This window comes from Bidens hawaiensis, unplaced genomic scaffold (assembly GCF_021521415.1).
Source record: "Bidens hawaiensis isolate Kalapana, Puna unplaced genomic scaffold, B.hawaiensis_p1.1 tig00012999_1, whole genome shotgun sequence".
Lineage (NCBI taxonomy): Eukaryota > Viridiplantae > Streptophyta > Magnoliopsida > Asterales > Asteraceae > Bidens > Bidens hawaiensis.
Window position 1 is genome coordinate 209,851 of NW_027492089.1, and position 144,179 is coordinate 354,029.

The 144,179-nt window shown below is 37.1% G+C and overlaps 6 protein-coding genes, 2 non-coding genes and 3 pseudogenes across 11 annotated transcripts; 3 read left to right on the forward strand and 8 right to left on the reverse strand.

Annotated features, from left to right (window-relative positions):
* The first annotated feature begins 299 nt into the window (after nucleotides 1–299).
* On the forward strand, nucleotides 300–3,575 carry LOC143542886 (putative protein S-acyltransferase 14). Its single transcript, XM_077035358.1, has 7 exons — nucleotides 300–524; nucleotides 1,623–1,845; nucleotides 1,955–2,046; nucleotides 2,152–2,275; nucleotides 2,370–2,455; nucleotides 2,656–2,721; nucleotides 3,122–3,575. The coding sequence occupies exons 1-7, from the start codon at nucleotides 315–317 to the stop codon at nucleotides 3,245–3,247; spliced, it is 927 nt and encodes a 308-aa protein (XP_076891473.1). The 5' UTR covers nucleotides 300–314; the 3' UTR covers nucleotides 3,248–3,575.
* A 1,821-nt stretch (nucleotides 3,576–5,396) lies between these two features.
* LOC143542864 (uncharacterized) lies at nucleotides 5,397–8,276 on the forward strand. 2 transcript variants are annotated; one of them, XM_077035339.1, is made up of 7 exons: nucleotides 5,397–5,462; nucleotides 6,373–6,643; nucleotides 6,727–6,884; nucleotides 6,956–7,036; nucleotides 7,278–7,353; nucleotides 7,617–7,709; nucleotides 7,834–8,276. In XM_077035339.1, exons 2-7 carry the CDS (start codon nucleotides 6,391–6,393, stop codon nucleotides 7,953–7,955), a joined length of 783 nt encoding a protein of 260 aa, XP_076891454.1. In that variant the 5' UTR covers nucleotides 5,397–5,462; nucleotides 6,373–6,390; the 3' UTR covers nucleotides 7,956–8,276. The 2 variants fall into 2 exon arrangements, with proteins under 2 accessions (XP_076891454.1, XP_076891453.1); XM_077035338.1 differs by having other exon boundaries at nucleotides 6,373–6,648; nucleotides 6,729–6,884; nucleotides 7,834–8,274.
* A 14,803-nt stretch (nucleotides 8,277–23,079) lies between these two features.
* LOC143542851 (DNA repair protein RAD51 homolog 3-like) lies at nucleotides 23,080–27,081 on the reverse strand (annotated as a pseudogene). The gene is made up of 7 exons (XR_013136968.1): nucleotides 26,875–27,081; nucleotides 24,701–24,875; nucleotides 24,586–24,619; nucleotides 24,441–24,511; nucleotides 23,934–24,376; nucleotides 23,780–23,846; nucleotides 23,080–23,430 (listed from the first exon to the last, which is right to left on the reverse strand). The product of XR_013136968.1 is annotated as a DNA repair protein RAD51 homolog 3-like (transcript).
* Nucleotides 27,082–27,735: 654 nt separating this feature from the next.
* LOC143542865 (uncharacterized protein ycf20-like) lies at nucleotides 27,736–29,899 on the forward strand. Its single transcript, XM_077035341.1, has 3 exons — nucleotides 27,736–27,803; nucleotides 28,782–28,983; nucleotides 29,061–29,899. The coding sequence occupies exons 2-3, from the start codon at nucleotides 28,790–28,792 to the stop codon at nucleotides 29,461–29,463; spliced, it is 597 nt and encodes a 198-aa protein (XP_076891456.1). The 5' UTR covers nucleotides 27,736–27,803; nucleotides 28,782–28,789; the 3' UTR covers nucleotides 29,464–29,899.
* A 751-nt stretch (nucleotides 29,900–30,650) lies between these two features.
* Nucleotides 30,651–30,731, reverse strand: LOC143542915 (U6 spliceosomal RNA; annotated as a pseudogene).
* A 2,162-nt stretch (nucleotides 30,732–32,893) lies between these two features.
* Nucleotides 32,894–32,996, reverse strand: LOC143542909 (U6 spliceosomal RNA). Its single transcript, XR_013136974.1, has one exon. It is a non-coding gene; the product is annotated as a U6 spliceosomal RNA (small nuclear RNA).
* A 677-nt stretch (nucleotides 32,997–33,673) lies between these two features.
* Nucleotides 33,674–33,745, reverse strand: TRNAW-CCA (transfer RNA tryptophan (anticodon CCA)). Its single transcript has one exon. It is a non-coding gene; the product is annotated as a tRNA-Trp (tRNA).
* Nucleotides 33,746–34,504: 759 nt separating this feature from the next.
* On the reverse strand, nucleotides 34,505–43,790 carry LOC143542889 (putative N-acetyl-gamma-glutamyl-phosphate reductase, chloroplastic). The gene is made up of 13 exons (XM_077035361.1): nucleotides 43,700–43,790; nucleotides 39,169–39,234; nucleotides 38,569–38,691; nucleotides 38,379–38,485; nucleotides 36,091–36,178; nucleotides 35,966–36,016; nucleotides 35,694–35,885; nucleotides 35,547–35,607; nucleotides 35,382–35,465; nucleotides 35,158–35,237; nucleotides 34,983–35,072; nucleotides 34,784–34,912; nucleotides 34,505–34,690 (listed from the first exon to the last, which is right to left on the reverse strand). The coding sequence occupies exons 2-13, from the start codon at nucleotides 39,229–39,231 to the stop codon at nucleotides 34,583–34,585; spliced, it is 1,176 nt and encodes a 391-aa protein (XP_076891476.1). The 5' UTR covers nucleotides 39,232–39,234; nucleotides 43,700–43,790; the 3' UTR covers nucleotides 34,505–34,582.
* Nucleotides 43,791–45,120: 1,330 nt separating this feature from the next.
* LOC143542887 (pre-rRNA-processing protein ESF2-like) lies at nucleotides 45,121–48,050 on the reverse strand (annotated as a pseudogene). Its single transcript, XR_013136972.1, has 8 exons — nucleotides 48,007–48,050; nucleotides 46,412–46,666; nucleotides 46,203–46,266; nucleotides 46,043–46,110; nucleotides 45,870–45,959; nucleotides 45,637–45,767; nucleotides 45,395–45,544; nucleotides 45,121–45,296 (listed from the first exon to the last, which is right to left on the reverse strand). The product of XR_013136972.1 is annotated as a pre-rRNA-processing protein ESF2-like (transcript).
* Nucleotides 48,051–52,357: 4,307 nt separating this feature from the next.
* Nucleotides 52,358–57,827, reverse strand: LOC143542888 (putative N-acetyl-gamma-glutamyl-phosphate reductase, chloroplastic). The gene is made up of 4 exons (XM_077035360.1): nucleotides 57,784–57,827; nucleotides 53,216–53,281; nucleotides 52,616–52,738; nucleotides 52,358–52,532 (listed from the first exon to the last, which is right to left on the reverse strand). Exons 2-4 carry the CDS (start codon nucleotides 53,276–53,278, stop codon nucleotides 52,395–52,397), a joined length of 324 nt encoding a protein of 107 aa, XP_076891475.1. The 5' UTR covers nucleotides 53,279–53,281; nucleotides 57,784–57,827; the 3' UTR covers nucleotides 52,358–52,394.
* A 1,381-nt stretch (nucleotides 57,828–59,208) lies between these two features.
* Nucleotides 59,209–62,118, reverse strand: LOC143542866 (pre-rRNA-processing protein ESF2-like). Its single transcript, XM_077035342.1, has 8 exons — nucleotides 62,094–62,118; nucleotides 60,501–60,753; nucleotides 60,292–60,355; nucleotides 60,131–60,198; nucleotides 59,958–60,047; nucleotides 59,725–59,855; nucleotides 59,483–59,632; nucleotides 59,209–59,384 (listed from the first exon to the last, which is right to left on the reverse strand). The coding sequence occupies exons 2-8, from the start codon at nucleotides 60,742–60,744 to the stop codon at nucleotides 59,367–59,369; spliced, it is 765 nt and encodes a 254-aa protein (XP_076891457.1). The 5' UTR covers nucleotides 60,745–60,753; nucleotides 62,094–62,118; the 3' UTR covers nucleotides 59,209–59,366.
* Nucleotides 62,119–144,179: the final 82,061 nt, after the last annotated feature.

Below are 144,179 nucleotides of genomic sequence, written 5' to 3' on the forward strand. Positions count from 1 at the left end.
TCGCTTGTAACCCACTCTAAGAAATCGTTTTGTTAATAATAATAATAAACATAATAAACCCACAAGTTCATTTACATAATTTATGCTGAGTCATCCCTTTATCCCAAAACAAAAATAAAACCCCCAGTCTTCTCTCTCACCATCACCATGTATCCACCACCATTTCTTCCCTAAACCCTTAAAATCACCACAAGATTCACCAAAACTCAAAACCCACAAACAAAAACCAATCTTTATCAAAACCCTTCAAGGGTTTCTTGATTCATTCTCTAATTTCAAGATTTGGGCATTCTTTTTCACTGATTTATTTGAAGATGTATAGATCTGGAGCTGTGATGGCATGGAATGTGTTCAAATTCTGTACGGCTTTAAGAGGCTTAGGCTCCATCATGATCTTGTTGGTTCTTGGTGTTGTTGGTGTCACTTATTATGCTGTTGTGTTGTGTAATTATGGACCTGCTTTGGCTGCTGGTGGGCTTGATTCACTCATAGCACTTTTGGTTTTGGTTATATTTCATACCCTGGTAATAAAAATTTAATCCTTTTAAGTTTATGTTTAGCAAATTATTGTAATTTATAAGTGTTTATTTGGAATTTTAGCTGCAAAATAATGATTTTTATGAAAATTTAGCTGTTTGTTAATTCTTGAATATTGTTTTAATGGGATTTGTATTGGATCTTTGGTAATTTATGGAAAATTTGATTTGCTTGTAGTAAATTACAAATTCAATCTTTCCAAGTTCATCTTTATTATAGCAAGTTTTTGTAATTTATAAGTGTTTATTTGGTATTTTAGCTGCACTTGATATGGATTTTATTAATACATAGCTGATTGTTAATTCTTAATAATATTGTTTCTATGGGATTTGTATTAGATCTTTGGTAATTTATGGAAAGTTTGATTTGCTTGTAGTAAATCTTTGAGTTGATTTTCTTGTAATATTGAGCCTTTCAAAAAAAAAAAAAAAAAAAAGCTTAAATACTCTTTTAATGAGATGAGCTTAAAATAGGGGGGGGGGGGGGAATGAAATTATTATCATTTTTCAAGGTGTTCTGTTTGTGTTCTAGCTCTTAATATTGCAAATTAATGTAATTTATAAGAGTAAATAGAGGAATTTTAGCTGCACATGTCATATTTATATGAAAATTTAGCTGCTTGTTAATTTTTGTTATTTTGAATATTATTTAATGTAGTAGATCTTTGTTAATTTAAGGAAAGTTTGATATTTGATCTGCTAGTAGTGAATCTTTGTCTGTTTTAGCTAAATCTTTTGAGTCAAACAAGTTAAATACACTAATAATGATTATAAGTTCAAAACTTCAAAATTGGAAAGAATGAAATTATCATCATGAATTCCAAGATAAGATTAACTAGTTATCAAAATCTGATCTTTTTGACCATTGGTAGTTAAAAAATAACTGTAATTAGTTTAAAAGCACATCCAAATACCTTCTTATTTGGTACTTTGTTATAAAATGTTTAGTCTTTCATGTCTATTCTTTTTATCCATGTCAATTTCCATTTATTTGTTATGCAACAAGTAGTTACATATTCTTAACAATACTCAATATTTATTATTATTATTATTATTATTAAGTAACATTAATTTATGCTGATCCAGTTGGCGATGCTATTATGGAGTTATTTTTCTGTTGTCTTTACGGACCCGGGTGGTGTACCACCTAACTATAGGTCTCTAGTGGATCAAGAAAGAGGCGAAATTGATCCATTGGAAGCGTCTGAATTCGGGCAATTGACTACACCTGATCCATCCAATTCAAGAATCCGTTATTGTCGCAAGTGTAACCAGTTAAAACCGCCTCGGTGCCACCATTGTTCTGTTTGTGAGTTCAATCTCTTACGTTATCTATAACCTTCGTGTGTATATCATTCTACGTTTTGAATATTATAAAGAAATAAAGATTATATATATGTTTTGTTGCATGTTTATAGGTGGAAGGTGTGTACTGAAAATGGATCATCATTGTGTGTGGGTTGTTAATTGTGTCGGGGCACTAAACTACAAGTACTTCCTTCTCTTCTTGGTATGTTTAATAATTCTATCATTAATCATCCTTTTGGTAAAATGTCGTAAATACCCTTTTGTCATATTGACACTATGTCGAATCTTCTTTGTGATATTTTTGTAGTTCTACACGTTTCTCGAGACAACGGTTGTGACTTTAGCCTTGTTACCACATTTCATAGCGTTCTTTAGTGATGGAGAGATTCCGGGGTCACCTAGCACTCTAGCAACCACTTTTCTCGCTTTTGGTAAAATATCCGATGAACCAAGTTTACGTTTTTTTAACCTTTTCATTTTTGATATCTTTTATTCTGTTATGTAACTGTTTGTTCTTTTTTGCAGTCTTGAATTTGGCTTTTGCTTTAAGCGTTTTCGGTTTTCTGATTATGCACATATCATTGGTGTCTGCTAATACCACAACAATCGAGGTATTGTTTTATTGTTTATATTTGAAATATTTGACATTGAACAATTTACATGGTCAAGTGTTACATTTGTTTTTGGATGGCAAAAAGGTTTTTCTAAATATGAGACGCAAACAATCGTTTTACAAAATGTAACCAAAAGTTATGTTCTTTACATTCTTATTTTAATACATATAATTACATTCGGTTGTATATATGATCAGGCATACGAGAAGAAAACCACACCAAAATGGCGTTATGATCTTGGTCGCAAGAGAAACTTTGAACAGGTGCCATCTCGTTATCTTGAATTATATAGTGTTTGACCATTGAACCACTTTACCCGTTACTTTGACTTTACCTGGTCAAGTCAAACATTACTTTCGAATTATATAACCTAGACTTGTGGACAATACTATTAATCTATTATGTTGTAACATCATTATCTTTCGTCAACCTTTTCGTTTCAAATTTTTTCTTTTGACTATTTTAGAAATGGTCCGAATAAAGGTTCAGCGTTTGACTAAGCAAGGTTAAATAGTAATACTGTACTAACAAAACTATAGTAAATGTCTAAATCACACCTCCTAAACCTTTTAGTTTAATGACTAGGTAAATAATTTAATTTTAACTTGAAAACATGGTTTTTTATATTATTTACTTTAGCTACGAATCTCATGAAAATTTCAGGTATTTGGGACAGTACAAAAGTATTGGTTTATTCCAGCTTATAGTGACGAAGATTTGCGAAGAATGCCCGCCCTTCAAGGCCTCGAGTATCCATCAAAACCGGATTTGGACGCCCAAGAATTCTAAAACTTTCCTCAAAATAAACTTTTCTTCATTTATAGCATCAACCCCCCCCCCCCCCCCAAAAAAAAAAAAAAACGTCAACCACCAACACACGTGATGCACTGAATGGATTGCCCTGATTTCAGTTATAGGTGTTTTTTTTACTTTTGTAAAAGTAGTTGTTCAGCTGTAAGCCGGGAAAAGTTGAAAGAACGGAATGTTTAAATGTATACAGTTTTTCGGTCAGGATTGATGAAGTTAGTGTGAGCTGTGTATAGGGTTGTTGCCACGAATGTACATTAGTAACGGTTTGAAGAACCGCCCTCACGTAATGAACTTTCGACTTTGTGTCTGGTTTTGCTTGTGATTGTGGTTTATTTATTTATGCTAATGGTTTTGCTTTATGTGAAGTTATATGTGTTTGGAACTTGGAAGTTATGTTATGCTTACAAGGAGATTAAATGATTGGAAATGATGTCTTTTGGTTTGCATATTTGTCTTTTGGTTTGCATATTTGGACAAAAAAGAATTTAAGTATCATTTTATTAAAATTTTGATATATTGTGTTATTACATGAATAGAGGTGCACAAACCGTTTAAAACTCAAAACCGGGTTGGGTTGAAACCGGTTCGGTTTGGTCAACAAAAGTCAAAACCTGTTTAAGATTAGTTTCGGTTCGGGCTAGAACAAGTTTCTTGACCAGGTTATGATCGGTTTCGGTTCGGGTTTTGACCAGTTTTTGCCCGGTTTCGGTTCGGTTAACCAGTTTTGGTGGAGAAAATTACAAACTGATTCCAAACAAGTTTTCACATAATCGGTTTCAAACCGGTTCGGTTGATCGGTTTGGAGCCGGTTTTGATGGAGAAAATTACAATTTGGTTTCAAACCTACGGTTTCAATCGGTTCCAAACCAGTTTTCACATAATCGGTTTCTAACCGGTTCGGTTTCGGTTCGATTTTCGAGTTGGTTCAGTTAACTTGTTTATTTTCCCACCTCTAAACATGAATATTGCTTTCATGTTTTGTTTAGCTTTTTATAGAAGTGTATAGTATTTCTGTTATTAAATTATACATATATGGATTTTGTGATTTAATAATTAAGTGTGGTAGTAGGTGGCCATATCTTTGCTATAAATAGAAAGTCATATTAAGCAAATATTTTAGTGCAAGCTAGAAGGTTTTCTTTATAAGTTTAAAACAAGGTACAATCAATGTTATATGTGACGCAACTATAGATTGTGTGTGTTTCATGTTACATCTAGAGTTTAAAAACACCCAAACCCGAAGAATTTCAACATTCATTGAAACATGAATAAATTCGAGTTTACGCAGTTATATGGGGGGGGGGATATGTTTTGGATGTGTATTTAATGGATTAGAAGCTTTCTGATTAATAGGAGTCGATTATATAATGTTTTTAACTAGTTGTTATTCGGTTGCGCGTTGCAAAAGACAGTTAAGAAACATTATGTAGGGCAAAAGGATTATTGAACGCAAGTTACCGTATTAAAACTTTAGGGATTGTTTGTGTAAGTTAATGGAACATGAGGGTTATTGGGTTACCATATTAACATCTTGTGGGGTTAATAATGTAACTTGAGGTTGATTATATAAATTAATGAAACTTAAGGTTGATTGTGTAACTTAATAAAACTCGAACGTTAACATATGAAAAAGGTGGTGGTGATTCACCTCCGCCGACCACCGATTTCGATATAGGATATACAATTAGTAGTTAGTGTGTTTTAGTAAGTCGTGAGAATTGTATCTCTGTGTAAAGTTATTATCTTAGTCTAATATCCTACTACTAATATTTTTGTTTTTCTCTTAAAAATTTAAATATGTAGCAAGATATCATAAAAGTAAAAAAGAAAAAAAATGGTGATGAAAGAGAAAAGTAAATTATATGGAACATCTACTACTCTACTGGTTATCATTTGACTTCATTTAACGTACGATGTACTTATTTAAACTTAACAAAAATGATTTAGTTTGCAAAACTTATAAAGTTGAGGGTGCTTGTATTAATTACAAGAAAATAAAGGCGGTTGCATATAAATAAAAAACACAACTCATGACTCATGAGAAGTTGAGAACAATCTAGGACCAAAGCTACACGACAAAATGACTTCCAACCTATAAAACATATTTAAACACTTTCTGTTTTGATCATTGATTTTCCTAGTAATCTATATTCCATTGCTTCAGATCTTTCTCGTAACATAACTCTATTCACAGGTACACAATTTATGTTTCTCACATGTTTTTTTTTCTGTTTAAATGCAACAATTTATAGTAATCATTTCAATTATAAAAAAAAATCTCAATACATTTGTGATTTGTGCTATTTTTTTTGTTAGTATTTATGTATAGTTTTAGTTTTAAATCATGGTTTTTAATTTGTTGTAGTATTCATGTAGATCAGTTTGAGCTTGGCTCGTATTGAGTTTTACTTTTCTAAAACTTGAGCTCAGCTCATGCTCATGGTTCTTTTTTTCAAACTCGGCCTTGGCTCGTTTATTATTATTATTATTATTATTATTAATTAGTTTATATACGTTTTTTGTATTGAACTTTTGAGAAAAAGTTAAACGCGCCTAAGCTCGGCCGTGCAGCGTGAAATAATACATGAAAGTTCAAAAGAGGTAAAAAATTAAAAGAAAAAACACGAGGTTCGGTTTGATAATTAAAACGAGCTTTATTTGAGGACCGGGCTCGGTTCGAGCTTTTCATCAATCCGGGCTCGAGTAGTTCACTAGCAGTTCAGCTCATTTGCACCCTTATACCTGGCCATATCACATTCAAAGTTAATGTTTAGGGTTTTGATTGATCTTTTAGTCCGAAAGGAGAACTTGAACGTGATTCACCCCGATACCTTTTAGGATCGGGTCTCAAACACACACACAAACAAACGGCAGGAAAATAAGTAGACGAGGATTTACGTGGTTTGGTTTAAGCTGACCTACTCAGGCTGCAATCAGGATATATTATTATTGCTCTCTGCTCTCTGAAACTTAGATGAAAATAAATTATTAACAGGCCATAATAAAGAGATATAGAGCCGGTCCAAAACCTTCGTGTCTTCCATCTTCGTTAACTCAATAAAACATGTCTTAAAGTAACTGAATTAGGAATCTTGAATCTGTAGGATCTGTTGTAAAGGAATATGCAGCGGGACCGACAAAACCGAAGCATATTTTCTAGCATCTTTGGAGGAAGGGATCCATTCGATGACCCGTTTTTCACTCGACCGTTTGGGAGTATGTTCAACACACATGGTTCTTTTGATGAAACACAACATTCAAACACAAGTAGTCCCAAGGGGCTGCTTATTGAAGAGTTAGATTCCGATGACGAAAGAGAATATAAAAACGGTGATTCTGGTAAAGATCCCCTTATTCAACATCCTGATGATGAAGGTACCGTAAACGCGTACAACTTTAAGTTGTGTTTTGTCATTTGTTGCATATAATTACATATAATGATTATGGTTATTTGGTAGAGGAAGTGAAGGAGGATGTGAAGTTTAATGTGAATCATAACCGGATTGCAAGGACCGAGCCTCGGAAACAGAGTGTTAGCTTTAAGAAAGTTACGTATGGTGGTATAAATGGGACGTACTATACTGCGACTACAACAAGGAAGTCGGGTAGCGATGGAGTAAGTAATCTTCATGTAGAAAAATTGGTATAAATCCCTTGATAATAATATATATTATTATTGGCAATCAGGTGGTGATCGAAGACAGTAAAGAAGCAGATAAAACAACAGGTCAAGCAACGCATAGAGTTTCTAAAGGAATACATGAAAAGGTGCATTTTTCTTATTTGGTTTATTATAAAATATAAAATTTTGAATCGGTTAAATGAGTACCTAATTTCACTAATATGGAGTTTCAAAATGATTTGATACGTATATGAGGCGCATAACATTAATGTTTGCATCTTGTTGCATTATTATGTTGTTTAACATTTAAACTATTGGAGAATTTACAGTTTTGTTGACTTTTATTTAATAATGTAGAAACTTAATCTAGCTACTCGATTTCCTTAGGGTCATTCGGTCATGAGGAAACTTGGCACGGACGGGAAAGTGGACACTATGCAGACCCTACACAACCTCAATGAAGGTTATTCTCAAGGCACATTTATTCTTGTTTATTGGAGATGGCATATTCAAATTCTTTTACTTATTAATGAGTATTTTATCTCAAACGGGTCAAAGTTTATATCTTTATGCATACAGACCTCCTAAATGTTTTATTCAAATTCAGATTATCATTGAATTGATATCGTTGTGAAATCATAATTAATGCATACAACTTGTTTTGCCACCTCTATTGTTAACTTATATTAGTTGTGACGCTGAATCTATGTGATGGTGATTCCTTAGATGAGTTGGCTGGTTTTGAACAAGAGTGGAAAGGTCATGCCGACACGCACATTCCAGGATGGAACGAAGAATTCAACTTGTTTGAGAGGGCAGGTAAGCGATGATTAATCTTTCCATTGGTTACATATTACTAAAACGAATCCAAAAGGTCAAAAACCAAGAGCTGAGTTCAGTTAACAAGTGGTTCATTTTATTATTAACTGTTTTACATGATCAGGTAGCTCGCGACCATTTAGCTTGGCACTCAAGGGTAACGAAAATGCAAACAATGGCAATGGAGCAAGGGGCAGTGGTTTGGGTGGACGGCCTAAAAAGGTGGTTACAATCAACATAGATTAAGATTGAGTCCATGAAAAGCGGATGTTGTATATTATTTGAACATTCATCAGAACTACACGCTGTGGGTCGACCTGTAAGATAAGATATGTTAATTAAAATAAAAAAGAGCTTAGATATATTCTATCTAGATAGATTTTTCCTATAAATAGTCTGTATTGAAACTTTAATCAGCAACGCATAATGTAAACTTTTTATTTAGTTTACATGGTACCTTGTATCCATTTTTTGTTTTCTCGGGTGCAAGTACTGTTAAGAATACATATTATTTGTTTTTAATTAATGCAGCAGTTTCAGCCCGTTAATAATGACCAAATAACACGAAACCGTAGATCAAAATCCATACCTGAGGACTTTAAAACAGAGTAAAGCTAAAGATAATCCTGCTGCTGCTGATTTCGACCACCCGGCCATATGTTTTGATGTATGTCACTCTAGTTTTGACTTTTCTGGTCAAAATCCAAACAGTGTGACTTTTGAGCTCATAAACGAATCGGATCGTTGGTGCGTATCCACATTAGGGCAGTCATCAAACTTTACAGATGTCTAAATAGTTGGATTAACATATGAAGGTTTGCAGGGACAAATTTGACCTCAAAAGTCAAACGGGCTAGAATTAGGCTCTAAAGCCCATACAAAAGCTATATACTTTGACTTTTGAAGTCAAACTCCGTATAAGCCATTGATGCTTTCTAATTTTCTTGAATGGGGTAGTCATCCAGTTTTTCTCTGATGTTTATAGAACTAGACTAATCTATGAAGGTTTGCATGGGATGCTTTGACCTCAAAAGTCAAACGGGCTATAGTTATGCTTTAGAGCCCATAAAAAAGCTGCACGTTTTGACTTTTGAAGTCAAACACGACATAAGCCATTCATGTTTTCTTGGCTTTCATAGTCATCAAGTTTTTCTGGATGTTTAAAGGAACTGAAATGCACGGTTTGATCTTAAGTAAAATTCTTAGAAAAACAAAATAGTTTGACTATTAGGTCAAACACAAAATATAAGCATTTCTATATTAGACATAAGTAAATTTTTTAACACGTTGATCGAAGTTAGATCAAAATTTCCTCATCTATTCAGATAACTATACTAGCATTCAATCAATCATCATCGCATCGTCACCACCCATATCCATCGAAGGCTTGTCACCATCCATCCAGGGTACAACAATCGCTTCAAAGAGATCCGCGGTTACCCAAGTGTATCAACTCCTACCCCACTCAATCCCATAGGAGTTTTTAATCTCTATGTTGTAATCCATAATCTTGGGTTTATAATCCCGTAACCAACACTGAATGTCGAGGTAGTGCGGATGCAGTGCCAAACTCTGTCTCTGTGTGGATGTCTTTAAGGTTGTTGAAGGCACCCCACCGATACGGGTTCTCCATAGCCGTGTTCATGTCTACTTAAAGAACCCATTCGGTTGCAAAGTGCCAGAATCGGATAACGACGTCCTCCTGAATCGAAATTCTGTCTTAAGGTACAGATGATATTGCAAGTTCCGGTAACGTAGGTTAAATCCGCAACATCATATCTTTTATCACTTTTATATTCAAAATTCCGTGCCACCTCATAAATGGGTAGGATAGGATCAAGTTCTTCAAGCCCTCCTCCAATTCCTTTTGTAACAACATTCTTTACTTGGGGATAACTGATGCCATCTTCAGTCATTGTAGATAATATTGCGCTTGGGGATAACTGTAAAGTTTTGTTATTGCCTAATTTCATGCGATGTAGTATCGTCAACATGTGTGTGGCGCTTGCTGCCATACATGAATTTAGACTTTGTTTCCACACGTCGGGGTAATAGTGGCGAATAGAACATTGGAATCCCTTTTCGTGTGGACGTGGTGGCCTGCAAAGAAAGGGAATCAAGATATTAGCACACGCAAATAAATATATAATCAGATCATCATTGAGTTGATTTCGTTGTGAAATCATAATTAATGCATACAACTTGTTTTGCCACCTCTGTTGTTAACTTATGTTAGTTGTGACGCTGAATCGAAGTGATGGTGATTCCTAGATGAGTTGGCTGGTTTTGAACAAGAGTGGAAAGGCCATGCCGACACGCAGAAGAATTCAACTTGTTTGAGAGGGCCGGTGAGCACTGGTTAATCTATCCATTGGTTTTATGCTACTAAAACGAATCCAAAAAGTCGAAAACCAAGAGCTGAGTTCAGAACAAGTGGCTCATTATGAGAAATCTGGTTGTTGATGTTCAATTTTAGTGGCTCTTCTACTAAAACGCAGAAGATTGTATTGTTGATGTTCAATTGACTGTATCGGGGTGTAAATGTGAAAATTGGTTGAGATTATTGATACTACAGTAAACTAGGTTGAGTCTAGTTTCTAAAGAATATAAATTTGCAATTTTTGGACGTGTAAAAGTTAACCTTTATGATTTTACAAAAACGTTGTGCAAAGCTGAGTTGTTAGACCTGCTGTTAGGTTGTTTTGTAAATGTTATATCTCATGAAATACGAGACCAATTGGGTTGGTTCCACTTCTGGAAGTTGACTTATTGAGTTAGGAACCTAACCCAAGTGGTCTTGCATTTGTTGGATTTTTCATTTAACGGGAATTTCAAATAACATTCTGTTGCGCATGAATATGACTGTTATGAGCTTGCTGTAGTGTTTTGATCATTATGAGAAATCTATGTGGAATAAAAATAAAATAAAATATATTCTGGAAACCTAACACATGCATGCTTTAGTGATGATTTTTGGTAAATTAATTGAGATGCTATGATCGGTGGAATAGTACAATCTTTCAAGTAGAATTTCTGTCTCGGTGAAACTAGCTGTTGAATTTTGTGAAAATGCATGAAACATGATAATTGCTAGTTAATTGTTATGTTTTGACCAATTTGCCCCTGCGGGGAATACTTGCTAAATAGTTGTCGTGTTTTGACCAAATTGCCCTTGCGGGGAATAATTGCTAGTTAATTGTTATGTGTGACAAAATTGCCCTTACGGGGAGTAATTGCTAGTGATGTACATTATTAATACATGACACGTAAATAATTGCTCACACACGTATCGTATCACAAATGTACTCGTTATGTCACACACGATTCACAAACAAACACGAAACGTATCTTGTGATTAGGAATTATGTGCCGGGTTTAGAGACTCGATATTAGTTCCGATACTTAGAAAATCTCCTTGTTGTTTTAGAACGCTAGAGAGAGTTTTCTGTGACGCGCATCACTTGGTGATTTATTTTGGGAATTCTTCGCAAACAGTGAGTTTCACTTACCCCTTTAAACTGTTTTAAACGCTTTTCACTTGGGGGAGATAACATACTCCGATAAACGCATTTAAGATTTTGTTAGTAAATTATATATCACTTGTAAAGGCTAAGTGGCAAACGAAACATTTGAAGTCCTACACATCGAACCTGTTAATATTTGGAATAGCGAGTCACTGTTGAGTAGTACTACTGGGTTTGACAAACCCCACCCAACGCTAAACTCGACTGGAGGTCGAGCGGGTGTAATTTTGGCTAACACGTACCATGGTCTGGATGACCTGGTGACAAGGCACTTGATAAACAGTCAGCTTCGGTGTCGAACACTTAGTAATACCTGTTGTATAGGCTAGCTACCTATCGATATATAATTGATTTAACACTATCTGGTAACGCAAAACGCTGAACGCAAAACGCTGAACGCAAACGCTAAACGCTTTATTTTATTTAAACTTGTGAACTCACCAACCTTGTGTTGACACTTTTAGTATGTTATTCTCAGGTAGCCGAGGCGGGCGCGCGGTATAGGATCATGCATGGTTTTTGAACATTCTGATATGCAAACATGGTTTAACTATTATTACTTGGGTTTTTAAGTCATCCTGCGTGACGCAACTTTTGTCTTTTGGTTTTTACGCTTCCGCACTTAATTTCATTTAAACGTTTTTATTGTTTGATTATAACTGATGATTCCGATCCTGTTAGTTCACACCCTCTGACGGTAAAACTCCGTTAGTGGAATTTGAGGGTGTGACAGATTGGTATCAGAGCCATTGGTTATAGCGAACTAGAAATTGCATGCATACTAGACTATAACCGCGACGACCCATTAGTTATAATGATACGCACTGCATAGATTTTTGTAGTATTTGTTATCTTATCTCTTTACCCCTTTCACTCATACGCGCGCATACACGGCTTACCTGTAGGAATGTCGACGCCGCCATCATCATCATCATCATCATCATCCGATCTGATGACTCATGCTCACGCGAAAGAACCGCAGATACCTACCGCATCGCCACCCCGAGTAGTCCCGGAACTCGAAGCTCCCGCACCAAAGAGGTACCGCTTATTCGGAGGCATGTACGAAAACGAAGTTAGCTGGGATTAGTACCCTAATATGATCAGACGTATGATCTATCGTGAACAAGTTCCCCCATTACCACCCCCGAACCACCCTGCTTACCCCAACACCCTACCACCCATAACCGAACCTGTAGAGCGTGTGCTCGTAGCTGTTGTTTCTTGCTTAGAGCGTGATGTTGGTTACATGCGCTATACGAGAGCGAACGTTTCCGGACTGTTAAAAGACGGAACCGAGACTAAGGAGGAAATTGCCCGCATGACAGTAGCAATGAAGGAAATGCAAGAGGCTAGTGATCAACAGATGAAGATTATGAGAAAGATGCAAGCCGAGATGATAGACTTGCAAGAGCAACTCCAAGTAGCAAGGACCCGAATCGAGATAGCTTTAGAGCGCTGCGATGTCTTACAAATGCAAATTGCTCAGAACGCAGCCTAACCTGAAGCAGAGCCTAAGGCAGAGCCTGAAGAGGAACCCGAAGAAGATCCCGAAGAGGAGCCTGAGGAGGATCCCGAGGAAGATCCCGAGGAGGAACCTGAAGAAGAACCGGAGGAAGAACCGGCAGAGGAGGAGGCACACTCAGAGGTGTCCTCAGACGATGACATCTAAGGATGATAACACCTAGATGGAGGGGTTGTCTCCATCCAAACTATTATTTTTCTATGATTTTAAGGATTGGTTTTAAATACTTTGTAGCGAATACAATGGTTTTAATCATGAATTATTATTTGGATTAATATATGGTTGTGATGTGATGTTTGTTCCTTTTATTTCTTTCTTACCTATCTTTTATTACATGTATGGTGTGTTTCATATGAAAGAAAAATTCATGTTTAACATTTTATGCTGTGATTCTAGGAAATGGCAGGAAGAAACGCTGGACACGGACGTGGTAACATCAACCTGACTGCAGCAGAACTCCAAACTCTGCTGAATGACCACGCGGCGGCCACTCTAGCCGCACATGTACAGAACCAAGCTGGAGGTCCAATTGGAACGTGTGCCTTCAAGAATTACCTTGACTGCAAGCCCAGTACGTTTAAGGGCACCGAGGGAGCTATAGGCTTCCTGCGTTGGGCTGAGAAGGCCGAGTCGGCGTTTGAGATGTGCAATTGTCCCCCTGCCAGTAGGGTCAAATTTGCTGCTGGAACACTTGAAGATTCTGCCCTCACATGGTGGAATTCAAACGTGCAGATCCTTAGATTGGAACTGGCTAACGCGATGAACTGGGAGGAGTTCAAAAACATGATGCGAGAAGAGTACTGTCCTAGGGAGGAGATTGCAAAGTTGGAATCCGAGTTTTGGTCATTGAAGATGGTGGGTTCAGAAATCGAAGCCTACACTACCCGCTCTCACGAGTTAGCTGTGATGTGTCCACGGATGGTAGACCCGCCGAGTAAGAGGATTGAAATGTATATTGATGGGTTAGCACCGAAAATTCAGGGCATGGTGACGTCTTCCAGACCAGCCACGATTCAACAAGCGATTCGGTTAGCTCACAAACAAACGGATCAAGCAGTGACCCAAGGTGCGCTACCACCTAGGGGTTCAACCACTAAAGCCCGTGACAACCCGAGTGCTGACAACAACAGCAACAACCCGAGCAGCGAAAAGAGAAAGTTTGATAACACCAGATTCTCATCCTCGAACCCCCCACAGCAGCAACACTACAGAAAGCCCGAATTCACCCGGAGCTTCAACAATCAGGGTCACAATAACAATAACAACGGTAGCGGGCAGGGTTCGAGCGGCTATGCTGGGAAGTACCCGAAGTGCAACAGGTGTAACTATCATCATGCTGGCCCGTGTGACCGTGTCAAGTGTCTGAGATGCGGAAAGATGGGTCACCAGGCAAAGGAATGTAGAGGAGACCTTGCGGCAAAGGGTGCTCCTAAACCACCTATGACGACGAAGGGATGTTTCGAATGTGGGCAGGAAGGTCATTTCAGGAAGGATTGTCCCAGGCTGAAACAGAACGACAATAATGGAGGTAATGGAAGTGGCAGTGGTGGTGGAAATAATGGTAAAGGAAGAGCTTTTGTTATTGGGTCGGGTCAAGCCCGCAATGATCCGTACGTGGTGACTGGTAAGTTCCCTGTGAACGATTGTTTTGCTTCTGTATTGTTTGACACTGGAGCTGATAGGAGTTTTGTGTCGGAAGCCTTTAGTCAACTCTTAGACCTAACTCCAACCCCGTTAGATGCTAAGTTTCCTGTTGAATTAGCTGACGGTAAGACTATAATAACGACTCATGTACTTGCGGGATGTAAGTTAAAACTGTCAGGTCATGTTTTTGATATCGACCTTATTCCTTTTACGCTTAGTAGTTTCGATGTCGTGGTCGGCATGGACTGGTTATCCGAGAACCGAGCGGAGATTATATGTCACGACAAGATAGTCCACATTACTACCCCTTCCGGCGAGATCATTTCGATCCGGGGCGAGAGAAGCGGCATGACCACCAGCGTTATCACCCTCATGAAGGCGTAGAAGTATCTACGAAAGGGTCATCCGGCAATTTTGGCGCATATTGTTGAGAAACCCGCGGAGGAGAAACGAATTGAATATATACCGATTGTGCGGGATTTCCCGGAAGTTTTCCCGGAGGATTTGCCCGGACTCCCTCCTATTCGACAAGTCGAATTCCAAATAGAGTTGACACCCGGTGCAGCACCCATAGCACGAGCCCCGTATCGGCTCGCACCGGCGGAGCTTCAGGAACTGTCCACTCAGTTGCAAGATTTGTTGGATAAGGGTTTTATCCGACCTAGCTCATCGCCATGGGGAGCCCCTGTCTTATTTGTCAGAAAGAAGGACGGGACTTTCCGCATGTGCATCGACTACCGGGAGTTGAACAAAGTGACGGTCAAGAACCGTTATCCTTTACCCCGAATTGATGATCTGTTTGACCAGCTCCAAGGATCGAGTTATTACTCGAAGATCGATCTGCGATCTGGTTACCATCAACTAAGAGTGCGCGAAGAAGATATTTCAAAGACGGCTTTCAGAACACGGTATGGTCACTACGAGTTTTCGGTTATGCCTTTTGGACTAACCAACGCACCAGCCGTATTTATGGATCTCCTGAATCGAGTATGCAAGGCGTACCTCGACAAGTTTGTGATTGTGTTTATTGACGATATCCTGGTATACTCCAAGGACAAGGCTGACCATGAGGAACACTTAAGGGTAATTCTGGAATTATTGAAGAAGGAACAACTGTACGCAAAACTCTCGAAATGCGAATTTTTGCTTCGCGAGGTTCACTTTTTAGGACATGTGATCAAAGAGAATGGTATCCATGTCGATCCCGGTAAGGTAGAGGCCATCAAAAACTGGGAAGCGACTAAGACTCCGACTGAGGTGCGGCAATTCCTAGGACTGTCCGGTTACTACCGGCGTTTCATCGAGGGATTTTCAAAGATTGCTCAACCCCTCACCGCTTTGACTCACAAGGGTACTAAGTACAATTGGGGACACGCGCAAGAATCCGCTTTTCAACTCTTGAAAACCAAACTCTGTAGCGCCCCTATTTTAGCCCTTCCCGAGGGAACAGAAAGTTTTGAGGTGCATTGTGACGCATCGATACAAGGCCTCGGTTGCGTGTTGATGCAACTCGAGAAGGTTATAGCTTATGCCTCTCGACAACTGCGGGTTCACGAGAAGAACTACACGACCCATGATTTGGAACTCGGAGCTGTGGTGTTTGCCCTTAAGATATGGAGGCATTACTTGTACGGTACCAAGTTTACCATTTACACCGACCACAAGAGTCTCCAGCATATCTACGATCAGAAGGAGCTGAACATGCGACAACGTCGTTGGGTCGAGCTGCTTAAGGATTATGATTGTGCCATCAAGTACCACCCTGGCAAGGCCAATGTAGTGGCCGACGCCCTCAGCAGAAAAGAAACAGATAAACCCAGACGAGTGCGAGCATTGCAACTCACGATTCATACCAACTTACCCGATCAGATTCGCGAGGCGCAACTCGAAGCTTTGAAAGATGATAATCTTACATCGGAACTCATGTGGGGCATGAACAAGCAACTTGAAACCAAATCGGACGAGGTCCGATATTTTGAGAACCGGATTTGGGTTCCACGATACGGAGAGTTGAGAACTCTGGTGATGGACGAAGCACACAAGTCCAGATATTCTATCCACCCTGGCTCAGATAAAATGTATCATGACTTAAAGGCACTTTACTGGTGGCCGAATATGAAAGCCGACATTGCCACCTACGTGAGCAAATGCTTGACTTGTGCCAGAGTCAAAATAGAATACCAGAAACCATCTGGCCTACTACAACAACCGGAACTTCCAATGTGGAAATGGGAACACATTTCAATGGATTTTATCACGGGATTACCTAAAACACCGACGGGATGCGATACCATCTGGGTGATCGTTGACCGGTTGACTAAGTCCGCACACTTTTTAGCGATTAAGGAATCGGACAAAATGGAAAGATTGACTCGCGTCTACATGAAGGAAGTAGTGTCTAGACATGGAGTGCCTGTCTCAATCATTTCTGATCGAGATTCTCGTTTCACTTCGCACTTTTGGAAGTTGCTACAGAGCGCTCTAGGCACACGTCTTGATATGAGCACAGCATACCATCCCCAGACGGATGGGCAAAGTGAACGAACTATTCAGACCTTGGAGGACATGTTGCGTGCGTGCGTGTTGGATTTCGGAAAAAGTTGGGAACCTCACTTACCATTGGTAGAGTTTTCATATAATAACAGCTACCACGCAAGTATTAAAGCAGCGCCGTTTGAAGCACTATACGGACGGAACTGTCGATCACCACTCTGCTGGGCAGAGGTGGGTGACAGCCAAATCACTGGTCCAGAACTGGTACTCGAAACTTCGGAAAAGATTGTTCAAATCCGAAATCGCATGGCAGCAGCACGAGATCGCCAAAAGAGTTACGCCGACAAGCGCCGAAAACCTCTCGAATTTCAAGTGAATGACCAAGTGTTACTCAAAGTCTCACCTTGGAAAGGTGTGGTTCGCTTTGGGAAGCGAAACAAACTCAACCCACGATACGTTGGTCCTTACCGGATAACGGAAAGCGTTGGTCCGGTGGCGTACCGACTGGACTTACCAGCGGAACTCAGCAGTGTACACAATGTTTTCCACGTATCCAATTTGAATAAATACTTATTCGATGAAACCCAAGTAGTCCCTTTGGACGAACTGCAAATTGATGAACAACTACGCTTCATTGAAGAACCAGTTGAAGTTTTAGACTGGGAAACCAAAACACTCAAGCACAGCAAAATTTCAATCGTTAAGGTTCGTTGGAACTCAAGACGTGGACCGGAGTTCACGTGGGAACGCGAGGATCAAATGATGAAAAAGTATCCTCACCTTTTTGAAGGGCTGACCAAACACAGAAAACCGCGAAACCCGACAAACCGTCATAAATCACCGGAGGCATGAATTAAATTTCGGGACGAAATTTCTTTCTACTAGGGGATGATATGACAAACTGAAAATTTTTCTTACTTTTTCAGACACTCATCACGACTTGACTCAAATTTTCGGGACGAAAATTCTTTAACAAGGGAATGATGTGACAATCGTCAATTTCAGGTTAACTCCGTTAACTCCGTTAACTCAACTCCGTCAATTCAAACTTAAGATCATTGAATCTGTAACGTACACCTCATTACATTTAAACTAGGGTTTAAATGACGCTTGACACTTACTACATGTGTAGTCTTTCGGGATTTGCACCGAAACGCAAACGAGTTGACGCAAACGATTGGTGAATAAACGAAAAACGCCAAAACAATAATTATGTGATAATTATGTGTTAGACTTATGTGTTATGTGATAACATTGTTATAAACGTTAACTCAATGTGCTAGAACTAGTTAATTAAGATAGAAAAGTAACACTTGAAAGTGGAGGGACCTAGATGTAACATGATTGTTATTAAATAATATTAAGCTAAAACCCTAGCCTCTCTTTCTCTCTCAAAACCGATCGGCCAGCCCCCCTCCCCCTTGTTCTTGGCTGCCGTCAATCACACACACACATATACACAAGATCTTTCAAGTTTAATCGAAGATTAAGGTGCTAGGAAGGTATAAACAACTATCCTATGTATTTTACATGCTTAATTTTGAGTTTGAATGGGTTAATTATAAACCCTAAAATCTGGAAATTTCATATATTGTGTTCATATGATCTTTGTTTGATTTGATGATGTATTGATGATGATTTGATAACTAGAATTGATATTGTTACATGTTAATTGTTGTGTCTTGATTTTGAATTCAAATAAAACCCTAACCATAGATGTAATGTGTAATTGATGTGCATGGATAGTGATTATGGTGTCTAGGATGTTATATGAAGGAATTATGGTTTATAAATGGCTAATATGTTGAGTTTTGTTGCAAACAGTTTCTGGACAGATTGTGTTGTTGATGTTCAATTGACTGTATCGGGGTGTAAATGTGAAAATTGGTTGAGATTATTGATACTACAGTAAACTAGGTTGAGTCTAGTTTCTAAAGAATATAAATTTGCAATTTTTGGACGTGTAAAAGTTAACCTTTATGATTTTACAAAAACGTTGTGCAAAGCTGAGTTGTTAGACCTGCTGTTAGGTTGTTTTGTAAATGTTATATCTCATGAAATACGAGACCAATTGGGTTGGTTCCACTTCTGGAAGTTGACTTATTGAGTTAGGAACCTAACCCAAGTGGTCTTGCATTTGTTGGATTTTTCATTTAACGGGAATTTCAAATAACATTCTGTTGCGCATGAATATGACTGTTATGAGCTTGCTGTAGTGTTTTGATCATTATGAGAAATCTATGTGGAATAAAAATAAAATAAAATATGTTCTGGAAACCTAACACATGCATGCTTTAGTGATGATTTTTGGTAAATTAATTGAGATGCTATGATCGGTGGAATAGTACAATCTTTCAAGTAGAATTTCTGTCTCGGTGAAACTAGCTGCTGAATTTTGTGAAAATGCATGAAACATGATAATTGCTAGTTAATTGTTATGTTTTGACCAATTTGCCCCTGCGGGGAATACTTGCTAAATAGTTGTCGTGTTTTGACCAAATTGCCCTTGTGGGGAATAATTGCTAGTTAATTGTTATGTGTGACCAAATTTCCCTTACGGGGAGTAATTGCTAGTGATGTACATTATTAATACATGACACGTAAATAATTGCTCACACACGTATCGTATCACAAATTTACTCGTTATGTCACACACGATTCACAAACAAACACGAAACGTATCTTGTGATTAGGAATTATGTGCCGGGTCTAGAGACTCGATATTAGTTCCGATACTTAGAAAATCTCCTTGTTGTTTTAGAACGCTAGAGAGAGTTTTCTGTGACGCGCATCACTTGGTGATTTATTTTGGGAATTCTTCGCAAACAGTGAGTTTCACTTACCCCTTTAAACTGTTTTAAACGCTTTTCACTTGGGGGAGATAACATACTCCGATAAACGCATTTAAGATTTTGTTAGTAAATTATATATCACTTGTAAAGGCTAAGTGGCAAACGAAACATTTGAAGTCCTACACATCGAACCTGTTAATATTTGGAATAGCGAGTCACTGTTGAGTAGTACTACTGGGTTTGACAAACCCCACCCAACGCTAAACTCGACTGGAGGTCGAGCGGGTGTAATTTTGGCTAACACGTACCATGGTCTGGATGACCTGGTGACAAGGCACTTGATAAACAGTCAGCTTCGGTGTCGAACACTTAGTAATACCTGTTGTATAGGCTAGCTACCTATCGATATATAATTGATTTAACACTATCTGGTAACGCAAAACGCTGAACGCAAAACGCTGAATGCAAACGCTAAACGCTTTATTTTATTTAAACTTGTGAACTCACCAACCTTGTGTTGACACTTTTAGTATGTTATTCTTAGGTAGCCGAGGCGGGCGCGCGGTATAGGATCATGCATGGTTTTTGAACCTTCTGATATGCAAACATGTTTTAACTATTATTACTTGGGTTTTTAAGTCGTCATGCGTGACGCAACTTTTGTCTTTTGGTTTTTACGCTTCCGCACTTAATTTCATTTAAACGTTTTTATGGTTTGATTATAACTGATGATTCCGATCCTGTTAGTTCACACCCTCTGACGGTAAAACTCCGTTAGTGGAATTTGAGGGTGTGACATGTTTTTTACCCTTATTAAAACAAGGTTGTTATCATGTTTGAGAATGGACAGTATAAGAATTTTAAGCCTAAACAACTATTGCCATGTGATGATTTGATCATGTTGAGAGAGCTTGACCTGTTGAAGTTATCTAATGCAAGAAAAGAAGTTGCACATCTCGATTTGGAAGCGGAAGTGACTTTGAAGGTCAAATGGTTAGTACAATGTTGTAACTATGAAAGTGATTATGAAGATTTTCCAGATAATTTGGAGTCTGACGATGAACTTTAAGGTAAAATATAAATTCTTTAGATATTGTTGTTAGATTTAATACAAGTAGTATATAGTCAACACATCTTTACACTTTCTAATAACTATAATTTGGAAGTTAAGTTTTATTAGTTCCATATAACAACTTTAGTAATGTTTATATGTTACTAATTATTATACATGTTGTTTTGTTTGATTTATATTTTATATAATCTGCTATTGGGTTGTAACAATTTTCCGGTTAGGAAAATGGATTTTTTTGTTGAAGTTTTCAAGATGTTGATGATTTTTTAATAGCAAAGAACATTATTAGTTATTTTGTTAATGTGTTTTGGTTGTTATGTTCAAATTAACTTCCCTGTAATTTGGAAGTTTTAATATTAAAACAATGTAAATTTATTTTTTTTGGTTGGTATAGTGATGTATTTAGTGACAATGTAAATCTATCAAGTTTTAATTGTTAAAGAAATATTATGTTTGTTTAAATTGATGTTTAAGTTAATTATGTTTAGTGACATGTTATTCCACCCGCGTGTCACGCGGGTATATACCCTAGTTTGCCATAATGTTTCAATCACAAAATTCAAATACTTGCAAGATTTTTCCTTATTTTATTATTTTTTTCTAGTTTAGTAAAATATATGACGGTTTTTATGTTGAAAAAACTACATTTGTAATCTACATTTGTAATAAGATTAAAAAGTAGTGTGATTCATCAAGTTATTTCAAATTTTATTTTCTTTTTACTGTAATTTCATAACAAAAAATAGCTTTGGTGAGATTGTAGGTTTGCATTATTTGTGTGTAGGTATAGTTTTGATCGTTTTGTAGGTTTTATAACAAAGAGTGGTTGTTCACAAATGTGAAAAGATGCACAAAATGTGTAGGATGTTTTTTAATTTATGTAGGATATATACAAATACCAATGAGAATGATTTTTTAATTGTGTAGGATGTTTTCAACTTATGTTGGGGTATTGTTAATGAGAATGTTTTATTATTTTGTTTAACATAATTAATATTTGCATAGGATATATTCAAAAATACCATTTTTGGGTTCTTTAATTTTTTTGTAGGAAGGGTTATCGATTTATTTAGATTTTTTATTTGTGTAGTATGATTAACACTTATGTAGGATGTGTTCAAATACCATGGTGTATGGATTTATTAAATTTGTGTAGAAAATGTTACATGGATTATTTAATTCAGTGTAAGAAGGGTTATACGTTTATTTAGAGTTTTTATGTGTGTAGTATGATTAATAATGTGTAGGATATATTCAAATACAACTTTATATTATGGATTCTTGTCAAAACATGAACAACTAATATTTGCACAATTAGTTTGTTTTATTTGTTCAAATGTGTAGAAGTGTATATTTTGAATTATTGTCTAAAAAATATGGATTCTTCATACGTGAATACTAAAAAAACGAATGGTGTTGACCAACTTTATGGTATGATATGGAAGATTATTTGAATGAAAGACTCAAATTAAGAATCATTAGATTAAACAAATAATAACCGTATAAATTAACATTCTATCAGTTAGCATTATATAATAATAAATTCCAAATATAGAACAAACAAATTTGACTAATATAACCTTGTAACTAACTAAAAGCAAAAATAAAAAGAAAAATTTTGATTGGTTGAAAGAACTTCTCACATTTCTCACAATAATATCATTTCTTTCATGAACTTAAACCTATATATATATATATATATATATATATATATATATATATATATATATATATATATATATATATATATATATATATATATATATATAAACTGCTATGAGAACCTCTCAATACGTTTTTTTGTGTGTGTTAATTGTTAAACTTGTTTTGTATATTTTTATCGCTATAGTTATTTTGTTTTTGTTAATTGTTATCACAATCATCGCGTATCTTATAAAAAATATGTATAAGCGTCATTTTCAAATACTTGTCTGAGTCATCCGAAATCTCAAAAGCAACCATGAGCGGTTAAGCGTAATGTTGAGTGAGCGTGATCCATCCGACTTGACCTTGGGCGCGACTCCAAGTCTCCGCTACACATTCCCTTACAACAAAAAAAATCATATAGTTTCATGGGTTGACTTTAGAAACATATTAGGCCCAGGTCCAAAAGTGAGAGCCCACCTTTAAAATAATTTTAGAAACATTACCCATTGACCCGTCTTTATTCAATTGTAATGTAGTACACATAATATTTAAATAGGACATACAATTTGAAGGTGAAATCAAACACTATGTCACACAATTTCATGTTATAACTCAAGTTACAGTAACATGGTTTATGACACTAAAACCGACTTTTACTCGTGAAATAAGACGATAAGGAAAACATTACACGTTGCTTATATAAAAGAAGAAAACGAGTGTGACAGCCCAAGGAACTTGTTGGCCTTGCTTAAGAAAACTTGATTCAACTCGTAAATGCGAACATAAAAATATACAAAAATAGAAATGTTACACAATTACACTAGCTGAATATGCAATAATAAACAAACTTAGATATGTTTGACTCGTTTGTTGTTTGAAGTCGAGTGCCTGATTCCTTCAGGAGTCACAGAATAAGGTGCAGATGCTGATCGGAGAGAGGGTGACTTGTCAATATACGCATAACGTTCATTGCCATTCCAGTGCAAAATGATGCGATTTGTGGAGGCATGTGACCAACTATCACCTGTAAAAAAGTTTTAACAAACACCCATATAACCAATGTCGTTGAGACCGTCCACCGACCGATCCGGTTATATATAGTTCGCTCGGCTCCCAGAGAACCGGCCGGTCCGAACCGGTGGACCTGAAAACTGGACGGGTTGAACCGGTTTTCTATGAAAAAATATTATTTTAAAAAAAAAATCATTTTTTCAGCCCGACTCCTCATTTTTTGACCAAAGTTGTTCTTCCGGTTCGACCGGTTGGCCGTCCGGTTCGATGTCCGATCCGGTTACGAAAACATTGCATATAACAATAATCTCCAATTGTGCAAAATAATAAAGAAAAATAAGATATTAATATATACTAGTTACCTAGTGCAAGAGCTAAATGGAATGAACCATCCGAGTACTTAGTAGTCACTAGATTCAGTAAAACGACCTGCTCGATATGCAAACAAATTAATTATATAATTTTGATCTATAACTGAATCGAAAATTACGTAACTATTTAGATGTTTAATCTTACCGCCACACCAAATTTTGTGGCAAGTTTCATCAAATTCAACGCCATTTCACCGAGCACTCTTGTTCTAAGTGCCATGTCATCAAAATCTTGACGAAAGTGAAATGTGATGCTATCGATGATAACCACCTTAACCTGTAAAACATTTTTAGATGTAATAAGAAACTGTAAGAACCGAAAATAAAGTTTTATTGAAATGTGCATATATGTATTTATATCTTTATGCTGTGTGATGAACTTGTCTAAGTAATTTGTGAGGGCAATTTGCTCGGTATAACTGCAGACACGAAAGTAAAATATATTTTCAAGAAAATCTTTGGGCTGCATCATTTTGACATCACAAGCTTGAGGCCCCTTGCGAAAAAAGCGATTGTATTCTGCCATGTCATCACTACAAGCTTCTGCAATTTGTAAAGCTCGTTCGACCATGAAGCCACCTTCTGTATCTGCTATCAAATAACAAAACGTTAAATATAATAACAAGATTATGATAAATACTAACAGATTTACCTATATATATCGCCTTGCCTCCAACTCCACCAAATTCATACGGAATCTGAACATTAACTGCAAGTTGAATTCTGTATCTTATGTTAGCAAAAACATAAAACTACATAATGAAACTATTAGAAAATAATATGCTAGCAATGTATACCCGAGTTGTGTTTTACCAATGCCTGGAACTCCACCTGATTAGGAAAAGAGCAAAAGCTTCTTTTATCATTAAAAGAACTAGAAAATGAGCGTAGAAATACAGTAAAAGAACGAACCGATTTCCGTGACTTCTTTGCAGCTTATTCCTCCACCCAAAATGTCATCCAAGTCAGCACATGACGTGGTAATATGTACAGAGGTTTCCTCTTCCTGCAGCATATCCCACGCACTCTGCAACAAATGGTAACATTAATGGCTTCTGCTAAATCTTTCTGAAGGGCAACTTTGTAACTAGAAATGATAAAGAGACTGAAAATACGGTAACTGAAGTGTGAATAATACCATTGACAATAGTATGACTGCTACTGGTGCTCTGCAACTTACTACCATCTGATACACTCTTTAAAATTTCAAGCGCCTCTGTTTCTGAAACCTTCAATTCTGTTGCAAGCATATAACATAACTTTTTTTAACTAATATATAAGAATTTAATATATATATGCGACTTAAATATTCTTGTTCAAATGTACAATAGTCTATTAGTTAAATTATGTATACCTAGATTCATTAACTTTTCCAACTTTTTTTCCGGCCTAAAATTTTCAAGCTCAGATGGCAAAAACCGAAACCGAACGGTTTCAAAAAATTCAAAAACCGAAGTTTTGGTTTCCGGTTTGATTTACCCCAAAACTGCACACCCTTACTTAGTAGTTAATACAAATACCTCTTCTGATTGATGCACAAGAAACTTGTCACTATTTTCTCACACTTAGAAACTCCAAGAGTAGATGATCAACACAAAAGGCTAAATAAAATACAAGTTTAAGCTCCTTTTATCAAACCTACTCTATGAAGAAAGTCTACAAAATAATTAGCCTATTGAATCTTGACATCCTTACAAACAGATATTTGAAGTCAATGCACAACTCTTTTATAAATATGTGTTTAACAAGCTAGCATCAGGATGTTAATCATCAATTGAACAAGATGACATCAAAAAGTTTACATGTGAATAAATGCAGTTACACTAGTTATCTGGTGACTGTGTTACTCAAAACAGTTAAATATGAACTATGCAGTCGATATATTGGTTACTGGTCCCATGGCGATATATAAATCAGAATATCGGTTCAGAATATCTGTACCCAGAATATCAATGGTATTGACCGATATTGGACTAATATTTGACCAATATATCACCGATATTCCCGATATCAGTGTTTTAAGTCTTATCAACTTTTAGTGTTCAATGTTAAGTAGTGTTTGGAATGAAGTAATGAGATGTGGAATGAAATGACTCATTTCAAAGGAATGAAAGAAAACATGTTTGGTTACCATTCATTAATGGAATGAATCATTCCTAAGGAATGCAAACCCTTCCATATATACCATTTTTCATTCCTTAGCAAAAGGTGGTTTTTCTTTCATTCCTTCTAGGAATGAAATGAAAAATGATTAATAATAATAATAATAATAATAATAATGATAATGATGATGATGATAATAATAATAATAATTAATAATAAAAATAATTATTATTTTTGTTATTATTATTACTCCTACTATTATTATTGCTATTTATCATCATCATCATTATTTTATTATAGTATAAATTTTATTAAATTATAATTGTTATTATACTTTTATTACTATATCGCATTATCTTATAACCGTTTTATTAATTGATAAAAAATATTATGATTGAATAGTTTACTATTTAATTAAAAAAAATTAATAACGTGATGATTCATTTCATTCCTATGTGGTAACCAAACAAGACAATGGAATAGTAATGATTCATTTCATTCATTTGTTCATTCCATTCCTTTGTCCATTCCATTCCCTCGTTCATTCAATTACCTCATACCAAAAAGACCCTTAGTGTTTTAAGTCTTAATAAATTTTTACTTGCTACGATTGTTACTGTTTTGCAATTTGCAAAAGGTTAATTTGTTAATGGTAGGAGACTATACTGAATTATTAGTGTTAAATTGCTATATATATGAATTTTACTTGATATTAAAGTTACCGATATCCCACCGATATCTCAGATATTTTTCCGCATTAACTGCTTAGAATATGAATTTCATATCCTATTATTTAATTCTCTTCTAAGCTAAAACCTACAATTATGCAATAGTACATAACATAGACAGTCTCATCCATTAATTTCGTAATATTTTCCCAAATCCACCAATAACATCATCCATCAAGATCAAAACATAACAACTATATAATATTAATTATCAAACAGTTGGTGAAACAAATTATTACAAGTGAGTGAGATAACTAGGGCAAGATGTGAAGGAGAAATTGAAGAGAGTGAAGCAATGGAAGTGAAGCCTGCAGACATTAGTTTTCCTTTTTGTGACGCCGATAACGCTAATCGCATGACATCCATTTACTCGATCGAATCACCTCTCGATTCCATGTAATTTCAATCTTCCCGCCACCTCCAGATTATGTTTGGGGCTTGAAATGTTTTATTGCTCAAGCTAGACCCGAGCCTGAGTTACAAATAAAACTCGTCTAGTAATTAGGTTCGAACTTAAACCTTGTATACGACGGTAGGGGTGCAAATGAGCCGAGCCCGAGCTCGACTAGGCTCTAGGTTGACTCATTTAACTTACACAAAACTCAAGCTATTTCATAATTTAAGAAACCCTTTATATTACGTGGCACTTCTAAGTCCTATCTCACTTCCTTAGTTATTATGGTTTTTATCCATCATTATTTTTAAAACAATAATTAAACCTTAAGTATATTAATGCACCTTCAAAATTTAAATATCATTAACTAGCATTGAATGTTTGTTTAAATCCTGATATTTCAATAGTTGTTTAACCTGTTACTTACTCGCCTAACAATATTTGATATATAATTTCAAATAATAATGTATTTTTATCCACCATCACAACACAACCCTCAAGTTTCACCAACCACTATAATATGGTTATTTTTTTTAATGTTTCTTAAGCTATCCAGTTGACAATCCTATTCATAGTGTTTCTCATCATAAGATCTACGTGTGTTCTGGACGTTTACAATATTGGATTTATTTCCCGTAAGTAAACCGATTCACATTTTAATAATGCTTTTTTATTATTTATAGACTTTTGTTCGATTCATCCCTAATTTGTTTGTCAAGACTCACAGCCACAGCCACATGGGATGATTCTGAAGACTTGTCCTCCACAACGCCAATCGAGCATTACCCAGGTTAGCTTTGTTCATCCACTTTAATGGGATGAGTTCAGTTAAATTAATATAAAAATAAAAACCCATTGACTCTTTAGTACTTGCTGTTAAACGAATTTAATGTCTTGTTAGTTCAATCTTGTGTTGCAATAGTGTGTCGAAGAAGTTGGAATTAGGTTTTATCACTTATCGAGTAAATACTCACTATAGTTATAATCCCTCTGTAGGCTATAAAAATTAACTGGAATAAGAGGATGATTATTGTACAAAATACATTATAGGAAAATCCCACATCCGCCGTGACAAGGAGAGATTTATGGTTTATAAAAAACACGTTTTGGACTTAGTTCGCAGTTAAGCGTGCTTAGGTGGGACCAATAGAGTTCATGGATTTGGCAATCCATCGGGGATTAGTGGTACGAGAGGCTGGATGTTGCATTGTTTGTCAATAACATAGTCTTTTTAGGTTAATGTTTCTTTTGAGACTTTGCATGTTTTAGACTACAATAAGGACAATTGGTCTTGATTTAGAAGTGCATTCGGAGTGTTGTATTTGTACATGTATACATAATATGTCACGGGATCGTGTAGTTCAAGTACCAAAAGAAAAGACTTGATTTTGTGGAAGTTTTTCTTGTTAAGAAAAAATTAATGAGCTTGGCACGAGCTTTAAATAAGCCGAGCTCGAATTTTCAGCTTGATAAAGTAAGCGAGCCGATCACGAGCCAGCTCGCTTATGTACGAGATCGCGCTCACCTTGGCTCGGCTTGATTACAGCCATATCTGTCACGGGATCATGATTCATGTAGTACAAGTACCAAAAGAAAAGTCTTAGCGGAAGATTTTCTTGTTTATTCTGTGAATTTCTAACTGTGAGTCAGCAGAACAACATTTTGACCTTATAGAATGTTAGCATCCAACTATCCAAGCACTAAAAGAATTGAGAAAATGTAAAAACCTTGTACAACAATATATATTATAATGTTATCAAAATTGCAGGTCCCTGCATGGTGCCAATATCTCTAATGCCATCACCTGGCTATCCTAATAACCTTTATGGCATTGGATATTTGAGATCACACGTCTCATCTGTCACTTTTTCATCTGACCTGTTAAGAACTTCATACTCTTTCCGCAAGACATTATATACTCGGTTTTGGATCTTCCATTTGACACAACCTTTTTTCCTCAAGGATTCAAAGTGAGTAAACTTCTGATTTTAACAAATTGATGATATCGAAATGCTGCATTTTTATTGTTGATTATTTTGTTGTATAGGAGGATGACGTGGCATATAAGAAGCAGCGCAGATGGCGGTGGTTTTAACCCCTCGTCCACAAATAATAACAGCAACGGGACTAGACTCATAAGGGCGATACAGGCATTTCAAAACAGACTAAGTGCAAGATTTAAAGAGCTAAGGAAAGATCTTCCAATGAAACTTCTGTTTTTCTTGACGGGTTTTTATTGTTCAACGGCGTTCGCGACAGTTATAGGGCAAACGGGTGATTGGGATATATTGTCGGCTGCGTTGGCTGTGGCTGTGGTGGAGGGGATCGGGGCCCTTATGTACACGGGTTCGGTTCCTTTAGTCAATAAGGTAAAGAAGATAATCACCATGTTTAATTATTGGAAAAGTGGGCTTACTATGGGCCTTTTTCTCGATTCTTTCAAGTATTAAAGATGCCTTGTTACTCAAGAAATCATCAAAATTTCATTCATTTCGGCTCTCCAAGTACAGGATGGCGGATGACCTAAAAGATGTGATTTTTTTGAAGTGAGTATCTTGTGGCTCAAGAAATCTTGTAGACTATTCTTATAGTGAAAAATGTTAAACAAGGCTTTCAAGTGCAGCTATGACCAAAAGATAAAGAGGGCATGACATTGGATATATATTCTGATTTGCGGGTCGGTCTAACCTGTTTATTGATATTTCAACTCGAGCTGACGTGCAGAACATGATGAAGTTGTATGGCAGTTAATCTTTGGGTACATGTGATCAGTAGAAAACTTTTAGCTTCAAAGGTGTTGTAGCACATTGTTGATTAACAGATGACTTGTTGGAAGGATTTATTTGTATATATTACAGTAGAGAAACATGTATTTGAAATGCAAAACATACTTGTTTTAAATATCGTTAAAGAGTAAATTGCACTTTTCGTTCTTTATGTTTTTGTATATATTACAGTAGAGAAAATATATTTTTTTAATCCGAAAGGAGATTTAAACATAGCATCTTGTTTATAACATCCTAAAAGAAACCAAACAGCTCATATAAAAAGCAAGTCTACTGCACATGACTCTGTTATTGATCACTACAGAATTGGTTTGCATTCAACATATGCCAACATGCTTCATATTATTGCAAATAAAGTCCAAGTCAACAAGCTTGGCTAGCGGCGCAAGTTGTTGCCTGCTGAACCTTCAATATCCGGTGTTTGACCTTTTGCTTCTTGCATTTTATGTTTCTGCACAAGCCAAGTAGTTAATGTGATTTTCAGACTTTTTGCATAAAGCACTTTAACTTGTGAGTTCAAGTATACCTTCTTTCTTTGTTCTGTTCATTCTGGTTAATATTCCGGTATATAGTTCGGTTTTTGCTCACCTCCGGTTCATACCTTCGTTTCATGTAGATAAGTAAAAATGCTAGCCCAAATTTGATATTAGTTATTAACCGAACCAAAAAGCGGCAAACTAAATGAATAAACCGAACCGATTAACAGAAAATCGGTGATGGATGGTTAGTTTTGGTTAACAGTTCGGTTTTCGGTTACGGCTCAGTTTTTGTTCACCCTTTGATTTTAGTTAATAACGGAACCAAAAAAAAAGCGAGAAACTAACCAAATAACCCAAACCGATTTAATGAAAAAAATTTTGGACCATTTCTCAATTTGTGCGTGTCATCCTTGGCTGTATCATTCCAATTTTATCGGATGTCCCCGAAAGGACGAACATTAAATCCATAGAACATTATATAAACCAGGTAGAGATTTTGCTTCTGGTCGATGTGGGACGAGTTGATTTGACATATCTTGTTACTTTAACTAATTGACTATTTTAATTCTTCTCTTATTATTTTTCCTTCTAATTAATTTCGAACCTGTAGATCTTTCTGCATACACGTATGCCTCTATTAAATACAAAATTAATCATTTATCCTTTGGTTAATTTATTCCATTAAAGTAACTTAAATTTATCAACCTTAGAACTATATCAAAAGTATAGGTGATGGTTATATATTAAGAATGATTTTAGTCAACAAATGTTATGCATAAACTATGACCTTAAGTATTACATTCTCTTGTTGATTAACAGATGAAAATGTATAGCATGTTTTTGTAAAGATCCTATATTTGCCTTGCATGCCTTCTTTTGCTAGTCCATTTTGTATTGATTTTCACATGAAAATAAAATAAAATAGAAGCAGACACTACCCATTTAACCACAGTACCATCTCTCTGACACGACGAATTCAAACAAATTAAAATCAGAAAGTGAATAAAAATATAGCATCTTGTTTGTAATATCCTTCAAAATATCAAACTACTCATATATTAAGCAAGTCTATTGCACATGATTCTGTTTTTATTTTTATCACCAAAAACCAACAAGGGACAACATGCACACAAGTGTTAACCAACATGCTTAATAGAGCAAATAAGGTTCATGTCAACACAAATATATAGATACTCACCCCGGCCAAAAGGTCCTTAGATAGACGCTTTAGCTTTTCAGCGTCATCTTTGACTGGTATATTCTGTGGGAACTGGCGAATCACTTTTGCTGCTTGCTGATCACCTTCAATCTCTGAAGTCGTCCCGTTTTCTTGTTGGGCATTACGTTTCTGCACAAGCCAAGTAATTAACATTATTATCGTACTTTTTGCATTCTTATACGCTGTATAACAAGTGGTAAGTTAATATTACATGTTTCTACTAATTCATGCAAGATTTGAGTAATTGTCATTAAAAATTTGTTACTGGACTTAAAACAGTTCATACCAATCTCTTCGGTGAGATGATCCCATTTGAATTTAATAATAGATGAAGTCAACTGCACATGATTCTGTTTTTATCACTTACAAAACTGGTTTGCATTCAACATGAACGATCACAATTTCAACACATTGGCAAGTAACTTCATTAAGAACCTCCAAAAACCCACATGGGACAACAACATATGCACAAGTTTTAACCAACATGCTTCATATTTTTGCAAATAAAGTCCAAGTCAACAAGCTGTGCTAGTGGCGAAGCTTGTTGCCCATTTGCCTTTTGTATCGATGTAAACACTACTTTTTAATGTGATGTATGAATAGTAACCCCGGCCAATAGGTCATTGGATAGCATCTTTCGCTTTTCAGCACCATCTTTGACCGGCTGTTTCTGAGGGATCTGGCGAACCACTTTGGCTTCCTTCTGATTACCTTTAATGATGCAGGAGCATCCGGTCCGTTAAGTCGGCCCGGCCCAAATGTTTATTTTTATTTATAAATAAGGTTGTTAGGTGTTATGTTTAGGCAGTTTTTGGATTTTGAATAACATTGTAAACCTTGAAGGTTTAGAACCTTTTGGTTCCTAGCTTTTGGCTAATAATCTATGAGTTTCTTGATTGCCATTTGACATTCGCTTCTAACTGCATCATTTAATCTCCGGTGTCTGACCATATGCTTCTTGCATATTATGTTTCTGCACAAGCCAAGTAGTTAATATGATTATGTGACATTTTGCTTAAGCACTTTAACCTGTGAGTTCGAGTGTACCTTTAATCTCTGTTCTGTTTGGTTATGGTTAATTCCGGTTAATATTTTGGTATATAGTTTGGTTTTTGGCCACTCCCGGTTCATACCTTCGTTTCATGTAGTTATAAGTAAAAATGTCAGCCCGAGTTTGATATTAGTTATTAACCGAACCGAAAAGCGGCGAACTAAATCAATAAACCGAACCAATTAACTGGTGGTTAGTTCTGCTTAATATTTCGGTTAGCATAGCAGGGGTGACCAAAACTGATCCATAACCGAAAACAAAGCGAGATACTAACCTAAAATGGTAGAAAAAATAAACTGATCCATAACCGAAAACAAAGCGAGATACTAACCTAAAATGGTAGAAAAAAATTTGGACCATTTCTCGATTTGTGCGTGTCATCCTTGCGCAGGGGCCATGCTAATCTTCTCTGTATCGTTCCAATTTTATCAGATGTCCCCGAAGGGACGAACATTAAATCCATAGAACACTATATAAACCAGGTAGAGATTTTGCTTCTGGTCGATGTGGGATGTGTTGATTTGACATATCTTGTTACTTTAACTAATTGACTATTTTAGTCATTCGCTTACTAATATTTTCGAATCTACAGATCTTTCTTTACATGTTTTGTTTTGCTATTCATTGTATGTTGAGTGTGAGTATTTGGATTGTTTCCGCCATTCTTAATACTTCGCAAAAAGCATTGTGTGTTCTAAGTTCACAAACAAATCCGAACATGCGATAAGTGAAATCTCTACTTTGTTCTCCGTGGGTCGGGTTTTGTTGTTAAACACTTAAATTTTACACTTGTTCACGTTCTTGTATATATTACAACTAACGTCCGAATCCATAAAATTTAAATTTTAGGAACCAATTATGTAATTTGCTCCAAACCACCAAATAGCAGTTGATATAGTAATAGTTGTTGTCCCTGTAATCACTATTAAACGGAAGATAACTCAATCTTTTACCATCCTACGTGTATATAAAAATATTCGATTATCTCGATCAAAACATCAACTTCTCTGTTTGTTGCTTACCCTGTATGCACAATCTGAAAGAACCAGCAACAAACTCTATAATATTTATAAAAAAATGAAAACAAATAAAAAACACTTTAATTTATTAAAAAAACAAAATATTTGAACCTGACGTGAATCGAACACGCAACCTTCTGATCTGGAGTCAGACACGCTACCATTGCGCCACAGATCCAACTTGTTTTATTAACTTAGACGGATATTATTTAAATGTTAAATGAAGAGTTACATATTTGACTTTTGAAGCAGTGAACATTTTCGAGTCGAGCCTGAGCTCGTCTAAGCTAAATCTCATCTCATTGTCGGCTTGTGAAAATGATAAAAAAAAACGGGGCATCTACAAGCCGAGTCACTCGCCCTCTACTCGACATCAACTCGTTAAAAGCTCAAATCAAGACAAAGTTAAAAAAACAAATATGCATTATAATTCAGATTTCTAAATAATACAGTGAATATTATTATTTTAATAAGTATGCGTTAACCTTTAGTTATTACGTAAACGATATTTAATATGTAAAAAAAAATGTTCTGTATATTAAGCTCATGTTGGTTCGTTTAAGCTCGCAAACATAGTGAAACACGGTATGTAAATCACAATTTCAATTATCGAAAGTGTTTCCAATATAAACCTGAGCAAGATCTTGAACTCAGGTTCAAGCTTGTTTAAGTTATGCTCAATTCGATCTTTTAGTGAGTTGATCTCGTGTAGCTTACAGACAGCTCAACATGTTTACAATTACACCCGTAATTAATTATATTTGTCTTTGTAAGAGTTTGGTCTCTATTAAGTTAAATGAGCCGATATCAAGCTTGAGCTCGAGCTTGACTCAGCTCGACTCGTTTACACCCTTAAGTTTACTAACTTTTTTTAAATAATAAAATTAATAAAAAAACAAACAAAAGCAAATGTTGATTCTCCAACTCTCTATATTGTTAACATTAACACTAGCAAAAAATCTTTAAAAATTGAATCCATCTGAAATCACAATTCTAAAAGAAAAAAAGAAGACAGCTAAGGAAATATAGGCATGCAGCTGAGCCTGGTGTTTTCGGGAATTCCCATCATCAAGTTAAGGTTTTGTAAAGCTTGACCCGAAGCTCCCTTCACAAGATTATCAATCTGCAAACAAAGTTTACAAGATTAATTAGCATATAATAAACAAGTTTATAAAAAACTTATTAAAAAATAGACTGTTCGAATAATGGGACATACGACGGATATAATTATTGCTCTCCCTGGGATGCGATCCGGGAAGATGTTAATATGACAAGCATTGGAACCTTGAACATATTTGGTGTGTGGAGCTTGATCATGTGGCAGCACAACTACAAACTCTTCCTTCTACAAAATACACAATAAAATGTTGAATTAAAAAAAAAAAAAAAAAAAAAACTGCCTAGTAAAAAGTTACCTCATAAAATCTCTTGAGTTGTTGCTTCAAATCCGCAACTGAAACCCCTGGAGCCATTTGTACATTTATAGTCGATTGCATGCCTCGGCTCTGTAAGTTGATAATTAACATTCGGTGTTAGAAGTTAGAACCAATATAAAAATTAATAATATACGAACGGTGAAGTAAGATTTACCATTGGCATAAGGGTCGGAGTAAAGCTAACGGTTACTTTTGAATTTGCAGCATCTGATAATTCTTGTTCTATTTCAGGCACTGAAACCAACTCAAAAAGACAGAAAACAACGAATCAAAACAGTCGTATTATAATACTTCTCGACTTACAACTCGTTCAAAACTTATAATGATGATGACAATAATTGGTGCAAAAATACAATAAAAACAGGTATGTGATGTTACCATGGCGAAGATGTCTTGTGATGCCATAAGAATGTATGCCTTCTGATACCTCCGTGTATAAATTTGCTTCTTTCGCACTACGTCCTGCATCGGTTACCAAACATTAAAAAACACACTCCTTGTTTACAAAGCTATATTAGGGACGAAAATGGACTCGTTAGTAACCTGCTCCACTAACTCCAGAGTTTGAGACAATAACAATATCTTTCAATTCAATAAGACTAGCCTGTCATCATAAACAATATAATAATCATTTATATTTTATTAGTGTTAAAATACTTTTAATGTAAAAAGCACAAAGAATAAAGCAACCTTGAGTAACGGAACAAGAGGAAGTAAAATAGTAGTAGGATAACATCCAGGATTTGCAACAAGACGTGCGCTTTCAATCTTGTTTCGGTATATCTCTGTTAGACCATAAACGGCCTCTTTCTGCAATTCTAATGCTTTGTGAGGCTGGCCATACCATTCACCATAGTCGTTAATATCACGTAATCTGAAATACTGCAAATATCTTTTATAATATATTATATCCAAAATAAACAATGGTGAAGAGTGAGGAACATATTATTTGCCAAACGTACCGCAGAAAGATCAACAATCTTTAACGTAGTTGGCAGACCTTTAATAATTTCCTGCAATAAGAACTAATAAGAACTGATAAATGGTGCAATTAAAAATGGTATTTATTATACGAATAACGAAAAACCTGAGTGGTCCCATGTGGCAAGCAACAAAAAACAGCATCTACACTAAAATAATCTGCATCCTTGACCGCAACTAAATCTGGCAAATCCCGCAAACATATAAACAATGCAAACAACAATTCAACAATGTGTCGTATGGTTATACTTGGGGTGTAAAAAGTTGAGGCACTCGTGACCTACTTAAGGTCGACTTGTTAAAAACTTGAATCGAACCGGGCCTAACTTAAACGAGTTCGAGCTTTTATTATGGCTCATTTAAAAAACGAGCTCAAGCCGGATCGTGAGCATAGATGAGTTTTTTATTTATATAAACTTTATTTAATATATCTATAAAAAATATTATTAGAAATAAACATATGATAAAAATTACATAATACATAATATAAAAAAGTATAATTGTAAATATATCTACTGGATAGAGAGTTTTAAAATGTTGAAAATCAAGAGACTTCAATGAATTAAGCATAGTGTACAAGTGGTTACTGCATGAACTCTTAAAACCCTTTCAAAATTCAAAATTTGATGGTTAATTTCGGCCGGACAGGTTTTTGATGAAGCTGAACAACGAAACAGATTTGAACTTTCGATCGAACTCTAAAACGACACTGTTTTGACCCGCTTTAAATTTAGATTCTTGATAACATTGCTAATAGGCAGAGAATAAAAGTCATGCTGAACCGAGGTCTTTGTTTATTTATGTCCACTACGGGCGAATTCGTCCAAAGATGCCAAAATATTAGCTCAAAGTGATGTGTTAAAAACATATGGGGTTGTAGCTTAGATTCAGAGTATTCATGTGAGGTAACCGAGTTCTTTCAGTCTACATGTGTTTACTATAAACATGAAACTATTTTCTCTCTCTCTCTCTCTCTCTCACACACACACACACACACATATATATATATGTATTAGAACGCTGAAGAACGTGGTACTTGATGATGCACATACTATCAAATCGGCTAAAAGCCACATTTAACTAGCGGCAGCCAACCTTGTTGCTGACCAGTGGTGGTGTCTTACAAGTACCCCTATTCAAGTATGAAACTCTTTTTTTCATAATAAAGTTTTTTGTACCTTCATTTAAATGTGACAAAAGTGGCCGGTCGAGTTGGTTGAGTAACCAGTCAAAACGAATCATTTTAGTACAAGTCAAAATGGGTTGGGTCAGGTTGAGTTTCATAAACATTTTTGTTTGGCTAAAAATTGTTGTCTTTTCAAATAAATGTAAGGGTATTTAGTCGGTATAGATTAATCACAACCAATTTACTTGTTTTTATGGTAGTTTATATAACTCTCATAACTTAGTAATGCAATTTTTAATTATTTTTTTTGTAACATAACAGTTTGGAGGATTTTTTTAGTCTTCTTAGGTTCTTAAGGATTGAACCATGGGGAAGTTGCTCATGGTATGTTTTGTTTTCCTCTTTATCATAAAAATGTGGCTAATATTATAATACAAGTTTTTTATACATATATCAGATTGTTTTACGCTACTAGCTTCAAATGGTCACCCAAACTACATTTTTATGGCACAAAACATCCTAAATTGTTTTATTCATTTGGATTATGAATGATAAAGTATAAATTTTTGTAATCATAGTTTCACATAACTTAAGATATATGTTTTTTTTTATATAAATAGGGGCTTGAGTTTGGTCCAAAATTTACTAATTACATAATATTATGTTCCTTTTGTTATCTTGGTTTTAAATGAATCTTTAACTCATATTTGTTCATATTATGGGCTGTTTCTGCTGTTATTTCAACATGAAAAAGACTGCAATTCAGTGTGTAAACCGGTCCATATCTGGACTGGCTTTCAGGTCAAATTGATGCAACACGTATCTACATTCATGGGTTGTTTTGTTGCTCCTGTGGCGGCTGATTTTAGAGGATTTTCCAGACCAGAAATCGGTTCTAAATTTCGGTTGCAAATAGGCGCTTAACTGTACTGTTCTGTTTTAGTTCATTGAATATAGTTTGCTGATCAGTTGACTTTCTTTCCTACATTCAACATTTTCTAGCGGATGATAGTTGACGAGCAAATCATAGTCATTTATGATCTTGTCACGAGTTAAACTAATACCAAACAAAGTTGCATCTTGCCCCCACCGCATCGCACGGGTTTCCTACTAGTATATGTAAATATATTTAGAACTTTATGAATAAAATAACTAAATAACTAAATAACTAATAAATAATAAACAAGCTAAGTTCTAGCTCGTTTACGCCCCTAGCTAACACACTCTTAATATATCATTATGCATAATATTTGCAGCAAATGCTTACCTGTGTGATCAGGTGTGGAAATACTGAAGCAATTGATTGACCGGCTTTTCTATCCGCGGTCATCAAAGAAATACTAAAGTAAGGATGGTTTGCTATGAATCTAATAAGCTGAAAACGAAAAAATATTATAGTTAAAAATTTAGCAATAAGAAGGATGAAACATTTAGTTGGTTAATGAAACAATAACTTACCTCGACACCAGTATACCCGCTCGCTCCAAGAATACCAACTTTTATAGATTTATCAGCTTTCTGAGATGATACAGCTAACATTTTGACAGGCCTTTTGCTAGATTTCAACATTTTTGGTTTATCCTATGATTCAATACCAAATATCTTTTTGACATAAGAAACTGAACACTGAATAATCTCTTTTACATTATATGTTACAACTAGTGTATAAACCTGCCTAGCCATTGGTGAGCTGCATAAAACTGGCTTGCTAAAATAAATATAAAATATAAAATTTTAACTATGAATATATACATGTATATAACTAAAAAACTAACAAATTGATATATCAAAACTGAAAGGTACCCGATACTGAAAACATGAAAAATGAATACACTGATTGGTAAAAAATGTGCATTCTAACTAGTAACTTTTTTTTTTTTCATGCAAAATGCAAAACATAATGCTTGCATATTTATTTGTTTATATGTAGTTCTTGCAATACATTTTTTTTTGTTAATACATGCTTAATATCATAGAAACATCCAAACAATTTATATAACTAGTAACTAAAAATCAAAATAAGTTATAAAAGCTAGAAAATTATTGTATGATATGAACCTCAAACCTGGAGAAGTAGCCTCCATCCGTAAAAAGCGAACGCATAGCAACCATGGAATTCATTTTCTAGAAAAAAATAAATATATATATATATATGTTAATGGCATATTTCCCCCTACAAACCCCTCGTTAAATGCATATATACCCAACCCACCCAAAATTTTAAATGCATATTTACCCTCCATCCTTAATCAAAAAAATTGCAAATTTACCCATTATGCTTTATTTTATTCAGAAAAGCAAATAAGCAAATAATCATGTTTGAGTATCATAAAAACACTTCTAGGCTTTGCGTTATGTCGTGTGTTAAAAAGACGGTTTCCAAAAGCAAGAAATCTAAACCTTTTGTTTTGCTTTTTCTTTTGAAATACCAAATTACAAATATACCCACCGTTCCATTATCTGTAAAACTATGGCTGTTCACGAACCGAACGAATTGAGTTTAAAAAAGCGATAGATAATTTATGCTTGAACTTGGTTTGGTTTGAAACTTGGTTTTGCTTGATTTCGTATAAAGTTTTAAATTTTAAATTTCTAAAACTCCAATCTATCATTAATTCAAGACTCTCGGTTCTAAAATGTATAGAACTCTCTTGAGTTCCTAAATCACATACAGGGATCCTAGGGTTTGGGCTTTTGTCGACAACCGATCAATTGATTCTTCTTCTTTTAATCGATAAAACCCAGCCGGAAGTTATGTCAGTCCTTTTGATTGTGATTGCTCATCGCAGCCTGTCTCTTCTGTTCTTCTCTTTTGTTGCTTACATTAAGGACCCTGTAAGCGAATTGTTTCAATTTGTGTAATATTTAGATAATAAATTTGATCTATGTCGTAATCACTCTTCGTGTATCGAGTTCTCATGATTCTGAGGCCAGTTTGTTTGTATCTTTGAACGCATATACAAGTATAGTCCCAGTTTTGTTTATATGATTATAAAAATTTTATCAAAGAAAAGAACAATTTAGAAGGTAGTTAAAACTTAAAAGTAGATTATGTGATTTTATTAACTTTTTACATATATCCTTCTTTACTAAGTTATATAAAGATAATCCATTAGCATTATTATAAAACTAAACATGTATTTTCACACCGATGAATTGAAACTACTATTGTGTTCTTTTTAATGTACTTTGTAAACTTTCACATAAATAGCATCAATTAGTGGTTATGAAAGCTTACAGTGAAGTTGAGGCTGGATTTGCATTCTCATTTTGTTGTTCAAAGCTATGCAGGTTTGGTTCAAATCTATCAGGTGTTTCAGTGATGTTGTGTGCTTGCATTAACCGGTTAAAGTTGACATCTTTTGTGCATACAAATTACAACATGCGTTCCATGGTGAATTCAACTGATAAGGTAAGTTAGCATGGCATCACATATCAATCTTGTTTATGCCAAAGAGTCTAAAATTGCACTCTATGTGAATATTTTTTATAATGTATACACATGTATGTTATTGCTAGGTAGAAGCAGAGTCACAAAAGTTGAGTTATCTTATGATGTGGACTTCAATATCTTGGTTTTTTTCATGGTCGATTGTACTTTGTGTTAAAATGCTATCCTATTTAAACATGTAGAAAGATAACTAATGATCACATATGGATGATGAAGGTTTTAGACACAATCAGCAATACGTTTTTTTTAGATATTTGGCTGTTGAAATTTGTTGACTAACCATAAGTTATTTGTCAATCTTGACCTTTGTTGGTCAAATTTGATTTTAATGTCGAGTTCGACTATCTGTGTCAAAAGTGACTTTTGGAAACAATTGGCTTAAATCTGAACTAAAATAACCAAACACAATTAAAAATCCGTCGGGTTTTTTTATTTATTTATTTTCAGAATCCAATTTCTTTGTTCGGTTTTGCTATCAACCAAAACCAAAGAAAAAATGAACCGAACCGGAAAAACCAATTTTAGATTATTATTAGAAAAACAAATACATGATGTAGCCCAAACATATTAGGTCCAAAAGTAAAGTTAGGCCGAATTCATTATTATGGTCCAATTTTATCGACCTGATTTTTTTTAGCTTATTTTTATCATACTGCGGTCACACTCGAGTGGACATCAAAGTTGCAACAGTTGGTTCTCAGGTGTAATTGGGCCTGTATCATTCGTTAAACGAGTTAGTTGTTTGACCTGTTAATGGGCTGCAAAATTGTTGCTGTAAACGGACTGCAGAACAGGTAATTAAACCTTAAATATGTAATACTCTAGGCTGCATAATTTGGGGCTTGAAAACTCATACAAGACTTGAATATAATTGTAACTGTTAAATGGCTTCTCTTTCTGGTTAGGCATTTCAAAACTGTTATATTTTATTAAAGACTTGAAAACCAATTTGTAAACAAATTTTAAGCATATTGTTTAAAATGTTTTTCATTTATGCTAGCCAATTTTAAGTAGTCAAAACTCAAAAGTTTTCCCCATTGGTTTGGATTAGTAGTTTATTCGTATTTTATATTTTGGAAAACTTTAATAAAGTTAACCTTTCAAATACAACACACAGATGAATATATCGATTGCAAAGAAACTGACACCAATTTCATTTCTTTATTGTGCAGGTACACCAATGGCAGCTAATGGAATGCACCAATCTGACAAAACACACCATCCAATATGTAATTATTATTAAACATAGTAATGTTGTTTTCAGTTAAGTTCATGTATGTTCGGATAATGGTTACTCGAAATTGATGGTTATTTTAATTATCAGTGTATGCTAAGCCAAAGTATTAGATTATGGTTAAAGTGGAATTATTAGTGTATGTTAGGACAAAGTTATAAATTCATGAAAAAGTGAACATTTGGGCCACAAGTTTGGTACGGGTCACATACTTTTTACTAATCGAGTTAAACTTTGAATTCGGATCATCTGCTTACTGGTTCAAAGACACGCTGCTGCAACGCGCAAGTCAAAAAATTAGAGAATTTGAATTACCCTTCCCTACCTGGTATAAGTTAATTATATTTTGCATTTTGTTTTTGACCGACAATGTATTTTATTCCGTAGATTTATTTATTTTTTCCCTAACATTATTAACTTTTCTTTAGAAGCATCAAAATGAACATGGTGCAACTGATAATTTTAAAGATGACGTTGAGAACAAATTGTATCTGTAACCTTGGTTTTATGTTTTTTTGTTTCTTACAAATCAGTTTTATGAGCATACAAATTATTTGGGTCAACAAAGGTTGATCAGGAGGTTTGTTTCGCCTCAATACGCACATATCTGTAATTTTGTTTATAAGTTGGTTAGCATATTGAAAATTTGTTGAAGGTGAACTGGTGAAGGCTTCTCACACCATATACTTTGCATATATACGAATTCATAATCATGTATATGGTAGAAAGCCAAAATAACATTGGTTCTTATTCTCAAGTAGTCCCAGTGTAGGAGTCACTTCTATGTTCGGACCCACTTGGAGTGAAGCTAGCATTGACTTTTGAGTCAAAATGATAGTGTAAATCTTTGACTATGAATATAACCCATTTTTGTTATATGTTTTTGTTTTGTTTTCGGGTAAACTAACTCTTTTGGGTCAAAAAAGATTTTAACGTATGTACATATATATATTGGCCAAAAAGAGACGAGTACAAGAATAAGTAATTAAAGATTTAAAATAATACAACTACAAGATTGTAACATCGTCATGATTTAATTATTCTCTTTAAAATGCTTACAAGCAGAGGTGTGTAGTTTTCTTTCTATTAAAAAGCGAGATAGCTAACTTTTATATGTATTCTTTTCAGATAATATAATATAATATAGGGGGCAAGCAAGATAATGACAACATTAGTTTAATAAGTTTATATTTTATTTTATGTTTGATTAGAAAAAATATGTATTATAAGTTTAGTAAAAAAAAGTTTTCTCCGGTCCCATAAGTTTAGTTAATAAAGGTGCATGCCAAAATCTAAGCCTCTATTTTCAATATAGTTTTATCCGCAACCAAAGATTTTATAAACTATTGCTTTTGAAACCAAAGATCTTGTAAAGATATACCCAACGTTGGCACCGTAACGAACCTAAATACTACCAACTAAATTTCACTCATATAAGTTTTGTTTAAAAAGGTGTGGACCACATTACCACAATATAAACCAATATTTTCTATACAGTTTTTGTTGCAACCAAAGATTTTATAACTTTTACTTTTGTAACCAAAGATTTACAAAGTTGCATACCAACTTTAGCATCATAACTAAGCGAAATGCTACCAACTGAATTCTTGTTGCCTCCCCGCCGCAACGCGCCGGCACTCATACTAGTATATATATATATATATATATATATATATATATATATAGGGTAATGATCCTAAGAGAACCATTTGAAAATTGAGAATTTGAGAACTATTTTGGACCACTAAAATGGTTCTCAAAATTCTCAATTTCAAAAATGTTTGTTTTTTTTACTGCTATTCGAACCCAGCCCGAACTGCTCATTTCCAAACTGATCCGAAATCGGACGAGCAACTTCCGAGCGAACGAGCGTCATACGACTAGCATTTTGTAAATACACTTACTTGTATTTGACTCGCAATTGAATGACTCACTCGGTTTCAGCCGGTGCCACTTTCGAATAGCAGTCAGAAGGTTGGAGATTCAATTGTTTTGTGGTTATGTTATTTTTTTGTTAGGGTATAAATTTATTTAAAAAAAAGGGTAAATATGCGTTTTTGTCTAGTTAATTTATTTCCATAATAATAACTTAAAAGATTATGAATTTAGCCAGGAACCCACCCAGGTTCGATTCTTGTCCCACCAGAGGTACCAGTGTGATGATGGTATACTAGGCGAGTAGTTGGCTTTTCACTAGTTGGATCTTTGAACTGAACGGGTTTTATCTCATTATATTGTCGTGCCTTCGGGAGAGTGTTCACGGGCGTTGGCCTTAGGTGAGGGTTTTTACCGGATCGAAAGACGAGTGTATCCCGATATGATGAATTTAGTCAGTAACCCAATTGCAGGATTCGTTGGTCATTAAAGAAAAAAGAAAAAAGAAAAATATGAAAAGATAAGTGAAGGCGAGTCGTTTTGACCTACCAACCCGCTCTTCTTTATCGCAACCCCTCATTCTGGCATTTCAACTAGGGTTGTCAATTTATGAAACGGGTCTGTTAACATGACACGACACGACACGGGTTTTAACATGTCTGGGTTTGAGCTTAACATGTTTCGTGTCTTAAACAGGTCCACCTTTTTAAGACATGTTAAAATTCGTGTCCTAACAGGTTAAAGACATGTTAATTTGTTAGTAACATGTGTAGATTTTTAATTTAAAAAGATAAATAGATATACACTCATGAAGTCCTAAACCTAAAGACATATTTGTATACGACATTTCACTCATGTCCGTCAGAACCCACTATTTATTCAAGTATGTTAATATTATGTATTAATTAAGACTTTTTCCAAAAAAAAAATTGTTTCATTGCACATGTATTATTCATTGTTTGTTTAAACAGGTCCCTTAACAGGTTTTAACAGGTTAACCCGTTACTAAACAGGTTTGTGTTAGTGTTTTGAAAAAAATGACATGATTAGTTATCATGTCGTGCTCGTGTATAGTACAACATGTTATCGTGTAGTGTCCGACATGTTATGATAGTCCTAATTTCAACTCAAGCTGATACAACATGATGGAGTTGTATGGCAATCAATATTTTGAGTTCATATGATTAGTAGATAATTTTGTAATTTGAAAGGTGTTATAGCACATTGTTGCTAAAAAATTGTAGATGAGTTGTTTGTAGGATTATTGATTTATTTGTATATATTATGGAAGAGAAACATGTATTGAAAATGCATAGCACATTCTTTAAATATCTTTAATTTGCCTTGTTTGCATTCTTTTGTCAGTCCATTTTGTAATGATTGTCACATAGAGATTAAATAAAAATAATACACAGATGGACAAAAAAATGTTCCCAAGTTAATTGGAATTAAAATATAGCATCTTGTTTGTAACATCCTTAAAAAAACACCACACAACTCATACATTAAGCAAGTCTACTGCACATGATTATGTTTTTTGATCACTACAAAACTGGTTTGCATTCAGCGGGAACAAACACAACTTCAATCCGTTGGCGAGTAACTTCATCAAGAACCTCCAAAAACCTACACGGGACAACATATGCTCAAGTGTTAACCAACATGCTTCGTATTATTGCAAATAAAGTCCCAGTCAACAAAAAAATAAATGCATAAATACTCACCCCGGCCAAAAGGTCTTTGGATAGCCGCTTTCGCTTTTCAGCATCATCTTTGACTGGTTTATTCTGAGGGAACTGGCGAATCACTTTCGCTGCCTGCTGATTACCTTTGATCTCTGAAGTCGTACCGTCCACTTGTTGAATTTTACGTTTCTGCACAAGCCAAGTAATTAACGTGATTATCAGACTTTTTGCATAATGTTAATCTGTGCTAGACTTGTGAAAAAATGTAAGTTTAAGTATACCTTCTTTAGTCGTTCGTCTATAGAACTTAAAGCACGAGACTGATCAACTTTTGCAAGATAGAAATCCCGCTCCTTTTTAGCTGCAGACAGTTCCAGTGCAAGTTTTTGCTCTCTTGTTGCATTCTTATACGCTGTATTACAAGCAGTCGAGTTAATAACTTAATATTACAAATATTTTCAAGATTTGAGTGATTATCATTAAGAATATGTTTAAGGACATCAAAAGTTTATACCAATCTCTTCAGTGAGATGAACCCATTTGAATTTACTCAAATATTTAATGTTCCAAAGGTCATAATAGAATGAAGACTTCTTCCTCCCGCCTAAACACACAATCAATGATTCAATGCCACATTAGATAAGTAGCAATCTACCTTTATAAATATATGTTCGCTTGCATACATACCTATTTGTTCACCGTTCAACATCGAAGCAACCCTTTTAGCAACACTCTTGTTTGTAAATTCAACCCATCTACAAGAAGAATAAAAAAGTCACTCGTATTCATTCAGAGTACATGATCATCCAACATCTTTCCCTTCTGTTATTTTTAAAATAAAACTTACCCTTCGGTGAACCCTTGCCCACGAAAGCCACCTGCTTTTTTACGGTGTACATGAGCTGTAGGATCTGTAGAAAGATTTTATATAAGTATGAAACACATAGTAAACATAATAACAAATCATTCTGCAAGAAGGTCTTTTTCAATGATATGCATCTGTCAAATAAAACAAAGATAAGATTAAAATTAGAAAAAGTAAAAAACAATAGTAACCTTCAGGTGTGAGGTAAATTCTCTCGATTTCTCCATATTGAGATAGAATTTGACGAGAAGCTTTAACGGATCCATTCGTGGAGGAATTCGGCTCAAGTAGCATACACCACGCTTATTAGCCTTAGCAGCTTCCTTCAATAAACGTTCTTTCCTCCTTTTCTTCCGTTCCGCCTTAACTTTTTCTAATTCCGCATCGGGTAGCTCCATTATGGAATCATCTAGTTCGATTTGTTCTTCATCAGCCATTCTTCACAACTGAAAACGTTGGAACAATACAGCCACATTCAAAAAAACAAGGGGCAAAAGCACACTTGCAATCTCATAAAAGTCCATTAAAAATGTCATAAAACTTGTTGCAAACAATTATGTTCAGAAGAGGTATAAGTATAACCAGGTAGGGTCTTTGTTTCCATTTAAGCGTATTGTCAAACCACATACACACTAAGTTACTAACCATATAACAAACAGCAGAAACTTATCGTGTAGTTATATAAACAAATCTAGTAGACTAACACACTAACATAGTGAAGTATGTACCATAATTAATTGCTATTTTCATTTTTTGAAATATGACAATTGGTTGTCTATTGCATATAGGGGCGTGCAAAGTCGGTTCGGTTATGGGGGCTTAACCATAAACATAACCATAACTGAATGGTCGTTTAACTATAGATCAGTTAACCGTCGGTTTCGGTTAATTGTCGAATGTATATTCTTATTATTATTTCCTTTGTTCCGTTTGAAAATGGTTCAATTATGATTTTCCAAGCTCAACTATAAAGTTTCAAAGCTAATATATGCCGGTTCCAAGCTCGGTTACGGTGTTCCAAGCTCGGTCATAGACAGTTGCAGCATGAATTTAAATGCTAGAAGGTAGAAATTGAAGTACAAAAAATGGAAATTGAGGTATAAATTTTGGAAAACCATAAACATAAAAGGTTTGATTCGGTTTCAATAAAAGTTGGTTAACGAAGACACATTGACTGTAACCATAACCAGATGACCGGTTAATCATATCCACTTTAGCTAACCAATTGGTTTTGTCTGTTATGATTAATTTTGGTTAAGCTTTTCGGTTATGGTTCGACTTTTGCTCATCCCTAATTAGGAGTGAGCATAAAACAGGTAAGACCCGCAAAACCCTCAAGACCTAAGAACCGATCAGACCCAGTTATATTCGGTTCTTGGGTCCTGAGAATACCATTAACTGGGTCCGGTCAGATAAAACCCATTTGCACCGAGCATAAACCGTGCAAGACCCTAACCGATCAGGCCCGGTTATTTACAATATGGTGAGTTACCGGGTCCGAGTCAGGTATTGCGAGTAAGACCTGTTTGCACACCCCTAGGCTACCCCTAATTGCTTATGTCTATCCTGGGTTTAACATTTAAGCAAATATTATATTTATTATACTTGTATAAGAATGCACACCAAGTGTTTGTTAATATGCCAATGATAACAGACTAATTCTACACCGTAAAGATGACAAAAATCGCTAAGATTTGAATACTGATTAATTCAATAGCAACCGAAAGCAGATAAGTATTGAATTATAGTTGAAATCAGCAAACGAAAGAAACCCTAATTTACTTACCGCCTTTTGAAGCTCGAGAGGAATGCAAATGCACAACTAGTATTGGGACGGGTCGAATAGATAATGGGTCAAGTGTTTATAATGAATAATTATTTAAACGTTATAATATTTTAAAATCTCACCCGGGCTCGGGGCATGAATGTACTTATTTTGTCATTTATCAGAGTTTGTTCTAGACGTGTGTATTTTATTTAATAATAATAATAATAATAATAATAATAATTCTATAAAAAATTTAAACTGAATAGGCGCATACTATGTAAAACTTCATAATTCTTTTTTTATCTTACAGACGAATGACAGAAACATGCCGGAGTTTGAAAGACGTGGCGACTTATAAATTGTAAATTTTTTTTCATGTTTCTCCTTGTGCAATTCTAACGTTTAATAACTTCGTTATCATATAATGCAAATTTGAAAACCCCATGAGCTCTAATCTATGTAATATATAACATCTATACTATTTAATAATAAATAAAGCTTTTTAAGTACCAAATATTATCACTATATTGATTCTTACAAATTTTTCTCTCATCTCTCTCATATTAAGTATATTTCTCTTTTTAATATTTTTTTTTAATTTTAATAATTTCATCCTAATTTAAAAGAATTAATATCATCATAAATATATTAATATGTTTAATTTAAAATATATTGCATTGGTTATTAATATTAGATTTTTATAAGTAATCAATATGAAACGGATTGGTTTCTTTAACCGGTTAATATCAAACATTATTCATGTTAAAATAGTTTAAGATTATAATAAGTTTTGGTCCACGAGTTGGTTTAAAAAAGTAGTCATTTACAACTAAGTTTTGATATTAAAAATAACAAAGAAATAATTTATGATTTATAAATTTTCAAACAACTTTTTATTTCCAAATTGCGTAATGTTTAATTTTCTTACCGTATAATATATTTTTATATATGTGATACATTTTTTTAGTATTTCACATTATATTATTATTTAATAAAAAATTACTTATTTAAACTCGTGTGCTACACGGGTAACTAACCTAGTACTTTAATAAATAATATGTAATAAGTTAATTATTTTTGACCTTTCATCTAAAAATGTTCCTTGTATGTCAATCCCAAGTAAAGAAGAATAAATTGTTGAAAAAGAATAAAAACTGTTGAAAAAGAATAAATAAGAATAAATTGTTGAAAAGATTCGTGTGTAAAAGTGTTATTCTGAACAACGAATTTCTTGTTTAAAAAAAAAAGCGTTGGAATTTAAACATCATATTTAAGAAGCAAAGCTACAATCAAGCAGAGGGGTAACTGGGGTAATTTTTCATTCAACGACAGTTGTGTTTTATTTACTGAATTGGTAAGAACTCAATTTAGTCATTAAGTTGTGAACTATTGATAAAACAAACACCCTTAGGTCTAATCGAATCAGACATAACCTCTTAATGAAACTATTCAAATCCAAACAAACAACTCTTATAAATATATAATGCATGGTGAGATCCTAAAATGCTTAAAGTGGTATTGTGGTAGTGCTCACGCCACACCAATAAGACTACTCTCATTGGCAATCTCATAATGAGATTGGTGGGCCCAAAGTTTAAAAAAAATTGAAAAAGAAAATAATGCAATCTAGATTGGCAATCTAGGTTGGTGTAGCAAACCTAGATTGCAATCCAAACTAACCTCCGATAACTTAATTATTTAATTATCTTTTAATTCTAACTAAAAAAATAATTAAATACACGATATTTATTAAAAAAAATATGAACATTCCGATATAAATTTTATTAAAAACGGACTTCGTTAAAAAAACATTTTTTTTAAGTTGGGATGGGTTATGAATGTGTATAAAAGATTGGGATGAGTTAAATTATGTAGATTGAAGAGAGAAAAATTAATTTTATAATGTAATATTGAGATTTTGAGATTGCCAATGGAATTAGTCTAATGAAATATAGCAAATCCTCTTTCTTAAAAGTATCACATGATGACGTCTTAAAAGCTACCACCTTTATTTCATGGTACATGTTACTAAGAGCATCCATAAGACCACAACGGTTATGGAATCTAAGGTCCGAATTTACGTGACGTACGGTAGAAAGACAAGATGGTTATAACTTATAAACTTCTTTGTTGTGAAGTAAATTCTCTGAACTAAAGTTTGTGTCTGCATACAAGTGGCAAACTAGTAAGATGGACAATTTTCTCTTTCTTTCTCTTGCATACACATATAGATATATTATGCACACATATTATATATATATATATATATATATATATTTTAATAAGATTTGTGAATGTTTGTTGTTGTAGAGTAAATGATGATTTTTTTATAAAAGTTTGGAATCTTAGTGGAGTAGATGTATCAGTTTATGAAAGTTTATTGTTATAGACTTATAGATCCTCTAACCTAACCTCCCGTAAGGAAACCTTTGTATATAAATTCATTTCGTAAGTTGGGTTTAACATAATAATATTATATTTAAGTTATTTAAGTTTTTGTTTGTTTGTAAATAGATGTAGTTATTCATAAATTTTGTGACTTGTAAAACTTATGCCGGTAATAATTAGTTGGTTATTATACTTGTCTAAAATGCTGCTTTTTTAGCAAATGAAAGATAAGAAACTGTTTATTATCACTTATTTTAATTTTAATATTACTACATTTTATTTGCTTATTTATTGATTTATTTGTTTGTTTGTTTGTTTAGAAAGGAGAGATACTTGGAAATAGAGGAGAAATGACAATAAAGAATGATGCCCTTTTGCAACCTGAGAATCTTATTTATGAAAATTACAGATTTAGATGTATGTCAAAATTGTAATTACCAATACCCCCTTATAGATGAATATAGGTTAAGTTATTCAATTATTAATTTTATAAAATAACTAATAAATTCCTTCCTGTTAAAAGATATAAGCAACTTAAATATTTATGAGCCTCACCATTTTTGAATATATAAATGTAGTCAACACATTAGAGAATATTATAGAATATATTATTAGAGTTTTAGTATTATAGTGTTATAATAATTAGGTAATTGTATTTGATTATGTTTTCTTTTATTTATCTCTTTGCAATCGTATATATAGTTGATCAATAATACATTACACCTTACGAGGTTTTCATTATTCAATGCACGTGTCATATATAATGTTGGTGGTTATTCAATCGAAAACCAAAATACCCCAAAGCTTTCAGACATTTGGATTTTGGATATTTCCCGTTTCAAATAGAATCCTTGAGTTCTCTAAATGGGTTACTAATTGACGCTTTTTTTTTCCTAAGAAGTTGAAATTGCGGGTTTTGTTGGATGAGTGGGCAATGAATTCGGTGGCACTTCGATGATTGAGCAATGTATTCCGCACATTAGCATGGTTTTCTTTCTATCACTCGAGCAAAGGATTCTACAAATTTCGCAAAGGACCTAACTTGTACCGATATTGGTACCAGTATTCATTTGTAGGGTTCATGGTTTTCGGTCGATATAAAACACATGCATGTATCCCTTTACACATATGTCAGTATCTTTTAGGGATTGAACCATGGGGAAGTTGCTCATGGTATGTTTTGTTTTCCTCTTTATCATAAAAATGTGGCTAATATTATAATACAAGTTTTTTATACATATATCAGATTGTTTTACGCTACTAGCTTCAAATGGTCACCCAAACTACATTTTTATGGCACAAAACATCCTAAATTGTTTTATTCATTTGGATTATGAATGATAAAGTATAAATTTTTGTAATCATAGTTTCACATAACTTAAGATATATGTTTTTTTTTATATAAATAGGGGCTTGAGTTTGGTCCAAAATTTACTAATTACATAATATTATGTTCCTTTTGTTATCTTGGTTTTAAATGAATCTTTAACTCATATTTGTTCATATTATGGGCTGTTTCTGCTGTTATTTCAACATGAAAAAGACTGCAATTCAGTGTGTAAACCGGTCCATATCTGGACTGGCTTTCAGGTCAAATTGATGCAACACGTATCTACATTCATGGGTTGTTTTGTTGCTCCTGTGGCGGCTGATTTTAGAGGATTTTCCAGACCAGAAATCGGTTCTAAATTTCGGTTGCAAATAGGCGCTTAACTGTACTGTTCTGTTTTAGTTCATTGAATATAGTTTGCTGATCAGTTGACTTTCTTTCCTACATTCAACATTTTCTAGCGGATGATAGTTGACGAGCAAATCATAGTCATTTATGATCTTGTCACGAGTTAAACTAATACCAAACAAAGTTGCATCTTGCCCCCACCGCATCGCACGGGTTTCCTACTAGTATATGTAAAAATATTTAAAACTTTATGAATAAAATAACTAAATAACTAATAAATAATAAACAAGCTAAGTTCTAGCTCGTTTACGCCCCTAGCTAACACACTCTTAATATATCATTATGCATAATATTTGCAGCAAATGCTTACCTGTGTGATCAGGTGTGGAAATACTGAAGCAATTGATTGACCGGCTTTTCTATCCGCGGTCATCAAAGAAATACTAAAGTAAGGATGGTTTGCTATGAATCTAATAAGCTGAAAACGAAAAAATATTATAGTTAAAAATTTAGCAATAAGAAGGATGAAACATTTAGTTGGTTAATGAAACAATAACTTACCTCGACACCAGTATACCCGCTCGCTCCAAGAATACCAACTTTTATAGATTTATCAGCTTTCTGAGATGATACAGCTAACATTTTGACAGGCCTTTTGCTAGATTTCAACATTTTTGGTTTATCCTATGATTCAATACCAAATATCTTTTTGACATAAGAAACTGAACACTGAATAATCTCTTTTACATTATATGTTACAACTAGTGTATAAACCAGCCTAGCCATTGGTGAGCTGCATAAAACTGGCTTGCTAAAATAAATATAAAATATAAAATTTTAACTATGAATATATACATGTATATAACTAAAAAACTAACAAATTGATATATCAAAACTGAAAGGTACCCGATACTGAAAACATGAAAAATGAATACACTGATTGGTAAAAAATGTGCATTCTAACTAGTAACTTTTTTTTTTTTCATGCAAAATGCAAAACATAATGCTTGCATATTTATTTGTTTATATGTAGTTCTTGCAATACATTTTTTTTTGTTAATACATGCTTAATATCATAGAAACATCCAAACAATTTATATAACTAGTAACTAAAAATCAAAATAAGTTATAAAAGCTAGAAAATTATTGTATGATATGAACCTCAAACCTGGAGAAGTAGCCTCCATCCGTAAAAAGCGAACGCATAGCAACCATGGAATTCATTTTCTAGAAAAAAATAAATATATATATATATATGTTAATGGCATATTTCCCCCTACAAACCCCTCGTTAAATGCATATATACCCAACCCACCCAAAATTTTAAATGCATATTTACCCTCCATCCTTAATCAAAAAAATTGCAAATTTACCCATTATGCTTTATTTTATTCAGAAAAGCAAATAAGCAAATAATCATGTTTGAGTATCATAAAAACACTTCTAGGCTTTGCGTTATGTCGTGTGTTAAAAAGACGGTTTCCAAAAGCAAGAAATCTAAACCTTTTGTTTTGCTTTTTCTTTTGAAATACCAAATTACAAATATACCCACCGTTCCATTATCTGTAAAACTATGGCTGTTCACGAACCGAACGAATTGAGTTTAAAAAAGCGATAGATAATTTATGCTTGAACTTGGTTTGGTTTGAAACTTGGTTTTGCTTGATTTCGTATAAAGTTTTAAATTTTAAATTTCTAAAACTCCAATCTATCATTAATTCAAGACTCTCGGTTCTAAAATGTATAGAACTCTCTTGAGTTCCTAAATCACATACAGGGATCCTAGGGTTTGGGCTTTTGTCGACAACCGATCAATTGATTCTTCTTCTTTTAATCGATAAAACCCAGCCGGAAGTTATGTCAGTCCTTTTGATTGTGATTGCTCATCGCAGCCTGTCTCTTCTGTTCTTCTCTTTTGTTGCTTACATTAAGGACCCTGTAAGCGAATTGTTTCAATTTGTGTAATATTTAGATAATAAATTTGATCTATGTCGTAATCACTCTTCGTGTATCGAGTTCTCATGATTCTGAGGCCAGTTTGTTTGTATCTTTGAACGCATATACAAGTATAGTCCCAGTTTTGTTTATATGATTATAAAAATTTTATCAAAGAAAAGAACAATTTAGAAGGTAGTTAAAACTTAAAAGTAGATTATGTGATTTTATTAACTTTTTACATATATCCTTCTTTACTAAGTTATATAAAGATAATCCATTAGCATTATTATAAAACTAAACATGTATTTTCACACCGATGAATTGAAACTACTATTGTGTTCTTTTTAATGTACTTTGTAAACTTTCACATAAATAGCATCAATTAGTGGTTATGAAAGCTTACAGTGAAGTTGAGGCTGGATTTGCATTCTCATTTTGTTGTTCAAAGCTATGCAGGTTTGGTTCAAATCTATCAGGTGTTTCAGTGATGTTGTGTGCTTGCATTAACCGGTTAAAGTTGACATCTTTTGTGCATACAAATTACAACATGCGTTCCATGGTGAATTCAACTGATAAGGTAAGTTAGCATGGCATCACATATCAATCTTGTTTATGCCAAAGAGTCTAAAATTGCACTCTATGTGAATATTTTTTATAATGTATACACATGTATGTTATTGCTAGGTAGAAGCAGAGTCACAAAAGTTGAGTTATCTTATGATGTGGACTTCAATATCTTGGTTTTTTTCATGGTCGATTGTACTTTGTGTTAAAATGCTATCCTATTTAAACATGTAGAAAGATAACTAATGATCACATATGGATGATGAAGGTTTTAGACACAATCAGCAATACGTTTTTTTTAGATATTTGGCTGTTGAAATTTGTTGACTAACCATAAGTTATTTGTCAATCTTGACCTTTGTTGGTCAAATTTGATTTTAATGTCAAGTTCGACTATCTGTGTCAAAAGTGACTTTTGGAAACAATTGGCTTAAATCTGAACTAAAATAACCAAACACAATTAAAAATCCGTCGGGTTTTTTTATTTATTTATTTTCAGAATCCAATTTCTTTGTTCGGTTTTGCTATCAACCAAAACCAAAGAAAAAATGAACCGAACCGGAAAAACCAATTTTAGATTATTATTAGAAAAACAAATACATGATGTAGCCCAAACATATTAGGTCCAAAAGTAAAGTTAGGCCGAATTCATTATTATGGTCCAATTTTATCGACCTGATTTTTTTTAGCTTATTTTTATCATACTGCGGTCACACTCGAGTGGACATCAAAGTTGCAACAGTTGGTTCTCAGGTGTAATTGGGCCTGTATCATTCGTTAAACGAGTTAGTTGTTTGACCTGTTAATGGGCTGCAAAATTGTTGCTGTAAACGGACTGCAGAACAGGTAATTAAACCTTAAATATGTAATACTCTAGGCTGCATAATTTGGGGCTTGAAAACTCATACAAGACTTGAATATAATTGTAACTGTTAAATGGCTTCTCTTTCTGGTTAGGCATTTCAAAACTGTTATATTTTATTAAAGACTTGAAAACCAATTTGTAAACAAATTTTAAGCATATTGTTTAAAATGTTTTTCATTTATGCTAGCCAATTTTAAGTAGTCAAAACTCAAAAGTTTTCCTCATTGGTTTGGATTAGTAGTTTATTCGTATTTTATATTTTGGAAAACTTTAATAAAGTTAACCTTTCAAATACAACACACAGATGAATATATCGATTGCAAAGAAACTGACACCAATTTCATTTCTTTATTGTGCAGGTACACCAATGGCAGCTAATGGAATGCACCAATCTGACAAAACACACCATCCAATATGTAATTATTATTAAACATAGTAATGTTGTTATCAGTAAAGTTCATGTATGTTCGGATAATGGTTACTCGAAATTGATGGTTATTTTAATTATCAGTGTATGCTAAGCCAAAGTATTAGATTATGGTTAAAGTGGAATTATTAGTGTATGTTAGGACAAAGTTATAAATTCATGAAAAAGTGAACATTTGGGCCACAAGTTTGGTACGGGTCACATACTTTTTACTAATCGAGTTAAACTTTGAATTCGGATCATCTGCTTACTGGTTCAAAGACACGCTGCTGCAACGCGCAAGTCAAAAAATTAGAGAATTTGAATTACCCTTCCCTACCTGGTATAAGTTAATTATATTTTGCATTTTGTTTTTGACCGACAATGTATTTTATTCCGTAGATTTATTTATTTTTTCCCTAACATTATTAACTTTTCTTTAGAAGCATCAAAATGAACATGGTGCAACTGATAATTTTAAAGATGACGTTGAGAACAAATTGTATCTGTAACCTTGGTTTTATGTTTTTTTGTTTCTTACAAATCAGTTTTATGAGCATACAAATTATTTGGGTCAACAAAGGTTGATCAGGAGGTTTGTTTCGCCTCAATACGCACATATCTGTAATTTTGTTTATAAGTTGGTTAGCATATTGAAAATTTGTTGAAGGTGAACTGGTGAAGGCTTCTCACACCATATACTTTGCATGTATATGAATTCATAATCATGTATATGGTAGAAAGCCAAAATAACATTGGTTCTTATTCTCAAGTAGTCCCAGTGTAGGAGTCACTTCTATGTTCGGACCCACTTGGAGTGAAGCTAGCATTGACTTTTGAGTCAAAATGATAGTGTAAATCTTTGACTATGAATATAACCCATTTTTGTTATATGTTTTTGTTTTGTTTTCGGGTAAACTAACTCTTTTGGGTCAAAAAAGATTTTAACGTATGTACATATGTATATTGGCCAAAAAGAGACGAGTACAAGAATAAGTAATTAAAGATTTAAAATAATACAAATACAAGATTGTAACATCGTCATGATTTAGTTATTCTCTTTAAAATGCATACAAGCAGAGGTGTGTAGTTTTCTTTCTATTAAAAAGCGAGATAGCTAACTTTTATATGTATTCTTTTCATATAATATAATATAATATAGGGGGCAAGCAAGATAATGACAACATTAGTTTAATAAGTTTATATTTTATTTTATGTTTGATTAGAAAAAATATGTATTATAAGTTTAGTAAAAAAAAGTTTTCTCCGGTCCCATAAGTTTAGTTAATAAAGGTGCATGCCAAAATCTAAGCCTCTATTTTCAATATAGTTTTATCCGCAACCAAAGATTTTATAAACTATTGCTTTTGAAACCAAAGATCTTGTAAAGATATACCCAACGTTGGCACCGTAACGAACCTAAATACTACCAACTAAATTTCACTCATATAAGTTTTGTTTAAAAAGGTGTGGACCACATTACCACAATATAAACCAATATTTTCTATACAGTTTTTGTTGCAACCAAAGATTTTATAACTTTTACTTTTGTAACCACAGATTTACAAAGTTGCATACCAACTTTAGCATCATAACTAAGCGGAATGCTACCAACTGAATTCTTGTTGCCTCCCCGCCGCAACGCGCCGGCACTCATACTAGTATATAATATATATATATATATATATATATATATATATATATATATATATATATATATATATATATATATATATAGGGTAATGATCATAAGAGAACCATTTGAAAATTGAGAATTTGAGAACTATTTTGGACCACTAAAATGGTTCTTAAAATTCTCAATTTCAAAAATGTTTGTTTTTTTTACTGCTATTCGAACCCAGCCCGAACGGCTCATTTCCAAACTGATCCGAAATCGGACGAGCAATTTCCGAGCGAACGAGCGTCATACGACTAGCATTTTGTAAATACACTTACTTGTATTTGACTCGCAATTGAATGACTCACTCGGTTTCAGCCGGTGCCACCACTTTCGAATAGCAGTCAGAAGGTTGGAGATTCAATTGTTTTGTGGTTATGTTATTTTTTTGTTAGGGTATAAATTTATTTAAAAAAAAGGGTAAATATGCGTTTTTGTCTAGTTAATTTATTTCCATAATAATAACTTAAAAGATTATGAATTTAGCCAGGAACCCACCCAGGTTCGATTCTTGTCCCACCAGAGGTACCAGTGTGATGATGGTATACTAGGCGAGTAGTTGGCTTTTCACTAGTTGGATCTTTGAACTGAACGGGTTTTATCTCATTATATTGTCGTGCCTTCGGGAGAGTGTTCACGGGCGTTGGCCTTAGGTGAGGGTTTTTACCGGATCGAAAGACGAGTGTATCCCGATATGATGAATTTAGTCAGTAACCCAATTGCAGGATTCGTTGGTCATTAAAGAAAAAAGAAAAAAGAACCATATGAAAAGATAAGTGAAGGCGAGTCGTTTTGACCTACCAACCCGCTCTTCTTTATCGCAACCCCTCATTCTGGCATTTCAACTAGGGTTGTCAATTTATGAAACGGGTCTGTTAACATGACACGACACGACACGGGTTTTAACATGTCTGGGTTTGAGCTTAACATGTTTCGTGTCTTAAACAGGTCCACCTTTTTAAGACATGTTAAAATTCGTGTCCTAACAGGTTAAAGACATGTTAATTTGTTAGTAACATGTGTAGATTTTTAATTTAAAAGATAAATAGATATACACTCATGAAGTCCTAAACCTAAAGACATATTTGTATACGACATTTCACTCATGTCGGTCAGAACCCACTATTTATTCAAGTATGTTAATATTATGTATTAATTAAGACTTTTTCCAAAAAAAAAAAATTGTTTCATTGCACATGTATTATTCATTGTTTGTTTAAACAGGTCCCTTAACAGGTTTTAACAGGTTAACCCGTTACTAAACAGGTTTGTGTTAGTGTTTTGAAAAAAATGACATGATTAGTTATCATGTCGTGCTCGTGTATAGTACAACAGGTTATCGTGTAGTGTCCGACATGTTATGATAGTCCTAATTTCAACTCAAGCTGATACAACATGATGGAGTTGTATGGCAATCAATATTTTGAGTTCATATGATTAGTAGATAATTTTGTAATTTGAAAGGTGTTATAGCACATTGTTGCTAAAAAATTGTAGATGAGTTGTTTGTAGGATTATTGATTTATTTGTATATATTATGGAAGAGAAACATGTATTGAAAATGCATAACACATTCTTTAAATATCTTTAATTTGCCTTGTATGCATTCTTTTGTCAGTCCATTTTGTAATGATTGTCACATAGAGATTAAATAAAAATAATACACAGATGGACAAAAAAATGTTCCCAAGTTAATTGGAATTAAAATATAGCATCTTGTTTGTAACATCCTTAAAAAAACACCACACAACTCATACATTAAGCAAGTCTACTGCACATGATTATGTTTTTTGATCACTACAAAACTGGTTTGCATTCAGCGGGAACAAACACAACTTCAATCCGTTGGCGAGTAACTTCATCAAGAACCTCCAAAAACCTACACGGGACAACATATGCTCAAGTGTTAACCAACATGCTTCGTATTATTGCAAATAAAGTCCCAGTCAACAAAAAAATAAATGCATAAATACTCACCCCGGCCAAAAGGTCTTTGGATAGCCGCTTTCGCTTTTCAGCATCATCTTTGACTGGTTTATTCTGAGGGAACTGGCGAATCACTTTCGCTGCCTGCTGATTACCTTCGATCTCTGAAGTCGTACCGTCCACTTGTTGAATTTTACGTTTCTGCACAAGCCAAGTAATTAACGTGATTATCAGACTTTTTGCATAATGTTAATCTGTGCTAGACTTGTGAAAAAATGTAAGTTTAAGTATACCTTCTTTAGTCGTTCGTCTATAGAACTTAAAGCACGAGACTGATCAACTTTTGCAAGATAGAAATCCCGCTCCTTTTTAGCTGCAGACAGTTCCAGTGCAAGTTTTTGCTCTCTTGTTGCATTCTTATACGCTGTATTACAAGCAGTCGAGTTAATAACTTAATATTACAAATATTTGCAAGATTTGAGTGATTATCATTAAGAATATGTTTAAGGACATCAAAAGTTTATACCAATCTCTTCAGTGAGATGATCCCATTTGAATTTACTCAAATATTTAATGTTCCAAAGGTCATAATAGAATGAAGACTTCTTCCTCCCGCCTAAACACACAATCAATGATTCAATGCCACATTAGATAAGTAGCAATCTACCTTTATAAATATATGTTCGCTTGCATACATACCTATTTGTTCACCGTTCAACATCGAAGCAACCCTTTTAGCAACACTCTTGTTTGTAAATTCAACCCATCTACAAGAAGAATAAAAAAGTCACTCGTATTCATTCAGAGTACATGATCATCCAACATCTTTCCCTTCTGTTATTTTTAAAATAAAAACTTACCCTTCGGTGAACCCTTGCCCACGAAAGCCACCTGCTTTTTTACGGTGTACATGAGCTGTAGGATCTGTAGAAAGATTTTATATAAGTATGAAACACATAGTAAACATAATAACAAATCATTCTGCAAGAAGGTCTTTTTCAATGATATGCATCTGTCAAATAAAACAAAGATAAGATTAAAATTAGAAAAAGTAAAAAACAATAGTAACCTTCAGGTGTGAGGTAAATTCTCTCGATTTCTCCATATTGAGATAGAATTTGACGAAGCTTTAACGGATCCATTCGTGGAGGAATTCGGCTCAAGTAGCATACACCACGCTTATTAGCCTTAGCAGCTTCCTTCAATAAACGTTCTTTCCTCCTTTTCTTCCGTTCCGCCTTAACTTTTTCTAATTCCGCATCGGGTAGCTCCATTATGGAATCATCTAGTTCGATTTGTTCTTCATCAGCCATTCTTCACAACTGAAAACGTTGGAACAATACAGCCACATTCAAAAAAACAAGGGGCAAAAGCACACTTGCAATCTCATAAAAGTCCATTAAAAATGTCATAAAACTTGTTGCAAACAATTATGTTCAGAAGAGGTATAAGTATAACCAGGTAGGGTCTTTGTTTCCATTTAAGCGTATTGTCAAACCACATACACACTAAGTTACTAACCATATAACAAACAGCAGAAACTTATCGTGTAGTTATATAAACAAATCTAGTAGACTAACACACTAACATAGTGAAGTATGTACCATAATTAATTGCTATTTTCATTTTTTGAAATATGACAATTGGTTGTCTATTGCATATAGGGGCGTGCAAAGTCGGTTCGGTTATGGGGGCTTAACCATAAACATAACCATAACTGAATGGTCGTTTAACTATAGATCAGTTAACCGTCGGTTTCGGTTAATTGTCGAATGTATATTCTTATTATTATTTCCTTTGTTCCGTTTGAAAATGGTTCAATTATGATTTTCCAAGCTCAACTATAAAGTTTCAAAGCTAATATATGCCGGTTCCAAGCTCGGTTACGGTGTTCCAAGCTCGGTCATAGACAGTTGCAGCATGAATTTAAATGCTAGAAGGTAGAAATTGAAGTACAGAAAATGGAAATTGAGGTATAAATTTTGGAAAACCATAAACATAAAAGGTTTGATTCGGTTTCAATAAAAGTTGGTTAACGAAGACACATTGACTGTAACCATAACCAGATGACCGGTTAATCATATCCACTTTAGCTAACCAATTGGTTTTGTCTGTTATGATTAATTTTGGTTAAGCTTTTCGGTTATGGTTCGACTTTTGCTCATCCCTAATTAGGAGTGAGCATAAAACAGGTAAGACCCGCAAAACCCTCAAGACCTAAGAACCGATCAGACCCAGTTATATTCAGTTCTTGGGTCCTGAGAATACCATTAACTGGGTCCGGTCAGATAAAACCCATTTGCACCGAGCATAAACCGCGCAAGACCCTAACCGATCAGGCCCGGTTATTTACAATATGGTGAGTTACCGGGTCCGAGTCAGGTATTGCGAGTAAGACCTGTTTGCACACCCCTAGGCTACCCCTAATTGCTTATGTCTATCCTGGGTTTAACATTTAAGCAAATATTATATTTATTATACTTGTATAAGAATGCACACCAAGTGTTTGTTAATATGCCAATGATAACAGACTAATTCTACACCGTAAAGATGACAAAAATCGCTAAGATTTGAATACTGATTAATTCAATAGCAACCGAAAGCAGATAAGTATTGAATTATAGTTGAAATCAGCAAACGAAAGAAACCCTAATTTACTTACCGCCTTTTGAAGCTCGAGAGGAATGCAAATGCACAACTGGTATTGGGACGGGTCGAATAGATAATGGGTCAAGTGTTTATAATGAATAATTATTTAAACGTTATAATATTTTAAAATCTCACCCGGGCTCGGGGCATGAATCTACTTATTTTGTCATTTATCAGAGTTTGTTCTAGACGTGTGTATTTTATTTAATAATAATAATAATAATAATAATAATAATAATAATTCTATAAAAAATTTAAACCGAATAGGCGCATACTATGTAAAACTTCATAATTCTTTTTTATCTTACAGACGAATGACGAAACATGCCGGAGTTTGAAAGACGTGGCGACTTATAAATTGTAAATTTTTTTTCATGTTTCTCCTTGTGCAATTCTAACGTTTAATAACTTCGTTATCATATAATGCAAATTTGAAAACCCCATGAGCTCTAATCTATGTAATATATAACATCTATACTATTTAATAATAAATAAAGCTTTTTAAATACCAAATATTATCACTATATTGATTCTTACAAATTATCATATTAAGTATATTTCTCTTTTTAGTATTTTTTTTTTAATTTTTAATAATTTCATCCTAATTTAAAAGAATTAATATCATCATAAATATATTAATATGTTTAATTTAAAATATATTGCATTGGTTATTAATATTAGATTTTTATAAGTAATCAATATGAAACGGATGGGTTTCTTTAACCGGTTAATATCAAACATTATTCATGTTAAAATAGTTTAAGATTATAATAAGTTTTGGTCCACGAGTTGGTTTAAAAAAGTAGTCATTTACAACTAAGTTTTGATATTAAAAATAACAAAGAAATAATTTATGATTTATAAATTTTCAAACAACTTTTTATTTCCAAATTGTGTAATGTTTAATTTTCTTACCGTATAATATATTTTTATATATGTGATACATTTTTTTAGTATTTCACATTATATTATTATTTAATAAAAAATTACTTATTTAAACTCGTGTGCTACACGGGTAACTAACCTAGTACTTTAATAAATAATATGTAATAAGTTAATTATTTTTGACCTTTCATCTAAAAATGTTCCTTGTATGTCAATCCCAAGTAAAGAAGAATAAATTGTTGAAAAAGAATAAAAACTGTTGAAAAAGAATAAATAAGAATAAATTGTTGAAAAGATTCGTGTGTAAAAGTGTTATTCTGAACAACGAATTTCTTGTTTAAAAAAAAAACGTTGGAATTTAAACATCATATTTAAGAAGCAAAGCTACAATCAAGCAGAGGGGTAACTGGGGTAATTTTTCATTCAACGACAGTTGTGTTTTATTTACTGAATTGGTAAGAACTCAATTTAGTCATTAAGATGTGAACTATTGATAAAACAAACACCCTTAGGTCTAATCGAATAAGACATAACCTCTTAATGAAACTATTCAAATCCAAACAAACAACTCTTATAAATATATAATGCATGGTGAGATCCTAAAATGCTTAAAGTGGTATTGTGGTAGTGCTCACGCCACACCAATAAGACTACTCTCATTGGCAATCTCATAATGAGATTGGTGGGCCCAAAGTTTAAAAAAATTGAAAAAGAAAATAATGCAATCTAGATTGGCAATCTAGGTTGGTGGAGCAAACCTAGATTGCAATCCAAACTAACCTCCGATAACTTAATTATTTAATTATCTTTTAATATTCTAACTAAAAAAATAATTAAATACACGATATTTATTAAAAAAAATATGAACATTCCGATATAAATTTTATTAAAAACGGACTTCGTTAAAAAAACATTTTTTTTAAGTTGGGATGGGTTGTGAATGTGTATAAAAGATTGGGATGAGTTAAATTATGTAGATTGAAGAGAGAAAAATTAATTTTATAATGTAATATTGAGATTTTGAGATTGCCAATGGAATTAGTCTAATGAAATATAGCAAATCCTCTTTCTTAAAAGTATCACATGATGACGTCTTAAAAGCTACCACCTTTATTTCATGGTACATGTTACTAAGAGCATCCATAAGACCACAACGGTTATGGAATCTAAGGTCCGAATTTACGTGACGTACGGCAGAAAGATAAGATGGTTATAACTTATAAACTTCTTTGTTGTGAAGTAAAGTCTCTGAACTAAAGTTTGTGTCTGCATACAAGTGGCAAACTAGTAAGATGGACAATTTTCTCTTTCTTTCTCTTGCATACACATATAGATATATTATGCACACATATTATATATATATATATATATATATATATATATATATATATTTTAATAAGATTTGTGAATGTTTGTTGTTGTAGAGTAAATGATGATTTTTTTATAAAAGTTTGGAATCTTAGTGGAGTAGATGTATCAGTTTATGAAAGTTTATTGTTATAGACTTATAGATCCTCTAACCTAACCTCCCGTAAGGAAACCTTTGTATATAAATTCATTTCGTAAGTTGGGTTTAACATAATAATATTATATTTAAGTTATTTAAGTTTTTATTTGTTTGTAAATAGATGTAGTTATTCATAAATTTTGTGACTTGTAAAACTTATGCCGGTAATAATTAGTTGGTTATTATACTTGTCTAAAATGCTGCTTTTTTAGCAAATGAAAGATAAGAAACTGTTTATTATCACTTATTTTAATTTTAATATTACTACATTTTATTTGCTTATTTATTTATTTATTTATTTGTTTGTTTGTTTAGAAAGGAGAGATACTTGGAAATAGAGGAGAAATGACAATAAAGAATGATGCCCTTTTGCAACCTGAGAATCTTATTTTTGAAAATTACAGATTTAGATGTATGTCAAAATTGTAATTACCAATACCCCCTTATAGATGAATATAGGTTAAGTTATTCAATTATTAATTTTATAAAATAACTAATAAATTCCTTCCTGTTAAAAGATATAAGCAACTTAAATATTTATGAGCCTCACCATTTTTGAATATATAAATGCAGTCAACACATTAGAGAATATTATAGAATATATTATTAGAGTTTTAGTATTATAGTGTTATAATAATTAGGTAATTGTATTTGATTATGTTTTCTTTTATTTATCTCTTTGCAATCGTATATATAGTTGATCAATAATACATTACACCTTACGAGGTTTTCATTATTCAATGCACGTGTCATATATAATGTTGGTGGTTATTCAATCGAAAACCAAAATACCCCAAAGCTTTCAGACATTTGGATTTTGGATATTTCCCGTTTCAAATAGAATCCTTGAGTTCTCTAAATGGGTATACTAATTGACGCTTTTTTTTTCTAAGAAGTTGAAATTGCGGGTTTTGTTGGATGAGTGGGCAATGAATTCGGTGGCACTTCGATGATTGAGCAACGTATTCCGCACATTAGCATGGTTTTCTTTCTATCACTCGAGCAAAGGATTCTACAAATTTCGCAAAGGACCTAACTTGTACCGATATTGGTACCAGTATTCATTTGTAGGGTTCATGGTTTTCGGTCGATATAAAACACATGCATGTATCCCTTTAGACATATGTCAGTATCTTTTAGGGCATATCACAACTATATTTCTTTGTTTTTTTTCTTTCAGTTGCTATGCGGAGTGTCCGTAACAAACCGAACCCATAACATTCATCCATTTCAAGAACCATTGTTACCTTTTGGCAAACATTTGGTCTAAGCTCGGGGACTAAAGTTGCAATAATACAATACATAAGAGACCGTCAAGATAAATAATTTAACCTTTAATACATTGACTAAAATGTCCTAAGGGGGTGTTTGGTAGAGAGAAAAGAGGGTGGAGAATTGGATTTCCATTGTTTGGGAGAATTAGGTAGAGAATTGGGGGGAGAATTGGATTTCTCTGGGAATTGGGTGTAGGCAAAAAATTGAGAAATCCAATTCTCTCCATTTTGAAGAGAAATGGAATTCTCTGTGAGCCACCATCGCTTCTCTGCTCTACTCATCTGTCTTCTCGGTGTAGGCAAAAAGTGTGTATGGTATTATTTCCATTGCTCCGACCGGCGATGATGTCCGGCACGGCGGAACCCTACTCCGTCGCGTTGCAACTAGCAACTCCGGCGATGATGTAGGCAAAAACATCCGTTCGTGTCCTACTCCGACTGGCGGAACCCTACTCCGTCGCGTCCTACTCCGACCGGCGTCCGTCCGTTCGCAACTAGCAACCCTAAATCGCGGCGGAGTGGTTGGCGGCAGCTGTGGTTTTAGTGGTTGGTGGCCGTGGTGGATTAGAAGAAGATAGAGGAGGAAGAACGGTCGCCGGAGAGAGAGAGGAGAAGGTGGAGTTGGTGGCAGCTGGAAGAGTTAGGTTGAGAGAAGGAGAATGATTTTCACTTCTTTTCTCTATTCTACCAAACAAAGGAAATGATTTTCAATTCTCCACCTATTTCCATTTCTTTCCAATTCCATTTCTCTCCTATTTCCATTTCCATTTCTTCTCATTTTTTTTCTCTGTACCAAACACCCCCTAAGTGAATTGCCTTTGTATACGTCATTTTATAACATTTTTAATCTGACGTACTCATTTGTTTGGTCAGAGTCGTCATTTGTTTTAGTGTGTCAAACGCTGAATTGAGTCATTGATTAAAAGGTCCTAAATACAAGTCACTCGTAAAAAAATTGCTACTTCATATGATGCGCATTGACCTTTACGAGTTTAAACTGACAAGTGATAGATATAATATAACCTCGTACCTGAAGAAGCAAGGTTACAATCTACATTTGGCGCGAGATATATAGAAGAAAAACATATGCATGGATCCGAATCCCCAAGATATCAGGTAAATTATCTCCGTCATTTTCTTAAATAGTATTCGTACGAAGCTTATATTTAACTCTAGCTCGAAAAAACTATAGTTTAAGTGTTGCATACTTACATGTATCGAACATAAGTCGATTTGATGGAGCTCCAACACTATTGCTTCAAGATGCTTATATGTATCAGATTGTATTAACATACTAGAGTTTATTAGTATGAGCCCACGGACTCAGTTAGGTTTCTAGAGCTTTTTTTGTGATCTCTATATATTGTAACTAACTTGACATTTCGGTAATGTCAATCAAGCATTTACCATTGTCTTACGATATGATTATCAGTCATCTCTCAATCTTATTTATTCAAGTATAGAAGTTTTACACTTTGTGATGTCGCATTCGGATTTGATTATGAGAAATATAACATATTAAGGTTGCTATGAATTAACTTCTCATGGCCGTTTTAGGTTCGGGTCACACAAGCTGATGGTCGGGGTTAGTGGATTAATGGTGCAAACATTTGCTCAAGCAGCCGAATCTAGCATAGGGAACAAGATACGGATGGGAGTCGCTTTAGGAACCCTGGCCATGAATGTTTACATAGCACGATGGGTAACCGGTGAAGAAAATAAATTGATAAGTTTTATATTCAATCTCACATTTTGCCTATCTATTTAGCATACTCTATGCTTATGCCAGAATGGTTCACTTGGGTTGGGTTTCCGGTCATATGCATCATTTTGACTATACTAGTGTTTCGTGAAAAGATAAAAGAGAAGCTCACCGGGCCTTACAAAAATTGTGTCGATGCCATTAAGGACATGAGAGATAAGTTTCCTAAACGCCAGGTGCCCGCTAATGTTGATGTTTAAATGAGAAAAGACGGAGATTGTTGTTTATAACATTGTTTCTTATGTAGCTAATACACACATTTGTAGTTTGGTAAAAATAATCTTTCTAGGAACATAATGTGCATACCGTTGGCCACAATTCTGAACCAAATAATGTTGTGTTTATTAGCAATATAATCCAAGATTATACAAATTATTATGCTAATATTGTTTATATTTTATAGTTTTGAGTTATCATGAAGGGTTAGTATCAATTGTATACCTGGTCTTGTAGGCATTTAATTATCAGGGCTGGCCCGGGTAGTGTGCGAGCCGCAATATAATTACTACATCTTATGGATCACATAGGTTGGGTTGTTCATGTCATCAAATTAGTTTATAAATCGGTTAATGGGTCCAAACCGGTTTACTCAACGACTGGCAGACCCAAATCATTTTGGGATATACTGTTATAAACCAGCTTAGAAGGAAAAATGTTAGAGCCTCCCAAATTGATTCAACCTGGTTTATAAACCGGTTTAGGGCAAACAAAAACAGAAGAGACGAGAGCCGTTTTTTTTTTTCAAATAGCGTCGGGTCGTAAACTGGTCGGGCTGGAAACTAGTTTGGGTTTAGTATCGTGGCAGTTCTAGAACCCCCCCCCCCCCAGGCTTCTAGCTTTATTCAAGGCAATTTTGTTGGGTTAAATAAATCAGTTGGGCCTAACAAAAGCTTGTGAATGGTTTATGAGTTTCCTATTAGGCCTATTTCTTGCTTATTTTATTTCCGGGCTTTGGCAATCTTGGAACCGCATAAAATAATCAATATGCACTTGCACTACTTGAACAAAAAGTTCATATTAAACTACTAAGAACTTACATGTCTTGGAACACTAGGCATATTCAACATCCAAAGATCATACAAAGTATAAAATGCTAACGTATTACAAGACTAATGATACAAATTTTTGATCTAGACACTAACATTAACATCCCTTGACGACTCACATCTCAAGATCAGATGTGAGAACTTATTAGTCATGAACTTAACCACCATAGTGATTTTTTTGGTAAAACCAAGTGAACACGAATATTAGCATACTGTAACATTTTACAAATATAAAAGCCATGCCCAAGATAGCAAATCAAATCCATGCCAGGTGAACCGTTGAGGTAGAGCACATAAAAAGATAGATAAGGTGACAAGATCCCTGTAAACTTGAAAATTGTTTTGAAAATCATAACGTTTCGGTGTATAGGTTGTATATCGCTGTTTGGAGAGAACACCCATAGCGATGCAACAAAGTTTGTAACTAAAGCTGCTAAGGAAGTGCCGATAAATATCTCGTTGACTTGTTTCTAGTGTTAGATTCACTAAGTTGAATACTTGATTATGAGTCAACCTAAAACAACCATCATTAATAGTTCACTCGTTTTAACAGAATGAGATAAAAAAAAATAAAGCAGTAGAATTTTTAATTACCTGTTATTATCGCCACTAGGATCCATGGCAAGTCGTATGCTATTCACTTGTGTTGTTTTGATGAAGAGGGTGATAATGTAGAAGCTCAATGGTTTAGGGATCTATTTAAGGAGGTCGTGGATGCATTGTATTAATGCAAGAAAACGATGTACCGATTGTATAATTCATTTGACTTCAATCAACAATTAAGAAAACGAATTGTTATGTCGTGTGAACCTATCGACATGGGCAAAGATCACCCCTAAAGTTTTATTCAAATTCAAATGCTGGTCATTGAGTTTCCAATTTAATTTGTAGTTTCGGAAGATTTTAGAATCAAAATAACTCAATTACTTTAAATTTACATCTTTCTTTTCAAATATCAACACTGTTCAGATGATGGAACCATCAAAATTTACATATGAAAGATACATGCATATTTTGTTTATGATGCAATCTCGTAGTGTAGAAACAAACGTTGTCCTAAGTGTATTTGGGAAAATCCGAATTTTGTCTGGGTGAATTAACAAATAAGCCTGACCATTTTTAATAAAAGAAATATACATTTGTTTGTAGTTACATGTCAGTGAACAATATATAATATTTCAATCACTGATATCAATTAATGGTAAACTAAAAAGTAAAAACGGTATATATGGAAATAGTTCAGGGATGTGCTTGTATAATCTATCATTTATGATGTGCTTGGACCACCCTTTTATTTCTATTTTTGTTTTAAATAATTTTGTTTGTTTTAGGTTATTTTTTAGGTCGACCGACCGATTTCGCATTAATGTAACCGAAACCGATTCAATTCGCGTCAACTAGTCGCCGCAATGCCCGAGTTTTATCGACGAAATAAAATCTGTTTTAGATATGTTACTTTTTTATATCATTAACTATACAAGTATATAGGGTGTATACAAATTTAATTTTGGATTTAGTGCCAGTACCATAACGAAACCAACCGAATAATTGTCGCTTTGATCATAAAGTTGTTTTTGTTTCGTTTTTCCAACGTGTTATTTTTTTTTATTTTAAGTTATACGAGTGTCACTACCGTTTTCTGTGTTGAGACTTGAGAGATTAATGTTTTCAATAAAGTGTCGGTCTAATAATGACCTTAACCCATAATGCACCGAACAAAACGGGTACAAATCTAGTTTGTTTTCTTTAATCGTACAATGAGTACCTACGTATATTGGATCCGAAATTCGGTAATTGGGTCCTTGTCCGATTGGACATGACCTTTGTGATTTAAAACTTAGGCCCGTTCGTTTGGGTTTAATATTAATCTTTGTTCATGATGGTTTTAGTTTTGGGATGTGTTTTATTATGAAAATATGTAAATATAATTGGAAGATAACATATGCCACAAATGTTGACCCTATGTTATCTAATGTCCTTCTGTTTTCCATTTTGTACATAAGGAACATTGCAATTGTTGCTCATGGAAAAGCGACATTAGTGGATGCAATGTTGAAGCCTGAAGGAAGCAAAAGTAAGCATATGTTAAGATGATTCAAAGTGATTGATTTTATTATATTTACTATATGAAAAATGTTTAATTTGGAATTTTTAAGAAAGGTTGCTATGATATAAATTTTTACCTTGTACAAGAATCTATATAGAATTTTTCATTTTGTTAAGACATATTTGTTATTGAACTACAATTTTTTCAGGTGTTTTGTGATAATTAATTTGTAGAAGAAAGAATAATGACTTAAGATGAAAGAAAAATCTCTCTTTTGCATTCACCATAACTTTTAACTTGGTTATTTTAGTGGTAACCTTTCTGGTCACCTACTTTCTCATTTGTTTTATTATGTTTAATAATTGTTATTGAAGTAAATTAAAATATTGTTACTTTTTTTTGCTGATGTTTTGTGATAGCCTAAGATTCATAGATGACTTAATATCTTTCTTATCTTTTCTTTTGCATTGACCATACCTTTTACGTTGATTTTTTTTAATTGTAATCTTTCTGGTCACTTGCTGAAGAGACGTGGATCGACTCACTGGTAGACGATCTACTTTCCTCGGGTGTGATTATGCTATTTCACCGATGGTTCTCTTGGATCTGTGTTCTTCCACCTACAAAATGAACAGCACCGTCAACTTACCCCTCAGAAAGGGACAGAGGGGTCCTCTTTGGGGTAACCCTCCGGTGTGAGAATAAGTATTTGTGGGAGAAGATAATAATATCAGAGTAAGGAAATCTGGAGAGTCTTGCTTAATAGCTGAATACTCTGTATTTGGATGTTATTGTGTGTTGTTGTGTTACTGGCTGTAACTGTCTGTGATTGAATGTGATTGAATGTGGAGTTGATGTGGTATTTATAATGCTAGGGTTTCCACTGATTGGGCTCAGCCTTGTTGGCCTCCTCCAATTGACTTGCGCCACGTGTCCTTGGGGACACCTGGTGCTTTTTCATTGGTTATAATCACGTGGTAGCACATGGGTTTTGCTGAGTTGTCCACCTTTCATTGGCAGCTGTCAACATCAGCATATTCTTATTCCTTAAAAAGATACCTTCTGGAAGGTTGTCTGACGTGCACAATCAAGGTTGCCCTAATCCTGATTTGGATAAGGACGAGGTTGATTATGTGCATGTGTGATATGCGCCTATCCTGAGGATGCGCGAGGTCTTCTCTTTATTCTCACGCGCAGATGTTTCATGCGCAGATGTGATATGCACAAGCATGTGATATGCGCCACGCGCGGATGCGCCACGCGCAGGTGTGATATGCGTGAGCATGTGATACGCGTGAGCATATGTGATGCGTGAGCATATGTGATGCCTGAGCATGTGATGCCTGAGCATATGTGATGCATGAGCATATGTGGTGCCTGAGCATGTGATGCCTGAGCATGTGATGCATGAGCATATGTGATATGCGCGAGCATATGTTATATGCGCCATGCGCATAGGTTCTGGCTTTGTGCCTTCATAATGTCTTGATTTCAAGTCACTTGTCTGTATCTTGTGGGTTGACCCGCCTCGCTCGGTGTTGAGGCGGGTACATACCTCTTCAAGCCCCCCCAGTCTAATGTGTGTCTTGTCTCGCGCGAGCGAGGTAAGATAGATATTAGACTTAATAGTTTGCTCTTTTAATAGGGTTTTGTCTTTTTCTTCTTATTACTCGTCGTTGCGCGAAGATCTATCCTTTTGGTTGAAAACGAGTCGTCCCTGTACGTGATGGAGACGTGTCAGACCTTTCGTGTGCTCGAGGTGCTACAGTTGGCTTTCGTGTCCCCTCACAGAGTGTCAGGAACACGTGTCGCGCTCGCATTGGTCCGTTCCTGCGAGTGGTGGCGCGTGAACTCTGGCAACAGCTGTATTATTTCTTTTCGTGTCCCCTCACACAGTGTGATTGACACGCGTCGCGCTCGCGTTGGTTATCACCTGCGAGTGGGGGCGCGTGAAGTCCGATCAGTATCAAATTTTCTCTCTCCTGGGCCTATAAAAGCCAGCCCTTAGAGTTTTTTTATCCTTCATCTTCTTGTTTATTATTCAGAGCTCTTTTCTTTCTTTCATTCTATTCCGATTACGTGTCTTCTGCTTCCAGATTTCTGTTCTTTAGAAGCATCTTCGTTGTCACAGTTGTATGTCTGATAGCTCAGACAACACAATCTCCCCCATCCATTGCCGTAGAAAATCGTTAGTAATGTCTACATTGAAGAAGACCGGCAAAGGGAAGAAGGCTGCTGAGGCCTCATCGGAGGAGGTAGGGAGGACCAAGGCCGTGAAGAGGTGGAATGAAATCCCCTGCAAACTGAGGCAGGCTGATCTTGACAGCCTTATCGCCTCTCAGGGTTTTCTCCCTGTGTTTGGCTGCATGTTGCCTGGGGCCGGGCAAACGGCGGCGGACCCGCCTACCGGCTATATATCCCTTTATAGCCATTTTTTCACCCACTGCAACCTTCGTCTCCCGATGACAAGGTTTGTGGGTGCACTGCTTAAGTTTTATGGGATTCATATATCCCAAGTCCATCCGTTTGGACTTGTGCGCATGACTCACTTTGAGTTCATGTGCAAATCCCAGCGCGAGGAGCCCACCCCTCGGCGCTTTCAGTTTTTTTTATAAGCCCAAGATCCAAGATTCTTGGTTCTCCTTTATTCCTCGCAGTCAGAAGGTCAAATGCTCCACTGTTTCATTCAAGAGCCTTCATGACTGGTCTAAGAGGTTTTTTTACATCAGGGCTGGTGTGATCCCCACCCGCATGACCATGCGCGCGATCTCTTCTGCGCCTGCGGATGTGGGTGTCTTCAAGAACCCCACTGGCGCCTGGGTTAAAAAGTTGACCGCCGAACCATCCCCCGCCAAGAAAATATGTGAGGAGGCGCTGGTGGGGGTCGGTATGGGCAGGAGGTGAGCTGACAGCGCGACTGAGCCCGTTATCCAAGTTGACGGCCTGTGTAAGTTAATCTCATTGCATTATTTCTACGCGAATACTTATCTTTTTGCTGATATCATTTGACTTGTTTTTGTGCAGTCAGCAAGGAGTATGTCCACGCCGCCTATGATGAGCATATGGAGGGTGGCTCCGTCGCGCTGGGCGCTGGGGAGGTTGGCTTCCCCGATCGCTTCGATGACATGTTCATCCCTGTTGATCTGGGATTTGTCTTCGACAGCGATGCGCCTGGTAAGCCTTTGTACTTATGCATTTTCCTTTATAATACCAAATTTTGCTAACACTTCTGTTGCGTGTATTGTAGATGCGCTCGAAAACTATGAGCTGGAGCTCGCGGAAGAGGAGGAGGAGGAGGAGGCGCCCCAACTAAAGCGTAAAGCTAAGGGGAAAACTGGCGCAGGGGCCAGTAAGAAACAGAAGAAAGATGTTGCCCCTGTTGCTCAGGATCCTCCTACTCAGGCGGGGGGATTTGAGAAAACCCAGGTGTATACCACCAAGTTTTCCTTGTCTTCCCTGCCTCAAAAAGTGGGCAGACCTTCTGTCCACTTGCGGTATGGTGGCGCTACTTCCTCCCTTCGCGCTGCGGAAAAGGGAAGCGGTGTTGCGCCTTCGGCAGGTATACTTTGCTTATCCTTTGTCTCTATGAGCGCGATTCTGATAGAGTTACTAATGAATCTTTGCTCACTCAAATGTTTGTAGAGCCGGCGACGTTGGTGGATCAACCCCAGGCGCAACAAGGTGCCGCGCCTGCGCCGGAGGTCGCTTCGAAGTCCCCTGTTTTACCCTCGAAAAAGGGTAGAATGGACTTCATGGCGATGTTTGACTCCCGAACGGAGTTGCGCCAAGGTATGTACTGCCCTTTTATTTTCTGACTTTTTTCTTTTAGATCAAGTCATGAACCATTTCTTTTTGTTGATTTTTCATAGAGGTCATTGCTGGCGTACAAGCTGCTGGCGGCACTCCTGGCGCCGGTGCCAGCGCCGCTGGTTCTGCTCCTGCTCCTGCTAGTGCTGAATCTCCCCTCATTGGGATTACTAAGGAGCAGGAGGCCGTTTTGCGCGCCGACCTGGCGGCGTCGAGACCTCCCTCACCTCCTCCTGCGCACAGCCCTCCTCGCGAGACCGACTTTGGCTCTAGGTCGCAGGAGAAAAGGCCTGTTTCCGAGGAGGATGAGGAGTTTGAAGTTGAAGACTCCGACCGCGGTCGCGCCAGTCCTGCAGCGCCACGAGGCTTCGCGGCGGAGCCTTCTCTTGGGGCTGGCGCTGACTTTTCTGCTTCGTCCCCGCAGGTATAAGTTTGTTTTTGCTCCGCTGCGCGAACTTTCATATTAGTTTTTGATGACTTAGATCATTACTTTGTGTTTGCAGGAAGCCGATCACATCTACCGCCCGAGATGGAACATTACTGAGGACAGCTCATTTCAGTCCATGGGTGTGTGTGAGGAGTTCTGGGCTCATTCTGTGCCTCCAGCTGAAAGGAGGTTTCAGGAGGCCTGCGCTCGCGATGACTTGCTTAAAGATCATCTGTTTGCTGGGTCGGCTTTCTTTGCTGCCTCCCAAGAGCTTCGCTATGATTACGTAAAGGTACGTGATGCTCTTGCGGAAGCCAAGCAAGAGGCTAAAGTATCTGCTTGGCATCTTTCTGATGCTCGAGAGAGAGCTGAGAAGCTCCAAGCAGAGCTCAGTGAGAACAGGGCAAGTGCCAACACCGCCTTTGTGAAGCGCGGGCATGAGCTCCAGGCTGCGCGGGAGAAGCTTCAGGCAGCCGAGGCGGACGCGGCCAAGTACGCGCGTAGAGTGCGCGACTTGGAACTGGACGCGGAGGCGCGTGACCAAGCTCTTGTCCAGTCTATAACTGACAAATCATCGCTGGAGAGTGAGGTTGCGCGCCTGAAGAGGGAGCTGGCGGCCGCGCAGGCCGAAAAAGATGAAGCCCTGGCGACGGCAGCGTCTAGCCAGGAAGCACTTGATGCTGCGCGGGCGGAAAAGGAAGAAGCCTTGGCGGCAGCAGCGTCCAACAAAGAGGAGCTGAAAAAGACTAAGGAAACTGTTGAGTTGTTAAACTCTCAGGTTCCTGCCCTCGAGACGTCTGTTGCTTCCCTCGCGCAGGATCGCCAATGGCTAATCTCACAGGGCATGACTCGTTGCGCTTACGCGATGAAATACTCAGACGAGTTCCAGGCCCTTGTGATGGATTGTAACGCTGCCGCGCGCTTGGTGGGTCGAGCTGAAGGGTTTACGGATGGCTATGAATATGGCATGTTGAAGAAGAACCCATCCGAGTACCCTTATCAGAGCGACGTTGCCTGCGCGGACATGGCCGCGATGGGGGAGAAGTATATGAATACTCCCATTCCCATCCTTGCGCAGGTATTTTAACCTTAATGAGATTACCTTGACTTATTTTCTAAGTCTTTTTGTACTCATATTTTTCCTTATGATTTGCAGATAACCGCGCTTGCTGACCAGCCCGATCTCGTCGCGCTAAAGAAATTACTTGACGAGTGCGAAGGGGCTGGCGGCGGCGATGATGGCGCGGGGAATGCTGGCGTTGCTAGCGGCTCTGGCGTGGCCAAAGGATCCGCTCCTGACACTGTCGTGATAGAAGACTCCATTCAGGACGAAGAACTTGACTATGGTCAGTTTGGAGATGACGAGGAGCGGGCTGCGCCAGATGCTGAGGGCGGTGATGAGGATTATGAAGAGGCTGACGTCAACGTGGAGACTTGAGAAGCCCTTCATGTTTTTTGTATTTTTATTTGTAGTTTGTATCTCATCATCTTGTAAACTTGTAAATTTCAATGCTTTGGAATGAAATTTTGTTTTTCCCTTCTTTGCATCTTGCGCATTCCCTGTTCATCTTTTTATATCGCATGTTTGCTTGTTGAAAATAAGATATGCTTGCACGTTGAAATAAGAACAAGGTTGTAAGGAAATTATTATTCTTAATCCTTGTCATATTGTAAGTGATTTTGCCATATCTTGATTATGTTGACACGTGCCTTGGCGTTTTCATTATTCCTCTTTTGCGCGACGTTATCGCGCATGGAATTCTGAGTTTTTTAGCCTTTACGTGTCAATGTGTTACTCAGATATCCACTACAATTTCATGCGCGACCCCAACCTGAGACCTTAACAACTATGTTTTGGCATTTGCTTTGCCTTAGTTGTGTTTAGGTGTTTTATGGTCAGGCTGCGCAGCATGTAAGATGGATGTTGTGAGTGATTTGAGCTAAGGCTCACATTATTGGGCTAAGGCCCTGAGCTAAGGCTCATATTATTGGGCTAAGGCCCTGACGTTTTAGAGTTAAGACTCGTTAACGCGTTTTTGAGCTTGAAGCTCGCGCATGTATGTTTTACTTCGTTTTATTTTGTTTTGATGTCAATACAATGTTATCATATTGCTCAAAATTAATAAAGGGAAGTGTGAAACATGTATGCAAAAGGTAATAGAATTGGGCTAAGGCCCTGACGTTTTAGAGTTAAGACTCGTTAACGCGTTTGAGCTTGAAGCTCGCGCATGTATGTTTTACTTCGTTTTTATTTCGTTTTGATGTCAATACAACGTTGTCATATTGCTCAAAATTAATAAAGGGAAGTGTGAAACATGTATGCAAAAGGTAATAGAATCCACATTAAGAGAAGATAGCGCGTATCATTATTCATAATGGCTTAAAAAGCCTTGATTACAAACTTGACATTTTTACATGAAACATTTTCTAAGCTGTGCCGCGTTCATGCGCGCGGGATCTTCTTTCCATTCAAATCTTTTAAAGCGTATGCGCCTTTTCCCAATTCTTCCGAGACTTGATAAGGTCCCTCCCAGTTGGGGGACATTTTTCCCGGGGGTATCGCGCGGCTAGCTTCATTGTTTCGAAGGACAAAATCATTTTTCTTGAAGTGGCATTCTTTCACACGCTGGTTGTAATATTTTTCCAGTTTTTTCTTGTATTTGGCTTCACTGATGATAGCCGCCTCTCTGCGCCCTTCAAGTAAGTTGAGATCCAACCTTCTTTCGCGCTCGTTATCAATCTTGTTCATCATGAGCACTCTATGGGATGGGCATCCAATTTCTGCTGGAATCATTGCCTCCGTTCCATAGGTTAGGCTGAACGGGGACTCGCCATTGCTGGTTTTGCTTAATGTCCTGTGCGCCCACAGGACATTAGGTAGCTCTTCGACCCAAGAATGGGATTGTCCCTCTAACCTTTTCTTCAGCCCATTCATCAAGCTTTGGTTCGCGCGCTCCACTTGGCCATTCCCCTGAGGGTGATATACTGAAGTGAAAATTTGGCTGATGCGCAATTCCTTGAGCCAGCTGGATATCTTCTTGTCAGTGAATTGTTTGCCATTATCGCTCACAATTTCCATGGGCAAGCCAAAACGGCATATGATGTGGCTCCAGATAAACTGCTTCATCGTTTCGGATGTGATTTTTGCTAGTGGCTTGGCTTCAACCCATTTTGTAAAATAGTCTACTGCCACTACCAAAAATTTTACTCGCCCTGGCGCTTGCGGTAGGGGACCCACAATATCGATTGCCCATTTGTGGAAAGGCCATGCGGAGGTTACCGGAATCAAGTTGTTCTTTGGCCGCATGGTGTTTGGCGCATAGCTCTGACATGCTTTGCATTTTTGGACCTCTTTTAAAGCGTCCAAGTACATGCCTGGCCAATAGTAACCTGCTCTCATTGCCTTGGCAACCACCATGCGCGGGCCAGCATGTATTCCACAGATTCCTTCGTGTATCTCTCTGATCACATAGCTTGCTTCCTCAGCATCTAGGCATTTCATGAGTGGTCCAAGATAAGAGCGTCGATATAATGTACCATCAAGCAGTTCATAGTTTTGCGACTTGTGTCTTATCTTCCTCGCCTGTGCGCGATCGTCTGGTACTCTTCCCTCCTTCAAGAATTCCATTATTGGAGTTATCCATGATGAAGGGGTTGTATGAGTTACAAGGACAGACTTCGCTCCCACCGACGGGTTGCTCATTACTTCTACTCTGACATCTTTGCCAAAGTGATCGAAGCTGGTTGATGCCATCTTGCTCAGCGCGTCAGCAGATTTGTTTTCACTGCGCGGAATATGAATGATTCTGAAGCAGTCAAATTGCTCGATGAGCTTTTTCGCCTGCTCTAGATACAGAGGCATGGTGTTCTCCTTGGCATCATAAAGGCCATTGACCTGTGCTGCTACCAAGTATGAATCAACATGGGCCTCCAGCTTTTTAACTCCGAATTTGTGCGCGATGCGCAGGCCAGCCAGCAGGGCTTCATATTCAGCTTCATTGTTGGTGCTTTTGAAGTCCAACCTGATGGCGTAAGTATATTCATGATTCTCTGGATCCACCAGTTTTAGGCCTGCGCCGGACCCTTCATTGTTTGAAGCTCCGTCAGTGAACAATCTCCAACCATTTTCTTCGTCATTGGCTCGCGGAGGGTCTGCCTCGCGCTGAGCCTCTTCAATTTTTCCTTCGGGGACTTCGGCAATGAAATCAGCCAAGACTCGTCCCTTGATTGCTGGACGGGGCTTATAGGCGATCGTGTGCTCTCCTAATTCCAGCGCCCATTTTGTTAACCTTCCCGAGAGCGCGGGGCGCCGCAAGACTTGCTGGATGTTGTAACCAGTCAGAACTTCAATGGGATGACCATTGAAATATCTATGAAGCTTGCGCGACGCGTGTGTTAGTGATAAAACTAACTTTTCCATGATGGAGTAGCGCGTCTCCGGATCTGTCAGCACCCGACTCACATAGTATATTGGCGTTTGGATTCCCTTGCAATCCACCAATAATACTGCGCCGATGGCGCGCTCTCCTGCTGATAGGTATAATGTCAAAGTTTCACCAGGAAGTGGAGCTGTGAGCGCGGGCAGATTTATCAAACATTCTTTTATCTCCCTGAAAGCTTGCTCGGCCTCAGGAGTCCATTTGAATTGGCTTTTCTTTAAGCAATTCCTCAATGTGTTGACAAATGGGGTAGATTTGCTTGCATGGTTCGCTAGGAACCTGTTGATTGAAACCAATCTACCATTCAGTTTCTGGACCTCTTTCATGGTGGATGGCGAGGGCATGTCAAGGATGGCCTCCACCTTCTCAGGGTTCACCTTGAAATCATCCTTGGTGACCATTACACCTAGAAATTTTCCCTCTAGTACGCCGAAAGTGCATTTGCTCGGATTGAGCTTCATGTTAACTTCCTTTAGGCGCCCAAGGGTTTCTTCGATGTCTTTGAGCATTTGCTTTTCCTCCCTACTTTTGATCACCAAATCATCCACATAGACTTCTAGGTTTCTTCCGATTTGCTCACTGAAAACGGCATCCATAAGTCTTTGGTAGGTGGCTCCCGCATTCTTCAAACCAAAGGGCATTTTTGTGTAGCAAAAAACACCCTTGTCGGTTCTAAATGCGGTCTTGTCCTCGTCTTGTGGTGCCATTTGAATCTGGTGATAGCCCTTGTAGGCATCCAGGAAACATTTGAGTTTGAATGGCGCCACGGAGTCCACCTTTGCGTCGATGTTTGGGAGGGGGTAACAATCTTTTGGGCACGCTTTGTTGAGGTCCTTGAAGTCAATGCACATCCTCCACGACCCGTTACTTTTCTATACCATCACAGGATTGGCTACCCATGTCTGGTATCGTATCGGGCGGATGATGTTTGCGCGCAATAGATCCTCAACTTGCTCATTCATGGCCCTCGCCTTCTCATCCCCCATGACTCTCTTCTTTTGAGCAATTGGCTCTACAGACTTGAACGTGTTGAGAGAATGTTGTGCCAGGTCTCGCGGAACCCCAGTCATATCAGAGTGTTGCCACGCGAAGACCGACATATATGCTGTGAGCAACTTTTTCATTCTCAACCTTGTGTCGTCTGATATCGTTGCGCCAATTGTGATTTTCTGCTCCGGGAATTTTGGGTTGAGAATCCATTCCTCTGGCGCGTTGTCTGCCATTGGAAGTTTCATTCTCCCCTCCCGCGGAGTACTTGTCACTGCACACAAATGATCCTGGTATACAAAAGTTACACCTGTTGGTGTTGGGAACCCCAACGCGCCGTGCGCTGGCGACGGTATGTCGTTGAATTGGGCAATCGTTCCCCTACCCAAGATCATATTGTGGCAAGAAGTGGTGGGCAAGACCAAGAAGTTGACAACTTCGGGTCGCTTGTGTTTCTCATCCCCCATTGTTAGTTCAAATTGTATTTGACCTAGGGGATGAATGATTTCATTGGAAACACCAGAGATCGGTGCATTCACAATTTCAAGCCTTGCTTGGTCTGCCGGATCCAGTTTCCTGAAACATTGCTCATACATTATGTCTGATTCGCTGCCAGTGTCCACCAGGACCTTTGACACCTCATAATGAGCAATGTGTGTAGTGATGACAAGAGGACTGCTGATGGAAGGGCCTCCCCTGATTCTTGGGAAGATGACTTGTTGCTCGCGCCAATCTCCTTGGATTTGCGCGCTTCTCTTTCTTGATATTTGCCCTTGCCTTCCTCCCTCGGCTACACAGATTCTTTTGTACTTTTTGCTGGCTGAGGCTCCTGATTGTTCATTTTCTGGTCTTGAGTTTTTTACCAGGTGAGCCAGCTTGCCTGATTTTACATCTTTTTCAATTGCATCCTTCAAGTGGTGGCATGCATCAGTGTTGTGTCCTGTGGACTTGTGAAACTCACAGTACTTGCCACTGTCTGATGGTCCCTTGTAGTGTAGTGGCTTGGGGCTTTTGAACTGGACATTCTCAGTGCTTAACACCTGTGAAGGCGTTTTAGTGAGGGGAGTCCATATTCTTGGCAGAGGTCTGTTAGGATCTCTGCCGCCTTCCCTCTTGTCACCCTCCCCGCGATTACGAACATCTTTTTGGGGCTGGGGTGAGCTTGGTTGCGCCTGCTTTTCTGCGGAAGAAAAACTGGTTGGTTGCAACCTGGACCATACAGAGTTCTGTTTGCCCCTTTTTTCGTTGCTGCGCGGTGACTCAGCTTGATGCGCTCTTTCTCTTGCCCTATCTTTGGCAATTTGTTTTTCATTTCTCGCGAAGACTCGCGATGCTTCCATTAGTTTGGCCCAAGTGGTGGGCATGCCATCTCTGCTTACGAGAGCTCGGCGGAGTTGATCACTGCGCGCGCCTTGTATAAAGGCCACGCGCAGGAGTTGCTCAGTTATACCTCCGATTGCCAGAGACTCCTGATTGAAACGTGTTATGTAATCTTCAATCGTTTCATCATTCCTGCGCACGCAGTGCATGATGTCATCAGGGTCGCGCGTGTGTCTGCGCTGCTGTACGAAGTGGGCTTGGAACTTTTCCAATAGTTCCTCGAACCCATCGATTTGCCCAGTCGGCAAGCTCTCGAACCAGACACGCGCCGCGCCCGTGAGGCAGCGAGCAAACATGTGACACCATGTTGGCATCGTCCAGCTCTCTAGGTTTCCCGTGTTGTAAAAACCTTGCAAGAAATCGTCTGGATCTGTTGTGCCGTCATATTTGCCCAAACCACTTGGCATCTTGGTTTTGTGCTGGATGGGAGCCTTCGCGATGCGCTCAGTGAACTTTGAATGTTTCACCAAGATGGCTGGTCTATACGGTGTGGTTACGTCCACTTGCCCTCTAACTGGTGGGCTGTACGGTATGTGCAGATCCAGATCGGCTCTGGCTCCAGGCGCCATGTTCACAGGCGCGCGGAGCTGTGAGCCTCCTGCATGAGTATCTCGCGTCTTCCTCATGCTGTGCATTTCATCACTAAACTCAGTGTGTGCAGTGTGAACAGAATGTCCTTCTTCCGGCGCGCGCGCCCTTTTTGTTCCATGAACGTTTTGCTTGTCAAACGCTAGCCTTTGTGTTAAGTCGGCTGACTTTTTGTGTTTGACCATCTCATTGTACTTGTCCATTAGACGCCGTTGCTCGTTTATGAGCCATTCTTTAGGGTCATTTGTTTCATCTTCTTGACCCATTGGTCCTTTTTGTTTCGCGCCGGCAAGATTTTGTAACGTGAGATCGTCTGGAGGAGTTTCAGTCTGGCCATGAGGAGTTGTGATGAAGGGACGGTTACTGGTGGTGCGCGTAGAATCACGCGGCACCCTCAGAAACTGTTGTCCCTCATTAACATCCTCACGTTCAATATCCTCCAGAACTTGATCAACGTTACGAACGCCAGAAACCATGGTGAAAATTTTTTTTTTATAGATCTGATGAGATCTTGTTGCCGTTGTAACAGTGGATGGCGCCAATGAAGAGACGTGGATCGACTCACTGGTAGACGATCTACTTTCCTCGGGTGTGATTATGCTATTTCACCGATGGTTCTCTTGGATCTGTGTTCTTCCACCTACAAAATGAACAGCACCGTCAACTTACCCCTCAGAAAGGGACAGAGGGGTCCTCTTTGGGGTAACCCTCCGGTGTGAGAATAAGTATTTGTAGGAGAAGATAATAATATCAGAGTAAGGAAATCTGGAGAGTCTTGCTTAATAGCTGAATACTCTGTATTTGGATGTTATTGTGTGTTGTTGTGTTACTGGCTGTAACTGTCTGTGATTGAATGTGATTGAATGTGGAGTTGATGTGGTATTTATAATGCTATGTTATCTAATGTCCTTCTGTTTTCCATTTTGTACATAAGGAACATTGCAATTGTTGCTCATGGAAAAGCGACATTAGTGGATGCAATGTTGAAGCCTGAAGGAAGCAAAAGTAAGCATATGTTAAGATGATTCAAAGTGATTGATTTTATTATATTTACTATATGAAAAATGTTTAATTTGGAATTTTTAAGAAAGGTTGCTATGATATAAATTTTTACCTTGTACAAGAATCTATATAGAATTTTTCATTTTGTTAAGACATATTTGTTATTGAACTACAATTTTTTCAGGTATTTTGTGATAATTAATTTGTAGAAGAAAGAATAATGACTTAAGATGAAAGAAAAATCTCTCTTTTGCATTCACCATAACTTTTAACTTGGTTATTTTAGTGGTAACCTTTCTGGTCACCTACTTTCTCATTTGTTTTATTATGTTTAATAATTGTTATTGAAGTAAATTAAAATATTGTTACTTTTTTTTGCTGATGTTTTGTGATAGCCTAAGATTCATAGATGACTTAATATCTTTCTTATCTTTTCTTTTGCATTGACCATACCTTTTACGTTGATTTTTTTTAATTGTAATCTTTCTGGTCACTTGCTGAAGAGACGTGGATCGACTCACTGGTAGACGATCTACTTTCCTCGGGTGTGATTATGCTATTTCACCGATGGTTCTCTTGGATCTGTGTTCTTCCACCTACAAAATGAACAGCACCGTCAACTTACCCCTCAGAAAGGGACAGAGGGGTCCTCTTTGGGGTAACCCTCCGGTGTGAGAATAAGTATTTGTGGGAGAAGATAATAATATCAGAGTAAGGAAATCTGGAGAGTCTTGCTTAATAGCTGAATACTCTGTATTTGGATGTTATTGTGTGTTGTTGTGTTACTGGCTGTAACTGTCTGTGATTGAATGTGGAGTTGATGTGGTATTTATAATGCTAGGGTTTCCACTGATTGGGCTCAGCCTTGTTGGCCTCCTCCAATTGACTTGCGCCACGTGTCCTTGGGGACACCTGGTGCTTTTTCATTGGTTATAATCACGTGGTAGCACATGGGTTTTGCTGAGTTGTCCACCTTTCATTGGCAGCTGTCAACATCAGCATATTCTTATTCCTTAAAAAGATACCTTCTGGAAGGTTGTCTGACGTGCACAATCAAGGTTGCCCGAATCCTGATTTGGATAAGGACGAGGTTGATTATGTGCATGTGTGATATGCGCCTATCCTGAGGATGCGCGAGGTCTTCTCTTTATTCTCACGCGCAGATGTTTCATGCGCAGATGTGATATGCACAAGCATGTGATATGCGCCACGCGCGGATGCGCCACGCGCAGGTGTGATACGCGTGAGCATATGTGATGCCTGAGCATGTGATGCCTGAGCATATGTGATGCATGAGCATATGTGGTGCCTGAGCATGTGATGCCTGAGCATGTGCTGCATGAGCATATGTGATATGCGCGAGCATATGTGATATGCGCCATGCGCATAGGTTCTGGCTTTGTGCCTTCATAATGTCTTGATTTCAAGTCACTTGTCTGTATCTTGTGGGTTGACCCGCCTCGCTCGGTGTTGAGGCGGGTACATACCTCTTCACTTGCTTTCTAATTTGTTTTATTATGTTTAATAATAATTCTTGCAATTACTTAATTAATTAAGGTATGATATCTTTCTTTTGCATCATTGCATTGATCATTACTTTTAAATTGGTTTATGGAATCCATGCATCAAGTAATGTGCTTATGTTGGTTTAGGATTTAAACCTAACCAAAAAATGAAAATGTTGTTTCTTTGACTTTTGAAAATTGTTATATTTCTTACTTTCGGTTTGCACAATGGGTTCAGTTCGGTTTTACCATTTGGACTTTTGAGGCCCAAAATGGCCCTAAATTAATAAAGGGCCTAAAATTCTTGAGCTACACCGTTTATTAATAATAAGTTACTTAACACTTAAAAGCAAGAATTCTAATCCAACAATTCAATAACGACAGTAGTCATGTCTTTCGGTTTTCACGGTTTAGTTTAGTTATAAAAGTTGGCATGGTTTTTACGCGTTCAATTCAATTTATGTGTTATAGACTTATAGGACCAAAATCAACACATTGGAACAAACGAATTTTATCGAATTTGAAGGTGGTTCCGGAGAAGTAACCCGAAAAAGTGAAGAATGATCCTGAAATAAAGAAAACATTCTCTTACTCTCACTCTTATGCATTCAGTTTCATACATTAATTCACAAATATGCATAGATGGCCGTACCTAGTATTGGTAAATGGAAAATGAATTGAGATGTGAACAACTTTGATTCATGCAGAAAACCAAACCATATGTACTTACGTTATTTTTTATTTTTTATCGTTAATATTTCCACGCTTTGATCCGTCCATGCAGAAAACCAAACCGTCTGTTTTTTTTTTCTAAAAGGAGAGTGGGGATACAAGGAAACAGAGGAGAAATCCCACCTTTTTATCATTTTAATTTTATAATTTCATATAACCTTTTCCTTTTCTTGGGTGTGACTTGTGAGATTGACAGGCAGATCAGATCCCCACCAAAACAAATTAATAAACTCACCCCATTTAGGTAATTCTTATATGATACTAAAATCAGGTCCTACAAGAATATATAGATATATTCATGGTACGTACCCTTTTTTGATATTTTTATCCTAATGTCATGCTACCAAGATAAAACCGCATTTCGTCCATTCACGAGTTTAAACTTTAAACATCATACTTGAAAAAGTAAAGCTACAATCCACATTTTGTACAAGGAAAAACAAATGGATCCGAATCCCCAAGGTCTCATGTAAGTTACTTCAATCATTTTCTTAAAAAACACCTAAAAACATTACTTGTGTATGCACTCATTCTTTATGTAAAGCAATCCTCATACAGTAAGTAGAAACAAACTCAAGCTTCAATAGGTATCGATTAGTAAGCTAGTAAGTAAGCTTGAATGATAATACTTGTAACACATCTATGAGTTCTAGTTTAACTTTTACAAAATCAAACTATTCGCTATTTCTTTTAATCTAAATCATGTATCGGTCAGAACTCGATCTGATGGATCTTCAAGACTATTTGCTTCCAGATAAGCGCTTATTTGATCATCATCCCTCAATCATATATGTATTCAAGTATATAAAAAGCACAAAGCTTTGTGATCTAAAGTAGCAACAAGCGATGATACCGGATTAATTTCTTAAAATATATAAATTGCTTTTGTATGATACATATATGTAGGATATCATGAACAGTAATCAACAGATCATATCATTACTCTCTAAGAACTCATATGCTAGGAACCAAAATCATATCTGAAAAGTAATATACTGAAGTACAATAAATCGTTTACATATGTGATGGACATATAACCTTAATTAATCCTAAACCGACGTATCCCTTGAGAAAAAAAAGGGTTATGATTCCCTAGATAACCCAAATACATAACTATAAAGTCTATAATAACAGTATAAGTCTAGAATATATTATAATTTTATCTATTTTTACCTACATAAACTTAATAAATGAACTACTTATGGTCGTTTTAGGTTCCGGTCAAACGAGGTGTTTGCAGGGGTTACTGGAATAATGGTGCAGACATTTGCTCAAGCAGCTGGATCTAGCATAGGGAACAAGATACGGATGGGAGTCGCTTTAGGAACCCTGACCATGAATGTTCTCATGATATCACGATGGGTAACCGGGGAAGAAAGTAAATGGATAACTTTTATATTCAATCTCACAAGGATTGTGCCTATCTATTTAGCATACTCTATGCTTATGCCAGAATGGTTCGCTTGGGTTGGTTTTCCGGTCATATGCATCATTTTGATTATATTAGTGTTTCATGAAGAGATAAAAGAGAAGCTCACCGGGCCTTACAAAAAATGTGTTGATGCGATCAAGTCCTTGAATGCTAATCCTATGAAATTATGATCTCTTAAAGTGTAGTTTATTATTAAAATTATGTTGCGTTTATTAGCAACATAATCCTAGATTATATAAGGTATAGCGCTAATATTGTTTATCGTTTCGAGTTCTCGTGAAGGGTTAGTATCAATTGTATACATGGTCTTGTAAGCATTACCTACTGAATCTCTCACATGTTACTATGTGATTATAATTACGTCTGTTGATCGACTCACATCTCGAGTTCAAAAATGGGAACTTATTAATCATGAACTTAACCACCATAGTGATTTTTTAGAACACGAATCGTAGCATATTATAACATTTGACAAATATCAAAACCATGCACAAAATAGCAAAACCATAACAAAGTGATCCATTGAGGTAGGACTTGGTTGGAAAAGTCGTTAGGCGCTCCCAGGGCGGTCGACTGGGAGTTGCGAGTACTCGGGAAGTACTCGGACGTGCTAAATTATAAAGAAACTAATTTTGGGAACTTATATATATATATCAAGTATCATAAATATACTAATATTTATAACAAAATCAGGGAATATCAATATAAATTAAAAAAAAATACATCTTTAAATACTAAAGTATCTAAAATTTGAAAATCATTAATTAAAAAAATGATAGTCATTCTTTAATATTATAGAAATATGAATTTGTATAATTTTTTAAAGTTCAAATCGGCTCGAGTTGACCGACTAAATTCAATTGTGGCGGAGCTTGACCACTTTTGATCGTTTCCGAGTAATTAGGCGGAGTTAAAAAAAGTCGACTCGGCACCATACCTTGTAATGAGTACTTGGTGCCTAGTCGGGAATTTTACAACCATGGGTAGGAACACATAAAAGGCTAAATAAGGAGACACGATCCATGTAAATTCAAAAATGATATTTAAAATCATTGCTTTCCGGTGTATGTGTTGTATATCGCTGGTAGGAGAGAACACCCATAGTGATGCAACAAAGTTTGTAATCGGCTAAGGAAGTGTTGTTAAGTATAGATTCACTAAGTTGAGTAATTGATTGCAACAAGATTCCTACAATACCAACAAAGATTGCATACAATGAATGACACATGCATCAAACTAAGACGACTATCATTAGTTCACTCGTCATTTCAAAGTAACGAAAAAAAACAATAAAGCATGCAAGGGTGCGCGCTTGTGGAGTGACTATATATTATGACGATGAAGATTTTTAATTATCGGTTATTATCGGTACCATGATCCATGGAAAGTAGTATGCTAAATTTTCAATTACCAGTTACGCCCTAATATTAATACGCTACTCGACAATAATTATCGGCACTATGATCCATGGAAAGTAGTATGCTCTAGCATTTAACCCCCAAGGGATTTCTTAGATATTTAGCTGTATCAGGCATTAAACTGGCACCAGAGCTAGTTTTCAGTTCTGTACGCTGAAAAATAAAACAAAAAAAAATAGCCCTCTCAACATTGAAAATTACCCGAAACCATGAATCAATAACAGGCCGAAACGGGTTGGTTGGACCTTATATTAACATGTATTATGTTAATTAATTAATTAATTAGCTTCCACATTTTCTAAATATTGTATATGCCACATAATAAAAATCAAGTTTTAAAAGTGTTCCGAGAAAGTCACTTGTACAAACTTTTCCAAAATGGGTCACTAATTAACCTTCAAATCGAGCCTCATTGGATTTTTTATACGTCAAGAAAGCAATGGAAGAGAAGATGCGGGGATCGGGATTTGCAATATATGCAGTTATATTTAAAAAAATTAAATAAAAGGTTAATTATATTAAATATCAAAAATAAAAATTAAAATACACGCCACTACTCCACATCAACAGTAACAAAAAGAAAAAAAAATTCTCATTGAAACCAAAACAAAACATGTTAAAAAATTTAATTTAATAAATATTAAAATTGAATGACATGATTGGAATACTTTTTAAAGTTGGAACACTTATAAAACTTGGAGACTGTTCTATACTATAGTAGATTCATTAATACTGGCCGAAAGATTTTTTCTGGTTACTAGTGAAATTACACAAATTGTATAAAAACAAAACTAGTGAGTTTGCAGATCGATTGTGATTTGTGAAGACATGTTGAAAGTCGAAGGTTAACGCGAATCAGACAAAATCGTGGTCATATATTGCCATATGGGTTTTGTGAAGATAACTTAGGTGCTAAAGGTTGGTTTTCACCGGTCTTTGTCATAGAAACTTTGAACCCAACTTGTGTTCACTGGCCGTTTATTATTACCAATACTTGAAAGAACCCAGGAGTCACTATCAAAGGGTCTATTTCTAGTAGGGGTGTTAATTTGTCTTACCCGGACCGAACCGGAAAAAACCCGACCCTTCAATTCTTATAGTTATTACTATATATCGAAAACACAGAGCAGCAACTATTTGATCAAAACAAGTAGTAACAGATTTGAACGATGGATCAGAATCTTCGTGATCTCAGGTCAGTTTACTTGCTTGCTTCTTCACTTACTGTATGTTTAAGTAACACGCACGTGCATTAATAACACCTTCAATTCTTCTGCATGAATATATACCTGCCAAATTTTGAAAATATAAACGGTTAGAACTTTGTAAGGTCTCAATCCCCGGTGATATCCGACCGATATCTAGCCAATATTATAAAAAAACTATTCGAATGTTGTAGGATCCGAATTCTGGCCGATATCCAGCCAAGTTCTTAAAAAAAAGTATACATACTTTGTAGGATCTGAATTGCTGCCAAATTCTGGCCGATATCTAGCCAATTTTTTTAATAAAACGATTGATGTCTGAATTCCGGCGATACCCTGCCATTCCGACGTATAAGAATGACATGGTTTGAAATAGGGGTGTGCGTGGTGCGGTTCGGTGTGGTTTTAGGCTACAACCAAACCGAAAACCAAAACTTCGGTTTTTGGAGTTTTTGAAACCGTTTGGTTTTGGTTTTTTCGGTTTTGGGTTTTCTTTTTGGTTTCGGTTCAGTTTTTGCCATTTGAGCCTGAAATTTTTAGTCCGAAAAAAAAAGTTGGCAAAAACAAATGAATTTAGATATAAATAATTTTGTTAATTGTAAAATTATAAACTATTATACATTTAGACTATTATAAGCAAAAATTTAAGAATTCGGTTCGGTTTTTTTTTGGTTTTTATTTCGTGAAAACCAAAACCGAACCATTAGTTCGGTTTTTATAAAAACATAAATCCTAACCGTCGGTTTTTGTTTTGGTTCGGTTTTTTCGGTTTGAATTTTTCGGTTTTTCGGTTTATGATGTTGGATCAAGGATGCAAAAGTACCAAATATTAGCAGCAGATTAGCTTTTGTATGATATATATGTTCTCTTGCTCCATTCTTACTAACATAAACTTAACGAACGAACTACTTATGATCGTTTTAGGTTCCGGTCACACGAGGTGTTTGCAGGGGTTACTGGAATAATGGTGCAGACATGTGCTCAAGCAGCTGGATCTAGCACATGGAAGAATATACAGATGGGAATCGCTTTAGGAACCCTGGCCACGAATGTTGTCATGGCACCCTGGGTAACCGGTGGAGAAAGGGTAACTAAATGGAAAACTTTCATTTATAATCTCACAAGGACCGTGCCTATCTATTTAGCATACTCTATGCTTATGCCAAAATGGTTCACTTGGGTTGGTTTTCCGGTCATAGGCGTCATTCTGACTATACTAGCGTTTCGTGAAGAGATAAATGAGAAGCTCACAGGGCCTTACGAAAAATGTGTTGATGCCATCAAGGACTTGAGAGATAAGTTACAGAAACGCCAGGTGCGCCCTACAAACGTTGTTGTATAAATGAGAAAAGATTGAGACTGTTATTTATAATACTTTTGTAGAAGGTGCAAGTATTCATTTTAAGAACATAATACGCGAACAATATCATGTGGTTTCCCTTCGGATTGTATGCATTACATTATTACTTATTACAATCGACTGTTTGAGTATTGGTTGGAATGACTAGTGATGAAGGGATATGTGTGTGTTGGAGTAGCGCTAGAGAATCATTCATGGTAGAAAACTAGGTACGATCGAACTGAGTACAAAACAGAATTGAGTTGATTACAAGTAGCAACTCAATGTGTTGTCTTCTCACTAAATTGTTTACTTTCATACAACTTCAAGAAAAAGTTTTCAAACTCCTACTCCTTTTTGTCACAAAACACAAATTTAATGAAAATGTTGAACTCATAGACTGTAGGAATCAATCTCAATCAAATGTATTGCCGACTCACCTAGACGGATTGTGCAGAAAGTGACAAAGCTAGCTTTCACCGAGTCAGAATCACAATCAGTGTTGTAAAAATCCCGATTAGGGGCCGATTTATCCGTGATTAGTCGTAAATCGGCACGCTACCAAGGCGGTTTCACCTTACCGGACCAAACAATAGGTAATCGGTCAAAACTAGACCGTCGAGTCATCCGAGTTGGATGGCCCACAAGTTTTTAACTCAACCGGGTTTGGATCCGGCCCATTAGATTAGTTTATGGATTATTCTAATGACGACTAATGGGTCACATGGGTTATTCTTTTCATCATCTGGACACTGGCTTATTCTCGAGCTTTACAAATCGGTTAATGGGTCCAAACCGGTTCGCATTAAAATCCGGACTGGTTTAGTCTACGACTGGTTGGCCCAAACTGGTTTGGCCTATACAGTTCTAAACCGACTTAGAGGGAAAATGTTCGAGCCTGTCAAATCGATTAGGTCCGGTTAAATAATTCAGTTGGGCTTAATAAATCTTGTGAATTTACGTTGGGCTTAGGCCTATTTCTTGTCCATTTATTTTTTCGCTTGGGCTCTTTTGGATCAGCATAGAATAATCAAAATGCAGTACTTGATAAAAACAAGTTCACATTAAATTATTAAGAAATTACATGTCATGGACCACTAGGCATATTCAAAATCCAAAGATCTTTCAAACTGTAAAATGCTTATATATTACATGACTAATGATACATATTTCTAATCTAGACCTAATCTAGACACTAACATCCGTCGACGACTCACATCTCAAGATCAAAAGTGAGAACTTATTAGTCATGAACTTAACCACCATAGTGATTTTTTGATAAAACCAAGTGAACACGAATCGTAGCATATTGTAACATTTGACAAATATAAAAGCCATGCCCAAGATAGCGAAACCATGCCAAGTGATCCATTGAGGTAGGAGCATATAAAAAGCTAGATAAGGAGATAAGATCCCTGTAAACTCAAAAATCATTTTGAAAATCATAATGTTTCGGTGTATATGTTGTGTACCGCTGTTTGGAGAGAACACCCATAGCGATGCAACAAAGTTTGTAACTAAAGCTGCTAAGGAAGTGCCAATGAGTATCTTGTTTCTAGTGTTAGATTCACTAAGTTGAGTAATTGATTGCGTCAAGATTCCCACAATTCCAACGAAGATCGCATACAATGCCACATGCATCAACCTAAAACAACCATCATTAATAGTTCACTTGTTTTAAAAGAACGAGAAAAGAAAAAACAACAAAGCATTATAATTTTTAATTAAGTACCGGTTATTATCGCCACTAGGATCCATGGAAAGTCGTCTGCTAAATCTCTTCACTTGTGTTGTTTTGAAGAAGAGAGTGATAATTTAGAAGATCAATGGTTTAGGGACCTATTTAAGGAGGTCATGGATGTATTATATTAATGCAAGAAAATGATGTACAGATAATATAATTCGTAGTGTAGAAACAAACCGTGTCCTAAATGTATTTGGGTTAATCCGAAAATACCCATTTTGTCTGACTGGATTAACAAAATTATCCTTTTAATAAAAAGAAAATTTGAGAACTTTTTCTAAAAAGAAAATACATTTGTTTGTATTTGCATGTCAGTGAATAATAATATTTCAATCACTGAAATCACACCAATCCAAATACAACAACAACACATCATCTCTAACTGAAATTGTACTGTATAATATAAAAGTTAAATAATGGTAAACTAAAAACGGTATATTTGTAAACAGTTTAGGGATGTGCTTGTATAACCTATCATTTTGAGAGGGGGTAAAGTGGATATTCGGTAGTCATGTGAATTTATGAGGTGAGGCCAATCATATTGCGCCATAGATTGGACCACACTTTTATTTCTATTTTGAGTTAATGGCCATTTTCGTCCCTGTGGTTTGCTACTTTCGCCACTTTAGTCCAAAATTTTTAATTTTGTCAATTTAGTCCTCATAGTTTTAAATTTTAGCCAATTACGTCCCATCCGTCTAACGGCATCCAGCTATGCCGTTAGTTTAAGGGTATTTTTGTCTTTCTCCTTTTAATTTTGAGTTAATGGTCATTTTAGTCCCTGTGGTTTGATATCTTTGCCAATTCAGTCCAAAGTTTGAAAATTTGTCAATTTAATGTTCATTTTAATTCAGTTTTTTTTATTTTTTTATGTTTTTTGTTTATAACCCTAAAGAGCATAATTCAAGCCCAAAACCATCGAGCAACCTCAAATACTGGTATGCATTTACTCTGTTGACAACAGTAATCATACCCCCTCCCCCTTATATTTAGTTTCTAGACATTTCCTAAAATCTTCTCCATGGTGGAATTCAATGGTAAAGTGGTCAAGGTAATTCCTTGAAATCGAATTATACACAAAAAACTAAAAATTGTTTTGTTGATTAATGTATAATAGTTGATTACGACCCAGATTTTCGTTATGATATGTTAATCTCTAAACCCTAAATATTATGCATTCATCAAAGAAACGATTTTTAGTCTCTCTAAGGTTATAGAAAAAAACTGACTTAAATTGAAAAAATTTCAAACTTTGGACTGAATTGGCAAAAGTATCAAACCACAGGGACGAAAATGACCAATAACTCAAAATAAAAAGGAGAAAGACAAAAATACCCTTAAACTAACGGCATAGCTGGATGCCGTTAGACGGATAGGATGTAATTGGCTAATATTTAAAACTATGAGGACCAAATTGACAAAAATACAAATTTTGGACTGAAGTGGCGAAAGTAGCAAACCACAGGGACGAAAATGGCCATTAACTCTTCTATTTTTGTTTTAAATCATTTTGTTTGTTTTAGATTGCGCCATATGACGTCCCTCTTCATATGGCTCGGCCAATCATATTTCTATTTTTGTTTTAAATCATTTTGTTTGTTTTAGATTGCGCCATATGACGTCCCTCTTTATTTCTATTTTTGTTTTAAATCATTTTGTTTGTTTTAGATTGCGCCATATGACGTCCCTCTTTAGATTGCGCCAATCATACTGCAAACTGATTGTGATTCTGACTCGGCCAATCATATTGCGCCATATGACGTCCCTCTTCATATGGCGCCATGAAGAGGTAGGTCCCAGCAGAGCCCAGTTGGACCCGCAAGACTCACCTTGAACTGGGACGTCTTCGCAACGACCAACTGCTCCAGCAGGACCCACCATGCTCAAAGATCCTTACGCGCAGTACGCCAGCTGTACCCGCAGGGAAAGCCTCCCAATGGTGAAGTACCCCGCCTGTTCCCGCAGCTGCGGATACAAGCCATCAGGGAAGGCTACCCGCATTAACAGCAAGGCTACACGCACAAGGCATTAGCCACTTCAGTAGTCACATGAAGGAATGAGCAAGGCGGGAATACTCCCGCCTAAATGAGCCAGTCCGTATGCTTCTGGAAGGTCTTTCGTACTATACCTACTAAGGTATGGGCGGAACAGACAATTTGACCAGAGCAGCCCATGAACCAATCACAGGGTGACAGCTCACCGACAACAATACGAGGAGCACCCTCTAGTACTGTTTGTCACTATTAGCCGCTGCCTACTCACCAACCCTTGCGATGGGACGTGCGCAGCCTATAGTTGGTGGAACAGTGCGTAGCCGGCAGTAAAGGAACAGTATACAGCCGACCTTTACTGTTGGCCGTAGCCTATCCACCAACCAGCATGGCCTGTGCGTAGTCCACTGTTGGTGGAACAGGAATACTATTCAGCCGGCTGTACCTTCTAGGAAACCTACCTTCGGCTATAAATACTCCAACACCTTGGAATGGTAAGGACATCATCTGATATCTCAATCTTATCTAGCAATCTCTTAATATACACTTATATTCAGAGCAATCTAGTCTGATTCTCACGCCGGAGGGTAGTCACAAGGAGGAACCCCCCCTTCTCAGTGACGAGCTTACGGTGTCTGTTTTGCAGGTCTCCAGAACAACCTTCGCTGCTGGACCTCATCCTCGTGGGAAACATTACTTAACCCCCAGATTATCTATAATCTGCCCGTGGGTTCACCTAGTGTTTCTTCATTGGCGCCATCCGTGCATAAAAGCTAGAACTAATTTAGTTTTTCAAAATTCCTGAAGAAATGGTTAACGTTACTCCGGTCCCAAGGCCAGTAACCGACCAAGAAACCCCGGTAACCACAACCCCAGCAACTGGGGGGAACACCGGCGGTTATACAAATCTTACGAACACTACCCCGACTACCCAAGCCGGGGCAAGTGCAGTAAATATTCCACTGGGGTTCACTGATGCCCAGTTGGAAAAACGAACGAGGGTCCCTCGCCAAACACTAGATCAAGTGAAGGCGTGGGCCGAAGCACGTCAGAGAGAGTTCCAAGCTGAATTGGATGAACGCTTGCGTTCAGTTCAACAGGCTGACGAATTCGGCAGTACTCGCCAACATCTCAATATGAACAGCGAGGGCGAGTACTCAGACGACGAGAGGGAAGAATCCGATACCGACGCAAACCCTCGCCATAAAGCGAAAGGGAAGCGTAAGGAAACGGACTTCCAGCCGAAAAGGAATTTTGGGGAAGCTTTTAAACCAACGAATGCGGAGAGAAACCCGCGTGACTTCTCCAAAACCTTTAGGCCAACTGCTACAAATGCAGGAAAGTCAAAGTTCGCAAGGGACATTGCGGAAGCAATCGCCCCGAGAAGTGCCAAACAAATGTCCAACATTGGCACTTATGATGGTCTATCCGATCCAGACGACCATTTGAATAGGTTCATTGCGGGGGCAACCGTCAGTAACTGGACGGAACCCACGTGGTGTTACATGTTCCAGATGACTCTGGTCGGAGCGGCCAGGGCATGGTTCGATCGCTTGCCGGTCCACCACATTTATGGTTGGGCGGACTTTCAGAATAAGTTCAGCCAGCACTTCAGCCAGCAGAGGAAATATACTGAAGAACAGTGGACGATCCTCAACTGCGTTAGAGAGGAGGATGAATCTTTACTAGACTTCATCACCCGCTTCAATTCTAAAAAGCTAAGTCTCGGCAACATAAGTGAAGATCTTGTCCGCGCAGCTTTCATCCAAGGCGCCGAATACCCAGAGCTTATCCGCACATTGACGGGTAAGGATGGCATGCCATCAACATGGGATGCCATCATGACGGCGGCAAAGCGCTTTGCCGAGACGGAAAAGCAACTGGGAAGGGATCTTCCCCAGAGTACACACCTCTACACGCAGAGGACAAGAGAGAACAATGTTCGGATTGCCCGGCAGAACAAAAAGAGGAAGCTAGGTATCTGGCAGTCAAGGGTAAACTATGACACCACATCCAGCTCTCACCCTCTTGTTGGCGGAAGAAATCACACACACCCTTCAAGCCAAAAGCACCGGTGGACGCCACTCACCAAAAGCGTCACGGAGATATTTGCCACTGAAAAGCTACCGTGGCCAAAAGCTCCAATGATCCGGCAGCGACCTAATGCGGATCAGAGTAAATCCTGTGACTTCCACGGGACAAAAGGTCATGGTACGGAAGAGTGTACATCCTTGAAGGATATTATTGAAGCATTCGTCAAGGATGGAAGACTGGCACACCTGGTGGCATCAATCAAGAAGGGAGGAAGAAATGACAACCGGTACCGAGGCAACGGACGAAAGCCCGTTGACATCAGCATCAACATGGTTCATGGTAAGATCAGAGGAAGAAAAAGGCGAACGACAGAACCATGCGCGTGGAAGGAAGCTGAGGTGCGCTTCCCGCGAGTGCCAGGAGGACCCAGCAAAGAAGGCCCTATCGTCATCAAAAGCCAGCTGGGGCACTACATCACTTCTCGCACTCTTGCTGACAACGGCGCCTCGTCAACGGTGATGTACAGGCAGTTCTTTGACAAGCTAGATGACGAAGACAAGGAACGCCTGGTAACGATCTGCGCCTCGATGGAAGGGTTTGATGGCAGCACAAACACCCCCCTGGGTATCCTATCTTTCCCCGTCACTCTTACGGATGGAAAACACTCCCCCACAGAAGATGTGGACTTTGTCGTGATGAGGAAGCCACACCACACATACGACATTCTCTTCAGGAGAGACGGGATGACAAGATTCAACGCCGTGGTATCCTCAGTCCACGGCATGATGGGATGGCCAACAGCTGAGGGTGTAGCGATGATCACCGGCATTCCCCAGGTATGCATCGCATCTGTCTCATCTAAACCCAAACCAAAGATGGCTAAACCAACCATCACCGAACCAGAAAAATGGGCCTTCAATGGCAAGTACCCTGACCAGGCCGTCACCATTGGCCCGACAATTGTTGATCCCACACGCACCTTACTCAAGCGCCTATTACAAAAAAACGCTGACATCTTCGCGTGGACACCAGCTGACATGACTGGTGTACCCCGAAGTAAGGCAGAGCATAAGCTAAAATGCGATCCGGCTGTTACGCCGATCGTACAAAAGCGCAGAGTAATGGGGCCAGAACAAACTAACGCGTGTAGAACCCAAGTCAAGGAACTCCTTGACGCAGGCATCGTACGCGTTAGTAGATATCAAACTTGGGTTGCAAATCCCGTTATGGTACCGAAGAATAACAAACAATGGCGCATGTGCATAGATTTCAAGGACTTGAACAAAGCATGCCCCAAAGATTGTTATCCGTTACCTGAAATTGATCTTAAGGTGGACTCGTTGGCACCATTCCGCCTTAAATGCTTCCTGGACGCGTATAAGGGGTACCATCAAATCCACATGGCCGTTGATGATCAGGACAAAACCGCTTTTCGGACGCCCGATGGCACATTTTGTTACCAAATGATGCCATTCGGACTTAAGAATGCTGGGTCCACATACCAACGCCTGATGGATAGCCAGTTTCATGCCCAAATTGGGAGGAACTTGGAAGTCTACATGGATGACTTGGTCATCAAAAGCCCTGACCCAGAAGCGATGTTGAAAGACATCGAAGAAACTTTCAACACGCTCAGGAAGATAAACATGAAGCTCAACCCGAGCAAGTGTGCCTTTGGAATGGAAGAAGGGAAGTTCTTGGGGGTCATCGTCACTAAAGATGGCTTCAGAGCGAACCCTGAAAAGGTCGAAGCCATTATCAAAATGGAATCACCTACTACCATCAAACAGGCTCAGACACTGAACGGACGACTAGTGGCACTTAATCGCTTTTTGGCAAACCACGCGGATAAGTCGTTTCCCTTCGTGTCAACATTGAGAAACTGTTTAAAGAAAACGCACTTCCGCTGGACACCAGAAGCGGAAGCAGCTTTTCAGGAGATTCGGTCACGCTTGGTCGAACTCCCAACGCTGACAGCACCAAAAGCGGGAGAGGAGTTAATCCTATACCTTTCCGCAACTGATAGAGCAACCGGGGCAGTCCTGTTAGTAGAACGAAAAGGCATCCAGATGCCAATCTATTATGTCAGCCGTATCCTAACAGACGTAGAAACCCGGTACTCTACCCTCGAAAAATTAGTCTTAGCACTTATACACGCTTCACGCAGGCTAAGACGATATTTCCAGGGTCACCCAATCACCATTCTCTCCAACTTCAAACTTGCAAACGTTCTAGGCAAACCCGAGTTATCGGGACGCCTAGCCAAATGGGCAATTGAGTTGGGGGAATACGCGATAAAGTATAAGCCAAGACCAGCCATAAAAGGCCAGGTTCTGGCCGACTTTATTGCAGAAGTGCCTGTATCGCGGGAAAAAGAGTGCCAGGAAGAGGCTCAACCCTCTCCAGCACAAGACATCAATGATGTCTGGCGACTCTACACTGATGGAGCAGCCAGTAACGAGGGTTCAGGCACAGGGCTGAAACTAACCAACCCAGCAGGCCAAGAATACACTTACGCTATTCGACTGGATTTTCCAAGTACGAATAACGAAGCCGAATATGAGGCATTCTTGGCTGGGCTGAGAATTGCGCGTAAGATGGGAGTGAAAAACTTGGAAGCCCACGTGGATTCCATGTTAGTAGCCAATCAAATCAACGGGACGTACACGGCCGTGAACGACACAATGGCCCTGTACCTCGCACAAGCAAAATCCCTTATGCGCGATTTCAACGACTGCAAAGTCATACACGTCAAGCGAAGTGAAAACAAATCTGCGGATGCGTTAAGCAAGCTTGCATCATTAGCCTTCACCCACTTAGGAAAGGATATCCGCATTGAACTCCTCGAGACACCTTCGGTCCCGCACAAGGAAATTTGTGTCATCCAAACCAGCTCGGAAACGTGGATGACACCAATAATAAAATACATTGCGGCAGGTACACTACCAGAATCCAAAACACAGGCAAGAAAACTACGCTGTAAAGCACTGAATTATCAACTCATCGATGACATCCTTTACAGACGTAACTTTCTTGGCCCACTCTTAAGATGCGTGGACAACCAAGATGCTGACTACCTCCTAAGGGAAGTACACGAAGGCATCTGTGGAGTACACGCAGGTCCCCGCGCTGTTGTAGCTAAGCTAAACAACGCGGGATACTTTTGGCCGGGGATGCATATGGATGCACTGGCATACATCAGAAAATGCAGGTCTTGCCAGCTTTACGCACCCAACACGCACCGCCCGAAGAATGAACTTGTTCCAGTCACTTCTTCATGGCCATTTCAGAAGTGGGCCATCGATGTGACAGGCCCATTTCCTACAGCAGCAGGAAATGTTCAGTTCCTAGTGGTAGCCATCGACTACTTCACCAAGTGGATAGAAGCAAAACCCTTAGCCCAAACAACCGCAAAACATATCAAAAAATTTATTTGGGAATTTATTATTTGTCGTTTTGGACTTCCACAGAATTTGGTGAGCGATAACGGCACCAACTTTGCTGACAAGAAGCTACAACAGTGGCTGAAAGAACTTCAAATCACCCACACCTTTACCTCAGTGGCACACCCGCAAGGTAATGGTGAGGTGGAAAGAGCAAATAAGAGCATCGTCGAAGGCATCAAGAAAAGACTCTTGGAACACAGATCCGGCTGGGTGGACGAGCTTCCGCACGTCCTTTGGGCAAACAGAACGCTGAAGAAGGCCAGTACGGGAGAAACCCCGTTCAGCCTCACTTATGGCACGGAAGCCATGGTCCCGGTCGAAATTGGTTTACCCTCACCAAGGGTCTTGATTCAGCCAGAAGACAATGATGCGGAAAGATGGTTGGATCTTATGCTAACCGAGGAACGCAGAGACTTAGCCGCAGTGCGTGAAGAGAACTACAAGCGACAAATGCAAAAGTACTACAACACGCGGGTAAAACTCTGCAACTTCAATGTAGGAGACTACATACGGCGTAACAACGAGGCTTCGAACCAAGAACGCCCAGGAAAGCTGGCCCCGGTCTGGGAAGGGCCATACATTATCAAAGAAGTCCTGGGAAAGGGCGCATACCGGCTCGAAAGGCTCGATGGCACTCCCATCCCAAGAACATGGAATGGAGCTCAATTACGCAAATGTTATATGTAGATCAATTCCAAACTTGTAAAGAAAAGGCCTAGAGCCACTTCTAATGGAAATGATTCTCCTTTCACAATGTGTTGATAGCCTTACCTTTATACTTATGAACTTCCCACACTGGTGCCGGTATTCACCGCATAAATGGGGGAAGAAGTAAGTCGTTATGTGTGGAAGGCGGCAAAACCCGCATAAACACAACGCTAAAAATAAGGAAAACCTACACGCAGGTCAGATGTAAGTAAAGTTTAGCCATCTTTGTAAGTGCAAGTGACGGTCTTACCCGCACAATCACGAACAAGGAAGCAAAACTTCAACCTATCATCTACCACGTTCAAAGGTTAACTTATTCTGAACACTTAGAAAATTTCAAAGGAAAAGATGAGGAAAACTTCCACGCAGGTCAGATATAAGTAAAGTTAAGCCATCCTACTAAGTGTAAGTGACGGTCATACCCGCACAATCATGAAAGAGGAATCGAAACAAACTTATAATTTACCACGTTAAAAAGTTAACTTATCTAAGTACTAAAGAAACTACTAAGTTAGATCAAAACATGCGTAAAATAAACAAGGCAAAGAACAAACACAATCTTTATTTCATCAAATTCAAATATTACAAAGATAGCTATACAAAAGCAAAAATCTACGCTAATGGTGGAAAGGGATCTTCAGAATCAGGCTTCAGGACCACTTCCACTTGGACCCGCTCCATCAGTAGAGCGTGGTGGTTCAAGGAAGGCTTTAAGAATAGCTAGCCCATCATCAGCAGCAGCGACTTCGTTCACCTTCTCCACCACCGGATGCGGGAAGGCGGCATACTGGTTCACTGCTTGGTCATAAACAGCTTCAGTATCCACATCAAACAAAGGGAAGTTGGAAGGCGGGATGCCTTTCTCAACGAACCCTAGACCAAGCAGGAAGCCGGCCTTTTCCCCATCCTCATGAGAAGCGTTGAGGGCTGCGCTCATAGCATCGTCATAAGACGTCTCTGAGAAGACCCGATGCACAACCTACAAAGAAAAAATACAAGTATCAGAACCTTTTCTATTTACAAAGAAAAGCATGAAGACATGAAGCTAAACATACCTGAGACAACGCTTCTCGAAGAAGCCATTCCTTGGCAACCAGAGCTTCTTGGAGGGCAGCTTGAGCTTCGTTACGGGCGCGTTCGGCTTCACTCTTGTTGAGGTTGGCAAGCAACACTTCTTTAGCCGCAGCCTCTTCGACGCCCTTTAGCTTCCGCTCAGTATGGTCAAGCACCCCCCTCTGGTCCAAGATCTCCTGGAGTTTTTTGGCGTCTTCCATCGCCAAGGCATCATGAGCCTGCTGGAGAGCCTCTAATTTAGCTTTAAGCTCTTCATTCTCCACGCGTAGAGGCTCAGCAACAGCTTCAGCCTTGGTGGCCCTCTCGGTTGCGTTCCTCGCAGTCTCCTTAGCCAGCCGAAGCTGTTCATTAACAGCTTGGGCAGCCTTGGAACGGGCCTCGAGTCGAGCCTGAACTTCAACCTCGAGGGCCTTGAAGGCCTTCTCCTTTTCCGCAGCCACTGCGGAAAGCCTTTGGTTCTCCTCCCGGACAGCCCGCGCCTGAGCCACTTCTTTAAGGCGAGCTGCTTTTAACTTGTCGTTTTCACGACAAAGCAGCTCGACGCGCGGCTGCATCCGGGCCAGGAGAACCCGAAGCTCATTGGTTAGCCTACCCTCCTGGTAGCTAGCCATGGCTTCCCCCAACGCACCACTGGGAGTAGCGTGACGAGCCCATTCCACGCACTCTACAGGGGTGCGAAGGGTTGTTCCTCGGCGAATGTTCCATAGTGGAACATACACTTCATTGGAATCCGACACTGCAAAAAACATAAAGCAGTTAGGAAAAGATGATATAAAAAAAAAAATGAAAAGGGCCAAAAGAACCCTACGCACCTGTAGGGTCAATAACAGGCCGATAGCCGCCGAACCCATCACCTGAACCCAAGGGAAATCCATCCAAGAGGTCAGGCAGATGGGAAGGTGGCAGAGATTGGCGAGAAGCCCCATGCGTACCTGATGGATCAGCCGTCGTTGCCGATGGCGGGGGCATAGTGGCAGCCGCCGCGGTCGCCGCCGCGGAATCCGCAGCAATAGTAACCGCCGGCTCGGTGAAAGATGCTGTAAAAATAGCACTCACAGCCGGCGGTGACGTCATCTCAGCTGGAACAGTCGGCTCAAAGGAGTGAGCAACTGAACCAGCGGAAGGCGCCTGGGTCGTCGCCTCAGGTAGGCTGACCAGGCCTACCGTCATTGGCGGGGAGGTACTCCTCTGCGCTCCACCCTGGAATGCGTCAACATCCACGCCTGCACAAAGAAGATAAGTGTTAAATGATAAGCTATGAAGATAAAGATAAAGGAAGTTTGTACTTACGGGTTTTCTTGAGCCTAAAGGTACGGAGAGGCGGGGACGAACCCGATGGAGCCGGCCTCTTTGCGCCGGTCACCGTCGTCTTCTTTGGCTCTCCGGAGGTGACAGTCGCAACCTCCGGAGTGGTGGTCTTATCACCACCGGGATTCCCCGCCACCTCTTCGCTCTCGGTCTCCGAATCAGACCGAGGCGCTGGATCGGCAGTGGAGGCCTTCTCCTTCCCCTTCCCGCCGGCAGCCTTCTTCTTCCGCACCAACGGAGGACCATCTGCGGATTCCTCATCAGAGCATACGATTAAAGGAATTCCAGCAGAGGTTTCAACATTGAGGGGTCGAGGGTCGAATAGCGCCTTACCTGGCCGACGGGCGCTAAGGATCTCATGGCCTAGCGGATAGACCTCCACGAACCGATCCGCCGTTTGTTCTAGGATGGGCAACTCGTTCTCATCTAGAGCGCGAGTACCCATCCGTGCGGGACCGTCAGCCTCCCGCGGGTTCAGGAGCGACTGCAAGTCGTTCCCCTCTGAAATAAACAGGAAAAAAGTTAGAAGAAATTCAGAATCAACAGAAAGAAACAAAGCATGCCGTAAGGAACAGAGTTCGAACCGTATTCGAGGACGATGGGAACCTTTTGCGCATCCGCCGCCTTCCACACCCGGCTCATCCCCAACATCACCATCCCGGACTCCGCAAACCGGTAAACCGGAGATTGGACCCGGGTAATCCTCGAAAACCATTCCGCCTCCTCGTAGTTGGAGGCGTGAAGGCTGGGAAGAGCTTGCCCGTTCTTAAACTTCATGGCAAGGGGGATGGCGCGAGCGGATATGAAGAAGAACTCCCGCTTCCACGCGCGAAAACTGCGCTCGGTCGCGCAAATCTTCAAACCCTTGATTCGGGTTATCAGGGTATACCACCCCTGGATGCACCTCCAAGTGTAGAAGGTCATCAGGCGGTCAACATAGGGCTCAATGCCCAAAATCCGGCACACCCACTCGAAGTGGCGAATCTTGGCGATCGCCATGGGGTGCAACTCGGTCAAATGAACGCCGTGCCTCTCAAGGACACGGTAAACAAACTTTGTCAATGGGAACCTAAGATTCCCATAGACAAAGAATGCAGCATAAACCCCGATCTTGCCTATGGGGGCATCGTACACCGTCTGGTGGGGTTCAGGAAACTCAGGCTCGAGAGACTCGAGCATGAACTTCCTGACGACGTACCGATACAGATCGCCAGGTAGAGCACACTGGCACTCGCCAGCAGTACTCTTGTCGTCAGCCGTAGATTCGAGATCACGAGACATCTTGTAAAAGAAAGAAGAAAACGATTTCGAGGGAATGCTTGCCTGAAAAGGTGAGTATTCGCCGGAAATCGCTTAGAAGATGAAGAGAAGAGTGAAAGTGTGGATTACAAAGAACCCTCTCCCCCTTTATATACTAATCGCAATTAATGCGATGAAATTAATACGGAAGAGAGAGAAAACGAAGGTGCAATGAAACTATGACACGTGGCGAAAAGCAAGCTGGCAACAGCTGTTGACAGGACGCATACCATTAATTTCGCAGCCACGCGCCCGAAAAATCGCGCCCACGCGCCTGAAAAAGCGTCTGGAATGACCATGTACTGTCACGTCACCATAACTTCCTGCACGTCCTGACACAGTCAGAAGAAACCGTCGCACGACGTTTCAGATGTTTGGACTGTTCTTATCTTTCCACCAACTCTTCGAATTTCGAAATTCAAAATTCAAAAAGATTCAAAAGTAAGCGGGAAAATACCCCTTACCTTGGCAACCAAGTAACCATAAGACGGGTGCGGGTACAGTGTCAAGGCAAAACCCTTCACATACTTAGCACCCGCAGGGAATTGACGCCAGGAATACCTTGGAAATAAAGTAACCGTAAGACAAGTGCGGGTACAGTGTCAAGGCAAAACCCTTCACATACTTAGCACTCTGCAGGGAATTCAAACCAAGAAGGATCTTCTGGGCCATGCTTGCGGAAACGGGAATAACATCCCCGCATGACGGGAACGTCGAGAACTATATTGTTTGAAACTCCAAGATGGAATTGGTGGTTTTAGCATAATTGATCACTATGTTGAAAACTACCAAGACCCCATGGAGAATCCACACAAGTGGGACTCAACGCTCCTGACGTGCGAGGAGGTTACAAACCTACCCGCTTCATACCTAAAGATCAAGCAGAAAAGTCGGGAATTTCTGCGTGACATCAGGAAAACCGCGGGAAGAATCACCACGGAAAACCTAAAAACTAAACCCTTTTCAAAACCCTTTGCTAAGTCCAAAAGTTCACCTCACTTATTAATAATTCATGAGAAGAACATTGGACTGGGGGGACTTGAAGAGGTAGGTCCCAGCAGAGCCCAGTTGGACCCGCAAGACTCACCTTGAACAGGGACGTCTGCGCAACGACCAACTGCTCCAGCAGGACCCACCATGCTCAAAGAACCTTACGCGCAGTACGCCAGCTGTACCCGCAGGGAAAGCCTCCCAATGGTGAAGTACCCCGCCTGTTCCCGCAGCTGCGGATACAAGCTATCAGGGAAGGCTACCCGCACTAACAGCAAGGCTACACGCACAAGGCATTAGCCACTTCAGTAGTCACATGAAGGAATGAGCAAGGCGGGAATACTCTCGCCTAAATGAGCCAGTCCGTATGCTTCTGGAAGGTCTTTCGTACTATACCTACTAAGGTATGGGCGAAACAGACAATTTGACCAGAGCAGCCCATGAACCAATCACAGGGTGACAGCTCACCGACAACAATACGAGGAGCACCCTCTAGTACTGTTTGTCACTATTAGCCGCTGCCTACTCACCAACCCTTGCGATGGGACGTGCGCAGCCTACAGTTGGTGGAACAGTGCGTAGCCGGCAGTAAAGGAACAGTATACAGCCGACCTTTACTGTTGGCCGTAGCCTATCCACCAACCAGAATGGCCTGTGCGTAGTCCACTGTTGGTGGAACATGAATACTATTCAGCTGGCTGTACCTTCTAGGAAACCTACCTTCGGCTATAAATACTCCAACACCTTGGAATGGTAAGGACATCATCTGATATCTCAATCTTATCTAGCAATCTCTTAATATACACTTATATTCAGAGCAATCTAGTCTGATTCTCACGCCGGAGGGTGGTCACAAGGAGGAACCCCCCCCCTTCTCAGTGACGAGCTTACGGTGTCTGTTTTGCAGGTCTCCAGAACAACCTTCGCTGCTGGACCTCATCCTCGTGGGAAACATTACTTAACCCCCAGATTATCTATAATCTGCCCGTGGGTTCACCTAGTGTTTCTTCAGATTATTTTATATTAATTTTTAGGACCGACCGATTTCACATCAATGTAATTGAAACCGATTCAATTTGTGTCAACTGGTCGCTATAATGCCCGAGTTTTATCGACGAAATAAGATTTGTTTTAGATATGCTGATTTTTTTTGTATCGTTAACTATACAAGTATATAGGGTGTATACAAATTTAATTTTTGAATTTAGTGTCAGTACCATAATGAAACCAACCGAATAGTTGTCGCTATGATCATAATTACATATTCATTTTTTTTCAATATGCTAATTTTTTATTTTAAGTTCTACGAGTGTCGCTACCGTTTTTTGCGTTGAGACTTGAGAGATTAATGCTTTCAATATGCTAATTTTTTATTTTAAGTTCTATGAGTGTCGCTACCGTTTTTTGCGTTGAGACTTGAGAGATTAATGCTTTCAATATGCTAATTTTTTATTTTAAGTTCTACGAGTGTCGCTACCGTTTTTTGCGTTGAAACTTGAGAGATTAATGCTTTCAATTGGGTGTCGGTCTAATAATGAACTTAACCCATAATGAACCAAATAAAACGGGAATGAATCTAGTTTGTTTTTTTTAATCGTACAATGAGCACCTATATATATTGGATCCGAATTTGGGTAATTGGGTCCTTGTCCGATTGGACATGATCTTTCTAATTTAAAACTTAGGCCCGTTTGTTCATGACGGTTTTAGTTTTGGGACGTGTTTTATTATGAAAATATGTAAATTTATTTGGAAGATAGCTTTTAACCTGGTTCTTTGAGTGATAACCTTTCTGGTCACCTACTTTCTCATTTGTTTTATTACATGTTTAATAATTGTTGAAGTAAAATAAAATATTTTTACTTTCTTTTGCTGATGTTTTGTGATAACCTATGATTCATAGACGACTTAATATCTTTCTTATCTTTCTTCTCCATCGACCATATATATACCTTTTACCAATCTTGCAAAAGTCGCTAGGTGGCCGTCCCCCTTGGAGGGAGTACTTGGAATACTCGGGGAGTACTCGGACATGATAAATATAAAGAAAATTAATTTTTGGGTAATATATATATTTCAAATATCATAAGTTTACTAATATTTATAACAAAATAAGTGAATATCAATTAAAATAAGAGAAATACATTTTTAAACACTAAATTATTCTAAAAAATGTTAATCATTAATTAAAAAAATGACATCCGTTCTTTAATATTATAGAAATAAGAATTATATTGTATTTTTTAAGTTAAAATAGACACAAGTTAACCGACTAGATGTGATTCTGACTAATGTTGATCACATTTGAACAATTTTTAGTAACTAGGCGGAGTTAAAGAAACTTCCCTCAGCACCATACCTTGTAGCGAGTACTCGGAGAATACTCGGCCTTGTAGACCTGCTTTTACAACATTGCCTTATTGATTAAAGTATGATTTTAATATCTTTCTTCTCCATTGACAATATATATACCTTTTACGTTGATTAAAGTATGATTTTAATATCTTTCTGGTCACTTACTTTTTAATATGCTTTATTATGTTTAATAATACTTCTTGCAATTACTAAATTAATTAAAGTATGATATCTTTCTTTTTTCATTGATCACTACTTTTTTACTTGGTTTATGGAATCCATGCGTCAAGTAATGTGCATGAGTTGGTTTAGGATTTAAACCAACCAAAAAATGAAAATGTTGTTTCTTTGACTTTTGAAAATTGTTAGGTTTCTCTTTTTCGGCTTGAACAATGGGTTCAGTTCGGTTTTACCATTTGGACTTTTGGGGCCAAAAAATGGCCCTAAATTAATGAAGGGCCTAAAATTCTTGGGCTACACCGTTTATTAATTATAAATTATTAAGTTACTTAACACTTAAACGTAAGAATTCTAATCCAACAATTCAATAACAACATTAGTCAGGGTTTTTCGGTTTTCACAGTTTAGTTTAGTTATAAAAGTTGGCTTGGTTTTTACGGGTTCAATTCAATTTAGTTGCATGCTATAGGACCAAAATCAACACATTGGAACAATAGATTTTTATCGATTTTGAAGGTGTTTCTGGAGACGTAACATGAAAGGTGAATGAAGAATGATCCTGAAATATAGAAAACATTCTCTTACACTCACTCTTATGCATTCAGTTTCATACATCAATTCATAAATGTGCATAGATGGCCGTATGCAGTTTTGGTAAATGAAAAAATTTACGTGAACAACTTTGATTCATGCAGAAAACCGTATGTACTTACGTTGTTATTTTTAACCTTAATGTTTTCATGTTTTAATGCGCCTCAAGTACGTCCGCAACGCCTGCGAATCAAATTACTAATCAGTTTATAAAAAGAGAGTGGTGATACAAGGAAACAGAAGAGAAATGACAATATAAGCCTAACCTATAAACTTTAAATAATACTAAAAAAAATTCGCCTAGCTATTTTTATGTATATTCATGCCATTTCTGTCTTTACTACCACCTTTTTTTTTATTATTTTAATTTTTTAAATTCATGTATCCTTTTCCTTTTCTTGGGTGTGAGATTGACAGGCAGATCATATCCCCACCAAAACAAATGAATAAATTCACCACATATATTTAGGTTCTAATATGATACTAAAATCAGGCCCTACAAGAAAATATAGATATATTCATGGTACGTACCCTTTTGATATTTTTATCCTAACGCCATGCTACCAAGATAAACCACATTTCGTCCATTCACGAGTTTAAACTTTAAACATCATACCTGAAGAAGTAAAGTTACAAGCCACATTTTGTACAAGGAATAACAAATGGATCCGAATGCCCAAGGTATCAGGTCAGTTATAACTTCAATTCAATCATTTTCTTAAAAACACATAAAAAACATTACTTGCTTATGCACTCATTAATCTTTATGTAAAACAATCCACATACACTAAGTAGAAAACTAGAAACAAACTCAAGCTTCAATAGTAAATGAACCTTAAGATTAATAAAACTGTTATAGATTAGTATGAGTAAGTAAGCTTAAATAATACTTGTAACGCGTCTTTAAGTAAAAATCTAGTTTAACTTTTTGAAATCATGACTATTGGTTATTTCTTTTAATCTAAGGTGCTGTTTGTTTTTGAAGACAAAAACTGTCTGCAATCTGATTTCATCTGATTTTATGTCTGCAACTGAAGATGTGGTCTGAAGGTCTGCAATCTGAAAATATAATACTGTTTGTTTTATAAACTGGATATCGTCTACATAAGCTGAAAATTAGTTACCTATCATATATATCACAATTTATAGAAGTCATTAACATTTGTAGACTTCTAAAATAATTGTTGGTGGTGTACGGACTATGGACGTGGGTGGTGGTGTACGAACTATGGAAGTGGGTGGTGGTTGACGATTGGTGGTAGACGATTATGGTAGGCGATGAACGGTGGTGATGGACAGTGGTAGTGGACGACGATGGGTAGTGGTGGTGATGGACGGTGGTGGTGGGTGGTGGATGTGGACGATGGTTGTGGCCGACGGTGGGTGGCGGTGGTGATGACCGGTGGTGGTGATGGTTGCAGACAGTGGGTGGTTGTGGTGGTTGTAGACAGTGGGTGGTGGCAGTGGGTTGTGGTTGACGATGGGTGGTGGTGGGTGGTGTGGTTAACAGGGGTTGTGGCGGACGGTGGGTGGTGGTGGCGGTGGCGGATGGTGGGTGGTGGTGGCGCACGGTGGGGGGTGGTGGTGGTGGACCTTGGATGTTGTTAGGATGATAAGAAGTGTGAAGGAGTGTGAAGAAGTGTGAATATGTCACCCTTAATTTTGTTGTTAGGATGATAGTAGATATTAGCTTATTATTTAAGATCATATAAGGAGTTTTCAGATCTTTTTCTTCTTTTAAAACAAATTGTCTTCAGGAGCTTATGTCTGCGCGCCCGCAGACATAACCCTCCTGCAGACCTTTTAAGCAAAAAAAAACAAGCACAACCTAGGTCATGTATTGCTCAGAACTCGATCGGTTGGAGCTTCGATACTATTTTCTTCCGGTTGTTTATGTGATCATCGTCCCTCAATCATATGTATTCAAGTATAAAAGGTTTACACTTTCTGATGTACTGATGTTGGATTCAGATTTCTTAAAGAAAGATAAAAGGCTAAGGGTGCGTGCGGTTACAAACCGGGTGGTTGTGGTGGTAGTGATAGATTCTTTTTTTTTTTTTTTTAATATTTCAGTTCTTTCCAAAAAAATTCCACGAACGGAACGCACACTCAAATTCAAAATCCAATTCCTTGAAATCACTTCAACAGTAGTAACTTAGTAAATTAAGTTAGTGGCAGCACCCAAATCTAAAATAGCATCAAGCGACCTGTCAATTAGCAAACATATATTTAGACAGCATATAAAAATAGTTATGGGCATATTATAACCCTAATCCTGAACCGACGTATCCCTTGGGAAAGAACGGCTAACGTTATTGTTAAACGAGACGATATTTAAGGACGGTTCGGTAAATCTAATGGGGTGGCTTGGAGGAGATTTTAAATAATAATTCGTTTATTATTTATTAATAAGTTTGTCTTATTTTTATTAAGTTAGTCTTATCCTAAACCTATTTGAGTTAGATTCAAATTGTGTATTTGAATACGAGTAGGACTCGAATTAAGGGTGTTATATAAACCCTTGGTTCACATAGGTTTATTAAGTTTTTTCGTGTGTCGTTTTCTTAATAATATTGAAGTTTATTTGTTTGTCAATATTGAGAAGGCCACTGTGTTATCAATTTGAAAGAGTGCAGCCATAAGACTTTGTCTTCTATACGTACAGGAGCTACTAAACCAAATTAGAGTTTGTTTTTTTTTTGTTCATTGCTGTACGTCAGGGGATACAAACCAAAAGAAAACAATATTTGGTTTCTTATTCTGCAAATAACATCAAGATCAGTTCTTCATTATTAGTCAACTCTGGTTGTCTTATATTCAACAAGTGGCATCAGAGCCGGTCACCGAACGTTAGTACGTAATCGAGTTTTGTTGATCGAAGTGGTGAGAAAAGAAGCCGACGAAGAAGGAAACGATGGCCGATACGTCGTTTGTCGCCGGAATCAAGCGTTTGAACCAAACTAATTACCGGGTTTGGTCGACATGTGTTATGTCATACCTTCAAGGTCAGGACCTTTGGGAGGTAACCAACGGAACCGAAACGCAGGTGCCAAGAAATGACACCGGAGGTGCCATCGGGAAGTGGCGAGTAAAAGTCGGGAGAGCGATGTTCGTGTTAAAAACAACAGTCGAAGAGGAGATGTTAGATCACTTTCAAGAATCCGAAACACCGAAGCATGCATGGGATATTCTTGAACGACTATTCACGAAGAAAAACGACACCCGATTACAACTTCTTGAAAACGAGTTGCTTTCGGTTACTCAGAAAGATATGACTATTCCAAAGTACTTCCATAAAGTGAAATCGCTTTGTCGCGAGATTGTCGATTTAGATCAGCAATCAAGGATCGGAGACGCGAGGATGAAACGGATTATTATTCACGGGTTGAGGCCGGAATTTCAGTCGTTTGTCGCTGCTGTTCAAGGTTGGCCGAATCAACCGTCACTCTCTGAATTTGAAAATTTATTATCCGGACAGGAATCCTTAGCCAAACAGATGGCCGGTGTGTCGGTCTCCGCTGTACCGAAGCAAGAAAACGAGGCGTTGTTTGCGGGCAAAGGAAAAGGAAAGTTCAAACCCAACCACGGTTACAACAAAAAGAAACCGTGGGATCGAAATAAACCCGAGGAACAAAACCAACAGGAAGGAAGCGTTGATCGAAAGAATTGGAACCGCAATAAAAAGGGTAAACGTCCGTCGTTTAAAACTTTTAAGTGTTATAATAGTGGCATGCGAGGGCACATTACAAAGTATTGTACAGCGAGTGCAACTGAAGAAGGAAACGCCGCGACAACGCAAAATCGAACTGAAGAGCCTTGGGATGTCGAGGCCCATTATGCCGGAATTGGAGAAGTTCATGCGTTAACGGCTACGGTAAAACCCTCTTTAAATTTATTAAATGATTGGATTGTGGATTCGGGTTGTTCGAATCACTTAACGGGTGAAAAGGAGCGGTTAAAGAACCCGACTAAGTACAAGGGTAAGCAGGTGGTAGTTATAGCCGATGATTCGCGACACGGCATAGCTCATATTGGTGAGGTTGATCTTTCACCAAATTATGAGGAAAGTGGTTTTGTTCTTAAAAACGTGTTTCATGTTCCCGGTATGAAAAAGAACCGGTTGTCGGTTCCTCAAATCACCAGCACCGGACGATATGTTCTGTTCGGTCCAAACGAGGTGAGTATTTTCGATAAGTTCGAAACTAAATCCATACCGGTGGTTCAAGGGAGAAAGAAAGACTCGGTTTATGTATTGTCTGCTGGGGCTTCGTACGTTAATAAGGTAAAAAGGAATCTAAACGCAGATCTGTGGCATCAACGTTTAAGCCACGTTGGGTATGATAAACTTCAATTAATCGTGAAAAAGAAGTTGGTGGCGGGAATACCCGAACTCGAAGTAAAAATGGATGTGGCGTGTGGCGGTTGTTAGTTTGGAAATGCTCATAAGCAACCGTTTGAGAATTCTAGTTATCGAGCTAAAGCCCCTCTCGAGCTAGTTCATACCGATGTGTTCGGTCCGGTGAAACAACAGGCAATTAAATGTATGGGTTATATGATATCATTTATTGATGATTATTCGAAGTATTTGTGGGTATATTTCATGAAGGAGAAATCCGAGGCGTTTGAACGTTTCAAAGACTTCAAGTTAGAAGCCGAACGAGATCTAAAGAGGAGCATCGAGTGTCTTCGTTCCGATAACGGAGGCGAGTATACATCCCGTGAATTTTCTTTGTTTCTAAAAGAAAATAGAATTAAACGCCAACTAACGTTCTAATACTCCCGAGCAAAACGGGGTTTCGGAGAGAAAGAATCGCACCCTAACCGACATGATCGGAAGCATGATGCACAACAAGAATGTACCAGGGAGATTTTGGGCGGAGGTGCTGAGTACTGCTGCGTTTATAAGTAACCGATTGCCACAACAAGGAATAGGATACGTGTCACTATACGAGAAGATGTTCAAAATCCAACCGAATGTTAGTTACTTTCGAGTCTTTGGATGTGTGTGCTACGTGTTCATCCGGGGGCATCTCAGACATAAGTTGGAGAAAAAGGCAACGAGATGTATTTTTGTTGGTTACGATAATGAAAAGAAAGGGTGACGATGTTGTGAGCCGAGTACCGGGCAAATTTATGTGTCTCGGGATGTAATATTTGATGAAAACTCATCATGGTGGTCACCAAGTAAGGAAGTCTTGCTCGGCACACATGACTTACAAAAAGAGTATGATGAGTATGTTACGGTTCAGGTTGGTGGCAACGATCTAGAAGAAGAATCTGAACAAACACTTAACACCGAACCTGTTTCAGAAACACGAAACGTGCCACGTTCTTATCCATGGCGAACCGGGTCGTTAGTTAGTCAAACGAACGGTCAAACTAGCACCTCAATTGTACCAGTTAATACCAAAGGTGATGTACCAGCTGTCCGGAGGTCCGAACGGGTTAGTAAACCGAACCCGAGGTATGCAAACGTCGCGTTACTTGTTAGTCAAGAAACTGAACGTGAACCCGAAACCGTAGAGCAGGCTCTACGGGATCCTAAGTGGATGGAAGCCATGAAGCAAGAGTTAGATGCTTTAGCCAGTAACGAGACCTGACATCTTGTTCCGAAGCCGGGTGATGTAAAACCGATTTCGTGTAAGTGGGTTTTTAAAATTAAAAGACGGGCCGGCGGGTCGATAGAAAGATATAAGGCTCGATTAGTGGCACGGGGTTTTTCCCAGGAGTACGGGATCGATTATGAAGATACGTTTAGTCCCGTAGCTAAACTCGTTTCGGTTCGAGTAATTTTAGTTATTGCCGCGTGCAAAGGTTGGGATTTATGGCAAATGGATGTTAGTAATGCGTTTTTGTATGGCGATTTGGATCGTATAATATACATGGATCAGCCAGGAGGTTTTGTAAGTCAAAATTTCCCTAATTATGTTTGTCAGTTGAAGAAAGCAATTTACGGCTTAAAACAGTCACCGCGGGCCTGGTTCGGTAAGATTGGTGAGTTTTTGGAACTCAACGGATTTGTTCCTACAATAGCCGATACCAGTGTGTTCGTCCGAGCCGAAGGTGATAAAACCGCCGTTGTCCTCGTTTATGTCGATGACTTAATTATAACCGGTGATTTAGTCTACGTGGTGGAGCAACTAAAAACGAATTTGTGCACTCGTTTTTTCATGAAAGACTTGGGAAAATTAAAGCACTTTTTGGGTCTTGAGCTCGAGTACGAGAATGATGGGTTTATACTTCACCAAAATAGGTATGTTGTTAATCTTTTGGTGAAATTCGGTATGGAAAGTTGCAAACCGATACGGGTACCCATGGAACCAAACGGGTCTCTACGAGCCAAAGAAGGAAAAGAGTTGGAAGAAGTAACCATGTATAGGCAAATAATTGGAAGTCTTATTTATTTGACTTTGACTCGACCCGACACTGCTTATGTCGTTGGTGTGCTTAGTAGATTCGTTCAAGCTCCAAGAAAACCGCACCTTGAAGCTGCCCGGTTAGTGTTGCGATATGTGAAGTCGACTCCGAGCTATGGTGTTAAGTTTAAGAGGGAGTCGAGTATGGATTTAATTGGGTTTTGCGATGCCGATTATGCTAAAGATCCGGACACGAGACGGTGTACTACCGGGTATTTATTCTTGATTGGTTCAAGTGCTGTTACATGGTGCAGCAAAAGGCAGCCTACCGTTTCACTTTCGACTACCGAGGCGAGTATCGCGCTGCGACTATGGCTGCGCAAGAGTGCGTGTGGCTGGTTCGTTTTCTAAACGAGTTAAATCTAGGTAAGAATTAGAAGGTAACCTGGTATGGAGATAATGTGTCTTCAATCTTATTGGCTAAGAATTCTACGTTTCATGCGCGTACGAAACATATTGAAGTTCATTATCACTTTATTCGTGAGAAAGTGTTAAATGGAAAAATTGATTTTAAATACGTTAACACGTTGGAGCAAGCTGCTGATATGTTCACAACGAGTTTGCCAAAAGAGAAGCTTGTGAAGTTTTGTACTCGCTTGGGAATGAAGGAAGCAAATATCGAGAGGGAGTGTTAAACGAGACGATATTTAAGGGTGGTTCGGTAAATCTCATGGGGTGGCTTGGAGGAGATTTTAAATAATAATTCGTTTATTATTTATTAATAAGTTTGTCTTATTTTTATTAAGTTAGTCTTATCCTAAACCTATTTGACTTAGATTCAAATTGTGTATTTGAATACGAGTAGGACTCGAATTAAGGGTGTTATATAAACCCTTGGTTCACATAGGTTTATTAAGTTTTTTCGTGTGTCGTTTTCTTAATAATATTGAAGTTTATTTGTTTGTCAATATTGAGAAGGCCACTGTGTTATCAATTTGAAAGAGTGCAGCCATAAGACTTTGTCTTCTGTACGTACAGGAGCTACTAAACCAAATTAGAGTTTGTTTTTTTTGTTCCTTGCTGTACGTTAGGGGATACAAACCAAAAGAAAACAATATTTGGTTTCTTATTCTGCAAATAACATCAAGATCAGTTCTTCATTATTAGTCAACTCTGGTTGTGTTATATTCAACAGTTATGACTCCATAGATGAACTAATCCTGATTAACCTAATACTTACTTTAAACAGTAATACATAATTATAATCATAGTATAAGTCTATATTGTATTCTAATTATATGTTCTGTTGCCCCATTCTTACCAACATAAACTTAATAAATGAACTACTTATGATCGTTTTAGGTTCCGGTCACACGTGCTGTTTGCAGGGGTTACTGGAATAATGGTGCAGACATTTTCTCAAGCAGTTGAATCTAACATAGGGAACAAGATACAGATGGGAGTCGCTTTAGGAACCCTGACCATGAATGCTCTCATATCACGATGGGTAGCCGGGGAAGAAAGTAAATGGATAACTTTTATATTCAATCTCACAAGGATTGTGCCTATCTATCTAGCATACTCCATGCTTATGCCAAAATGGTTCACTTGGGTTGGTTTTCCGGTCATATGCATCATTCCGACTATATTAGTGTTTCATGAAGAGATAAAAGAGAAGCTCACAGGGCCTTACAAAAAATGCGTTGATGCCATCAAGTCCTTAAATGTTAAGTTAGCGAAACACCAGGTGCCTACAAATGTTGATGTCTAAATCAGAAAAGATTGAGATTGTTGTTTATAATACTGTACGTTCCTTCCGTAGCTAACACACACATTTGTAGTAGGGTAAAAATAATCACTTTAGGAACATAATGTGCAAACTGATGGCCACAATTCTGAACCAAAACAAAAGGTGGTTATTGAAGATGTAACACCACGTCCCTAACCCTCTTAATTTAGGCTTAAATATACTAACTTAGAAAGTACAGGGACCAGAATTGTAAATTCTGAAAATATTGTCCCGCCGCGGTACGCGACGGGGTAACATACAACCCATCGCGGTACGCGATAGGGTTGATGGCGTCAGTGGACACGTGTCCAACCACGTGTCAACACGTGGCGCAATGTGACAGGCCATGTGTCACCACCACATAAGGCGGCGTACTTTTGCGGCGCCGCGGTACGCGACCAGTCCCAAGGGACCAAGCGCGATACGCGACGGGCTACAAAATTGGCTATAAAAGGGGGGGGGGGGTGACGGGCATGAGCTTCATTCATCCCAAATACACCTCCATTTACACACACTTTACCCCGAAAGGCGTGCCCCGTTGCCGTAGCAAGCCGACGTGCTGTTTTCTCGATATTCGTGCAAGAAACGAAGTTATAATCAAGTAGCAATCACTTAAGCGAGTAGATCAAGATCCTGCCTTTTCGTATTAGCAATCTAAGTATCCGAGTTGAGGTAGGGCTTATGTTTAAGTTATTTGAATTATAGCTTAGACTATCAATCGAGGCTATGACCTTTAACCTTGATCGTATTTTACAAACATTCATTCACAATCATGTTTTCATAAACGTTATTTCATGATGAAGTAATGTTAAACGAAAGATATATTTTTACGGACATGTAGTAACTGGAAGGGGGATATCATTAGTAGTAAGTTTCTTGCCTAAGGAAAAGTAATTCGCATAAATCCCAATCAACCGAGGGACCGTTTACTTACCTGGAGAAACTTACCAACGTGATAGAACCTATTAGGCCAAAGCATGCTATATCAACCGAGGGACCCCTCATACGAACCTATTTATGTATAGGTTAAGTATCATTCGCAATCAATCAATCAATTAATCAGTCAAGGTTTTCCAACACCGACAGTACAGGTGAATACGTCAACCCTTTCATCAGTCAAAATATGTTTATACTCAATAAGATGAACGGGTGTTTGTCTTAACGAGTCAATCAATGTCTATATGAGATAATGAAATCTCTAAAACATTATAAATACAAAGTAGAGAATAATATCAACTCAGACCGAATACGCATGTGTATGGATCCAAACATAACTGTTAAAGCCCAATCAATCAATCAAAGGCAATGAAGCCACGGGCTTAAACGGTCACGACCAGTTCTCAGATCAGGGCTGTTTGGCTCGGGGAATACCGTTGTGTGTGTAGGGCAGTGGTACACATACCGGAAGTAGAAATGCTTCCGCTGAGATTGTCAAGAAAACTACGTTTGTATTATAATGTCATTCAAAATGTTTTATTGAGTCATACGTGTTCACCAGCATATAGCTGGCGTATTTTTCCCAACCATTGTAGGTAATTAAGTATTAATAGCAATAGCAAGGATTGGAGTCGTAATGAAGATAGATGCGCGTATCGGATGGCTCCGTTTTTGATATCTAAAAGTCCTTGTAATATGAAACTCATCTTTTGTAAACCAATACTCGGGTATTTAATTCCCGAGTAAATTTTCAATGTAAATTAATATTATATTCAAACCTAAAGTCTTCCGCTAAAATCAATCCAATACTCTGATATATTTACAAAACAGGTACCAACTTGTGGTCACACACCTAGGCCCTGAGTCGGGGTGTGACAGAAGAGCAAGATTATCCAAGAACTATGATCTCTTAAAGTGTAGTTTATTATTGAAATTATGTTGCGTTTATTAGCAACATAATCCTAGATTATAATAGTGCTAATACTGTTTATCTTTTATAGTTTCAAGTTCTCATGAAGGGTTAGCATCAGTTGTATACATGGTCATGTAAGCATTACCTACTGAATCTTACATATTATTATGTAATTATTATTGAAGTTAAACAAAATACTAGTTTTATTATAAACGTTAAGGGTCTGCTTGTTATTAGTTTAAAGTATGTTTAGGTTAATAGTGTCATTATAAATAGATTAGGGGCCAGTCATGTAATTATGTTGAAACGGTTATTGTTGAAACGTTGCGTCACTTGGTAGGGTTTATATACCCACACCATCGATCGTTATAATTGTATCAGACAAAATCAGACAATATTCATTAATCAAAGAACTCGTTTAGCGTCATCATTGTGTTCTTGTTATCATATTCAATTTGTTTGATCACCAATTTACCAACAGTGGTATCAGAGCCAGTTTTTATCAAAATCGATCTGGAGAAGGAGTATCAACATCAACGAAAAGTCAATTAAAAAATCAAAACTGTTATCAATCCGTTCTTGGAAGGCGCTGTCATCAACAAAAAATCAATTAGAAGGGTTCTGTAACATCGCAACCAAAGGCGGCGGAACATGCCGGGGTGAAACGGATTGCCCAAGAACACAAGACACTATTAAAGTGACAATATTTAATCAACTCATTAATTCCATTCAATCACCAAAGTAACACATATTGTTCATACAAATAACATCAAAACATAAGAAATAGATATTGTTCATTCTTCTAATAACCTAGTGGTATCAAAATAGAATGACGTCTTCAAACTCCAACTCAAGTAATAATCAAACCTGTAACATGCATAAAATAACATTTGTCAACACGTATGTTGGTGAGAAATTTCATAGTTTTGAGTATATATAATATGAGCGAAATCCACAAACGTATATGAGACTATAAATAAAGCATCAATCATGGTATATAAAACATATGTAAATGAGGATCCTTTCTAATCGGTAAGAATACCGACATACTTGGATAATGAGGCCCTATTCTACTAGCACAAGGCTAAGTAGTTAGGGGAGCATATGATCATACTTAATGAGGCTCAACAACAACATAAAAATAAACACTCGCGCACGTAAAGCATATGAGACATATAACACACAATAGAGCAAGTATTCTAGCATCATATACCCTAAAGTTTGTGGTTTGAGAAATTAGTATAATATAAATCATTTTTGTTTGAATAAGTATGCATGTTACCCCAAAAAGATAAAAGTGAAAATGGGGGATGAAATTACTCACGTTAACTAAGTAACTTGAAAGATTGATTCGTGAATAATCGGAGATCGGGTTTAACGAGCAAGACCTAGATTAAACGGGTCTTAAGTTAGTAGGTAGTCTTGCAAGGGTTTAAAATAAAATATGACAAGTAAAGTAAATAAATGAAGTTTGTGGTTTAAAAATGTAAATACTTGGGAAATTAAATACATGTTCTAAAAAGTAAGTTTACTCGAAACCGGGTCTTGGTATTTCATTCATAATTATTACTCAACCTATGTTAAGTAACTTGTGTGGGTTATAATGCACTAATGCAAGACCCTTTGGGTATATGAACACCAAAATAAGGTTTTAATCGAGTGTTCGTATTTGTTAACTTGGGTCTAGAAAATTAACTAAACTCAAAGTTAACTTTCCAAAATGTTTTGAGATAACTCAATAAAATCGAAAGACTTAACAAAGTATATAGTTCTATTATGAAGAACCTTAACGTCCGTTAAGGGTGTATTTGGTATCACCGGTCCAAGCTTGTTATAAGATCAAGTTGGATACCGACACACCAAGTAAGTTGATAAAATACTTAAAATTAGTTTAAAATACATTCTTGAAGAAAAGATGAGTTTCATGGCCAAAAAAACACTTGTGTGTCTTAGGTAAGTGAACTCGGTTTAGTTCGGTTTTGGTTCGGTCCTTGACTCAGAATGATACCGAGGATGGTTTCCACATACCCAAATACCATAGAACAATCAAAATGGTTTTAGAAGTTACAAGGTTCAAATCTTTCATAAACATGTTTATTTAACTATTTTAAACAAAACTATTTAAAACAAAAACTAGTAAACAAGAGTTCGGTCTTGGTTCGGTCTTGATTCGGGTCTAATATTGGGATGAAACCGAGACTAGTGACTTCATACCCAACACCATGGAACTCTTTAAACATGAATTAAAATTAAACTACTTACAATATAAACAAAAGCATTAAAGGGAAATAGTATAAACAAGACTAGTAAACAAAAGTTTGATCTTGGTTCGGTCTTGATTCGGGTCTAATCTCGGGATAAAACCAAGACTAGTGACTTTATAACCAATACAATGAAACTCTTTAAACATGAATTAAAACTAAACTACTTACAATATAAACAAAAGCATTAAAGGGAAATAGTATAAACAAGACTAGTAAACAAGAGTTTGGTCTTGGTTCGGTCTTGATTTGGGTCTAATCTCGGGATAAAACCGAGACTAGTGACTTCATAACCAATACCATGAAACTCTTTAAACATGAATTAAAAGCTAAACTACTTACAATATGAACAAGACTAGAAAAGCATTAAAGGAAAATAGTATAAATAAGAACTACAAAGAGTTCTCCATGTAGCCTTGCCTTGTAGCATATCACCTCCCGAAGAAGATAAAAGCCGAAGGAAACAAGGGGTGCATATTATATATATGTTGTGCCACAAGATATGAATTAATAAGTAACAAACAAGAATTAAAGAAGGTTATTGCTTGATTATTAAGAACCTTAGAAGTTAGAGATATGAACTTTATTTGGGAGAGAAAGAAGATGAATGAGCAAAGAATAATGAAGAGGATGTGGTTGTTTATATAGGGAAGGAGTCAAACTTGTTTTCCTTGTTTTATATCAATACTTGCATGTGTTTTAAAAAAAAGGTTTAAATAATACAATCTAGTAAAAAATCCAAAAGGTAAGAGATGATTATAAAACATAAAAATCCAACATTTTATATTAGTGAAAGATTTGGTTTACAAATCGGGTCGGGTTTTGATACAAATACAAATACAAAAAAGATCGAAAATGATGAATGTTACAGGTTCGTTTAAATTGAGAAGACACTGTTTTGTTTAATCGATCAAGAACAGAGGCAGACGATATTTGCAATTGAATCCAAAATTGGATTTTGTCTCGCATCATTCATGAAGAGCGAAAATTGAAACCTGAAACAAAGACAAGATCATCATCGATCGAAATCAAGGTTTGATTGATACTGTAGATTTTTCGTTCGATTAGACGATTTTGGTTCGCATCAGTGGTGTGATTGTCAAATTCACGAATAAAGGAATTGACAATTGCTAATTGAAACATTGGCTTATTGTTATTTAAATTATTATTGCACTTCTTTGGAATTCTCAAATCCATAAATTAAGAATTCAGTTGTTTTGAGAAAGAAGCAGATTGTTCTATATTGGTTTAAGTGCCATTAAGAATTGTTATTTTCTTTTGTTTTGAAAATTGGTGATTTTGACAAAAGAAAAAAAGGGGCAGAATATCTCGTTGGTCAGAGGGCCATCATCAAAGAGTTGGTGTTTCTTTTGTTAATTGTTTCAATAATCAGTTGTGTAAAGAATTATTGGAGGATTAAAGGGTTTTTGTTTTTTGGTTTTGTTTTCTAGAATCGGAATATTGGGTAGAAAAACAAAATTTATAGGATAGGAAAATAAGCGGTTAAGTTTTTGGTCAAGGGGAATTGTGATCAACGGCGGAGAAGCGAGATTGATTGTCAACAGCCGATAGGCGGGTTTGATTGTCAACAACAGATTGGCGGGATTGGCATCAACAGCAGGCGGGTTTGACTTTCAACAGCGAAGCGGGTTTGATCATAATTAGGGAACCAAAAGGATAACCAGGTTTTGTTTTCTTAAATCTTGTACAAGTCTTATCATAGTTGATTATTACTTGTGGGAAGATAAGGAAAACTTTTTAGTAAAAGGGTTTATTAGTTTAGAATAGAAAGTGATGAAGGCGCAAGTATTGACGAATAGGCCATGTTATATTTGGAGGCCCATGATTGTGTCTCCAAAGGTGGCCCACGAAAACGGGCATAACTTGGCCCACGAAGCTCCGTTTCAAGTCTATTACCCGTCAAATCAAAGCTTGAGACGAGGAGCACGTTGCGGCAAACGCCTACGTCGGTTTGGCCCCTGTCCAAAGCCCAAAAACGACTCCTAAATGAAGTTATGGGCCATTTTATGTTTTTTTGTCAGTTTTTATGTTTTTGGGTTTGTGTTTGGCCCATTGTCCATTTTAGGCTCATTTCGTATTTGAAACTCTATTTATATTATGTTGATGTAATCTGAAGAGATAGACTTGAATTTTATAATAATTACTTTTTCTCTTCAATTTCCCTGACCTTTGGGTGGAATTTTTAGGGTTTGGAAGTTCATCACGGGTATTCGTTGAATCAACGTGATTCGATCTTTAATTTCGTTTTTACTGCTGCACCAGAAAGTAGGCACACACTATGGGGGACGAATCATCTAACAAAGAACCGGTTGCGATTAAGGAAGGAGGAACGTCAATGACTTTCCAATGTCCAATTCTAAATTCCACAAATGACACAATTTGGGCTGTAAGGATTCGAGCAATTTTTAATGTCCATGGAATTTGGGAAGTAGTGGAACCATATGCGGAAACAGAAACGGAAGTAGATGAAAAGAAAATTAATATGACAATTGCATTACTATATCAAGAACTTCCAGAAAATATGGTTTTGCAAATTGCAAATCTTACTTCTGCAAAAGATGTTTGGGATGCATTAAAGGTTCGACATGTGGGCGTTGATAGAGTTAAGGAAGCACATATTGAAACACTCGAGTCAGGTTTTGAATCATTAAAGATGAATGTTAACGAATCACTCGATGTTTATGCTGGAAAGATTAGTCAAATCGCATCACAAGCAATTAGTCTTGGGCACACTTTGGATGACAAAATATTAGTTCGAAAGCTTTTGGGGTCTGTACCAGAAAAATACATTCAGATAGTAGCAGCGATCGAACAGTTTGCAAATCTTAATACGATGTCGTGTCAGGTAAGCTTCTATTCACTAAAACGAATGAAAAGGAAATGGGCAAACACCATAAATGTGAGCATTGTGGTTGTGGGAACTCATATCGGGAAGACTTTGGACGTGGCCAAGGAAAAGGTCGGGGTTCCGATAGAAGTCGAGGCGATGGTCGAGTACAACAGGACAAGCGTCACATACGGTGTCACAAGTGTCATGAACTTGGGCATTACATGAATGAATGTCCAACATGGGAAAAGAAGGAGGAGGCGAATCTGATCCAAGAGGAGGACGAGGAACCAACTCTGTTATAGAAGATATTGAAGAATGAAGACGTCACTTGAACTATATTTAGTTTAAGGGGGATTATTGAAGTTAAACAAAATATTAGTTTTATTATAAACGTTAAGGGTCTGTTTGTTATTAGTTTAAAGTATGTTTAGGTTAATAGTGTCATTATAAATAGATTAGGGTCAGTCATGTAATTATGTTGAAACGTTGCGTCGCTTGGTAGGGTTTATATACCCACACCATCGGTTATTATAATTGTATCAGACAATATTCATTTATCAAAGAACTCGTTTAGCGTCATCATTGTGTTCTTGTTATTATATTCAATTTGTTTGATCACCAATTTACCAACAATTATAATCGCCTTTCCCGCTCAATAGTTAGGTGAATTTTTCTTTGATATTGACTTCAAGTTTACTTTAGCTCTGGAGATTTGCGAGTGTACAATTAGTAATCATAATGAAATCAAAGCATCAAACAGATAATAATATGATCAACTTTCCTCGGGTATGAGTGTGCTATATCACCGATGGTTTTCCGGAATATGAATTCTTCCACCTACAAAACGAGCAGCACCGTGAACTTACCCCTCAGAAAGGGACAGAGGGATCCTCTTTGGGGTAACCCTCCGGTGTGAGAATAAGATATTGTAGGAGAAGATAATAATAATCTGAAAGTGAGTAAGGACTTAGAATGTATTTTCTTACTTACCTCCCCTTGTGGAGGTGGTGTGGTATTTATAGTATTAGGGTTTCCAATGATTGGGCTCAGACCCAATTAGGGCCTTTTTGGCCTCCTCCTATTGCTTCGCGCCACGTGTCCTTAGGACACCTGGTGCTTTTTCATTGATTATTCTCTGACCAAGGTATTTCACCTGACCCATGTGCAATCACGTGGTAGCACATGGGTTTTGCTGAGTTGTCCACCCTTCATTGGCAGCTGTCAACATCAGCATATTTTTTATTCCTTAAAGGATGCCTTCTGGAAGGTTGTCTGATGAGCACAATCATGGTTGTCCTTATCCTGATTTGGATAAGGACGTGGTTGATTATGTGCATGTGTGATATGCGCCTATCCTGGGGATGCGCGAGGTCTTCTCTTTATTCTCACGCGCAGATGTGATATGCGCAAGCATATGTAATATGCGTGAGCATATGTAATATGCGTGAGCATATGTGATATGCGCCACGCGCAGATGCGCTACGCGCAGATGTGATATGCGTGAGCATATATCATGCGTGAGCATATGTGATACGCGTGAGCATATGTGATGCGTGAACATATGTGATATGCGTGAGCATATGTGATATGCGCCACGCGCATAAGTTTTGGCTTTGTGTCTTCATGACATCCTGATTTCAAGCCTCTTGTCTATATCTTGTGGGTTGACCCACCCCGCTCGATGTTAAGGCGGGTGCATACCTCTTCAACTAGACTTCTCACGAAGTTTAATGTTCCTAACATTACTCCTGTCACACTCAAATGTGATAGTCAAGCTGCAATTTATATTGCCAAGAATCCTGTCTTTCATGAGCGGACTAAGTACATTGAAATCGATTGTCATTTTGTTTGCGAGAAGTTGCAATAAGGCCTCGTGACTTTGGTACATACGAAGACGAACGATCAACTTACTGACATTTTTACGAAGAGCTTACCAGGGCCTCACTTTCACGAGCTTCTATCCAAGTTGGGGTTTTCTCAACCTCCAACTTGAAAGGGGGGGGGGGGGGGGGGTTGAGCGTATATCTTAATAAAATTCTCTTTTTGTGCCTTTCTTCTTCTTTATCGTTCTTTAACGATTTCAATCACTCATACACCCGAACTTTAAAATCAAATCATTTTGACAAGTACCCAATCTTACACGTATAATCTCTTTGACCCAGTTCTTCCTTTTGAGTTAGAAACCCGAAATAATATTTTGACCTGTATTATTTAATATCACTGCAGCTGCAACCCGTAATAAAATTTTACACTTCCCTACGGATAATCCAGGATAATAGAAAATAAGAAAAACAAAAAAAAAGTTCATTCGTTCTTGCTTCCTGAAATTATACAAATTGAATGAAACATAACAGGTGAGTTAGCAGATCGGTTGTGAAGACGGGTTGAAAATCGAAGGTGAACACCGCTAGGACGAAATCGCGTTGAGTGCAACAAGGGTCTCACAATTGATGATCAATTAAACCCGAGTTAAGTCTATGAAATGATGAATACTGATTTAATTTATATAACTTAGCAGTTGGTACCTTAAAGGTCACAGGCACCCGCAAAAATACGGCCCTTAACCATGCAAAATGATACATTGAGGTAGGAGCACATAAAAAGCTAAATAAGGAGACAAGATCCCTGTAAACTCAAAAATGATACTAAAAATCATAGCTTTCCGGTGCATGTGTTGTATATTGCTGGTTAGAGAGAACACCCATCCCATCGTGACGCAAAAAAGTTTGTAAGCGGATAAGGAAGTGCCGATAAGTATCTTGTTTCTAGTGTTAAATTCACAATAATTGATTGCATCAAGATTCCCACTATCCCAACAAAGATTGCATACAATGCCGCTTGCACAACCTAAAACGACAATCGTTAGTTCACTCGTCGTTTTAAAGGAACGAGAAAAATAACAACAAAGCAGGCAACGTGAAGATTTTTAAATACTGGTTATTATCGGTACTATGATCCATGGAAAGTAGTCTGCTAAATTTTAATTACCGGTTATGCTAGTAAACTTGAATACACGACTCGACAATAATTATCGGTACCATGATCCATGAAAAGTAGTCTGCTGTAGCAATTAACTCCAATGGATTTCTCAGATTTTCAACTGTATCAGACTATCAGGCACCAGAGCTCGTTTCCAGTTCCGTAAAATCGCAACCTTTGAGTATTGGAACTTGCCAAAAACCATGAATCAACAACGGGTCAGAACGTGTTGTGTTGGACCTTATATTCATTTGATTATTTATTACTCATACAACCAAACTTTTAAAACGAATCGTTTTGACGCGTACCCGTATATCCATTTCGTCCTTTTGAGTATTAAATACCACCGAAGCTTCAACCCGTAATAAAATTTTGCACATCCTACGGATAATCCAGAATAATAGAAAGAAAAAAAAGTAGAATAAAATTCAATACCGTGTCACCAAGTTGTACTCAAAGCATCAGTGACTCTAAATCACCGTAGTCTTTGTTTGCTTTAAATAATGGAGAAGTAAATTATCTATTAGCATAGAAACTTCAAACCCAACACTTTATCTATCGGTGGTTGGGTTATCCTCATCAAATCGGTTTTAGAGAGCCTTACGATTTACTTTCTCTCTTTATTTAAGGCCCGGCTAAGATAATTGATGTCTTGGAGGGCATTATGAAGAAATTTTTATGGAGAGGTTCTAATGAGGTGAAAAAAATTTATCAGGGATAAAGTGGCTCTTCTCAAAAGGTTGGGTGGTCTTGGTTTGTGCAAACTTGGAGTGCTAAACCTAGCTCTCCTAACTAAGTGGGTGTGGAGATATAATTCAGATAAGAACGGGCTTTGGAAAAAAAATTATTGAATGTATTCATTGGTCTCGAGATGATAGCAAAGTGGTTCCGTTTAACAATAATATTTTAGGGGCTTGGAAGGCGGTAGCGAAAATTAACTTATTGGAGATGGTAGGGGTGAAGTTGGAGTACTAAAGGAATTGTGGGAGACGAGAAAATAACATAAGGTTTTGGTTGGATCTTTGGTATGGTAACTCCTTGTTGAAAGATAGTTTTCCTAATTTATTCCTATTAGAAAAAAATAAGACCCGCAAAATAAGTGAGAGAATATGGTGGTTAAACAACCAATACGGGTGGAAATGGAATTGGTGGAGGGAACCGACAACCAATGTAGAAAGGTTCGAGTGGGAAAATTTATTCAAAGTTATGTCCTCTATTAGATCGCAAGGGGGAGATTACTCTTGGAAATGGTTAGGGGTGGCTCTGGTGAGTTCTCTGTTAGCTCGGTCAGAGAAGCGATGAGTCCTCTGTTCTCCTATTTGGAACATTTATCCTCTTTGTGGTGTAAATGGGTTCCCCTCAAATATTTGCGTGGAGGGTTGTGTACGTTGAACAGACTTCCTACATATGAAGCCCTGATTAGAGGAGTATCGGGGTTCAGTCCCCTAACTGTGTCTTGTGTGGACTCGGGTTTTGACTTGGTTGATCACGTTTTTTTTTTGTTGCTTTTTTGCTTTTGTGGTTTGGCAACATATTAGTGTCTGGTGCAAGTTACCCCCTATTTTTGTTGTCTCGGTAGAAGATATCTTCAATTTGCATAACAAGGTTAACAAAGGCGAGAATGAGAAGAAGAACATTCAAGCAATTATGGTTATTCCTAGGGGTGTGCAGAAATAGGGCCGACCCAAAATTACCCGAAAACCGGACCTAAATTTAACCGAAACCGGGACCGATATGTTGTATAGGGTCGGTCTTCGGTTCTCATATATTTGCATTTTCGGGTTCGGGTCGGTTACCCTGAAAACCGTCCAAAAACCGAACCCGACCAAACATATGATCAGAACCTAAGTAAGCCTGGTAGGGCCATGAATAATCAGCCTCTGACTGCTTCATACTTGTAGTTGCAACTTACAGGGACGGTGGCCGTAGATCTATGATGGTTGAAAAGGTGTTTGAATATTTGAATCTATATCGTCGCCTCGTCGGAGATAATTGTGCGTGAGAAAACCAAGAAGAAAAAAGTTATCTCATGTAACTATGGCCTACCGTCCCACCGCCTCCCTAATCTTCTACCTCACCTCCATACTAGCAGTTGGCTTAAAGATGAAGACCACTTCTCTACAGGCATTCTTCAAAGCTGCAGACCCAACTAAAAATTGTTTGAAGTTTAAATGGACAAGCGGTTTCGGTCTTTCGTTGCTACCCCAACCGCCGAGACCCATGTTACCCAATACCCGGAGTGAGTTAGACGGGCCGGTTTTCGGTTCTAATTTGCATGATTTTTCGGGTTTCGTTCCAGGTCGGGTAAATCCCGGTTCGGGTCGGTCCGATCCAAATGCGCACCCCTAGTTTTTGCTTGTTGTGGAAGGCTAGAAACAAGAAGATTCACGAAAGGAAAGACACTAAAATGAAGGAGGTTTTTGATGAAATTAGATATTTGGTTTTTTTTTTGGGTTAAAAGTTGATCTAATTTGTTTTGGGTAATTGGATTAATTGGTGTAAGTTTGTCTTAATATAATTGGTTGTGTTGACAATGGCTCCTCCAGGCTCGATGGAGGGGCACTGTTTCTTCTTCTAGTGGCTGTTTTGTTTTTGTTGGTTAATGAAGTTTATTTAAAAAAAAGAAAAGTGTGCTCGCTTGCCGGTTGCAGCTTATTATTAATAATACTTGCTGAAGAGGCGGGTAGTCACTGTCAAGCTATTTGCTGTTTTAATATTACGAAATTGTCATTGATTTGCCACTATAGGTTTAACTAAACTTTGAAGATAAATAAGATGATGAATGAAGATTGTAACTTAACTTATATTATTTTTTAATTAAGTACTTTATTGAATTTTAAACTTTATTTAGCAACTTTGTATTCGTATAGTTTCACGTAACACATGCATATTTTTGTTTTTTGAATTCAATATATATGTGGTACTATAATACGTTCTTATACAAGCTTAAAATATGCATTTTCATTTTTTTAACTTTTTTTTTGCAATGTCTACACATAATTGAAAAAAAATCAGAAAAAATCCGAACCGAAACCGAAAATAACCGAAAGCCGAACGGTTTGTATATTCAAATAACCGATTACTTCGGTTTCGGTTTGGGTTTCGTCTAATAACCGAACCGAACTGTGCTCAGCCTACCACGGATAATCCATAATAATAGAAAGAAAAAAAAAGTTGAATAAAATTCAACACCGTGTCACCAAGTTGTACTCAAAGCATCAGTGACTCTAAATCACATTAGTCTTTGTTTGTTTTAAATAATGGAGAAGTAAATTATCTATCGGCATAGAAACTTCGAACCCAATGTTTGTTCACTTGCCGCTTATTATTACCAATACTTGCATGAAGACGTACCAGTAGTCATTGTCAAGCTATTTGCTGTTTTAATATTACGAAAGTGTCTTTGACTTGCCACGGCGTGCTTAACTATAGCATTGGCGTCAGTGTTTTAAAAACCGGTTCAAATCAGCCGGTTGAATCGGTTAAACCGAATTTCGCACAACAGGCCGGTATTTTGAGTCTGGTTTTTTTAGCCGATTTGCTCGAACATCGTACCTGTGGTTATTGTCTAAAATACCGGTTTTATGTTCGAGAAATTTTTATATATGCGGCCCATATTTTTTTCAAAATTACTTTTAACCCAACACTTAATATTCAAACGTGTAAACTTTAAGACTATTTTTTTTTAAAAAAAATAGTGCTTTTGCATTATTTTTTTTAATATGGATTAACTTTTTGATTATTTTTTGTTATGAGATCATTTACTTTTTAGTTATTTTTGGATTGAAGTTACATTTATATGAAATTATAAGGTAAATTGTTAAACCGGTTGAACCATCCGGTATAACCCGGTTCAACCGGTTATACCATTTTTTAGCCTAATCCGATACAAGTAAAATACCGGTTTTTAAAACATTGATTGGCGTAACTTTAGTTGGGGTCAGGGGTGGCATCGGCACCCTCCGTTTTTCGCTCGGTAGTGTAAAGTTATCATTTTTCAGCCGAAATTTTTTATAATTTACCCGTTTTCGACCGAAATTTTGAGCCCGCCCCCCTCGGTTTTTTGCTCGGTAGTGTAAATTTATTCACTTTTTACCCGAAAATTTTTATATATAGTGTAAATTTACCCGTTTCCGATCAAAATTTTGAGCCCGCCCCCTCTAGTTTATGAATTATTTTATACGTATTGAGTCTGACCCTCTTGATGTGTATGTCCAAGTTTTCACCAGTGAACTATAGGTTGTATCTGTTATTACTATCATTTTTTAATCCTCACCTCAGATAGTTGGGCCCTAGTATACTCATCAAACCCAATAACAGATTTGAAGGATGGATCCGAATCCTCGTAATCTCAGGCCAGTTGTTTCATCCCATTACTTTACTTGCTTCTTCTATTAGTGTTTAAGTCACACGTACAATAAAAACGGGCACAAATTCCCGCCAAATTTTGAAAAAAACGGTTCATACTTTTAAAAGTCCGGTTTCCGGGTATTACCCGGCCAAACTCTTAATTAGAAAAGGTTACATTCTGACTCCCGGGTGATATCCGGCCAAACTCTGAATTAGAAATGGTTAGAATCAGACTCCCGAGTAATATCCGGAAAACTAGTTAGAAATGGTTATAATCTGAGTCCAGGTGATATCCGGCAAAATCCTCGCCAAACTCGGAATTATAAATGGTTAGGATTGACTCCCGGGTGATATCCGGCAAAATCCCCACGAAACTCTGAGTCCAGGTGATATCCCCCCAAACTCCTTGCCAAACTCTGAGTTAGAAATGGTTAGAATCAGACTCCCGGGTGATATCCGGCAAACTCTGAGTTAGAAATGGTTATAATCAGACTCCCGGGTGATATCCGACAAAATCTTCGCCAAATTCGGAATTAGAAATGGTTAGGATTGACTCCTGGGTGATATCCGGCAACATCCCCGCGAAACTCTGAATTAGAAATGGTTAGAATCTGACTCCTTGGTGATATCCGGCAAAATCCCAGCCATAATCTGAATTAGAAATGGTTAGAATCTGACTCCGGGTGATCCGGCAAAATTCCCGCCAAAAACTGAATTATAAAACTGTATAACTTTGTAAGTCTGAACACCGGGAGATATCCGGCCAAATTCCGACCAACATGAAGCCAAATTTAAAAAAAAATAATAAAAAAAAAACCTATTCGAACTTTGTAGGATCTGACTCCGGCCAAATTCCGGTGAATAAGAATGCGAAATGGTTTGAAACATCCAAAAAAGTCATCGACTTGGTGTGCTTCAAGACTGTTTGCTTCCATATGCATATATTTTCACCAATATTCTCTCAATCGTATCCGTATGCATAAAGTGTTACACTTTGTAATGTATTCAGATTTGATTCTGAGAAAGATAAGAGATTTAGAATGCTAAAGTACCAAATATTAAGAGCAGATTAAGTTAGTGAACAAAATAATAGCAAGCCAAAGACCATCATATCATACCCATGCCAATTAATTCTTTAAATTATACAAATTGCTTTTGTATGATATATGTTCTCTTTTGCTCCATTCTTACCAACATAAACTTAATGAAACGACCTACTAATGATCGTTTTAGGTTCCGGCCACACGAGGTGTTTGCAGGGATTACTGGAATAATGGTGCAGACTTTTGCTCAAGCAACTGAATCCAGCAGAGGGAACAAGATACGGATGGGAATCGCATTAGGAATCCTGGCCATGAATGTGCTCATATCACGATGGGTAACCGGCGAAGAAAGTAAATGGAAAACTTTCATTTTCAATCTCACAAGAATCGTGCCTATCTATTTAGCATATTCCATGCTTATGCCAGAATGGTTCACTTGGGTTGGTTTTCCGGCCATATGCATCATTCTGACTATATTAGTCTTTCGTGAAGAGATTAAAGAGAAGCTCACCGGGACATACAAAAAATGTGTTGATACCATCAAGAACTTGAGAGATAAGTTACAGAAACGCCAGGTACCCGCTAATGTTGTTGTCTAAATGAGAGAAGATTAAGATTGTTGTTTATAATATTTTTCCTTCATTAGGTAACACACACTTCTGTAGTATAAGGTACAAATATTCATTCTAAGAACATAATATGCAAACGTGGTTTCCCTTTAGATTGTATATATTACATTATTATTTGTGTGTATTACATTATAATCGACTGTTTTGAGTATCAGTTGGAGTAAACGCTAGAGAATCATTCATGGTAGAAAACTAGAACCGATCGAACTGAGTACAAAACATAATTGAGTTGTTTTCTTCTCACTAAATTGTTTACTTTCATACAACTTCAAGAAAAACTTTTCAAACTTATACTCCTATTTGTCATAAAACACAAATTTAATGAAAATGTTGAACTCATAGACTAGGACTCAATCTCAATCAAATGTATTGCCGGCTCACCTAGACCGATCGACTAGAAAGTGACGAACTCAGCTTTCATTGAATCAAAATTACAATCAATGTTGTAAAAATCACGATTAGGAGCCGATTTATCGGTGATTAGTTTTTAATCGGTACACTTGGTTTCACCTAATCGGACCAATTAATAGGTAAACGGTCAAAACCAGACCGTCAAGTCATCATGTGGACATTGGCTTGTGTCCGAGTTGGATGACCCAAAAGTTTTTAATTCAATCGGGTTTGGATCTGGCCCATCAGATTAGTTTATGGATTATTCTCATGACGATTGGCGGGTTACATGGGCCATTCATGTCATCATCTGGACACTAGGTCATTCTCGAACTTGGTTAATGGGTCCAAACCAGTTCGGGTTGTAAACCGGATCGGTTTAGTCAAGGACTGGTTGGCCCAAACCGGTTTGGGCCATACCGTTTTAAACCTACATAGAAGAAAAATGTTCGAGCCTGTGAAATCGATTAGGTCAGGGACTCAGGGTTAAATAAAACAGTTGTGCCTAATAAATCTTGTGAATTTACGTTGGGCTTACGACTTTCCTATTAGGCCTATATCTTGATTAAAAAGTCCATATTAAATTATTAAGAAATTACATGTCTTGGACCACTAGGCATATTCAAAATCCAAAGATCTTTCAAACTGTAAAATGCTTATATATTACATGACTAATGATACATATTTCTAATCTAGACACTAACATCCGTTGACGACTCACATCTCAAGATCAAAAGTGAGAACTTATTAGTCATGAACTTAACCACCATAGTGATTTTTTGATAAAACCAAGTGAACACGAATCGTAGCATACTATAACATTTGACAAATATAAAAGCCATGCCCAAGATAGCGAAACCATGCCAAGTGATCCATTGAGGTAGGAGCACATAAAAAGCTAGATAAGGTGACAAGATCCCTGTAAACTCGAAAATTGTTTTGATAATCATAGCTTTCGGGCGTATGTGTTGTATATCACTGGTCAGAGAGAACACCCATAGTGATGCAACGAAGTTTGTAACTAAAGTTGCTAAGGAAGTGCCGATAAATATCTTGCTTCTAGTGTTAGATTCGCTAAGTTGAATAATTGATTGCATCAAGATTCCCACAATCCCAACAAAGATTGCATACAATGCCACATGCATCAACCTAAAACAACCATCATTAATAGTTCACTCGTTTAAAAAGAACGAGAATCAAAAAACAACAAAGCATTAGATTTTTTAATTACCGGTTATTATCGGCATTATAATCCATGGAAAGTCGTTTGCTAAATTTCTTCACTTGTGTTGTTTTGATAATGGAAGTAGGAGATCAATGGTTTAGGGAGCTATTTAAGGAGCTCATGGATATATGATTATATATTAATGCAAGAAAACGATGTTTTGATATAAATTCAGTTGATTTCAATTAGCAGTCAAGAAAGTAGCAAAGATCGCCCCTAAAATTTCATTCAGTTATAAGTGTTGGTGATTAAGTTTCCAAATTTGTAGTTTCGGAGGAATGTTTAAACTTTTGCCTTTAATGAATCAAAATAATTCAATTCCTTCAAAATTACATATTTCTTTTCAACATGGAACCATTGTTGGAGATATTCCCGAACCCTAGCTATGGGTCGGGAATCGGGGCCAGTTTGGGTGTATGGATCAATCTCATTATCATTAACTAAAGATAATTAAATGTTAGAGTAAACTGCGGTTTTCGTTTCTGTGGTTTGTCCAAATCTGCGGTTTTAGTCCAATAGTTTCAAATTTGCGATTTTCGTCCCTGTGGTTTCATTTCATATGCAATTAAATCCGAATTCATTAATCTCGTTAAGTCTGGTCGTTAAACTCATCAGCGTGCCCTCACGTGAGGGGGCAGTTTTGTCCTTTTCAAATGTATCATATATAGACATTTTTTAATTTTCAATAACTCTAGCAAGTTTTAAAACAAAATTGTTTGTAGCACAACTCTCTCCTCTTGGTTCTCCCATCACGCCAGTCTTGGGTACAATTCTTATAGCTTGTTGATTGTTTTAGATATTTTAACTCCAAATTTCGAGATTAACTCATTCCCAGTCTTGGGTACAATTCTTATAGCTTGTTGATTGTTTTAGATATTTTAACTCCAAATTTCGAGATTAACTCATTCTACACCAACCCAAATACTGAAATATGACAACATATCTAATTGAAATTGCATAAAAGCTAAAATAAAAATGGTATATTTGTGAACTAGTTTAGGGATGTGCTTGTAATCTCTCATTTTGAGAGGGGTGACATGTAAAAGTTATATGTCCTGACTCCTTGTCGGCTTGACACTCCAAAAATTCCGAAGTCATAATTACACTATGAAGAAAATCTAAACCATCGAAAAATCATTTTAAAATGTAAATGTATATATGAAGACAAATGTACCTTTCCATTAAAAAATATATATATGAAAATGTAGAGAAATTTCACACTTTCACAAACCAAGTGTTTTATGCTTACATCTAACTAAAGATAGATGAATGTTGACTACCATTACAGAGTAACTATCCTAATACTCTTAACATGCACACTCAACTTAACATCGTATTTAATGATATTTAGTTTTTTTTTTTACCACAAAAAAAAACCATTAAAAATCATTAAAAGTGTCAAACGATTTATTACAATAAAGTGGCAGACAAACGGGCAACAAGTATAAACCAATTTATTGAAGAGTGTCAGATAGAATATAAATTAGAATAATAGAATATAAACAGTGGCGGATCCAGGATTTTTTTCCGGGTGGTGCTCTACTTTTAGACGTTTCTATTTCATGGAGTCGGGTATAAAAAAATCCGGGTCGGTTTAAGGTTCGGGTCGGTTCGATGGTTCGAGAAAGTTTATTACATAATAAAAATACGATAAAATAATAAAAGAGACACCGTCATTAGAAATTAAAAACTAACAAATTAAAACCAACAATCTAACAAACTAAAACTAAATTTAACAAATAACTTAACAATCAAGAGCAATTAACATTTTACAAGAAGTCAAGAACAATTAACATTTAACAATGGATTGTGAATGTAAACTTACCTTCAAAGTGGGAGGATTAGAGGATTCGAGTAAGAGTAGGCAGTGGCAAGAGGACGAGGACGGCTGAGTGGCTGACAGAGTGAGGTTGCCGACGTTCCACGATGGTCGGAGTGACGAGGACGAGTGGCTGACGGAGTGAGGCTGCCGGCAGTCAGGGGCTGAAGAGGGTCAGGGGCTGGGGACAAATAAACAACTTGAAGATCAATTAATTTTCAAATGACTTAGTTTTGGTATTCAAAAAGCTTTAAATTTCAATATATATATATATATATATATATATATATATATATATATATATATTATTACGAATACACAATTCATAACAAGAAAGAACAAACTAGTTTCTATGTCATCAATCTAGTTTGATAAGTCAGATCTAGAAGCTTCAAGTTCACGACTTGTAATTTACCTATAACAAATTCCTTAAACTATTAATGAAAAAAAAGTGAATTACCAGATGAGTTATTGTTGGCTGAGAAAACAAAAGGCTTAGGCTTATTGTTATCCTGAATTCGGTCTTTGAATCCCTGGAAGTCAGCTTCGAAGTCATCTGATGGTGGTGGCTTTGAGAAGTAATAGTTTGATAAATTGGAATCACGGAGAAGATCTGCGGCGATTAAACGACGAGACTGGGGAGGCGCTGTGTGGTGTTTTGTGGACTGGTCACTGGTTGTGTTTATTATAAAACCCTAACTAAGTAAAAAAAAAAAAGTTTCAAAAACCAGAATTGAACCTGTGACCTTCGGGTTACAAAACCAATAGGTTTCCAGCTAGACAAAGGCTTCAAATGTTTGTAAGGTGGTTCCTTTCTAATTTATAAGGTGGTTCCTTTATTATTTTCTATATATAAATACACTATTATTTCAAAACTCGGGTGGTTCCTCGGAACCACCCGTTTTCACTATAGATCCGCCCCTGAATATAAAGATTTCATTTTGTTGACGAGCGTCAAATAAGTATGAACCAATTTGCTAACCATATATTTATGCATCTTTGTCAAATAAGTCCATACACAACAAATCTTTGTATATAAGTTTTGAACGTATAGTTGTAATATGCTCGATTACCTAATAACAAAATGTATTGGATTTAAGAGTAGGGTTTCTAAATGTGTCAATCATTAAAAAAAACCTATTCTTCTATCCATTTCAATTAATTTCTCTAATTGTCATTCAAAAGGGGTGACGGTGCAACTTGTTGCCCACTACATGTCTCTCTATTGTAATTAGATCATTTTGTTCAGTACTAATATATTTAAGTAAAGGGGAAAAATAAAAATAAAATGTAACTAAATAAAAGTGTAAGACCGAGTTTGTTAATTATAATAAGGGGTATATATATATATATATATATGTTTAAGTTCAAGAGAGAAATCATTTTATTTGACACAAGGGATTAAGAAACTCGGTGTTGCTTGTATTTGAATATTAAAAATAAAATAATTCGACTCAAAATACAAAACAAACATAACATTCAGTGACGGACTAGAATTTCTTTCTATATCCACCCCTGGAACATTTAAGTTAAGGTGTGTCCAACTCGACATGACACAAATAAGTATATAGGTGGGGTTCGCATATTTAACCCACCAACTCAACATGGTACACCTACCTTACATCTTGTTATGTTGCTATAACCCACCAATTGGCGTCTTAATTTGCTCGTTGCTATAACCTCTTGTTGCCTCAAGTGTCCACTATATTATACATCTCACGTAGTTAGGGCCGCCTTGAGAATTAATGTATCCTGACCGAGTCTCAAAAAATATGCCCCTTCAGTCTTAACGGACTAAATATTGTGAACTATTTTTTTTAAATGACGATTAAAGTTATAGCAATAAACATCACAGTTAGCAAAATATTGGGTTTGTAAATGTTCAAGTGTTTTAAATATAAATAATATCGGGATTTTTTAAAGTTTTCGTGTCCCAGCCGGACGCCCACGTTGCCCACCCTCAAAGCCTTCCAAGCTCCCATGCCCGTAGTTATCCGTTATCTATACGTATTTTGTATGTGTATACGTGTATGTTTGTGTTTAAGAGTTAGGTTAAAAAACTGAAAAGAATATGTTAACATTGTGTGTGTGTGTGTGTGTTTGAAGGGAGTAAAATAAAAATAAAAAATAGAAGAAGAGTATTATAATATTATTTGTTATAAGTGAAAGTCGACTTCGATTTGTTTGTTCGGTTAGCTACGAAACTTCCTTTACTTGGTGTTGTGACCATCTATTTGGTCGGTATAAATGGCACGAGGTTTGCATTAATTTCCACCATATTAACTTGTCGCTGCTTCACTTATTCTAATATATATTTTGCGATATTCAAACATCTAAATTTGAGTATCACTTGGTGAAGGTCTCAACTGATCGAAGTAATGTGTAATATAGGGATATACCAATTAATTAATTAATTAATTCGAGGTCTCATTTGTTACGGATGGTTGGCTCTTTGCTTGTGCAACAACTTCCACCCGGCATACCTCTTCAGTTGTTTGTTTGGACATCTATTGCCTGGCCAAATTGTGGGTTTCTGTGTTGCGTACCTAACGCCCTGCTTGCAGTGCGCGCATATAATGTATATATGTGTGAACCCTCGGGTGGGCAAAAGTAAAATTGCACTAATTTTGACGTTATTTTACTAATCTCGTGAAAATAACGTTAAAAGTGGCGGAAGGTTAATCAGGCATCATGTGGTGGCGTTGATAGCCGAAAGACAAGGGCACATGCACCAATCAGCCGGTGTCCCGATGATTGAGTGCTATGTGCCTTATGTCCAAGGCTTGATGCAAAACTACTATCGAGCCGGGGGTCTCACCGGAAGCAGCCTCTCTATCCCTATGGGATAGAGGTAAGGCTGTCTACATCTTACCCTCCTCAGACCCTACCATAGCATTGCTATTGGTGGGATATACTGAGTACGATGATGATGATGATGATGATGATGATGATGATGATGAAGGTCTCATTTGACTAATTGAGGTAAGCAAAATAAACTCTATATTTTATCTGTTAACATCATAACTTTTTTACATTAAAAAGATAAAAAAAAAAGTTAAAAACCAATTTATGTTCCGGATTTATGACATTTGCCAGTTTGGTCTTACGTACGTACAGAAGCTGCTGACTCAAATTTTTTAGTTTAGGGAATTTCGGAGTTTTGGATATCCATAGGTTCGCATAATTCGGGTTTGGGATTTCGGATGGTACGTTTAGGTTCAGTTTCGGATTTAGATTTCAATTTTGCAAACCCTCATACTGAAGTATGGCAAATTGTTTATAATTAGTACTAGGTGATCAATTCTATAATCGTTAATTCAATTATGAGCGTTAATTTTTTCTTACTATAAACATTTGAGTGTATTTATCGTTTTAAAAAGATTATAGAACTATAACACCAACGATGTTGAGCAGTGTATTAAGGTGTGCAAAAAGGTTTTCTTCAAATGACTGAGATTTAGTTCGGTGGTTTTAGACATATGTGTAGCTTTAGAGGTGCGTTTAGACTTTAGAGAGTGTGTGAGTTAGTTGGTCTATAATGCGTTATCATAGTTCTTCATAATTTCACATTTTTAATTAACTTTAAACTTAGATATCTCACACAAGTTTTTATAAACATTTGAATAATATTTGATAAAAGTATCGTCTTGTAGTTATATAGTTTCCTGATTTTTTGTAGAATATAATATGCATAGATGTACATGTTATAAACACATATATACAGCTATAGAGATTAATAAATGAGTATGAAGATATTATTAGCTTAATAAAAGGATTATGTAAGAGGGTTAATAGATCTCTCCTTGCTGGTCAACCTGTATACAGCCAAAGAATCAAATATTTTCTTATGCTACACTCCCATGCATGATCATACTTTAATTATACTTTATGGTCACTTGGTTAGTAACGATTATTGGTTAAAAATTGTTACGTTAAACTGCAAGAGTATTGTTTCATATAAAACATATATATAAGATATTAACTATCGTCTTGCTTGCGGTGCGCGCATATAATGTATATATGTGTGAACCCTCGGATGGATAAAAGCGAAATTGCACTAATTTTGACTTTATTTTATTAATCTCGTGAAAATAACGTTAAAAGTGGTGGATGGTTAATCAGGCATCATGTGGTGACGTTGATAGCCGAAAGACAAGGGTACATGTACCAATCGGCGGTGTCCCGATGGTTGAGTGTTATGTGTCTCATGTCCAATGCTTGATGCAAAACTACTATCGAGCCGGGGGTCTCACCGGAAGCAGTCTCTCTATTCCTAAAGGGTAGATGCAAGTCTGTCTACATTTTACCCTCCTCAGGCCAAACCATAGTTTTGCTATTGATAGGATATACCGAATACAATGATGATGATGATGATGATGATGATAAGATGTTAACTAATTAGTGTTGCAAAATAAACTAAAAATGTAATAAACTGAAATGTTTACAATATGTGAATATGTGAGACAATCGTACGAAAGCACGAATTATGAGAACATTGTTACTATTTCACCAATTTTATTTTACTATTTCACCTATTTTAAACTTCATATTAGTTTATTGTTGCATATATTAACTACTAGCTTTTGAACCTGTGTATTACACGGGATTTGTCAAATAATAAAAATAAATATAGTCTGTTATTTGAAAGAAATGAACAAAATTAAAGGTAAAAAGAAAATAAAATATATAGTAAAAATAATAAGAAATCTACAATCTTAAATTTACAAATTAGAAAAAATATCTTTATATACAACATTTGTCAAAATTGTTTTGACATATTAATATATTACTCATGGATAATTATGATAAATGAGATGAGAGTTAGAGAATTAGAAGAAAAATTATAACTCATTTGTTAAATTGTTTTAACCCATGACCCATGGATATATGTAGGATAAATAAGATGATGAATTAGAGAATTATAAAGAAAATTATAACAGATTTGTCAAAATTATTTTGACCCATAACCTATGGAGAGGGATGAATGAGATGAAAGATTACAAAGAAAATTATAACCTATTTGTCAAAATGGTTTTGCCTCATAACCCATGAATATCTAGAATGAATGAAAAGAGAGATTAAACCAAGAATGAATATGAGAATGCCACATCATCTCCTTTATTTTCTTTTATTAGTATTGTTAGATTTAGTTATACATAGTGTTTGGGAAAGTTGTAAATACCGTATCTTCTTATCAAAATTCACACCTAATATTCAAATAGAATTCATATCCCATTCTTTATAATTGTTCATATTTTAAAAATATATAAAAATGAAGAAAAAAAAACCTCACTTTGTCACATTCTTTGTACTTTTCTTTATCCATAAATTATATGGTTATATATATGGGTTAAATAGTGATTTCTAATATTTATCGAACGCACTATTCATTTCATATAACTTTTTTATGAGTGAAAGAGGGAGCAATAACTGCTAAATCTGATTAAAAGTGTATTATTTAATTGAATACAGATAAATATAAGGATTGAGACGTAGATTTTAACAAAGAAATGTAGAAAAATTAAGATTCAAGTTAAACTTTATTCGAATTATGTGAATAAAAAGAAAGAATAAGATATGAATACTCCTGTGAACACCTAAAACCCATTGTTATCCATGAGACAAATACCAAGAATTCATTTTTTTACACTTAAATCTGAGATTCATGTCAATACATAGCTTTATTTTTCTTTTGCTAAAAGAGGTAAAAGACATTCAAAATGTGATGGCTAGTTTTGAAAAGTCATAGAATGTGTAAGGACTTAGTTGCAATATGTTATATTTCGTTACCTTAAATTTTATTCAACATTTTAGGCATTGAGTTCGTCTATTTGAAATCAAATTAAACCATCAACCGATAGAGAATGAGAGATAGAAGCTCGTCGGAGGCAGAGCCGGCTCAATAGTATAGGAAACTAATGCCCCAATATTTTCTTTATAAATAAGCTATCCCTTTCATGTTCATACTAATAGGTGCTTTGCATTTTTATTACACAAGCTTTGTTTACTCCGGTGGTGTGCATGTTGCTTTTTTGTCCGCAAAGACATGTTCGAATCCTACTGGTCTTGACTTTTAATTCCAACAAATTTTCCTACTACTTTCGGTTGCCTTTATAATACCATATAATATAATTTTCTAATGCTTCACATACGCTATTAGTAAAACCAAATATTTTGGTTTAGAACTTTTAGTTTTCGTTGTTTATCTCTCAAAGTTATCTCTTTATAATCTACTAATTAAATCAAACTCAGGGGCTGTTTGGTTGCCTGTATATGATGTAACCATTAAGATGATTGCCTCTTAACTATTCAAACTTAAGGTTACCTCTTAACCATTAAGATAATATAAACCATTAAAATGTAGTCTTTTAATGGCCATTAAAATGCTACCAAAGAACCTCTTAATAAAATCAATAAAGAACCTAAAAGACCCTCATTTTCCTCATTTTATATTTTATTTACATAGACTAACATCTCTCAAAGGTTTGTAATTTTTGACTAAAAATTGATTATTTTTTTAGTCAAATTGAGAAAACAATACACCTTCAATTTGAAAATTTGAACGAGACCTATTAATAAATCTGTTAAAGGATACGTGGTTTCATTTTAGATCTATTATCTTCTAAACTTTACTAAAAAATTGTTTTGATTGAAATGGAAAAAAATCAATCACATAATGAATTAGTTAATGAGTTGGAAAAAACCAACTAAAATCAAGAGTTTTTATTTCGTTAGACTAATGCCCTTAGTTAATCCTATAATTCATATCAGGATAAAGTATTTCTTTTTAGCTTAAATCTTAATCCTTACTCCATTTTTATTTTACTATTATAAGCATTCGTTTTTATATGTCACCTGGTCTCACAAGCACTACGACCACACCCTAAAAATGGAGAATACACTCACATAGTATGAAAAACCCATTGTGAATGCTCTTGAGTTGGCCAGGGCTAATAATCTTACTTACGCTCATAGAATGGATAACATATCGAAAGTGATAATGGATTTTAATAATTCAAGCTACCATAAATAATCATAACTTTAGGGTCAGTGTATAAAGAATAGAAGATAAAGGACCTTGAAGCAAGTCATAAGCATAATTTGCTAGAATAAGGTTAGATCTGTTAATTAGGGATAGCTTGTTAGTGATCCTGTTAATGAATTAAAGCTGTAATTATTAGTTTTTTAGTATGTGCAAGAATCACTTGAGGAATCAGTTTCAATTAAACACAGTGACTTGGAATTCTAGGGCTTTGTTTGAGTAAGTGTTACATATGATGGATTTGACTTCTTTTGTTTGAGTAAGTGTTACATAGATAGTGGTCATGACAAGATGCACCATCAAAGTTCTCTGCTTCTAGTATAAGCACATGGGCCAAAAGTTTTAATATGTAAAAACAATAAAATAATTATTTGGGTAAAGCGAGTCATGTTCGAGTCAACCAGTGATAATGCGAACTGATAATGCGAACTGTGTTCGAGTTACCTGTCTAACACGACTTTCGGTTATGAGCATATGCTTTGCTGATAATACAATGGAGTGATGGACTATAATCTTGCTCTTAAATAATTATGCAAAAAAGAATGGATGTCATGTTGAGGTTAGCACATTTTATTAATTTATTTATTTATTTATTTATTATTATTATTATTATTATTATTATTATTATTATTATTTTGGCAATTATGATATCTATTTTAGTGAATTTGGCCAAAAAAAGGGTATGTTGGCCAACTAATAGTCTATGAAAAATTTGTACAAGGAAAGGCTAAAAAAGGAAGACTTAATGGCAACATAGCGTGCTAGGAACAAACTGTTCAATTCGGTTCAAATTGTTTGGGTAAATCTGATTAATCGGTTAATCAGTGTTAAAATAAAAACCAATAGCCGACCCGGATGAATCGAATAAACTGATGAACATCACCATTATGATTTTGTTAATATGATTATTGATTAAGGTGAGGGGTATTTGTTATTCTGTTATTAGCATATTTAATCAAAGCCAAGAATAACAGATCCCGATTTTTTCTGTTCATCTTTGCAGAAGTAACCAAA

Coding starts and splice junctions, on each gene's coding strand:
- LOC143542866 (XM_077035342.1), bottom strand. CDS start 60,744: ATGGCTGATGAAGAACAAATCGAACTAGATGATTCCATAATGGAGCTA. Junction 60,048..60,130: donor GTTGAACGGTGAACAAATAG/GTATGTATGCAA, acceptor TTGTGTGTTTAG/GCGGGAGGAAGAAGTCTTCA. Junction 59,633..59,724: donor TAGACGAACGACTAAAGAAG/GTATACTTAAAC, acceptor TGGCTTGTGCAG/AAACGTAAAATTCAACAAGT.
- LOC143542886 (XM_077035358.1), top strand. CDS start 315: ATGTATAGATCTGGAGCTGTGATGGCATGGAATGTGTTCAAATTCTGT. Junction 1,846..1,954: donor GTGCCACCATTGTTCTGTTT/GTGAGTTCAATC, acceptor GCATGTTTATAG/GTGGAAGGTGTGTACTGAAA. Junction 2,722..3,121: donor GCAAGAGAAACTTTGAACAG/GTGCCATCTCGT, acceptor TGAAAATTTCAG/GTATTTGGGACAGTACAAAA.
- LOC143542865 (XM_077035341.1), top strand. CDS start 28,790: ATGGTGCCAATATCTCTAATGCCATCACCTGGCTATCCTAATAACCTT. Junction 28,984..29,060: donor TTTTTCCTCAAGGATTCAAA/GTGAGTAAACTT, acceptor TTTGTTGTATAG/GAGGATGACGTGGCATATAA.
- LOC143542888 (XM_077035360.1), bottom strand. CDS start 53,278: ATGAATTCCATGGTTGCTATGCGTTCGCTTTTTACGGATGGAGGCTAC. Junction 52,739..53,215: donor GCTACTTCTCCAGGTTTGAG/GTTCATATCATA, acceptor ATTGAATCATAG/GATAAACCAAAAATGTTGAA. Junction 52,533..52,615: donor GCGGGTATACTGGTGTCGAG/GTAAGTTATTGT, acceptor TTTCGTTTTCAG/CTTATTAGATTCATAGCAAA.
- LOC143542889 (XM_077035361.1), bottom strand. CDS start 39,231: ATGAATTCCATGGTTGCTATGCGTTCGCTTTTTACGGATGGAGGCTAC. Junction 36,017..36,090: donor TGCCACATGGGACCACTCAG/GTTTTTCGTTAT, acceptor TTCTTATTGCAG/GAAATTATTAAAGGTCTGCC. Junction 35,073..35,157: donor CTCCGACCCTTATGCCAATG/GTAAATCTTACT, acceptor ATCAACTTACAG/AGCCGAGGCATGCAATCGAC.
- LOC143542864 (XM_077035338.1), top strand. CDS start 6,391: ATGCAGCGGGACCGACAAAACCGAAGCATATTTTCTAGCATCTTTGGA. Junction 7,037..7,277: donor CTAAAGGAATACATGAAAAG/GTGCATTTTTCT, acceptor CGATTTCCTTAG/GGTCATTCGGTCATGAGGAA. Junction 7,354..7,616: donor CCTACACAACCTCAATGAAG/GTTATTCTCAAG, acceptor GTGATTCCTTAG/ATGAGTTGGCTGGTTTTGAA.